This window comes from Pongo pygmaeus, chromosome 14 (genome assembly GCF_028885625.2).
Source record: "Pongo pygmaeus isolate AG05252 chromosome 14, NHGRI_mPonPyg2-v2.0_pri, whole genome shotgun sequence".
Classification (NCBI taxonomy): Eukaryota; Metazoa; Chordata; class Mammalia; order Primates; family Hominidae; genus Pongo; species Pongo pygmaeus.
The window spans coordinates 43,056,394-43,200,572 of NC_072387.2; the positions used below are offsets into that span (position 1 = coordinate 43,056,394).

Consider the following 144,179-nt stretch of genomic DNA (forward strand, 5'->3'; position numbering starts at 1 on the left):
ATGATCACTGAACTTGGATGTCAATGATCAAAGCCAACAGATATGGGGGCAGGGGCTATGATGGAGGCTACACAAAGTAGAATATCTAAAATGGAACTAAAACTTGGAATTAAAATATGAACAAAATACAGACTTATGAAAATAACATATATGTATATCAGAGGAAGATACATTTTACCAAAATATCATATGTGTACATTTTTCAGATAAAATAAATATTGTTCCATAGTTCACTTTCCTTAGCCTTTTTAGCTTAAAGATGTCATAAAGAGAGACCAGTCAATAAATTGGAAGCCCTAATATCTGAGGTGACCTTGCTCATGCCAGAATATGGCCTACAAGACTAAATTCCCGGGGACTAGGGGAGATATTGGTCAAAGGATTCAGAATTTCCATTAGGCAGGAGGAATAAGTCCAAGAGATCGATCAGGCATCCTGGTGGCTATTGTTAACAACAATATATTGCATAATTAAATATTGCTATGAGAGTATATTGTAAGTGTTCTTACCAAAAAATAATAAGTATGTGAGGTGAAGATAAGTTAATTAGCTTGATTAAGCCATTCTACAATGTATACATAAATCAAAACATCAAGTTATATACCATAAATATACACAACTTTCATCAATTTAAAAAATTAATTACTATTTTAAAAGCCTAGAGAATTCCCAGAAGTCAACAGATATTTTATGAAGGCACAAGAGCAACCTTTGACCTTAAGGAGTTCACATTTTTGTTCACTGTATCACAAAACCAAGACCATTAAAGGCAAGATGTAACAGCCACAGCAGTGTATAAACAAAGTTTCCTGAAAGCGTCAGAATACAGTGATTTACTGCAGAAGAATAGACTAAGTCATTAAGAAAAGATATTTACTGTGGTAATATTTAAAGCCCATGGTAAATGATCTCTTTGAGAATTGCACATCTGTTTTTCTGGCAAAAAATTAGGAGACCTGAAAATAATATCTCTAAATTGTTTATTTTTTAGCTTAATTAACCAATTGGCTTAAAAGTCCAATTCAATCCATAATGGAGGGACTGAATTGGATAACATCTCAAGTTCCTTTTGATGCTTTAATTCAAAAAGCATTTCTATTTTTAAAAGTTCTATTTTGACATTTAAAGATGGGTTTAGAAATCTCATGTATGAAAGAAACAAAGTGCAAATGATAAAGTTAATTTTTTTTATGGATACTATTTTATTTATTGGATATATGTATAGAAGAAAATTATTAAAACATAACTTTAGTTTGTTTCTGGTGTATCTGAGAAGACAAAATAAACAGTACACATGCAAAAGTTTATAAGACAACACTGGAGTGAGACACATTAATGTTCACTGAAATTTTTTAAATTGTGAACCATGAGTCACTAGCTGAGAAGTTTAATCAAAAGCAGTTTACACAGTTAATTCGACACCAATTTAAAATGCTACATAGTATTCATTTTACTGCACAGCAAAAGCCATAAATAACCACATAAGTGACTGTTAAGTAACCACATAAATGACTGTTCTCAGTATTATTTTTATATAACCAAATAAAACTTTTATCAATTTTCTCCTCTAAATATTGAGTTTTTCAACATCTATAATCAGTGTCAACAATTCTCCTGATAAAGTGTAAGCTCAATCATGCAGGCACCCCAGAATCTCATGTGCTTTATAACAAGGTTTGGATGGTATTCTCCAATATTGAGGAACTCTCTTCTTCTGGCTTCTTCTTTCTTCACCACAACCTTAAAATGCAGCTTGCTTGTGAATTCCCTCCAGTTGTAGCTCCAGCCCCAGCCCCAGATCCTCTCTGCCTCTTTCTCTGCTGTCAAAGTGGTAGGAACAGTGGCCAGCTCATTGTGTTGAGGAAGCAGAAGCAGAGTGGACTTGAGCTTGGGTGATGTCAGCTCCATCCTGCAGCTGAATTTCAAGGCCGGGGTCAATGGATCCCAAATAATTTAGTCTTCCGCAACTGAAGCACGTCACCTCCAGCAATGCCACAGAACCAAATTCCCTGATTTTGGAAAGGGGAGAACAGGTTTTTACCTCTGCATTAGTCTGCTCAGGCTACTATAACCAAATTGCACAGACTGGGTGGCTTAAACAACAGAAATTTCTTTCTCACAGTTCTGGAGGCTGGAAAGTTCAAGATCAAGGTCCTGCAGGGTTTAAGTTCCAATGAGGGATCTCTCCCTGGCTTGCAGAGAGCCACCTTCTTGCTGCAGTTCACATATAGGTCTCCTCTGAGGACATGCAAAAAGAGAGAAAGAGAGCAACTTCTCGCTCTCTTCCTCTTCCTATAAAGCCTCTATCATTTAACTTTCATTACCCCCTAACAGCCCTATCTCCAAATACAGTTACATCGAGGGCTAGGGCTTCAGTGTCTGAAGTTTGAAAGACATGCTTCAGTCATAGCAACCTCCAAGGCAAGCCTTTGGGTGGCTTTCATTTCAAGGAAAATATATGGTCCTTTTCCTTTTCTGCCATCACTTCTCTCCACATCCCTCCTCACCCCACTCCTACAAACCCTTCTGTGTACCTGAAACTCCTTGCTTGGAAGCTGCACATGGTCAAAATAACAAATCAATGGGAATGAATTGATGTCCAATTATTGCAGGTTTTACTAGAGAAGGAAAGAATAAAGCACAGCTTGGGACAGCTGAACTGAAAGAGATACCATGAGGTCATGAAGGGTACAAAAAGATAAGCTAGGGGTTTTTAAGACAATTTTCTTGTACTTTATTTTGAAGTGCAGGACCCACCTGTTTTCTGTCCAGCTGTGCATAAGCAGTACCCTGGTTTTGGGCATTATGCAGAATTTATTTAACCTAAGGTGCGCTCAGACAGAAACCTCTTTAGAAAGAAATTCCTGTTTGTTTTGCCCACACTAAGGTACCCAAATCCTTGATACCAGGCAGGGAGCATCTGGTCCTCATAGAGAGAGAGAGAAGAGCATCTCCCAAGTGTGCTCTGCAAAGTTGTAATTCCTGCATGAGAAAGATTAATACAGTACAGGAAAGACAGATGGCCTATAGTATCTGTATTTTGGTCATTCATAACAATGTGAGCACAGCAAAGCCACTGAGAATTTATAACATGAGGAGACTTGTAGAACTTTGGTCAACCCAATGTTTTTCAAACTTATTTGACCACATTCCTCCTTTTGTTATCATTGTGATAAACGTTATTCATGATCACCAATCTCCAGTTCTCTTCCTAGGCTCACAGGAAGAGCACAGTTTCCACGCATCTTGCAGCAGGCAGGGCCCCATGACTGGTTCAGCCCAATGCAGCTGTGAGCAGAGGTGACATGAGAACAGGTGTGAGTTGTCTATGGGCCATACCTCCCTTTTCTCAGAGACAGTGGAAGCTGTGAGGGTAGAACATTGACATAGTCCAGCTACAGGAACAAAGCAGCCTGGATCACTGAGTCACCCCATAGAGGACAAGCAACTTGGAGACTGTCTGCAGCAAACTTTGCATGAGTGAAAAGTAAGCTCTGTGTCTTAAGTCCCTGAAATTCTGAGGTTGTTTGTTACTGCAGCATAAGCCTAGACTATTCTCACCGAGTAACACCTTGTAACATCATTACATGGAACCCACTTTGATAATTGCTAATGAAAACCAATGACATGAGGGGTTCTTTAGGTACAACAGCCATCTGCCCACTTTTTCTATAAAGGGCCAGTTAGTGAATAATTTTTAGGCCTTATGAGCCATATGGTTTTTGTTGCCACTAATGCATTTGTGGTTGTAATGTGAAAGGCACCATGCAAATAAATGGATGTGACTGAGTTCCAATAAAACTTTAATTACAAAGGCAGAAGTTAGGGCTGTGGGCAAACAGGCTATAGTTTGCTGACCCTTAATATCAAAGATAGGAGATTGAACACACATTTGCTAGAATTAGGTACAACTTTCCCTCTATTTAAATAGCAAAAAAACTAAAATGATTTACCAGATATTCTGATACCAATTTCCAGTTTCTTCTTAGTCAGGAATTTTCCTTGGATAATCTTGTTTTGGTGCAGCCATAGGAAAATGTCAGGGCCCCCATCTGGATCTTTTATTCTATGTTCTGTCCTGTTTATCTTCTGTACCTTGGTTTGTCTCTTTCTTCATTTAGGATTCTTAGTAATCAAAGGTGATTTTTTGCCTTTGACTTGGCAAAATATAGGATTATTAAAATATACTTACACATATCTGTATAAGATTTTAGCCCTCTTGAGTGTGTTTCAGAAATGTCGACTGCCTGATTTCTTGTTCATGAAAATATTTAACACCATAGTTCCTTTCTTTGTAACCTGAGTGCTCCAGCCTGCATTTCGTGCTTTTGGCATCTAACTGAATCCATGCTTTCCTCCCAGACCCCTGTGGGAGGGGAGTGCATTTTATACCCACTGATAGTGGAAGACTCTCTTTCTGTTTGAATTTGCAGTAAAATCAGCTTCTTCCTTTGCACAAAACATGGTCATCTAGACAGTTCCTGGGAAAGATACCTTTCAGCTGGCAGAAGCTGTGGACCATTTTTGTTCAATTGCTTTATGACTCATATCTTGTGACCGCACTTGCATACAGCTTGGGGAAGACATGGCTATCCATGTGAGCTGCTGTTCGTGGGCTGCAGTGGACAGACATTTCATAGGATGGAGATGCATTTGTGGAGATGCAACAGACAGGAATGGAGACAGGATGTGAAGAATAAAGACAGCAAGCCAGGAGTCCTGTGGGAAGGAGTGGTGAAGGAAGGAAAACAGGTCACTAGAAAGGTCAGCTTAATTGGGAAATATCAAGGCTGATGGTTAAAAAGGTTCAGTTATGAAAGGCTGTTTGTTATCAGACTGAAATGTTTGGAATTCTTCTAGTCTAGGCAAAGGGAAGAAATGGAATACTGAGCAAGAGAATGAAGGCATAAACTTGAAATTTTAGAAAGTTTAATATGGGAGTGGTGTACAGGCTGGATGGGAAGAGAGAGACCAGATGCAAAGAGATCAACTAGCAAGATGTTTGGACTTCTAACGAAAAGAGAATAACTTTCATATGAATTTGTAGGAAATGTACCACTACATATTTGTATACAAACCTGGGAGTAATTCTTGAGTTCATCATGGAAAACAATTACATATATATGGTTATGGACCTTTTTCAGCATTCTCAACTTAGGCTCTTATTTATTTCATTTTATTTCCTTTCACTCACAGACAATTCATTTGCTTTTTCTCAGTTCCACAACTCCTCCAAAACCTTCTGGAAGATTTGCATTATCAATAGTTTCATCGTAAGAATTATAAGAAATATAGACACTTTACCAAGTAGAGACCAAAAAGGATGAAATCAGAGAGGTGGAGCTTGTCTTTACTCACCAGGACCAGGGCTGGCTGGCACATTCACAAGGTTGAGGAGTATACTCCTCTAACATGCTGAGGAATAAAAGCACCCTTTCAACACACTTGCCCTTTACCCCTCCCTGCTCTGGTTTTCTGCATATACCCTTTTTCCAGTTGTGCAGAACAGGCTCCTGTTTTCCGGAGTTTGCCCTTCCTTTAATTCAACACAAATGGGCTATATTTTCCTTGGAGGTCAACCACAATATTTACTTGGGGCTAGGAAAGAGTCATCCTTTAATGACTCCCTCTTAGTAACTAACTTTTAGGCTAAAACACATGCACAAATATGAAACCTAATTTTTGAGGCTTCTAGAAAGATATGGATAATGAAAAATTATATCAACACTGTCCGGTGGAAATACAATGCAAGCTGCACACATAATTTAAAATGTTCTAGTAACCACATTTTTACAAGTAAAAAGAATCAGGTAAAATTCATTTTAATAACATATTTCATGTAATGCAAAGTATCAAAAATGTCATTTTTTTGATTACGGAAATATTTTACAATTTTCTTTTCATAGGAAGTCTTCAAAACCCAATGTGTGTTTCATACCTACTGCACACTTCAGTCTGGATCGGTTATATTTCAAGTGCTCAACAGCTATCATATTGGCAGAGCAGCTCCAAATAGTTCATCAGTGAGATGGATATAATAGTATAGAATACCACATAAGATAGATCTTATTGCCCCTATGTTACAGATAAGAAAACTGAGGTTCTAAGAGGTTAAATAACTTTTCCAAGATCACACACTGCTGCGTAATTGCTCACTTGAATTTGTAGCCACTATTTATTTATTTTTAACTTTTATGTTAAGTTCAGGGGTATATGTTCAAGATACGCAGTTTTGATACATAGGTAAATGTCTGCCATGTCGGTTAGTTGTATAGATTATTTCATTACCCAGGTATTATGCCTAGTATCCATTAGTTATTTGGTATGGTTGACTGTGTCCCCAACAAATCTCAACTTGAATTGTATCTCCCACAATTCCCACATGTTGTGGGAAGGACCCAGGGGAGGTAATTGAATCATGGGGGCTGGTCTTTCCCCTGCTATTCTCGTGATAGTGTATAAGTCTCACGAGATCTGATGGGTTTATCAAGGGTTTCCACTTTTACTTCTTCTTCATTTCTTCTTGCTGCCACCATGTAAGAAGTACCTTTCGCCTCCTGCCATGATTCTAAGGCCTCCCCAGCCATGTGGAACTGTAAGTCTAATTAAACCTCTTTTACTTCCCAATCTCAAGTATATCTTTATCAGCAGCATGAAAACAAACTAATACAGTAAACGGGTACCAGTAGAGTGGGGTATTGCTGAAAAGATATCTGAAAATGTGGAAGACTTTGGAACTGGGTAACAGGCACAGGTTGGCATGGTGTGGAGGGCTCAGAAGAAGACAGGAAAATGTGGGAAAGTTTGGAACTTCCTAGAGACTTGTTGAATGGCTTTGCCCAAAATGCTAAGAGTGATATGGACAATAATGTCTAGGCCGAGGTGGTCTCAGATGGAGATGACGAACTTGTTGGGAAGTGGAGTAAATGTGATTCCTTGTTATGTTTTAGCAAAGAGACTGGTGGCATTTTGCCCCTGCCCTGGGGATTTGTGGAATTTTGAACTTGAGAAAAATGATTTAGGGTATCTGGTGGAAGAAATTTCTAAGCAGCAAAGCATTCAAGAGGTGACTTGGGTTCTGTTAAAGGCATTCAGTTTCATAAGGGAAGCAGAGCATAAAAGTTTGGAAAATTTGCAGCCTGACTATGTGACAGAAAAGAAAAACCCATTTTTCTGGGGAGAAATTCAAGCCAGCTGCAGAAATTTGCATAAGTAGCAAGGAGCCTAATGTGAATCCCCAAGGCCTTGGGGAAAATGTCTCCAGGCCATGTCAGAGACCTTCACAGCAGTCCCTCCTATCACAGGCCTGGAGGCCCAGGAGGAAAAAGTGGTTTCATGGCCCAGGCCCAGGGTCCCTGTGCTGTGTGCAGCCTAAGGACTTGGTGCCCTGTGTCCCAACCACTTCAGCCATGGATGAAAGGGGCCAACATACAGCTCAGGCTGTGGCTTCAGAGGGTAGAAGCCCCAAGCTTTGGCAGCTTCCACGTGTTGTTGAGCCTGTGGGTGCACAGAAGTCAAGAATTGAGGTTTGGGGAACTTCCACCTATATGCAGAAGATGTATGGAAATGCCTGGATGCCCAGGCAAAAGTTTGCTTAGGTGCAGGGCCCTCATGGAGAACCTCCGCTAGGGCAGTGCGGAAGGGAAATGTGGAGTCGGAGATCCCACACAAAGTCCTTACTGGGGCACTGCTTAGTGGAGCTGTGAGAAGAGGGCCACTGTTCTCCAGACCCCAGAATGGTAGATCCTCTGACAGCTTGCACTGTGTGCCCGAAAAAGCCACAGACACTCAACACCAGCCTGTAAAAGCAGCCAGGAGAGAGGCTGTACTCTGCAAAGCCACAGGGGCAGAGCATCCCAAGACCATGGGAACCCACGTCTTGTATTAATGTGACCTGGAGTCAAAGAAGATAGTTTTGGGAGCTTTAAAATTTGACTGCCCCACTGGATTTTGGACTTGCTTGGGCCCTATAACCCATTTGTTTTGGCCAATTTCTCCCATTTGGAATGGCTGTATTTACCCAATACCTGTACCCACATTATATCTAGGAAGTAAGTAGCTTGCTTTTGATTTTACAGGCTCATAAGTGAAAAGGACTTTCCTTGTCTCAGATGAGACTTTGGACTGTGAACTTTTGGGTTAATGCTGAAATGAGGTAAGACTTTGGGAGACTGTTAGGAAGGTTTTGAAATGTGAGGACATGAGATTTGGAGGGGCTGGGGTGGAAGCATATAGTTCAGCTATGTCCCCACCCAAATCTCAACTTGAACTTTATCTCCCAGAATTCCCATGTGCTGTGGGAGGGACCCAGGGGGAGGTAACTGAATCATGGGAGCTGGTCTTTCCCGTGCTATTCTCAAGATAGTGAATAAATCTCATGAGATCTGATGGGTTTATCAGGAATTTTCACTTTTGCTTCTTCCTTATTTTCTCTTGCCACCACCATGTAAGAAGTGCCTTTCTCCTCCCACCATAATTCTGAGGTCTCCCCAGTCATGTGGAACTGTAAGTCCGATGAAACCTCTTTTTCTTCCCAGTCTTGGGTATGTCTTTATCAGCAGCATGAAAATGAACTAATACATTATTCTCTCCCTCCTCCCACCCTCCACTTTCAATAGGACCCAGTGTATGTTGTTACCCTCTATGTGTCCACGTGTTCTCATCATTTAGCTCCCAAGTGTAAGTGAGAACATGTGGTATTTGGTTTTCTGTTCCTGTGTTAGTTTGCTAAGGATAACAGCCTCCAGCTCCATCTATGTCCCTGCAAAGGAAATGATGATCTTGTTCTTTTTAATGGCTGTATAATATTCCATGGTTTATATGTATGACATTTTCTTTATCCACTCTATCACTGATGGACATTTGGATTGATTCCATGTCTTTGCTATTGTGAATAGTGCTGCAATGAACATATGTATGCATGTGTCTTCATAATAGAAAAATTTAAATTCCTTTAGGTATATACCCAGTAATGGGATTGCTGGGTCGAATTTATTTTGATCACGAAACTTTTGCTCTTTCCACCAGAGTGGAAATGTATCTTCCTGGAAACTTCATTCACTGGAGTTATTTCTGTTCTCAAGAGTAGCACTACATGCATTTTGTGCCTCAACTATCAGGCTGAGCATCTCCCATCTTCACAAGACTTCCCCCACCATATGGTTTATGGTCCCACCATCATCCCCTTGTGTTCCACTGGATATTCTATCCCTGTATGGATTTTGATATCCTATAAAAATCCATGATATTCCAGAAATGGTCAGATCTCTGGGCTCTGCAGTAGTGCCACTATACACTTGACCTGGACAATGCTGCTCTTAATACAACTTGACATTGTATTTGCTTTTTTTGTTTGTTTAGCAGCTCTGATACTTTATTAGCTCCCAATGAGCTCATCATCAAAACAACCCATAAAACTATAACCCCTTCTATATTTGTACAATGTATGCAGTGTTTTACATTTACATTTATCTTTGCTAAATTCATGTTTTTTTTCAGTGCCTAGAATCAGTGCTTAATAACATTTTTGTGATATGGATCAATAGTGTTATAAGAGAATATAATAGGATAAGTTGACATTGTTAGCACTTAGGCCTGGTTAGAGCCTTTCTACATTTAGGGGAGAAAAAAATTGTTTTTGAAAAAATGACATAGAGGCTGGGCACAGTGGCTCACGCCTGTAATCCCAGCACTTTGGGAGGCCGAGGCAGGTGGATCACTTGAGGCCAGGAGTTCAAGACCAGCCTGGCCAACATGGTGAAACACTGTCTCTACTAAAAGTATGAAAAATTAGCCAGGCATGGTGTGCGCGCCTATAATCCGAGCTACTCGGGAGTCTGAGGCAGGAGAATCAATTGAACCCAGGAGGCAGAGGTTGCAGTAAGCCAAGATCGTATCACTGCACTCCAGCCTGGGCAACAGAGTGAGACTCCATCTCAAAATAAAAAGTGACACAGAAAGCCTGAAAAATATTTTGAAGAACAAGAAACAACACACAATGGTGGTCATTTGCTTGGTTCACTGATATTTCTGTTTCTGCCCCCTTCAGACACCTTAATAGGATCACACAACACTGCTCCCTTGAAATTAGTTTTGGGCATGTGACACACTTAGAACAATGAAACGGGATGAGTGGGACAGGTCACTTTTAAGTGAAGGCTCTAAAAAGTAGTGCGTGGTTTGCCAGGGCCTCTCTTTGCCTCTGCCACAGGTACAGGGATGGGAATTGCTCTTCCTACATAAGTTACAGGGGAGGAGAAAAGATGCAGGGATCCCATTGGCTGTGGTAGGGAGAAGAATCAAACCTTGTTTGTTATAAGCCACTAAGATTTGGGAGTTGTTACTGCAGTAACAATAATTATAATGTGTTACAATTGTCTAGTCTGATTAACATAGCAATAAGAAGATTCAGTGAAATAATACATTTCTGGGAATAATTTATTAAGAAAAGAAGATCCAATTTTGGAGACTGTTATATGTCCTCAGTGCAAAAATATCAGATTCCATTAAAAAAAAAGAAAAGAAAAAGAACAACTTCCAGCCAAAAGCTCTTACCTCTAAATAGATCTGGGAGATACAATGTCAAGGTAGAGAATCTGGCTAATGTAACTAAAGAAATACAGTTCCTCCTTCCTCCTACCCCCTTTCCACTTTAAACTCTATTCCTAGCACTTCCACTTTATACTCAAATGCCCATATCATCTTGTTACAGGATGTCTGACCTCTGTTTTATAATTACTTTATGGTACATCATTATTTTTCAGTTTGTATCATTATCTTCTCACTATAATCAACAGAATCATCCAGAAGATTTATCTATCAGGAAACCGGGGGGCTAATCTGGGTGCTCAGCTTTCTTTTTGGGATACTCAGTGAGTCCATCATTGTGTAACTTAACGCTAGACTTCCTTCTATCCGATTGTGTATGTGACCATCCGTCTTCATCATCCTTCCTTTTCATGATAGAGTTTGTATGCTTTTCTGGGACTTTTTGGTACCCAATGTTCATTGCTTATACTATAAGAGAAGAATATCTGTACTCTATAGGAAAGTTTTGCTTCAGAGATAAAACAGAACCCAATATGCAAACAGTAAAAAGTTAGGTTGATCTGAGGGTACTCATCTGCCATATGTAATGTCAGATAACAGACAATGCATATGAAACCGCCGAGAGGAAAATGCCATGAACCAATTTGCTCTGCCAAATTGTTGTTCATGCACAAAAGTAAATAAAGACAGTCTCTGTCACATAACTTCATAAGAAAAACTTAACATAATTCATTTGACCTAAAAGTGAACAAAGTTTAGAACCTCCAAGTGGGAAATAGCAGGTAAACAGTGAATGAGTTAAACCGTGTTAATCTCAATAGTTTTTATAAAAATGGTTACAGGTTATAAAAATGTAAACATGAAAAATTCTTCTTGAATATGATATATGGTACAAAATATATTCTTTGCTTCCACACCCCAGATTAGGTTAGCTAAGATTTGGGAGTTGCTGGAGTGCAGACAGAATGACAAACTATAAATTCCTCCTTGTACACATGGGGAACCCAAAAGATGCTATTTCATTCTTAAGTTTTCATAATCAGAAAAGCATAAGGAATAAATCAGTGAATTTTATTTTATTTTTTGTTTGTCAATCATAAGATTTGAAACACTGACTTGTTGCTTAACTTGAAACTTAGAAAGAACAGAAATGGTATGTAAAGGAATTCTGATTCAAACCCAAATTCTTCTGATGTCTGAGTATTTCCCAATCTTATTGATGTCTCCATCTTTGTCTTAGAACTAATTTTCCCTCCTGAATCTTCTAGCTCAAATACATACCCACAGAATCAGCCTCACCATGTGCTTTTTTCTTCATTCACTTGAGAAAATTAAGTCTCTGCCTACACGGCCCCACCTCTGCCTTGATTTTCCAGGTGCCAATCTTCTTCATATCATTTGCATGAACATGTTGTCTACCAATCCTCCAAGAATAAAAGGCACACAGCACCCTGAAAAATTGCCCACTCCTCCCAGGCACTTAATCCAGAGGCATAATAAGCAATATTCTGCTCACCTGTTTCTACACCTGTTTCTTATTTCTCCCAAGTGTCTCTGATATCTAGCTCTTGATATAATGCATCCTTAAAAGGAATCCTTCCAACAGTTAATGGTTCCCACCACATCTCCTCACACTAATAAAAGGAAAAAACAGAATAATATTAACGGTGAACAGCAGCGGCCAAAAGAAACCCAGAGCAACACATTGGCAATATTTTCTACTTGTATCATAGTGTCTATTTGCCTAGACCATTATTTGTCTCAGGCCTAGTGCCTAGAGGTATGTGCTAATTTGCCAGGCTGCTTCAATATTTAGTGAGAAGCCACAGCCAACCAATAATTTTTAATAGCTTGTCCTCTATTGATTTCAGCCCACACATTAAAGCACCTAATAAAAATTTTAGAAAGGTAGGTGAAGGGACATAAGGACAAGAGAAAGTTAATAGTTTTGTCCACCTCCATTTGAAGGGAACAAGAGAATTATTTCAACTCATATACAGAGTTTATATAGTTAGACAATTGCTGACCTCACCGTCTTTCAGAAATTTTTTTCTTAACAGATAAAGTCTCACTCTGTCACCTAGGCTAGAGTGCAGTGGTGCAATCACAGATCACTGCAACCTCAAATTATCCTCCTGCCTCAGCCTGCTAAGTAGGTGGGACTACAGGTGTGTGCAGCACCACGCCCAGCTAACTTTAAGATTTTTTGTAGAGATGAGGTCTTGCCATGTTGCCTAGGCTGGGGTTTCAAACTCCTAAGCTCAAGTGATCCTCCCACCTCAGCCTCTCACACTGGGATTACAGGCATGAGTCACCACAGCCCGTCTTTCAGCAATATTTTAAAGATTAGCTTACAAAATACACGTTCTTTTATTGATATGGCTGTGTTCTTCAGCAATCTCTGAAATCAGTAATTTCTGATGAGGTGTAGGTGGGTTTGTTTTATAAATTCAAAACCCTTGGGGAGTCAGCAATAAAATGTTAAAAGAAAAATAAAGTTCCCAACAAGCAAATGACCCTTCAGATGTTGACCCACGCCACCCCTTGACCTCCTACCCCAGAATAACTGATGTAATAGAATACTGCAACAGATAGAGTAAAAAATAGAGGCATCTATTGTAATTCCAGAACCGTATATTAGAAGATCCCTGGCACCTAGGCCTGAGACTTTATAAAAGACGAGGATCGTCCTTATCCCTGGATGTGACTCGGGGAGAAAGGAAAAAACTGTGTTAGCTAGAATGTATCATTTTAGAAGAAAAGCATTTGTTCTAAAGCAGATTTTAGTCTTAGCATAGAAAACAAGTACCATCCAAAGAAGTCTTTGGGATTATGGCAGTGGCAGCTTGCAAAAAAATAAAAACATGAACATTAATTAAGTACTTCTTTAAGCCTCAAACTCTTCATGAATTCTGAAATTTATCCTCTAAAGTAATTCAGTGTCTCTTTTCATTCTCACATCTGTTTAAGTTAGAATGAAACCTAAAGGGTGATTTCTCTTGGGTGAAATACCAGGAGGCTGAGGGAAACAGAATGATTATCGGCATTTAAACCAGGAGTGTATCAGAAAGGGGCACTACTCAAAGACAGATATGTGTCCTCGCTGGTACGGTACCCCATTTGTGCTGAAAGATGTTTTTGAAGAGATCAGGAGTGGTGCAGTGAAAGGACTTTTTTACGACACCGAAGCAGGCTTTAACAGGCTACCATTAAAACCCAATATGTTCAGCAGCTACACGTTGGTTGAGTCCCTGCTGGTCAAACACAGGGCTGGGCAGCATGAGAGACAAAGGAAAAAAAAAATAATTTATTTCCCAAATAGGATTACAAGTTAACCATAAAAGCAAAACACACTCATGAAATAACGTGAGGGAGAAAACAAAGTGACATTTTAATAGGTCACTGTGCTAGACTCTGAGAATTAAATGGAGGAATGGTCTAGAGCCCTCTAGACAAGAGCTTATTTATGACACAACTAGGGTCCAATATAGGAATATCTATTTTGTGTTCAAGTCAGCTGAGGCCTCAACAATGTCATGGGAGGGTGAACGACCCTTCCTTCCTATTTGCAGGGGATCAGGGAGGTTCCTGGGATGAGATTTTCAGTGTTAGAACAGGGACAGTCCCAGGAAAACTGAGATAAGTTTGTCACTCAATGTGGTGAAACAAGCGTAGTTTTGGAGACAGATGGCTCTACGTTTAAATCAAAGTCCTGCTGCCATTGCCTCTGAGACAATGAACAAGAAGTGATTTTAAATTGCTCTTTGTGTCTTTTATTGCTTATCTGAAAAAATAGGTTTCATAGATTATATAGATAGTGTATTAAGGTACCTGGCACGTGGTGGGCACATTGTAATTATAGCACGTGCTACACGCTAAACCAGTGCTGTAGACAGACATCTCTAAGGATTTCAGAAGAAGGACATAGCCATTGCAGTTTGGGATGGACAGGAAAGATTCATAAGTAGGATGACATATCATTTATCTTCTAAGCTGGGATACTTTTGAATGAGAAACAAGATGCTCTTAATAAGTACGCTGAGACAACAGGTATAAAAAGTGCCTGTTCTAGGCCAATCAGAGAGTATGGTCAGCAAACCTTGACTTCAGCATTGAAGACAGACTGGAACTTAGATTGCAGGAACATTATGAGATGCAAAGGCCAGGTTCCACTAGGCATTTTTATAAACTGGTTAGAGAAGCCTGATCAGTCCTTGTTAAAGGATTCTTAAATGCCAATTAGCAAGTTGGTTTTGTCTCTTAGACCAAGAGGAACCACTAATAGTGTTTGAGTCAAATGGCAAAATGCAGAAATGTCATGACAGCTGAAGAGTCTAAAGAACTCATCTTCTGGCTGGATGCGGTGGCTCACACCTGTAATCCCAGCACTTTGGGAGGCCGAGGGGGACGGATCACGAGATCAGTAGATTGAGACCATCCTGGCTAACATGGTGAAACCTCGCCTCTACTAAAAATACAAAAAAAAAAAAATAGCCGGGCATGGTGGCGGGCGCCTGTAGTTACAGCTACTCTGGAGGCTGAAGCAGGAGAATGGTGTGAACCCAGGAGGCAGAGCTTGCAGTGAGCCGAAATCATGCCACTGCACTCCAGGCTGGGTGACAGAATGAGACTCTGCCTCAAAAAAAGAAAAAAACAAAAAAAAAACAAACTTATCTTCTACAATAGTCTTTATTTTCCATTAGATCCCCCACATATTTCCCAGTCACTTCCCCTATAATTTATGATCCTTTGAAGCCCAAGCACTGTTTCCTAAATCTAATCATTTCTTTGCAAAAGTAATTGCAATTTTTTGCCATTGAAAGTAATGGCAAAAATCAACTGGGCATGGTGGCTCATGCCTGTAATCCCAGCACTTTGGGAGGCCAAGGTGGGCCAATTACCTGAGGTCAAGAGTTCAAGACTAGGCTGGCCAACATGGTGAAACCCCATCTCCACTAAAAGTTCAAAAATTAGCCAGATGTGGTGGCACACACCTGTAATCCCAGCTACTTAGGAGACTGAAGCAGGAGAATCACTTGAATCCAGGAGGCAGAGGTTGCGGTGAGCCAAGATCGCACCATTGCACTCCAGCCTGGGGAACAGAGTGAGACTGCATCTCAAAAAAAAAAAAAAGGCAAAACCTCAATTATTTTTGCACCAACCTAATATTTTCTGTGATCTCTGTGCCTATAAATATTAAGAAAACTTGTGTGTCTTTTCTTCTGTAGTTTAATTTGCAGGCCCCCAAGCACTTAGCATAAGCAAGTAGACAAAAATTTTTTCCTCCCCAACATTCTTTTTTTTTTTTTTTTTTTGAGATTAAGTCTCATTCTGTCGCCCAGACTGGAGTGCAGAGGAGCAATCTTGGCTCACTGCAACCTCCACTTCCTGGGTTCAAGTGATTCTCCTGCCTCAGCCTCCCGAGTAGCTGGGACTACAGGTGAATGCCACCACGCCCGGCTAATTTTTGTATTTTTAGTACAGACAGGGTTTCACCTTGTTGGTCAAGGTGGTCTTGAACTCCTGACCTCATGATCCACCCGCCAGGGCCTCCCAAAGTGCTGGGATTACAGGTGTGAGCCACCGCGCCCAGCCTCAACATTCATTTTGACCATGAGAAAATCAAGGAAAACCCAATTTATCTGATTTCAAATTTCTTGTCCTTTCAATGAAGCTCCCTCTAGATTACACTTTTTTGCAGAGGTAAGAAATGGTTTCAGAGAATGGATGCCCCTGAAGTCACAGGGGACAAAGTTTTACCAGGCTGGGTAGGAGGGAAGGGGGTGGAAAACCAGGAAGTCTCTGACTCTGGCAGGATTATTCTAAAGCAATTTGCCACATTGCTTTACAGTAATTTCTCCACAGATAAAATCCCTAAGGGTCAAAAAAATTGACTGACAGGGAGATGAATGGATCTTCTCATTAACAACAACAACAAAAAATTCTCTTAATTGTGCCCTATCCCTGAGCTTTTTTGTACACACCCAACTGGAAATATCATATGTTCGACTCTTGATCAGCTTGATATAAAGTAATATTAAAGCAGGGACTCATACTGAAACATGTTAAATTGCTGTCCTGTCCTTCTATATCCCCCTTGCCAAAAAAAAAAAAAAGAAAAACTTAAATTAAACTCTGAAGGAATTGACAACTAGTGATAGTCTCTACAGAACAGTATGGGAATCAATTAAAACAGAAGCTAAAACATGCCTCAGGACATAATTGATAACATGATGAGACAGAGAAAAAAATTGTAAGTGTGAAGTTAAATTCAAAACATCTTACTTAGAGAAAATGCAAAGGCTTCTTTTATCCCACAGGACCAATCTCAAGAACTATTAGTGTCTCAGGAAGCAAGAATCAGAATAATTGTTGTTGTTTGTTTATTCTTGACAATTTTAAAGGACAATCTCTCTTGGGGGAAAATTTCTGTTTTCAACTTAAAAGTTCGTTCTAAACCCAAGACCATTCCAGGAAAACTTTTTGGCTCTTTCTTGAACTTTGGAAATAAATTTTGCACAATTTTTCATAATCCATTTATTTAGTTGCTTCAATAGATTATCCCTTCTCAAATTCAGAGGTTTAGAAACATCACTGGATAGGGAATATATTCAGAAAAAAAAAAAATCAGTATTACAAAGACCAGACGCCAGTCCAGTGAGAAAAAGAAAAAAAAGGCCAGGATTACGTCCATGGTGGTCTCCTAATTGTATAATTGCCATTTTCAGTGTTGAGGCCTACTGATTGTTGATGTGATGTTTCAATATTTCATAAAATGTTAAAATGCTTTTACGTGAGTTGCAGCTCAGTCATTTAGGCACTTAGGTCTGGTTAAGCGCTGGTTGCCAGATTTTCTTAGTGCATTATCCACTAAGCCACTACCACTGCTAAGAAAACCTTAATTCCTATTAAAATGTTAAAAATTGGTAAGAAAGATTTGGTTTTTGCACAAGAGCACAATTAGCTGTTGTTTCACTTGCAATACTAAAGGCTTAATAATATCTAACATTAAATATTAAAATATGAAATGTATTTGGTACCAACACTATATATCATTTCAATCCTTAAAGAACTTTTCTGAATCATTGGGAACATTTCAGGGAAAATTACTCAGAAAGAACAGATACCTGCACTACATTGCTCTAAAATTAAGGTAGAATTATTGTACCCCATTAAAATTTGTAATCTCTGTTAATGAAGTTTAAAAAGACAGCACATTTATTGCAAGGGAGCTGAGAGAAAGGAAGTAGTAATTATCAGAATATATGCACCAAATCATTATTCCACCTCATTCCTTATGCATTTAAACTGTCTTTCTCTACCACATGAGCCTTTTTAAATAAAAACTGAAGATTTTGATTGCCTACTTAATGAAAATTTAGATGCAGTCCACAGCTAGTTTTAAGAGAAGAAAAATCTTAAATTTTATTACCATAGCTCCCAGATTAATTAATGGCAGAAGGGTTAAAATTCCAAATACACATTGGTCTTGTTAACACATAATTGATTCTAACTCCTCAAAGACAGTTACTCCTTTTTAAGGCCAGGCATGTAGGTTGTAAAACAAGGTAATGTTAGTGAGAAATACAGCATAGAAAGAAGGGTCTATGTAGGCTTCATGGACTTGTCTCTTCCTAAAATTTATTTTTCATCATAATCAAACAAGCATTCCAGTGTATACTGTGTACCATGCGCTTTACAAGCATTATCTTGTTTAAACCTGACAACAATCCTCTGTGGTATGAATTAATATTTTCCTTATTACACGAATGAAAATTTCATGACCCAAAGAAGTTAACTTACTTGTTCAAGGTAATTCTACTGGTAATGGCATACCTTGAATTTGAATCCATATTCAGTTGACACTTAAGTCTGTGCTTTATCACTGAGCAAACCTGTAGTCATCAAAACATCTGATAAATTATTTCTACAAAGTCAGAAAACTTCATATCAGACAGGCTATTTCACTAACATTTTTTCTTTCTCTGCTGCTTATAAATGAACTTGCCAGCAAGACCAGGCGAAAGCTTATCAGTTGCTCCGCTTTCAGCAGCATGAGACTCCCGAAACATGTCTATATATTAGAAGTCCTCTATCGGTTCTTTATCATGCCTATTGCAATTTTATGATTTATGTGAGCACAAAAGCCCCATATTTCCCTCTGGTTGGCCAGTCAATCCACAGCACCCTCCCCTAAGTCACATCCCTCTCTGAAAAACCACAAACACCTGAAGATATTTTTTTGGTTGTTTATTTTTCCTTTTAGTTGACACATACTAATAGTGCATATTTATGGGGTACAGTGTGATGTTTTGATACATGTGTACCTTATGTAATGATCAAATCAGGGTAATTAGCATATCTATCTCAAACACTTGTCATTTCTTTGTTGTGGGGACATCTAAAATCCTTTCTTCTAGCTACAGTCAAGAGCCACATAATAATGACATTTAGTCAAGGATGGACCACATATGACAGTCATCCCATAATATTATAATGGAGCTGAAAAAAATTCCTGTTACCTGGTGAGTTCTTAAAGATCCTGATCCTGTGTAGGCCTAAGCTAATGTATGTGTTTGTGTTTTAGTTATTTAAAAAAAAAAAAAAAAAAAAAAAAAAAAAAAAAACGTTTAGGCTGGGCGCTGTGGCTCATGCCTGTAATCCTAGCACTTTGGGAGGTCAAGGCAGGTGGATCACTTGAGGTCAGGAGTTCAAGACCAGCCTGGCCAACATGGTGAAACTCCATTTCTACTAAAAATATAAAAATTAGCCAGGGGTGGTGGCGCATGCCTATAATCCTAGCTACCTGGGAGGCTGAGGCAGGAGAATCGCTGGAACCAGGGAGGCAGAGGCTGCAGTGAGGCGAGATCACGCCACTGCACTCCAGCCTGGGCAACAGAGTGAGACTCAGTCTCAAAACAAAACAAAAAAAGTTTAAAAAGTAAAATAAAGATGAAAAATTTTTAAAACAGAAAAAAGGCTTATAAAATAACGATATAAAGAAAAAATAGTATTGTATAACTATTCCATGTCTTTGCATTTTAAGCTGTTATTACAAAAGAGTTAAAAGTTTTTTTAATGTTTAAAGTTTAAAAAGTTAAAAAGTTACAGTTAGCTAAGGGTAATTTATTATGGAAGAAAGAAAAATGTTGTATAAGTTTAGTGCACTGTTAAGTGTATAGTGTTTATGAAGCCTGCAGTAGGTTAATAACTTAGGCCTTCACGTTCACTCAGCAGTCACTCACTGACTCACCCAGAGCAACTTCTCTAGTCCTGCAAGTGCCCTATACAGGTGCACCATTTTAATCTTTTACAACATATTTTTACTGTAACTTTTCTAAGTTTAGCCATGTTTAGACACACAAATACTTATCATTGTGTTACAATTGCCTACAATATTCAGTATAGCAACATGCTGTACAGGTTTATTGCCTAGGAGCAATAGGTTATACCACCTAGACTTGCATGAGTATAGTGTATGAAGTTCACACAATGACAAAATAGCCTAAGAACACATTTCACCGAAGGTATCCTCATCATTATGCAATGCATAATTGTATTTTGAAATATCTTGTACATTATTAATAACTACAGTCACCTAACTGTGCAATAGAACATCAGGACTTATTCCTCCCACTTAACTTTAACTCTGTAGCCACTGACCCATCTCTCACAATATCCCCTCCCCATGACCCTACCCGGACTCCGGTAACCAGCATTCCACTCTATACTTCAATGAGATCAACTTTTTTAGATTTCATACATAAGTGAGATAATACAGAATATAGTATTTTTCTTTCTGTCCTTGGCTTATTTTACTTAACATAATTTCCTCTAGGTTCATTCATGTTGTTGCAAATGATGGGATTCAATTCTTTCTTATGGCTGAATAGTATTCCATTGTGTATATATGCCACAAGTTTTTAACCATCCATTTGTTGATGGACACTTAGATTGATTCCATATCTTGGCAATTGCAAAGAGTGTTACAATAAACATACGTGTGCAGATATGTGTCTGACACATTGATTTCATTTTCTCTGGATATGTGGTCAGTAGTAGTATTGCTGAATCAAATGGTAGCTCTATTTTTAATTATTTTAGAAACTTTTGTTGTTGTCCATAATGGCTATCTAACTTGCATTCTCATCAACAGTGTGTAAGTTCCTCTTTCACCATATCCTCACCAGCATTTGTCATTTTTTTCTTGACTATATCCATTCTAACTGGAGTGAGATGATATCTCATTGTAGGTTTGATTTGTTTGCATTTCCCTGATGATTACTGATGTTGAACATTTTTTCATATAACTGTTGGCCATTTGTATGTCATCTTTTGAAAAATGTCAATTCAGATCTTTTGCCTTATTTTTAATCAGATAACTTGGGGGGTTTTCTGCTATTGAGTTGTTTGAGTTCCCTATTTATTCTTGATATTAACCCCTTGTCAGTGGTATAGTTTGCAAATACTTTCTCTCATTCTGTGGGTTTTTGCTTCACTCTGCTGATTGTATCCTTTGCTGTGCAGAAGATTTTTCGTTTGATGTAATCCCATTTGTCTATTTTTGCTTTTGTTGCCTGTGCTTTTAAGGTCTTACACAAAAACAATCTTTGCCCAGACCAATATCCTGGAGCATTTCCCCAATGTTTTCTTCTAGTAGTTTCATAGTTTCACATCCTACATTTACATCTTTAATGCATTTTGAGTTGATGTTAATAAATGGTGAGAGATAGAAGTTTAGTTTCATTCTTCTGCATGTAGACATCCAGTTTTCCCAGCACCATTTATTGAAGAGACTGCCCTTTCCCTACTCTCTCAGACAAGGTAAGGCATTGTCACCTCAATGCTAACTTAGCACTTAGCCCTTACCTTCATCAGAACACAGATCACATTGCGTATGAATCATCTTCATGCACCAAGCCTGCCTCTTCATTTTCAATCCATCTGTTGGTGAACACAGGAAATCTATATCTCAATCTTCTATTTTTCTAAGACTTGTTGAAACAGCTGATTATTATTATAATTTTCTCCTCATGAATCTGTCCAAATTATTTTTTTAAAAAAACAGTATCTTTAACTTTGTAAGTGGTAAAAGCAAAAAACTATAAAAAACACAGTATCTTTAACTTTGTAAGTGGTAAAAGCAAAAAATAGCCACAAGCAATTTATCTCAAAGTCATGAAGAATGTGAAGCCTCTACTTGAGAAAAGGCCCTTGAAAACAAAGAATGCATATTATTGCTCAGGGTTGTATTTCAGGCTCCTCTACACCACAAACATTTCAGAGAATTCTAATCATTGAGAAAATGCCAAATTAATATTTAGTCTTTGGAAACTAATTTTGTGAATAATTTCATTATAATAGCCTACAACTATGGTTTTGAATGAGAAACCACTTTGGAAATTAATAGTTGGGTTGCTGAAGCAAAAAGTTATTAACTCTCCATCATCAATTAAAATAATATATGGTACTATGAAGCACTTCCATACAGAAAAAATAATGAATATCCAGAAAACTGTAAATTATATAAATCCTAAAAACCTAAAATAAAAAGGAAATTAAAGACTATTTAGCAAAAGCAAATTTGTTGTTCTCCCTGAAGGGAAAACATAAAGGTCTTTTAGAAGATTAAAGATTCATGTCTGTGCTGCTTTCTGAAAATTCCTATGAATCATTCAGTCTTATTGAAATGCACAATTACTACTTACATAAATAGAACATTCTCATATATATGTATATGTGTGTGACGATTTGTGCATTTTTGTGGCATCAATGTAACTAGAGCTTTAAACTTTGTTATATTAAAAAATAAATCATTTGAGGTCTTTGCCAGCTTCTATTCTGCCTAGAGCTGTGAAAGGAAGGGGTGGAGGAGGACAAAATTAGATATCCCAGGAATAGAAGACTCATTGGAGTACAATATAATCTGAAAATCCAAGAAACTTGAATCTTATCTGACAATGATCTCAGGAGATACTCAGGATGGAAAGTAGCTATTTTGCGTCTAAATAATTTCCAAGACTAGAGAAATTGCAAGCTCTCCACAGATGCTACCAGTAAAATGCTTCAGAAGAGAGTCCATTTTTGCCTCAGTAATGATGCCTTAGCACAGTAGGGTTTGTGTATTCATGAGTAGGCATGGGCATAGTACCCAGGTAAGCGCTTAATTAGTGTCCATAGCCAAGGAAAGAGAGAAGAAGCCAGCAAATGCATGCAGGGAATGGCAATCTATGGTCTGTAGCTGAAGCAGCTGGACAACAGGTGACAAGAAATAGTGAGGGGAGCCAGATGAAGTGACTGAGTTGTTTACTAATGATCTCCATTTGTCTTTTGGGAAGACACAGGGTCATATTTCTTATCTACTCAAATAAGTGTTATTTAACACCAGAAGCAATAGTATCTGTGGTGGGCAGAACAATACCCCGCTAAAGATGTCTATGTCCTGGGCCAGGCGCGGTGGCTCACACCTGTAATCCCAGCACTTTGGGAGGCCGAGGCGGGCAGATCACAAGGTCAGGAGTTCGAGACCAGCCTGATCAACGTGGTGAAACCCCGTCTCTACTAAAAATACAAAAATTAGCTAGGCATGGTGGTGTGCGTCTATAATCCCAGCTACTCAGAAGACTGAGGGAGGAGAATCACTTGAACCCAGGAGGCAGAGGTTGCAGTGAGCCGAGATTGTGCCACTGCACTCCAGCCTGGGCAAAGGAAAAAAAAAAAAAAAAGCTAGAGGGGTAAGATTCTCCCCATGAGCTTCCAGAAGGAACACCAGCTCTGTTGATTTCACTTTGATTTTAGTCCCAAAAGACCCATTTCAGAATTCTGACTTCCAAAACTTTAAGATGATAAATTCCTGTTGTTTTAAGCCACTAAGTTTATGGTAATTTGTCAGAGCAATCATAGGAAACTAACACAGTGTCTTTCTTTGTTGATCTTTGTTTCCATTGCTCTATTCAATCTAAATGCACATGTTCTTTCTACATGGAGTGATCTTAGCTAGTGCTCTATTTTGTACCATAAAGGTACAAAACATTTATAAGCAAGTGTCAGAATATGCCCTTATACATCAGGAAATTTCCTTCAACTTCAAAGGCTAGAAATATTTTAAAGTTCTCGACATGGTCATTCAGGAAGTACTGAATGATAATCCCTATGTTGTTGCAGTACGTCTTTTATCCCACCTCAACCCTCATCCTCCTAAACATACCTAAGCTAGGAAAAGAACTCAGGCATTGTAACAAATGTAATGTAAGGCCATGGTGATGGGGTGGTATAATAACTCTGGAGAGGACTCGGGTTGTACGAGGTTATATGGAGCCCATGCCAGAGAAACCAACAGATAGCCAAAGATTTCCATCAGCCTTATGAAGCCAACCAGGAAGCTGTCACAAAGTTCTGCTGCCTAAGCAGCATGAAACACAATGATAACAAAATAGAAGTTCCGCATGTCTTTTAGGTGACTGGCAGAAAAACCAGTGTTATCAGTGTGATCTGCAGTTCAGTGAGCCTTGTTCCAATGAGAATTCAAATTGGCTGCTATCTCTTTATCTTGAAACAAGACCACAACTTGGTAGAGGAGTTGACTGCTGTATGTAGGTGGGCCCACCCAAACCTTGAAGGATTCTATCCAAATGTCTTCAGTAAGCCTAACAGAGGTGGGTGGATTGGGGAGCCTTGAGGGTACTGATAGTTTGGATAACAACTTGCTCCTTAAGATATTTGTCCTTCTCTTCATCTTAGACCCAGCCCGTGTCAGCCTATGCACTTATTAGCAGATCAGGAGCCGTGACAGCAAAGTATATGTCAGAGAACTAATGTTAACATTCCTTAACCACGTGTTCTCCCAGGAAAGGGTCAGGAATTATTCTTACCATGGTGGTCACTGGTCCCCATGGGGAAAGGAGTCAAAGGAAAGGCAAATTGGAATGCCAAGTAGAATTTGGGTCCCAGATGAATTGATAGATTATTTTCTTTGCTCTCTTCTCCCAAAGGAGGTCTCTCCACTGGGATTTTTAACTCTGGGAAAAGAGACTGTTAGGGTCAAAGGGGAGCCTCCAAATAGTCAATAATAGGCCCTATATCTCAGGAGTTAGGACAAGGGACAGAAAATATTGTTGGCTTGACTGTGTGGGATACAGCTTCAGTTGGACAGAAATCTTGTGTTCCTCAAGGCAGCTGAGTCTATCACAGGGACCTCTCAATTATTTGGAGAGCTAAAAACTATCTGTTATAGATCCATTATGTGCCAGGTGCTCTGCTCATAACTGGAGAAACAGGCATGATTAGAAGATGGCCCTTCACACACAGGAATCAGTAGAGTTATATTGTTCTGAGTTAAACTCCTGGCCGCATCTCCGAGTAGCTGTGTGACTTTGATCAATTTCTACTGTCTCCATTTCACCTATAAAATGAGGATAATCCTTGTCTTCTAATTTGGGTTGGTGGATGTTTTTTCCATTTCTTAACTTAGAATCAAGTGGGGAGCGAAACAGGGATATAGATGCCTAAATGCTGTGAAAGACACACATGCAAATGTGTAGAAGCACAGGAGACTTAGCTGGAAAAGATAAATAGTAAATAATTTATAGGAGATGGTATAAAAGCCTACAATCCAGATGGGATCCTAATTTACCAGATTTAGGGGTCAGGGCTTTAGCCATATAGGCCCTATCAGAATACCCCATCCATTCAGCCTAAAGGCACAAGTTGACTTTCCATGGTGCTGTTTCTTGTTGAAGGGTGAATTGGAACTAGTAAAATAGCATACACTCACCTGCATGGGCATTTTTTCATTCAGCTACTATTTGGACAGGGGAAGTTACAAGCCTCAGTCAAGGCTGAGGACTTCGCTGAAATACTCATTCTGAAGCAGAGTTCAGCTGCCCTTTGATCCTCAAGCACTGAGGGAGTTCAATCCCATTGATTAGCATGGATTCCTTTCTGATTCCTCGACTTAAACCTGCCAGTGTAGATTCAATGTCAATCAAAGCATACTTTAAACAATGAAATTGGATCAACTTAAATTAAGGAGAGAAATTAAGAAATAATTCCCGTAATTAGAGTAAAATTAATATCTATTTAAGAAAGTTAAATCACACTGGGATCCCCTAACTGGATGCCTTTTGTTAGCCATTTTATTAGATGGCATAATTCAGTCTCAAGAAGTAGGCCCGCCTATATCAAATGAGAAGCCTACTGGCAGAGTATCAGTTTATGTTGCATACATGGAGCAGCATTGCTCACCAAATTGTCTGTCTGGATCTTGTGTGCAATTTGGGTGATATTTAAGGCATATGACTTATTGAGATAAAGAAAATTTTTGTAGTTTTTTGAATCCTAAGTCCTTATCTCCATGTAGCAATTGCATTTAGGGTCAGATTCTCCCCTCTACCCAATTCTGCTTTTCTCAATTCCTTACAGTGTTTCTCCCGAGAGCACTCCCCAGTAAACATTCTGCAAACAACTTTACATCTCAGAGTCTGGGAACCCAACCTAACATGGGATTGTCAATCAAAGTGGTCCCCTCAAGAAGCTTTGCCCAAATTTTAATCACTCTGCTTGTGCTCAGAACCCAGTAAAAATTCCTTCTGAAACTTTTTAAAGCAGAAGCACATTTTAGGGGACATCTACCCCAAAGTGCCAAATATTTACCATCTGGGGTTATGTATGTATATTTTCAGGAAACAGGCAAAAGTTACTCTAAACTGAGTCTGAGGAATAAATTCTGTGATTAAGCTAGGGTGCACTACTTAGGTGCAGCTAAAATGTTTTGATAATGATTTTCTTAAATGGTGGTCACAATAGTTTGAAAGCAGAACTCAAAAAGAAGTTTTAAAATGTTTTGAGCAAAAGTGGCATCAGTGAAATAAGTGTGTAGCCTCCCAAGAGAATTACCTAGAACAATAAATCTCTTTCCTGTATAACTCCCACCATTCTGGTTATAGACTGGTTAAAATAACCAGTCTCATGATTTTATAGTTATGCTGAAGTTGCAACTACGAGACTCTAGTTAGAGCCTATTATTCCCGCTTGTAATTATACTTTCAGGCATAAAGATCTCCATGGAAAATAGGACTTTAGGACCTAGGTTGGAGGATCTGAAGAAATGAGAAGATTTAAGCAGCATCTGGTATTTTTTCCAGTAAAAGGACTTGAGCATATTTATAGACTAATGGCAGGAATTGTGTCATGTTCATCTGTCCATTCCTAGCTCCAACCCCAGTGCCTGATATCTAATAAGCCATTGTAGAGGTTGTTCAATTATTTAATATAAGATAAATGCTAGAGACAAGCAGGATTTCTGAGCCCTTGCCAGCAAAAAAAACAATAAAATAAAATAAAATAAATCAGAAATTATGAATAAGTATAATAATTATATTATTCTTTATATGCATGTAGCTTATTTCATATATCTATGTGACTTCCCTTTGTATTTTTCCTCAATTTCATACTTCCCCTTAATGATTAGCAGGACTCTAAAAATCAAAGTGGCCTATATGCTTGTTTGCAGTGATAGCAGAGGCTGACTCCTCAGCAGTCTTTAGCAGTAGAAGAACCCAAAAAATAAAGTGAATAGAGGCTGTCATAAAGGGGAGGGAAAGCCTGAGGAATCCCTAGGGCCTGGAAATACAAGAAAGGGGAGACTAAAGAGCCACCCCAGCCTGTATACAGGCCTCAGAGTTCTGAAAGCAACTCTACAGAGCAAGAGATTGTCAACGCTCACCAAACAGGAAGCCCCGAGGCAGTAATAACCAGTGGCATACGGTTAAGCATTGAAAGGGTAAAGTTGACAATTTGTGCCATGTGAAGTAGGAAGGGCAGAGATCAATATACACTGGGGAAAATCTTCATGAGAGGTGTATTAATCTGTTTCACATTGTTGTAAAGGAATATCTGAGACTGGGTAATTGAGAAAGAAAAGAGATCTCTTTGGCTCACAGCTCTGTAGGCTATACAAGAAGCATAGTGCCAGCACCTGCTTCTGGTGAGGCCCTCAGGAAGCTTCCAATCATGGTGGAAGGCAAACGGGGAGCCTGCATATCACATCACATGAGAGGGAATAAGAGGGAGAGAATGAGGTGCCAGACTCTTTTAAACAATCAGCTCTCACATGAATTAATAGAATGAGAACTCACTCATCACCAAGGGGATGGTGCCAAGCCACTCATGAGGGATCTGCCTCCATGAGCCAATACCTCCCACTGGGCACCACCTCCAACATCAGGGACCACAATTCAACATGAGTTTTGGAAGGGACACACATACAAAGCATATCAAGAATGGTGGGGTGGGGGGCTGGGGAAGAGCTGTGGTTTGAAAGAAAGATCATTCAGAATTGTATAGTAAGTGCTGGAGGTGGAAAGCGTTTTCAGCAGCCATCACATAAGCAAAGGCTCTGAGACAAGGAGTGCACTGATTTCAGTGGCAGCCCTGCTGCAGGCATGTACTCTGAACAAGTGATTAATGGAAGATATGGTGGGCCTTGCTAAATCAGATCCATGCCAGGCACTGCAAAGGCTAGACACGTGCATGGATAGCATTTCCATGAGTTTTTACAGTGGGTCTGCAAAAGAGGAAACCAACACACATGAAGTCATAAACCCTAAACATTGTACCAATTAATCTGAAAACAAAAATTCAGGAAGTGAGAGATGAACATGAATCTGAGAAAAACTCATGGAGGAAAGACCTCAGGCTAAGCCTTAAAGGGTAGCTAAGATTACTGGGTATATATCCAAAGGATTATAAATCATGCTGCTATAAAGACACATGCACACATATGTTTATAGAGGCACTATTCACAATAGCAAAGACTTGGAACCAATCTAAATGTCCAACAACGATAGACTGGATTAAGGAAATGTGGCACATATACACCATGTAATACTATGCAGCCATAAAAAATGATGAGTTCACGTCCTTTGTAGGGACATGGATGAAACTGGAAACCATCATTCTCAGCAAACTATCGCAAGGACAAAAAACCAAACACTGCATGTTCTCACTCATAGGTGGGAATTGAACAATGAGAACACATGGACACAGGAAGGGGAACATCACACACTGGGGACTGTTGTGGGGTGGGGGGAGGGGGGAGGGATAGCATTAGGAGATATACCTAATGCTGAATGACCAGTTAATGGGTGCAGCACCCCAACATGGCACATGTATATATATGTAACTAACCTGCACATTATGCACATGTACCCTAAAACTTAAAGTATAATAATAATAATAATAGTAAAAGGGTGGCTAAGATTTTGATAGCTGGCTGGGAGCAAAAGGAAGAACACAAGAAGTATCAAAAATCAGCATTATTTGTAATCTGCAGGACAGAAAAGATGTGTTGAGGAGGATAATAAATTATGATTGAATGCCTCTGAACACTGGGCCCAAATTACACAGGGCTTTAAAAGCACAAGAGGACTCTGTGAAGTATAGATGATGGGGAATCACTTCATGGATGGGCTGGAATTGGGAGAAACTGAGGATAAAGCCACCCACTGCCAAGCAGCTATGTTAATCCAACCCAAAACTGAGGAGTACCAACCAAGACTAGGGCATGGAAATGAGAAGAGAAAATGGGAGAGTCCCAGTAGAGGACTACCAGGACTCTGAAATTATCTGGAATAAGAAGAGATTTCTTGCCCACATCACGCTGGGAAATACTGCGTACAGCATACACATCTCTTGTGGAGTGATAGTGCACACTAGCATATGGAAGGCCTGCAGGAGGAAAACAGCCACTCTCTCCCTTTCCCCTACTATTCTTAGAAACACACATTGAAAACCAACATTTCAAAAGCCCAACAGGATGATATGTTATCTAAAAGGATTACATAGAGATGAATTCAGTGATGCCACTCAGAGACACTGGATGACTAGGAAGGAAATGCAGTCTGGAAAATATAGAATAAGTTTGGTTTAAAATAGATTGAGCCTGGCCAGGGCACAGGCTCTGGAGTGGGAAGACCCTGCATGCTTGCTTCAATCTGAGAGGCTCTACTGCCTCCCAGCCTTCAGGAGAGTGAAGTTTTTCTCACCTTTGTTGCTGTAAATAACGGATCCCTTCCTCCATTCAACTCCTTCTCCGTTGATCCCCCCAGGTTTGTATGCAGAGCCAGAAACAACTTGGTAAGACAGACTTTCCCACAGTGTGGAGGAGGCAAGATTTTGCCAAAGCGTATGCATTATTTTTTTGCCCAATCATGTATAGTAGGCAATCCAGGAAATACTATAAATTGCTATGTTCATTACAGCACATCCACTACGTCCTTGGTCTTCACTTAGACTCTTTTTCTACCTTATCTCACTTAATTTAAACACTAACCCAAGCCCATAGATGTTAACCCAATTGTACAGGAAAGAAAGCAAAACTGGGACCTAAAAAGATTAAATTCGAAATTCACACAACTAGAAAAGTAGAATTGGAATTCTAACCCATCCCTTTTTAAATCCGAAGGCTGTATTTTTTTCACTAAAATGTACAGAGATTACTAGTCAAAACACAATAGGAATAAGTACATACAAAGTTACTTAAAATGTACTCTGACAACACAGATGAGGGGGCGGCAATTAATTGGTCGAAAGTTCCACCACTTCATCCCTGAGCCTTCGAGACTTTCACATGGCTGCCAGTGAATATTAGGGATATGTTCACATCTAATTTTTTAGATTAGAACATCTGTAACATTTATTGTTAACTATTTTAAAAGCACTAACACCTGTGTTTCAAAAGATAATTTAGGAGTTAAACCTTATCACCTCTTCATCCATAAATCAGAATATATATCCCAATATGAAAGGGCAAGAGCAATTTATAAAGGAATAAATACAAATGGCCAAAACCTAAATGAGAAATTTTCCAACATCACTAATAACAACAAAAAAATGGAAATTAAAATAGATGCCATTTTTCCTCTACCAAAATAGCTCAGAAATTTTTTTTTAATCTAAGTGATGTGAGTCAGTGAAAATGATTGCTCACATATCCTGTTGATTAACATATAAATTGATATAATCTTTCTAGGGGACGAATTGGTATTGTAAATCAAAATCATCAGAATATACTAACTCTTTGACCCCGAAATTTTTTATAAACAAGGATATCCATCACAATGTGATTTAAGTAGTAAAAATTTTAAACTGCCTAATGTCCAACATAAATAATAATCAAACAAAATTGGAGGTAGGATACAATCAAATGCACTGCAGTTATTTTTTAAAATCACATTATGTAAGAACATAAAATGACTTGGAGAAATGATTATAGCACATCATTAAATAAAGAAAAGCATGTCTCAAAATAGTATTGCACCATAATTCAATTTTGCGGAATCTAAGCTGAAGGCCAATCCTCAAATCTTAACAAAGATTCTTTTTAGATAACAAGATTATATGTTCTTCTTTGTGTTTTTATGTGATTTCCAAATTTTCCATATTGAACATATAAGCTTTTTAACATCTGGAACAAGTCATATTAAAAATCTGATTCTATTCTATTATGTATTCTACGTTTTCGGGGAAGCCCTGTACCAGTTCAGCTCTTCGAATAGGAATTTGCTCCCTCTCTCCTTTCTCCAGAGAGGACCTCTAGGCCTCTCTACCCTCTCCCCTGAAATCCTAACCTTCACCATCCAAGGAGTGCCCAGCTAGTTCCAGCCGTTGTCCTGATCACAAACATTTCGGTAAGAATGCCATGCTTGTCCCTTGAGTCAGACTTTCATCCTCTTCAATCCAACCTGTTCATTCACTTGTGAGTTCAGCAGTCACTGAACATCTACTCCATGCTGGGCAATATGCTAGATGCCAGTGACACAAACCCAATAGGACAATATTCTGACTATGACAAAGTCAGACTTGAGTAGATAGCATGTGCTTAACGGGCACACAGGGGAGAGCATTCAAAAGCAGACCCAGGAAGGCAGGGAAAGCAAGGAAGAATGCTCAGAAGCTGTGATACTTGCCCTAAAAAAATGGGAGCAATTTAGATCATAAACTCATGGAAAGATACTCTAGGCAGAAGAAAGGCCTGTGCAATGCACATAGGTGAGGAAGAGCATCATATATTCTGGGAGCCTCAAGGATCTCCACTTAACTGGAGTACAGTGTGCAAGGGTGAGTGTCAGGAGATAATACTGCAAGAGTATGTCCCAAATTATGTTACATGGACTACCAGGACTCTGAAATTATCCCTGGAATAAGAAGAGATTTCTTGCCCACATCACTCTGGGAAATGCTGTGTAAAGCATACGCATCTCTTGTAGAGTGAACTATCACTCTACAAGAGTTATATGCACACTAGCATATTGAAGGCCTACAGATGGAAAACAGCCACTCTCTCCCTTTCCCCTACTATTCTTAGAAACACACATTGAAAAAAATACTGAACCAGAGAAGTGGGGAGGATCCAGAGGATAAAGGTCTGTGTATTAAGCTAAGGAATTTTATCTTTGCCCTGAAAGCTCTTTGGAACCTTGATAGCTTTCAAACAAAGAAGCCTCATGATAAGGGCTGTGGTTTAGAAAAAACCACCCTGGCACTGGTAAAGAGCCTGGAGGAAAAAGAGTAGAAGAGGAAACAGAAAATAGTACCCAGGAGGCTGTGACAGGAATAGAGTAGCAGAAATGTGGCCCTAAAACAAAAACTAAGGAAGCAGAAGTGGGATTAAGATGGTGGACTAGAGAATTTGACCCAAAGCAGACTTGGTGGCTTAGTCTACGTAATAGTGATGGATACAAATGTGGTGGAAATCAGGACTAAGTGTGTGAGAGAGAAATCTCTAACATGTGTCTCAGTTTCTCCCTAGGGTCATGGGACAGGAGAAAGCATGCTTTGAACAAAATGTAATAAATGGAGTTGCGGACATATCTCATACATGATAGGAAAAATGAGTCTGAAGCTCAGCAGAGAGATATAAATGGACAATACAGACCACGAGGGCATTAAAATACAGTCACATATGAAACCATGGGCTTAGATGGGAAATACATCACAATGAGAATACAGGTTCAGGGCATAACCCTGGGTAACACCAAAGTTTGGCCAACAATAGTAAATCTACAAAAGTGGTAAGACATGGCCACAGAGAACATTTGAAAACCCCAAAAGAGAAATGTCAAGGAAGCTAAAAGAGAAGCACATGAAGATACCAGGTGCAGCCACTGGGATTAAATACCAAAGAGATCCAATGAGTGTAACAGGAATATAGCTATTGGCTTTGGCAAAATGTCACTAATCAGAGGGAAGCTGTCCTTCCAAGAGCTGACAGAGAGAGGGTGATTAGGACTGAATAAAATTTTGGTATTTGGGCTTTGACTGTTTTGGCTTTCACCTGAGAAATAGCTGAGTCCGTTTATTCTATGTTGAGAGTCGAAGGGAGGTACTGAGGGGGATGTCAGTGAGAAGGGAGGTTAAAGAAAATAGAGAGGGGGGCTGACAGAGGGGTCTGGGGAAGCAGAAGGGATAGAACGCACAGTACAGAGCTGGAAAGGAGGAGAGCCCCTTAATCCTCTTACATTTGGGTGTAGGAGGCAGAGGAGCTTGAAGGCAGCAAAGGAGGAATCTGAGAATACACTCACCCAATGGCTTCAACCTAACCAATGTCAGGTTTTGAAAGGCGTGAAAGCATCTGAGAGAGAAGATTGGGTTTCAGAGGAGAATTAGTTCATCACCTGAATCACTAGAAAAGGAAGATTCTGGCAATGTCAAGTCTGCATTTAAAGCTTCTCAAATTAAGATCAACTCTATATACAAAAATGTCAATATTAGTGTTAAAATGGATGAGCACAATTATCAAGGTAAAGTTCATCAGATTTAAATATGTGCCTATTTATGTCATGCATATGCATTTTCTATGCACCTTTTTGAAATAGGAACTTTTCCTTTGGTGTGTAGATTTGGGGAAATGTAAACATCAAAGCTCGATGAACTTTCCTTTTATCTTTTCCCCCTCGAATCTGGAATCTTTTAAAGGTTTAAGAAAATCACAAATAATAGAGAGACAATATTTTTATTTACTATTCTTATTAATACTACTTTCAAATTTCTATGTAATGAAGTGTTATCAATTATTAGAGTAATAATGTTTCTTCATTTTCACCACTGATTTCTTTTAAAGTCTCTGAGATAATTTAAAAATTAAGATATTCACTAAATGGGTTCAGTGAAGGGATGCATAAGACCATCTAACACTGCAGCAGAAACCTAATCAACCAAGTGGATTCTTACACCATGGCCTGAAGACAAAAAAAAAAAAAATCCACACCTGGAGTAAAAATGCTAAGCCCATTGAGATGCTATTTTTGGTTCCTTGATTATGGTAAAATATCATCAGTGCATGTTTTTCAAAGAAAAATGAAATGCACACAGTATGAAGGCAAATCAAGAAAGCTGGAGTTTCTAAAATTGACTATAGACTCCACTACCACCACAGCTTCTCCTCTATCCTTAGGAGATGCAATGCTTCATTCCAAGGCAGAATGACATTGGAAACTGAATCAGAGTGCTCCACACCCTGGGAACCCAAGCATACGAGGGAAGTCTAAAGAGCCATTGGTCTGGTCTTAGAAAGACCAAGAGCTTAAGAAAATCTTCAAGGCTCCCCAATGCAGGTCAGTTCATCTTTCCTACAAATCCAGATTCTGACACAACCAAAAACAATCATCACAATCCTACTTTTTTGTTTAACTGAATGTGTCCTCTTTACTATTTTGATAGCAATATTTATTTAATTTATTGTCTATCCCATACTTCATTCACAATTCATAAGGGAGTTAACTATTTATAGAAAAACCTTTAGAATAAAAGAAATACTCATTATTTAATTCATCAGGCCTGTAAATCCACATTTCTTGTACTCTGTTAGGGTTGTAGAAAGATAGGCTTGCTTGTAATTATAGTGCCTAGCAGCCAGGTATCATGCTTTTGTGTTTAATTTTTATTAACATCATTTAGCTTGCACTAAAGCTTTTTTGAAGACTATCCACTTCCAGTATCAATCAAAAGGCTGGAGAACTGGTTTGAAAAAGTTGGGAATCATGAAATTCCAGACAGCCAGAAGTGGAGCCCAAATCATGCTTTACATAAAGTCTGGATAAGCTTATAAAAGCCAGGATGTTGTGGCTGTCACTGCTGTTGTTCATTGCACATTATCCTTGGTAGAACTGACACCATGGCCGATACTGAATAAGGGATGCTGCTACTATGATACCCTGCAACTTAACCCGGGATACCACTGCCGCCACCACAGAAACACTTCCCAGCCATTCCCATCTAGCAACATCACAGGCTGCAGACTCAGTACTCAGTAAGGACATCTGATGGGCTGGGCAAATTCACTTGCACACCCTCCAGCAGCTGAGGAGATGGGAAATGAAATATATGCCTCCCTTCAGCTTTCCTGAGATTTTTCCCCAAAGCAGGAAAGATAGGTGGATGCTGGGCAGCTAATCCCAACAAATATCCACAACAGGGTAGCAATCTGCACCCAATAAGTATTTAAAAACTGTTCTTGGGAATGATATAGAAATATCTTTTTGCATTTAAAAAAGTGGGTAGGAATTTTGTTGCAGAAAACTGTGTGAGAAACCATGCTAGTTCTCTTTGTTTTTTAATGCCTCAAAGGTATTTCTAAATAATGTTGCATAGAGATGTTGATTGTATGGACACTTTTTGGAAGAGAAATAAAGGACAATTTTCACCTTCTGAGCCATCTTCATAATTTTCATATTAGGGAGAAAATAAAAACACAGTAACTGTATTGGAACACAGGCTTTAATGAGCTAATGTATAATAAATTGGCCCCCGTGGAGCCTGAATAGAAAGAACATGATGCGACTATGGCACTTTCTGTTCTATCTCTACTCTTTGAGGCTTTGAGACCTAAGGAAGGCTTCTGCAGAGAGGACACTCAGGAGCCGCACTTCCCCCAACCAGCCTCAGCACAGATTAAGGAAGGAGGAACTACGTTCATTCAAAGAAAGAGAAGTCACAGCTCTTTAAACGTTCCTGCATGCTTGAGTTCATTCATTCACTCATTATTTATTTATTTATGAATTAAATGTGTTATACATGTGCATAATATCATAGGCTGGTGAACAATATGGACAGGGTCCTTCTTTCCCCTCTGATGTTTTTCTTTTTGGAAATACCTGTCCCCTTCCTACAGACACTGATACGAGTTTCTTTGGAAGAGCACACAATGCTTCCTAATGCAGTGAGGACAGATGCGGCAAATGTCTGTCCATCGGTAGAGTTAGAGTCAGAAGAATGCTAGATTCAACCCTGAGGTGCTCTTGCCCATGACTTAGTCTACCAAAGGTCTCCTTTTTCTTTTCTCTGGTCAGGTGATAAATTCACACATCAGGTCAGAAAGACAGAAACAACTTTTAAAATTCAAGTTGCTTATATGAAAAATCCATTCACCTCTGAGAGCTTGTATAGGTTAAGAAGATATGCAGTCCAATCAATTCAGAACACTTTTGGTCCCATCTGCCAGTTCGCACCCTCCTCATAAACCGTCCTTGCACATTCTTTGTATGCTGATGACTCTGGATTAAAATGACTCTTACAGGATGAGAGAAAGGTGTTGTGAGGCATCCATAGTTTCTTTCTTCTTTAGGATCTTTTTCATTAGATAATTATCATCTTTGAATGACATTTTTTAAATGTCTTTAAGGACTTTGTGCTGTACCAGACACTAATCAAAACACATTAGTCACTGAAAGCAGAACTCATATTCAAAAGTAATCTACACTTACATGGATTTGCTACAGGAAAGGGCAATGAAGCAAAGTACAAAAAAAAGCAAGAAAACTCATCTACAGTATAACACAAAACTAAGCTAAGCTAAACTAAACTAATAATAATGATGATATTGACTGCTAACATTTATTGAGGACTTCCTACATTCCAACATTATCCTAAATTCTTGGTTTTATTACTTTATCTTCCTACAAACCCATGAGGAATACAGTGAAGGTATGCTGTGCATTGTATTCCATCTGCTGGGGCTGGAAGGTTGGGACCTTCTGTTTAACCACAGGTTTGGTGGAGGCAGTGGTATTTTAACCAATATGGGCTTAGAGGATGGTGCTGTGCCAGGCACAGGGATATGGAAAGCAGAAGAGACAGAAATGGTGAGCATGAACTGTCTTTGACTGAAAAGAAAAAGAAGGTAAAACTAGGCAGTACAGGGAGCCCAACTATGCTTTGAGATAAAGGGAAGAAAAAAATTTCTATGCAGAAAGTGATGAGGATTCACTGGACTCAGCCAGAAGAGAGACCTGTGGACCTGCGAGGCATCAAGTGAAGAGAGAAATGCGGCCAATGTACTTGCTGGGGAGGCGAGAATGCTGTAGTAAGGGGTTAAGGTTTCCAGGGCCCAGGTGGGGGAAATCAGAACTTAGGCATAGATGTGGCTCTGTGATCCGATGGAAAAAGAATAGAAACTGGGATGTTAGAACCAGCAGGCTAACATGACAGATTGGATGTGGGTGGAGAAAAAATAAAAAAATAAAGACGGCGCCAAGGCAGAACAGGAAAGAGGGACTTTGGTGTCTGCAGCAATGTGTGTATAGAGCTGTCTTTTCTCTGTTTGCTACTCTTCTTAATCTGATCCTGTACCAATAGCAACCACTCGAATTTTCAAAACATCCTAGCACTCTCCTCTATATATGCTGACCTTGTCATTGCTAGCATTTCTCAGATGTCAAGTTGCATCGGCAGCTGCCATTCCCTGCTCCTTGTTATCTCCTTCAAATCCTAATATCCAAAGTTCATTCGGCCAGATTCTCCCCTCCTCAGAAGGATGCAGACCTTGAGGCTCAGAATGGTTCAGGTGGCTGCAGAGTTCACTGTTAGAGCAATTCGCAGCCCAAGCAGCCAAGCATGTCTCAGCAGTGCCTGCACATTCAAACAGCCCAGCTGAGAAGGAACGAGAAGCAGGAGGCCAAGAGGCTTGGAGTAGACTGAATAACAGTCCCTAAAGGTATCCATGCTCCAATCCCTGGGATCTGTGGACATTACCCTATTTGGCAAAAAGACTTTGGAAATGTGCTTAAGGTAAGGATGGAGATTATCCCCGATGATCCCTATGGATCCTAATTGCCACCACAGTGTCTTTATAAGAGAGGAGAGGAAGTTTGAGTACAAAGGAGGAGAAGACAGGCGATGACAGAAGCAGAAACTGGAGTGATGATGCTGCAAACTAAGAAATGCTGCAGCCATCAGAAGCTAGAAATGACAAGGACCAGACTCTTCCCTGGAGCCCCAGAAGGAACCACCCCTCCCGACATTTGGCCTGTAACTCCCTAAGACTCATTTAGGACTTGTGGCCTCCAGAGCTTTAAGACAATCAATTTCTGTTGTTTTCATCAGCAATAGGAATTGTATACTATGTTCTTCCCTCAACTGCCCTGGACAGAGAGGCCCAATCATTAAAGAAAAGACCCCTCTCGCCATGTCAGTATTGATCCAAAGGGGCACCATCTTTCACGTTTTCCTCGAGAACCCAAAGTAATGCATAGATTTACCTATTTTCAACAGGGCCCTGAATAATCTTAGTCCTACAAGCTTTCTTTCATCCCTTCTATTCCCCAACCCCAGGTACTCAACTGTCTAGTATCCCCACCTCCCACATCTGTTCTTCTCTTCCCCAGTACCCTACCCTTGCTCATGCAGGAACTCCAGCAAGAACTGTCCTATCCCTTGTTTTTCGTTCTTAAAATGCCAATCAACCCTTAGAGACAGCAGAAAACTGACTTCCTCTCCAATCCTTCCTTCCATCTACAAAATGTGTTGCTCTCTCCTTTGCATCCCCACGGCTTGAGAACATTGAGCACGAATCACATCTAATTCATTATTTATGTACCAGATGGTGAGCTCCTCATGTCCTCCTTCTCAGCAAAATGCCTGCTATGTTTGGGCATTAAATGGACAGTTGTACTTCATGTGTGAGTGAAAGAAGCCATGAGACTGTCTTCTCTCCCTTTTTTTTTTTTTTTGTCCCCTATGCCCACATTCCAAGCTCTGCATTTAATTCTTAACTTCCCCATTTTAAAAATGAGTTCATATGCCCTAGGGGTATCTGTAAGTTAAATGACAAATGATTTTCTTAAATATAGTTTAACAATTCCCACTACATTAAAAAATAAATAATCATCATTCTAACTATTAATAGCTTATTTGCATCCCACTATAATTGATTAAAAAGCGACTACTATTTTAGACTTTGCCCTCTAATAATTTACGTTTGGAAAGGGCACAGTGATGGGACAGAGTATTTACTGGGGTCAGAGCAGAAGGGTTCATCAAAAACTACAGGATCAATGTGGGTGAACTTTAAAAACCAAACCCTGAGACAGAGCCAAGACTTACAAATAAGCCACTATCTGCTATCTTCTTCCCCAACTTCCTGCCAGCTAACAAGATGGTGCTCATCCAGAGCCTAAGTCTTTCTGTTGTAGAATCTGAAGAATAGTTGGAGAGGTATAGAAGAGATTAAGAAGAAACCTGCAAGTGTAATCAGAGATTTCACAATATGTATAATAAAGGGCTCAGGCAGGGTGGGGGCAGAGGGAAGAAAACCCTGTGAGGCTGATCTGTGAGGGAAGGTTTGGAGTTTGCTATGGGAAAGGCTGCAGGGTCTAGAAGAATTGAAAAGGGGAGGCCAAGGTGGCTTCAGATCCCCTTGACAGTTTTTTTAAAAGATGCAGGTTAAAAGATTGATTTTCTTGTTATTTATATTTTGATACCTAATTGAACTTCTCCAACTTGACCTCTTTTAAAAACAACAACAACAAGAAGGAAAAAAAAAAAAAAAACACCAGCATCACCCTAATACCTAAACCAGGAAAGGACATAACCAAAAAAGAAAACTACAGGCTGATATCCTTGATGAACATAGATGCTAAAATCCTTAACAAAATACCTTCTAATTGAATCAAATGACACATCAAAAAGATAATCCACCATGATTAAGTGGGTTTTATACCAGGGATGCAGGGATGGTTTAATATATGCAAATCAATAAATGTGATACACCACATAAACAGAATTAAAAACAAAAATCACATGATCATTTCAATAGATGCAGAAAAAGTGTTTGACAAAATCCAACATCCCTTTATGATTAAAACTCTCAGCAAAATTGGCATATAAGGGACATGCATTAATGTAATGAAAGCCATCTATGACAAACCCACAGCCAACATAATACTGAATGGGGAAAAGTTGAAAGCATTCCCTCTGACAACTGGAACAAGATAAGGATGCCCACTCTCACCACTCCTCTTCAACATAGTACTGGAAGTCCTAGCCAGAGCAATCAGACAAGAAAGAAATAAAGGGCATCCAAATCAGTAAAGAGGAAGTCAAACTGTCACTGTTTGCTGACAATATGATTGTTTATCTTGAAAACCCTTTCTGGACTCTTCCAGAAAGCTCCTAGAACTGATAAAATAATTCATCAAAGTTTACAAGATTAATATACACAAATCAGTAGCTCTTCTATACACCAACAGCAACCAAGAGAAGAATCAAATCAAGAACTCCACCCTATTTACAAAAAAATAAAACAAAATACTTAGGAATATACCTAACCAAGAAGTTGAAATACCTCTACAAGGAAAACTGCGAAACACTGCTGAAAGAAATCATAGACAACAAAACAAATGGAAAAACATTCCATGCTTATGGATGGGCAGAATCAATATTGTGAATATGACCATACTGCTAAAAGCAATCTGCTAATTCAATGCCATCCCCATCAAAATACCATCCATCATTCTTCACAGAATTAGAAAAAACAATTCTAAAATTCACATGGAACCCAAAAAAGCCCACATAGCCAAAGCAAGACTAAGAAAAAGAACAAATCTGGAGGCATCACACTACCTGATTTCAAACTATACTATATGGCCATAGTCACCAAAACAGCATGGAACTGGTACAAAAATAAACACATAGACCAACGGAACAGAATAGAAAACCCAGAAATAAACTCAAATACTTACAGCCAATTGATCTTCAACATAGCAAATAAAAACATACAGTGGGGAAAGGATGCCCTTTTCAACAACTGGTGCTGGGATAATTGGCTAGCCACATGTAGGAGAATGAAACTGAATCCTCATCTCTCACCTTATACAAAAATCAGCTCAAGATGGATTAAGGACTTAAACCTAAGACCTGAAACTATAAAAATTCCAGAATATAACACTAGAAAAACCCTTCTAGACATTGGCTTAAGCAAGGGTTTCATGACCAAGAACCCAAAAGCAAATGCAATTTAAAAAAGGTAAATAGCTGGGACCTAATTAAACTAAAGAGCTTTTGGACGGCAAAAGGAACAGTCAGCAGAGTAAACAGACAACACACAGAGTGGGAGAAAATCTTCACAATCTATACATCTGACAAAGGACTAATATCCAGAATCTACAATGAACTCAAACAAATTAGTATGAAAAAAAAACAATTCCATCAAAAAGTGGGCTAAGGACATGAATAGACAATTCTCAAAAGAAGATATACAAATGGCCAACAACATATGAAAAAATGATCAACATCACTAATGATCATGGAAATGCAAATCAAAGCCATGATGCAATACCGCCTCACTCCTGCAAGAATGGCCATAATCAAAAAACGGTGGATTTGGATGCAGTGAACAGGGAACACTTCTACACTGCTGGTGGGAATGTAAACTAGTACAGCCACTGTGGAAAACAGTGTGGAGATTCCTTAAAGAACTAAAAGTAGAACTACCATTTGATCCAGCAATCCCACTACTGGTTATCTACCAGGAAAAAAAGTCATTACACGAAAAAGATACTTGCACATGCATGTTTATAGCAGCATAATTCACAACTACAATATAGTGGATCAACCCAAATGCCCATCAATCAATGAGTGGATAAAGAAACGGTGATATACATATACATAGATAGATAGATGATGAAATACTATGCAGTCATAAAAAGGAATGAATTAACAGCATTTGCAGTGACTTGGATGAGATTGGAGACTATTATTCTAAGTGAAGTAACTCAAGAATGGAAAACCAAAGGTTGCATATTCTCACTGATATGTTGGAGCTAAGCTGTGAGGACGCAAAAGCATAAGAATGATGCAAGAGACTTTGGGGACTTGAGAAGAGTGGGAGGGGGGCAAGGAATAGAAGACTTCAAATACAGTGCAGTGTCTTCTGATCAGGTGACGGGTACACCAAAATCTCACAAATTACCAATAAAGAACTTACTCATGTAACCAAATACCACCTGTATCCCAATATCTTATGGGAAAAAAAGTGGATATAATCAGTGAAAACTAAAAAAAAAAGTTAAAAACCAGAAGCCCTTGAGTTATATAAGAAAACAGAAAATTTGTTATTACTAACTTTGTGTAAACAAAGCAGTTCAAGAACTTTCTTGGGCTCCAAAAATCTCACTCCAGCAACCATCACATGCATAGTACATCTCTTTCAAGGTCGATATCTTAATCTGCTCCTCTTTAAACAGAACTATCCCAGGTTCCTGATTTGATAGTGCAGTTCCAGGTTCTTGATCCCAGCCTTATATTCTAACTACTGCCTTTAAAAATAGACATGTGGACCAATAAAGCAGAATACAGAATGCAGAAATAAAGCCTCATACCTACTGCCAAGTAATCTTCAAGAAAGTCAGTACAACAGGAACATTCATCGGGGAAAGGACACCCTAAGCGTGTGGGTAAAATTGGATTTCCATATGCAGAAAATGCAACTGGACCCCATCTCTCACCATATACAAAAATTAATTCAAGATAAATTAAAGCTTAAATGTCAGACCTGAAACTATAAAAATACTAGAAGACAGTTCAAGGAAAACTCTTTTGGACATTGGTTTTGTCAAAGAATTCATGACAAGGCCTCAAAAGCAAATGCACTGAAAACAAAAATAGACAAATGGGACTTAATTGAACTAAAAATCTCCAGAGCAAAAGAAATCATCAACAGAGTGAACAGACCACCTGCAGAATGGGAGAAAATATTTGCAAACTATGCATCCAACAAAAGACTAATATCCGGAACCTACAAGGAACTCAAACATCTCAACAACAACAACAAAATATAACCCCATTTAAAAGTTGGCAAAGGACATGAGCAGGTATTTTTCAAAAGCAGACATACAAGTGGCCAGCAAATAGATGGAAAAATGTGCAATATCACTAATCATCAGAAAAATACAAATCAAAACCACAATGAGATGCCATCTTACATCAGTCAGAATGGCTACTACCAAAAATTAAAAAAAAAGAATACATGTTGCCAAGGATGCAGAGAAAAGGGAACACATACACTGTTGATGGGAATGTAAATTAGTACAACCTCTATGGAAAACAGTATGGAGATTTCTCAAAGTACTAAAAATGAAACTACCATTCGATCCAGCAATCTCACTACTGGATACATACTTAAACAAAAAGAAATCAATACACCAAAAAGATATCTGCACTCAAATGTTCATCACAGCACTATTCACAAAAAAAAGATACAAAATCAACCTAAGTGTCCATCAAAAGATGGTTGGATAAAGAAAATGTGATTTTATATATATATATATATATATCTCCATGGAAAATATATATATATATATATCTCCATGGAATATATACATACACATACACACACACACACACACACACACACACACACACACACACACAGAGGAGACTGGCCAGGGTGGTGGGAAAAGTTATAAGCAAAGATACAAACCTTCTCGGAAGGCTGGGAGGTTTTGCAAAGCTTCAGGAGAGAATAAAAGCTGAAGGCACTTAATTATCTTACCCTGAAGCAGAGGGCGAGAAGTAGGTGCAAGGGAATGTAAGGGACTTTATCTAGATAAGTTTATTTACTTATGTTGTCTGGACACCAACCTTTGATCATCCGCACTCAAGACTGCTCCCTGCAAGGGGGGACAACAATATTAATAATCCACAGGTTGTGCTGGCTCCAGGCCTTTGATATTAAGTCCACACTGAATAAATACAAGCGGGTCCAGCTTATTGAGGCTTCACTCTCGTCAGCGGCATTGAACCGTGCAGTCCCCTAGCCGTGCTCTCAGGTAAGATACTTGTGTGTGCATACTTCTTTCATCCATTGCTCAGCCAGAATCTGTGGGACAGACTCGGCACCACACACCATGGAATATTATTCAGCTATAAAAATGAATGAAATCATATATTTTGCAGCAATGGAACTAGATTCCATTATCTTAAGTGAAATAATGCAGAAACAGAAAGTCAAATACCACATGTTCTCACTTATAAGTGGGAACTAAATAATGTGTACACATCGAAATAGAGAGTGGAGTAATAGACATTGGAAACAAGGAAGTGTGGGAAGGGGTGAGAGATGAAAAATTACTGCATGGGTATAATGTACACTATGTGGGTGGTGGCTATGCTAAAAACCCAGACTTCACTACTACACAATATATCCACGTAACAAAACTGTACTTATACCCTCTGAATCTATAATTTGTGAAAACTGCATTCAAATTTAACTTTTTGCTGCTTTTCAGAACTGCTCTCTGGCTTCCTTACCTCTCTGACCGGCTGTCACCCTCGTGCTTTCAACTGCTTAAGATTGACCTGGATTCTTCCTCAGTCAGGGCTAACCTTGGCCCAGAGACTCAATATCAAGAAATAGTTCAAGCCAAAGTTATCCTCAGTAAGAAGAATAAAATTGGAGGAATTACATTACCTAACTTTAAGTTATACTACAGTGCCATAGTAATCATATGACATGGTACTGGCATAAAAGCCGGCATATAGATCAGTGGAACAGAATAGAGAACCCAGAGATAAACCTATACATCTACCATGAACTCATTTTCAATAAAGGTCCCAAGAACATACATTAGAGAAAGGAGTCTCTTCAATAAATGGTGCTGGGAAAACTGGATATTCATATGCAAAAGAAAAAAACTGGACCCCTATCTCTTGCCATATACAAAAATCAAATCAAAATGGATTAAAGACTTAACTCTAAGACCTCAAACTATGAAACTACTATAAAAAGAAATCGGGGTAACTCTCCAAGACATTGAACTGTGCAAAGATGTATTTAGTAATATCCCACAGGTACAGGCAACCAAAGAAAACATGGACAAATGGGATCATATCGAGTTAAAAAGCTTCTGCACAGCAAAGGAAACAACCAACAAAGTGAAGAGAAAACCCACAGAATGGGAGAAAATATTTGCAAACTGCTCATCTGACAAAGGATTAATAACCAGCCTATATAAGGAGCTCAAACAACTCTATCAGAAAAAAAAATAATAATCCAATTTAAAAATTGGCAAAAGATTTGGATAGACATTTCTCAAAAGAAGACATACAAATGGCAGGCAGGTATATGAAAAGGTGTTCAACATCGCTAATCAATCATCAGAGAAATGCAAGTCAAATCTACAATGAGATATCATCTCATCTCAGTTAAAATGGCTTTTATCCAAAAGTCAGGCAATAACAAAGGCTGGCAAAGATGTGGAGAAAAGGGAACCCTCCTCCTACACTGTTGGTGGGAATGTAAACTAGTATGACCACTATAGAGAACAGTTTGGAGGCTCCTCACAAAAAATAAAACTAGAGCTATCGTGCTATCCAGCAAACTCGCATGTATCTATACACCCAACATAAAGGAAATTAGTATATTGAAGGGATAGCTGCACTTCCATGTTTATTGCGGCACTATTCACAATAGCCAAGATTTGGAAGCAATCTAAGTTTCCATCAACAGACAAATGGATAAAGAAAATGTGGTACATATACACAGTGGAGTACTATTCAGCCATAAAAAAGCATGAGATCCTGTCATTTGCAACAACATGGATGGAACTGGAGGTCATTATGTTAAGTGAAATAAGCCAGACACAGAAAGACAAACATCACATATTCTCACTTATTTGTGGGAGCTAAAAATTAAAATAATTGAACTGATGAAGAAAGGGAGTAGAAGGATGGTTACTAGAAGCTGGAAAGGGTAGTGGGGGAGGGTGGGATGGTGGGGATCAATGCGTACAAAAAAGAAGTTAAAAGAATGAATAAGGCCTAGCATTTGCTATCACAATAGAATGACTATAGTCAAAAACAATTTAAGTGTACATTGTAGCTAAAAGAGTATAACTGGATTGTTTGTAATACAAAGGAAAATGCTTGAGATGATGGATACCCCATTTTACATGATGTGATTATTACACATTGTATGCCTATATCAAAATATCTCATATAATCCATAAATATATACACCTACTATGTGCCCACAAAATTTTTTCTTTTTTTTTTGAGACGGATTCTCGCTCTGTTGCCCAGGCTGGAGTGCAGTGGTGAGATCTGAGTTCACTGCAAGCCCCGCCTCCCGGGTTCACGCCATTCTCCTGCCTCAGCCTCCTGAGTAGCTGGGACTACAGGCACCCGCCACCACGCCCGGCTAATTTTTTGTATTTTTAGTAGATGTGGGGTTTCACTGTGTTAGCCAGGATGGTCTCGATCTCCTGACCTCGTGATCTGCCCGCCTTGGGCTCCCAAAGTGCTGGGATTACAGGCTTGAGCCACCGCGCCCAGCCAAATTTTTTTAATTAAAGTTAAAATTTAAAAAAGAAGCGATTTTGATAATGTTGATGTTTTAATTAATCAAGGACAGCCTCATGAAGGGGAGAGAATCACAACAACTATTTGAATGAAAGCATGGAAATCTTAAAGAGAGATTACAACACAACTTGAAGGTAATTTTAAAAATCTGGGCTTGCATTTGCATGGGTGCTTAGAAGTAGGAATGGATTGAGAAGGGGGCTCTGTGCAAACTTGCTTTATAATGACTGAAAAAGCCAGCGGGGTGGAAATGCTCAGAAAGAATTCACACTCTGGTCTCTTTGGAAGTGGGACTTTTCCTTGATTGACTTGCATTCCAGTCCTCTTTGGGATCTTTGCTCCTTAGCTAAGAGAGCAGTAGGTGAGCCCCATTTTTCTTCACTCTCAAAAACGGCAAGGGATTAATTAAGCCAAGAGCTGGATTGTCTTTGGGTCTGGTTGAAAGAGATAGCAGGCTGGAGAAAGCGCAGCAGCTGTCTCCATTTTTCTACAGAACTTTTGCTGGAACAATTTTTTCTCTTTCTTTTTATTTAAAATTTTTGCCAAAACACTGCTGCTCTGCCTGCCCATCCTTTAGCCAGGCGTTTTGTGTGAGAGTGATTGAAGTGGGCAATTATATTCTCCTCTTAGCTCCTCTTCATTTTCCTTTGGTAGACATTTATTTCTTCGTGGTGCAGCAAAATGCATTTTTCAACAGAGGGTGACTCATTTTTTTTTCCTATTTGGATTCCAGATAGATCATGGAGAGAGATATGTGTGTTTTCCTGATACACTGATTATTTTTGAGAGGAAAAAAGAAGCATTTTGATTAGCTGGCATGACACAGAAAAACACAAATATTCCCTTCTTCATGCCATCTTAAAGAGATGCTGCCCCCGGTACTTCACAAGTAATATAGAAAAATGTTCAAAATCACGTTTCCAAATATCCTAATTATTTGCCTTCTACATTGAACTTTCAGCTGAATGTAAATACTTCATCAAAGTATTCACTCATCTTTAATTTTGTCAATAATTTTGCCAAAATGTAAATTCTCTACCCAATCCACAGGTGCAGAAGTGCTAAGTCAATGTTCTCCCTCCAACTCCACATTTTCTTGTTCCTTTTCTTCTCGCATCCACCAATACTTGCTCCCCTTAACTGCCAGAACATTCAGTGCAAATGGTATGTTGTTGTGTGGATACATTCAAAGGCTGCTCCGGAAAACTAAGGAGAGAACTAGAACTTGCCCACCCCAACCCCTAAGGCACTCTGACATCTGAAATCACCCTCAGAGATTTCAGAAACTTCCTGCTGAGACCAGAGCATATGTCATGAATTTGCTCTGGCTTTAGTGTCCTTTATTTCCTAATTTCCTTGGACCACCAGCAAATGAGACTTAAATTTAAATCTAATAAGCTAAACAGGTATTTCCATCTTAAATTCCTAGGGCCAGATTCATGAAATTGTAGAGGAGAGGTTCATTGCGTATCATTTGATCTTTTCTCAGCAGAGTTGGCCGGTCATGCCATCTTGAGTTTCAGGAAAGAACCACGTGAAGAAGGTGATTTGGCTAAGTCTTCATATCATCATTTCAGCACGAGATGCTGCTAGTATGTTCACACTGTGTAAATGTCTGTACCCCTGTCTTCAGTACTCTCTCGTGGCCTGTTGGAGGCACCTGCTCGAAGGTCATTACTGAAGCCTGTATAGAGAGGGCAGTGCTCCGTCACATGGAAATGTCCTTCAGGTTCTCTGAGGCTGGCAGAAAGCTCATGGAATGCTAAAAATATATATTAATAGAGAACTTTCCTTCCTTCCTGGGAAGATATCATTTTGCAAATGAAATTACACAAAGACTACTGATGGAGTGAATTTCTAATATCAGCCGGACTCCCTCTGGTAACCACCCCACCCAGGGCTGCCCCATCTTCTAAAATCGGTCATTCTGTTGTTCAGGAAATGTAAACCAATTTAAATTAGGCACAAACTAAACAGTTGCTAAGGTACGTCTGCTGTCAAAATTATGCTGAAGGATAAATAGTGCCCAACACAATGCTTTGCCTGGAAGACTTTTGATAAACATGATTGAATCACCAAATATTTTTAAATAAATGAATATGAATGGTTTTTGCACCTATCCATGGTTTGGGTTATCTGTCACATTTGATTATTCTCACCATTTCTCCCTTCCATTGGTTAGGTCATTGGAAAAGCACAGTAATCTGAATTTCCCTAAGAGCACGCAAAATGAGAATGAGAATGTCAGAAAGGAAAATACATTCTCCACTTCACAAAATCTGTGCATCTTATATGGCTTGTTTACATGCAAGGATAGATAACCCTGCAGGACATTCAACCTTAATATTCAGGAGGATCTGTACTTCTTAGTGAAAAGGGTGGAAAGGAATAACGTTTATTAAATGCCTCTAATGTGTCTTTGCTCTCACATACATGATCTTACTTGTATGCAATCCAATCTTGGGAAGCATATAATATTTCCATTTTAAACATTAAAAAAGAACAACCTGAGACTCAGAAAAGTAAAGTAAGTGGGGGAACCATTCTATAAATAGCCCAGGAAAGAGCAAAGCTGGCAATATTCAGTGTTTGTGAAAAATGTTTGCAAACGGGCCACAGGTGCTTGCCTGAGTTCCTCATAATATTGCTTTATTGAGAGTTTCATACAGCTGGGCACTGTTCTCAGTGCTTTACCTGAATTTGTTAATGGGGTATGTACTATATTGTTCCCATTTTACATGGGAGGAAATAGAGGGACAGAGAGATTCAGAAACTTGTCCCCAATCACATAAGCTTGGCCTCAGTGCACCAATCAATATTTAGGGGATCTGAGTCCTTTTCATCTCTCTCTCTCTCTCTCCCTCTCTCTGTCTCTCTTTCAAGGTCTCTAGGGACAAGTGCTATTCCATAAAACTTTCTGCAAAGGTGGATATGTTCTGTATCTGCTGCACTGCTCAATATGGTGACCCCAGCCACGTGTGCCTATTGAGCACTTGAAATATGGTTTGTGCAACTGAGTAGCTGAATTTTTAACTTCACTTAATTTAAATTAATTTAAATTTAAATAGTCACATGTGGCTAGCAGCCATATTGATCAAAGATAGCAGCTGCAGAGATGCTGAAATAATAATCGCTAATGTAAGAGCTAACATTTGTGGAGTTCATTCAAACTTCAGAACAACTCCATGTAGTAAGTACTATAATTATCCTTATTTTAAAAATTTAGAAAATTTATTTTACAGAGTGCTATACTTTGGATATTTAACCCCTTCAAATCTCATGTTAAAATTTGATCTCCAATGTTGGAAGTGAGGCCTTATGGGAGATGTTCAGGTGATGGGGGTGGATCTTTCATGAATAGATTAAAGCCCTTCCAAGTCCAGGAGGGAGGAAAGGAGGGAGTTCTTGCTCTCTTAGTTCCCAAGGGAGCTGGTTGTTAAAAAAAAGCCTGGTATCTCCCCTGATCCTTGCTTCCTTTGCATGCACCATGCATTTGTTGTTGTTGTCATTGTTGGGGAGGCATATGGCCCAGTGTTAACATTTATTTCATCCTCATGAACCTGGGAGGGAGGTAGCAGTGTTCCCCTTACAGAGAGGGTTAAGAAAGCTGCCTGATGGTATGAAGCCAGGATCAACCCAGGGCTGTGACAGGCCAGAGCCTGGGCTCCCAGCCATGAAGACCTTGAGTAAGGGGTGCATGGGGCTTGTCCAGAAGCCCAGAGACCCTAGAGTGGGCAGACACCTGGAGCACCAGGTCCAGGCAGGCTCAGTGCTTGATGACTAGGGGCTTGATCATCCATGGGAAGACCAGTAGCTGCAGTCAGCTGGTGGGACCAGCATCATCGCCTCCCTGCCGATGTTCTCCTTCCACCAGCATAGGAATCTGTGTCTCTCAAACATGGTGGTGATGTCCAAGATGCTTGGACTTCATCAGTTCCCCCAGGAGGTGAGGTTGCAGTAGGTGAAGAGACATCACCCAGCTTCAGCAGGTGAAAGGTGTGGTTCTTACTGAAGTTAAACTGGCGTATGTGCCAGGCCTCTTCCAAAAGTGGGCATGTGTCCTACAGGATCCCATCAAAGTGAACATCCAGCAAGGGGGCACCACTCTCTCCCACAGGCCTTTCAAGGGGACAACCTTGCATGGCTGCTGCTTGGCCAAGCCCTGGAGTTGCTGGAAGTCACCATCACTGCACTTGATGATCCAGTGTTCATTGATGGAGGCCTCCCGCACCATAAGGCTGCAATGGCCACACTCAAGCCCACCTCCAGGACCCAGCCCCCTTTAAAGGTGGTGGCAGCCACCAGCATATGCATGTAATGGCCCCCCCCCAGGCTCCATCAGCAGCTCCCCTTCACTTTCTCCCAGGAGTGGAAGAAGCCAGAGCCTATACCAGAAACAGATACTGGTGCCATGTTTCTTATACAGCCTACAGACTCATGAGCCAAATACACCTCTTTTCTTTATATATTACCCAGCCTCAGATATCCCTTGGTAGCAATGCAATGGACTAAGAAATGAAATATGATTGAATTGCCTAATATCACACAGCAAAGGAAGTGGAATGCATAGACATAGAAATTAAGGTCTGGAAATGTTGATCTAAGGGGAAAAAAAAGACACAGCAAAGCTTCTTTGGCTGTGAAAGTAATTTTAAAGTGCTGGGACTGTGTCTGGTTTTGCCCACTATTTTATCCTCAGGACTTGGCTGTTAGTAGTAGATGCTCAATAAAACATTTTTAAATAAAAGAGTGAATAAATGCATAGTTATAGTCTTGTTCTATTATACAGAGAACTGTAGCCAATTGTCCTTCATCTTTGCTAAGAACAGCCTGGAAGATTTAGATTAGATGAAAAGACTTCCTGACACTGAAATGTGTTTCTGGAGGATATTAAAATCTATATTCTCAAAGTATGTAAAATAAGATTCCTCCTGATCAAAATGCAATGCATTTGATATGCTCCCACCTACAGAATAAGGGATTGATTAAATTCATCCTTCATCCCTTTGAGATAATCATTCACTTTTAAATGTAAAAGACCCTCTCCTAGCACATAAAGAAATAGCAAGCATTTCCTGAACAAAAGCATTTTCTAAAAAGAAATCAGTCAAACATGTTTCAATCAGAGAGTGAGTCACGAAGAGGGCACATTTGTTCCCTAATTCGAGGTCTGTTGGTTATGAAGGTTGTAGCACATCAGTTTGGGGTTATTCAAAACTGTAAATTTTACAATTCTTTTCATTTATAAAGCTGTTTAAAAACATCAGTGGTTTCCATCTAGTTTTAATGAGAGCTTTCCACATCCTTTGTGATCCTCAAAAACAATTACATGGTCATTTACTAATACTGACCTACAAAATATAATGGACTTGTTTAAGGAAATGGGGGCACTGCTATCAAATCTGGCATCTCCTAAGTGAATGTGTTGCTGGCATCTTTCATCTCCCTGGTCTATGTTGTTTTTGGAACAAGGAGCACATCTGTCCTGATTATGGTTATACGCTCAGAGCTGGCATGTCATCTCCAGGGAACAGAGCTTCAATAAAACTTGTTGGATGAATCAATGAATGAATTATAAGGTGGCCAAATACATTACATTTTTCTCATTATTTTAAAGTAAAAAATCTGAGTCCAGGGTAAATTAAAATTTTGTCCACAGACCCCAAATAAGACAAAAACAGAAGAGCATATGTAAAAAAGGATGAAATCTCCAAAAAAGCCTTGTTACGATAGCTTTTCAATGTGACCCTCTTTGGGAAGCTTCTGAATCAGACAATGTTTGTCAGGAAACAAAGCACTTTCAGTGTTTCCGTGAATTTACCATTGGGTATTGATATCATAGATGATGAAGAGCCAAGGAGCCTATCAGGAAGGCAATGAAGAGACTGGCAAAGGCAAGAAGGTACTGTCACTGCTAGAGAGATCCAGGGGGAAGGCTGTGTGACCAGAGTCAAGGAACAGGACCACCTGGAGAAAGCCTGCCCAATAAGAGCTGAAGCCGTGTGGAGGAGATGCAGCAGCTACCACTGCAAATGCTACTCGAGGAAGAGAGACAGAGGAGGTGGAATGTGGCTTGTTCCCTCATTGGGCCCTTCGGTTTTCCACAGTGTCTTTCACTGGCCTTCTCGAAATCCAGGAAACAAGAGAGCTGGAAAATATTGCTCTCTGAGTTATAGCACAGGGCAGAGAAGGGCAGAAAATGCACCTGAAAGAAAACAGGCAAGTTACCTATATACCTTCTCTTAGGCCTTCTCCCTCCTGTGTACCGCATAGCATATTAAGTGGAAAATTATTATAACACTCATTGTATCACGTGGCTGTGTTTTGCTTACATATCCATCTCAACTTCTATCTCTTGGTTTCCCCAGCACCAGCCCTGGCACATTGCAATTTTTGAACAAAAGATTTTTGAACTAATGAATAAATAGGTGATTAGATTTCATTCAATTTCAATGAATGTTTATTAGGTCATTATTAGGATATTGGGTCAGAATGTTCTAGTTGATTCTACATACATCATCTCCTTCATAGAGTATCCTGAAAGGCCCACAATTCACTCGCACATTGCTTCTCCAAACTGTCAAATTTTACCAATTAAAAATTATTATCAGGCTGGATATGGTGGCTCATGCCTGTAATCACAGCACTTTGAGAGACTGAGGCAAGAGGATCGCTTGAGCCCAGGAGTTCAAGACCAGCCTGGGCAACATAGAGAGATGGCAATCTCTACAAAAACTAAAAAAAAAAAAAAAAAAGCAGGATGTGGTAGTGCATGCCTGTGGTTCCCAGCTACTACGGAGGCTGAGGTGGGAGGTTCTCCTGAGCCTGTGAGGTTTAGGCTGTAGTGCGCCAAAATTGTGCCACTGCACTCCAGCCTGGGCAATAGAGTGAGACACTGTCTCCAAAAAAAAAGAAAAAGAAAAAAAAATTCACTATTTGGTGATGTGTGTGATGGCTCCCTTGACACAGATAGTTCATTTCCCATAGTGATAAATATTAAAATCCAGCATATATTAAACCTGCCATGTTACAGGTCAGGTTCTGCCCTCCATGCTGTGTGGTCACCTGGGTGAAAACCATGTACCTGTCCTCAGGAGCTTATCCTCTGCTGGGAGTGAGCAGCAAGGGATCATTTTGATGTCTCTGCTGATTTAGGGGTACGCACAGGATGCTGTGGAGTCAAACTAGGGCACTTCACATAGGCTGGGAATTCAGGGAGGCTTTCTGGAATCCCAGAAAAAAAGACTGAGTCAGGTAAAGAAAGATGGGGCCTGGCGTGGTGGCTCACGCCTGTAATCCCAACACTTTGGGAGGCTGAGGCGGGCAGATCACCTGAGGTCAGGAGTTCAAGATCAGCCTAGCCAACATAGTATGAAACCCCATCTCTACTAAAAATACAAAAAAAAATTAGCCGGGTGTGGTGGCACGTGCCTGTAATCCCAGCTACTTTGGAGGCTGAGGCAGGAGAATCGCTTGAACCCGGGGGATGGAGGTTGCAGTGAGCCAAGATCATGCCACTTCACTCTAGCCTGGGCAAAAGAGCAAAACTCCATCAAAAAAAGAAAGAAAGAAAGAGAGAGAGAGAAAAAAAGAAAAGGGAAGGACATGCACACAGACAGAGTTGCAATAGAAGTTTCTGTCCATTATTGAGTTTGACTGGAGATGAAATGTAGACCCTGAGGCTGAGCCTTATCACAAAAAATCATGAAAAGTCAACCTTTCCTCTGAAGGCAATGGTGAGGCACTGATGAGCAGTAAGAAGAGACTCATAGATGAGACGTGCACGGCAGGTGGCTCATTCAGTCTGCAGCATGGAAGAGAGAGATTTAAAGTAAAACTGAGATAGTCAAAGGTTATTGCAGATCCTACAGAAATGGGCAGACCAATACCCAAAACCCATGTTTACAAACATGTTCACTTCAGCATTGTTTCCAATAATACAAACCAGAAAACTAACTAAATGTTCATCTTTTAACATTTTTATTTTCTTTTCTCTATTTTTACAAGCCCACAAGTAACATCATACATGTTTCTAAAATTTTTTATGTCAAAAACTCACACTTTCAAATTCTCATGACAAAATGTGATTTTATATTCGCAATATCTGATTTAAACAGAGAGCTCTATGTGCAACCACTTTTTTTTTTCACCTTTCCTACTCTTCTTTTGTAACAGATGATTCACAATTATAATTGCTCAACAAGGATTGAAGTTCTACAATGCCCTAAATGCTGGATATGAAAAGCAACATCCAAGGGTTGTGAAAGAGACAGGTAATCTGGCAGGCATCTTACCAAGCCCGGGGCTGCTTGTGGGATGAGGTTTTGGTGCAGAGACCCCAGCATCCTATGGTGCTCCTTGATCATAGAACTATTAACTATTATTTCCCTGAGCTTTAAAAAAATCTGTTTTCTCAAAGTCTGGGGATATGGCTGATTAGACCTCACATTCCTTCCCTTGCAGTAATGATCTCTCAATCCTGTGGCCACTTTCTCCTAAATTTTCAGTAATTTCCTATATGATCAGAGGTAAGTTCTGTCTAGGTGACTGGAATTCATTCCCAACTCAAAACTGCACTTGCTCTACATACTGAGAGAAATTTGTCAGCCAAAAAGTTAAACATTTATTAGGCATTCTGCAGATTGTGACTGTCTTATCAATTTTGCATCTCTGGCATCTTACATGGCATTTGGCCCACAGTAGATGGTCAGTGAGTGGTTAGTGAATTCAATAAATCACACTCTGGGGACTGTTGTGGGGTGGGGGGAGGGGGGAGGGATAGCATTGGGAGATATACCTAATGCTAGATGACGAGTTGGTGGGTGCAGCGCACCAGCATGGCACATGTATACGTATGTAACTTACCTGCACATTGCGCACATGTACCATAAAACCTAAAGTATAATAATAATAATAATAATAATAATAAAAGAAAAAAAAATCAAGTGATATTTTCAAAAACACAATTTCTTCCCTGAATAGACAGACATCCTTCCCCAAACATTTTATTCCTCACCTTGAATCAATTTTGTATTTAAAAGTAATTTTCAAAATCTCTTGTTACTGTCATCTGACAGGCAGGCTGGACATGCTGTGCTATATGCCACAATGATTCCAATGTTCTTAAGCCTGATATGGGTGGGATTGTGACCCAAAACATGCTGAAGTCATAATCCCCAGTACCTGTGAATTTGACCTTATTTGGAACTAGGTCTTTGCAGATGATCAATTTAAGATGAGGTAATTGATCTTAGAGAGTGGGCCCTAATCTAGTACAATTGTGCTCTTATTAAGAGGGGAAATTTGGACACAAACATGCACAGCCAGAAGAACAGTGTGTTAAGATGAAGGCAGAGATTAGCATGATCCATCCACAAGACAAGAAATGCCAAAGATTGCCAGCAAACCACCAGAAGCTAAAAGCTGAGAGAGAGGCATGGGTCAAACTCTCCCTCACAGTCTCAGAAGTAACCAACCTACCAATGTCTTGTTTTAGGATTTCCAGCCTCCAGAGTGGTGAGACAAGAAACTTCTATTGTTTAAGCCACTTGGTCCACAATACTTTGTTACAGCAGCCCAGGAAACTAATGTGTGGTACTTCAGACATACTGGTTATAGTTTGTGTCACTTTTTACTTTAGTTAAATGTTTATGTATCCATCTCCACTTGTGATTGTGAGGCCTTTGAAATCATATATTATGTCTTAGTCATCTTCATATCCCCCTGCACAAGCACACTATTGATTTGAATTAATTACATCCTCAATACACCTTGCTATCCCACAAGCCCACATCAAGTCTATTTCCCTGGAACAAGGTGTATGTACTCTTCTATTATTTTGGTTCACTGAAACTTAGTTATACCATTTCTGCTTCCTTGTATTAACATTTCAAGCACCTTTTGCTTTTTCTCTCTTTTGCACTTAAATGTTTACAAGTTCAGCCATAAGTTACTGTTTTTGACCAGTGTTCCTGTTGTTTTCTTATGAGAATGATTAAGCTCTTTTTGTACTTCTGCTTGTAATTGTTGATGTTTGGTTGGGGGGGGGGCTTGGTCATATATATAATCGCTTATATAATTGTGATTTACGGCTTATTTTGCTTAATATTTTCTTCTCCCTCTTCTTAAAGTCTTGTAATTTTAAACTCCTGCTACACGTAAATCACTGTACTAGAAGCTGAAGATGCATATTATGAATAACATATGGTCCTTGTTCTCAAGAGATCAAGTCAGCTACTTTCCTGAACTTTTTCTTCCTAATCTTCATAGGATACTATCCGCCTCTTATCATTTTGTTGCCATAAACCACATGCCCAAGGACCAAATTCTTTTATTTTCCCACATACATCCTGCCATCCAGTTACTTCCCATACCCTTCCACCTACCTTTCAAAGTCATGAGTTCAGAAGAAGATATTGCATATCCTAGCCTCTAAGTCCATCTGTTTCCCACTCAGATCTTCCAGATCACTAGACATATGTACCAAGTTCCCTTTTCCAGCAACATGTATCCCCAAGTGGGTACGCAGGAAACAAATACACTGGGTGGTTAAAAATGGAAGGGACATTGGATTTTGTCAGGCTTCCTTCCATTTTCATATTATAATCTACATAGGTTCTTGGTGTGCAGTCATCCACCACCATCCATCACTGTGTGTGGAATGGTAAGGATCAGAGGGAGTCACTTCTCCTGGGGTTATAACAGGATTCTGCTTACTCATGAATGCTTGGAAATGATTCTTCCTCCATGTTTCTAGAAAAATAGCACACTGTTTTCTCTTCAAGCAAAGTTTTATGTTGTGCCACACTAGTGATAATCTTTTTCCTCATCTCTTTTCTCAATGTCACATTCATTCACTCCTATACTTCTTAACACTGGTATTGATTTTCCCAGTAAGTAGTTCCTCTTGCTTTTTTAGAGTGTATTTTTATTTTTAGCATGCTCCTTGAATTATTTTCTTTATTCATCTTCTCCAGGGATTTTTCATTCTCCTTAGTAAGCTGGAGTGCAGAGGTACATTCTTGACATCCTTTAACCTTCTTCTAAAGGAAAGATTAGTATGCATTTAGAGCACATATAATTGATGACTATTGCAGCAGAGAAGAAAAATGTAGCCCATATTCTGCAGGTCATTGCAACAGGACTCTTAGTTCTTATACTTCCTGAATCTACTGGTGAAAGTATAATCAGAAGAGGCTGACTTTTGAGGCTTGCACATAACAGATCTCAGAATTCCCATGTCAAGACATGAATTTATCTTCTCAGCACAATATACACCAAGGGGAATTTTCAAATAGACAATGTCATGCTCGATCACACAGAATGACCCTATTTTAGAAACATATTTTAAAATAACACAGGACTCGATTTGATAGATGAATTTTTAACCCCAAAAGTTGATCATATGACACTTTTATCATTACATTATTCTTTTCTTAGCAAAAAGGAATATTTACTCAATATTTATAGTTCCCTTTGCACTAAAGATAACACCCAGATTATTTTCCTTGTGCTTTAAAAACTCCTCCTTCAGGGTCCTAGATTACTTAACTTCTTTTGGCCACAAGTACATCATCACCCTCCTTCAATACTAAGCTAACCCTTCGGTTCTCAGCTCCTCAGTTTTCCAAACTCAGCTATTGCACTCATATCCACCCAAACCACCTTCTTGGCAAACAGGCTGCTGAGGCTCTGCGAGTCCATGCTGCTTTTATGCACTGGGCAGCACATACAGAGCAACTGTACACGTGGTCATCAGTTAGGGCTGGACTCGAAGTATCTGAGCTTCCTCCACTCTTCACTCTTGGTCGTCTTTCGCATCATGAAGCGCACTAGGTGAACCTTCTTCCAATGCTATTTTTTTGCTTATCTTGTCTTCTTTTATGTTGAATATTGGAAAGGTACACATTATATTGCAAGTTCTTAGACAATAGGAATCCTGACACGCCCAAATCCTCTACACTAATATCTGACATGACAGAATAAATTGTTGGCAGTAATGGCACCTCCTGTGTGTAAAAGGAGTTAGATGACTGATGCATGACCACAGGACCACAGCCCTTTCTAAATGGGCAGCTATCTTTTGGGTTGAGATCGTAACCAGTATTTGAAAACTGCATTTTTACAAATTGCATTGCACTCCCTTAACAGTACAGTTTTAAGTCATTCTACACAATTGCACATAGGTATTCTTAAACTAAATCTAATTAGCCTACAAATTGTCTATTATTTAGTATTTACAGTGTCCCCACCACTATATTAGGATAATTATTATATACATATATAATATTTTCATATTAAAATTTTAATATTTTCATATATAATAATCACATACATTTGATTAAGCAAGGAGCTTACATTAGAACACTTTATCTTGAGCTCTAAACCCACTGGGAATCTCTTTCTCATGTCGTATGAATGCCTCAAATTGAGCAGGCCATGAAGTGTGTGGTTTCCCTTGGGCATATATTTCCCTCTCCCTTTCTCCCAGGCCTTCTAGGGAGCTCTTACTTCTTCCTCAAAGTACTGTTCAGACATGCATTTTTCTGTTAGTTCTTAGATCAATGGATTATAACTTTACATACAGCAGTGTTGTTTAGAATGCAGAAACTATTCTTATTCAGCTCCTTCATTCATTCATTCATTCAGCTAGAATTTATTTAGTGCTCAACCATGAATCAGACACCGGGCCCTACTGGAGTGACTCAACAGGGAGCAAGAAAGTCATAGGCCCTCTGTAAAGGAGGTTACAGTGTCCTGGGGAGAACAAATCATAAACAACAACAAAAAAATGGATCAAAGTGCATTATAGCCTCAAAACATGGCAAATATAGGCTCTTTAAAAATGTTGATAAAGTTATTTTTTTTAAACTCAAAAAGCCCTCATAAACATAGGGCAGAAAATACTACATACAGTCAATGGTCACATAAAGAAATATTTTATCACAGAGCCTGATTCATATAAAGTTGTGAGAAACTGATGACGGATTCTTGGCCCATATCCCCCCATTGGTATCAGGCAGAGCAAGGGAGATGATCAATGGTCAAATGCTTCATTCATTTTTTTTCTTGCCCAAACCAATGATATTTTCCACACCAAAATTTAGAAATGGGGATATGCTGAAGTGGCTTTAACTAAAGAAGACAGAACTCCAGCCAGAGAAAAAGAAAGACTTCCAGCCAAGAACAAAAACACTTTAATTAGTTGTTTCATTTAAAGATGTTGAAACAGCTCCAACCCAAGGAAACCAAGCCCTTCAGAGTCAGAACAGCTTAAAGAAGAGAAAAAAAAGATGTTTCATTTATTTAGGAGTTTGATCTCAATCCAATTTGGAAAAGAAAGCCTAAAACCTTTTAGGCTAATAAATCTAGTGATAATAGAATGTTGTTTTCAGTCATATGAGAAGACCTATGCTCTTCATGAGATCTATTTTAAAATCTTTAAAATTTTATAATCAGGGCAGGCATGTAAATGGTTATTTAATATGGTTTAGTTAATACTTAACATTGCTTTCTATGAAATATTCTGTTTAAAGTAAGCTGTTTTCAAGCTCACTATTGAAGGCTTTATTTCAGAAAATATATATGAGAAAGTTTGGGATCAGTTATCGTATTTTTAAAATAGCAAAAAAATTTTTTATAGGGAAACTTAATTCTTAGATTATAAGAATACATTGACATTAATCTGAATAGGAATTTAGAAGGAAAGTGTCTAAGCATGGCTTCCTCCCACCTGTCAAACCCAACAGAATCTTACTTTTACAGCTAAAAGAGGAAGGTAAAATATTGATCTTTTATGTTTGAACTTGGAGAAGAAAATAAAGCAAAGAGAAAGAAAATAAGCCTATTTACAGAGGATGTTTCAGGTTACTCAAAACTCTGAAAGCACTCTATCAAGAAACTCAGATCCTTATATTTCATCTACATCCCAGCAAGTATCAGATTTTAATCCAAATATATTATTCTACTGTCAACACAATTCATTATCTGCTTAATTTATATCAAAGAGAATGATATCAAATACTTAATTCCTATGGTCTCTCCTTGCATAGCCAACAAGGTTTTGTAGCCAAAATGTGGACTCTGGAAAACGAATGAGCCTTTGATATGAGATTTTCATTTCCTCCACACACTCCTGACCATCCTTCAAATTCTTGCAGTTCTACAAATAAAATTCGTGTTCTGATACCTGTCTACTCTGGCACATGTGGTCCCCTCTGTCCGGCCAATCCTGACTCTTCCTTTCAACCTTTAGTGGCCCTTCCTCTGAAAATTTTTCTAATATTCTTTTCTTTCTCTGTGTCATTATAGAAGTTCATGGAAAGTTTCATAACTTACTACAATTAATTATTTAGTCAATTTACATGTCTATCTCCTCCAATAGAGTAAAAAGGGCAAAGACTGTGTTCCATTTGTCTTTGCATTTCCAGAACCTTACCTTGTTTTATAACTAAATAAATGTTTAATAAATTGACAAGAGAAATAAAGGTGGAAATGGAAACCTCTGATCTCGAGTAATGTTTTCATTTTGTAAACTCATCCACCTCACTGATCAATCCCAGACCATTTCTATATTGAAGCCCCTGCTTTAGAGGTTTTACAATACAAAAGGAAGAGGTATACTTGAGCAGCATCAAATTCCTTTCTCACACATCTATTTAGCATAAATAACATGATAAAACAAATAGTCAAGAAATTCCAAGTTAGACTTTTTTAAGGTAAAAATTACCTCAAGCAGGTATAGATCCATTAATCTTCAGATTTTAAAGAACGAATTATTGTCAACCTTTCACCAAACAATTAGGAAAGTACATTTCAGAACATTAAATGCCTTTTAAAATTTTTATCAACATGAAGAAAAATCTCCAAAAAAAGGAACAATATAATTTATATCCTATAAACACATCAGAGAGTAATAGAAAATGCTGCTATGACATGAAAATATGAATATACATAGTATCATTTTCTATCACATAAAAATTCATAACAGCCACTAACATTTTCTAAACCTGCATTTTATATCTGCACATGTATGTTTTGTAAAATGTGAAAAAATAAATCAGTATTACCACAGCCCTATGTGTTTTTTCAAAGCACATTCTCAAAAACAGAAAAACCACTTTACTCAAAGAAGGCAGTTCTAAAGGGGAATTACATGAAAATGTGGAAACCGAGCTTGGAATCCCTGTATCTCATTCTTCATCTGAATCTCACAAGCATCTTCACTATAGGAGCCGGGAAGCAGCACATCCTGCCACCCTGTCCTATGCCAGCACTCCCAAAGCTAAGCATTCAATACATCACGGTATCTGTTCTCTCCTCGGCAGCAAGAGAGGCATTTAAAAACACAGATATGCCGGGCGTGGTGGCTCATGCCTATAATCCCAGCACTTTGAGAGGCTGAGGCTGGTGAATCACCAGGTCAGGAGTTTGAGACCAGCCTGACAAACATGGTGGAACCCTGTCTCTACTAAAAATACAAAAAATTAACTGGGTGTGGTGATGGGTGCCTGTAATCCCAGCTACTTGGGAGGCTGAGGCAGGAGAATCACTTGAACCCAGGAGGCGGAAGTTGCAGTGAGCCCAGATCACACCACTGCACTCCAGCCTGGGCCACAGTGCAGGACTCCGTCTCAAAACAAACAAACAAAAAAACAGATATAACCAAGTCCTGGCTTTTTTAATGACATACCCAGGCCCCTCAAAAAGAAAGAGAGAAAGAAAGAAAGAAAAAGAAAGAAAGAAAGAGAGAGAGAGAGAGAAAGAGAGAAAGAGAGACAGAGAGAGAGAGAGAAAGAAAGAAAGAAAGAAGGAAGGAAGGAAGGAAGGAAAGGAAGAGAAAAAAAGAAAAGAAAAATGAGTCTTCAATGATCTTGGGAGAGGGCTCAGAGAATGGGCAGAGACTTGAGTGGACTCTGGACTCTTGCTGCCAAGGAGAGAATAGATTGGGGAGATGAGAAGCCGAGGGAGTAGGCTCTCCTGGAGTCCATGCATGACATGCTGGTGGCATGTGGTGGCCTGGTGGTGGGTGGATGAGGAGCAGATATGTTGCGAACTGTGGAGAAGGCCATGTTGCGCGAGTTAAAGCAGCTGGATACCAAATGGCCTCAGAAGCAGGAGACTAACCATGATGTATCTGATACTTAGCTGTGGGAGTCCTAACATAGGACAGAGTGACAAGAGATGGCGCTTCTAAGGAAACATATCAATCAAGACCAGATACAGTAGCTTCTTGTTATTCACAGGAGTCATGTTCTAGAAAGTCACCAAGAACTCTGAATTTGTGAATACTGAACATTTGCTCCTAAAGGAAATACATGATGATGTTCCCACAAGCCCCTAGTCACACATTTTCATCAACCAATCAATACATACCCTTGATTTATGTGCATTTAAGACACCCTATTTAACCTGTGTTGCTGATTCATCAATATTGAGCTCACAGCCTACAGCACCATAACCGCACCTAAAGGAAGCTCCTCTAACACTCTTAATTTCTCCGTGAGACACATCACAGCTTTCTCGTTTCTCGGAACATCAGACAACCCTTCAGTGCTACATTTGGGAGCCATTTTGTACAGCAAAGTTACCAACAAAGATCCCATAAGTGCGAAAAACACAGTACTAACTGGACTGCGAAGAAGACACTTGTCTACGGTATGAGAAAGGAAACAAAATGGCTGTGCGGCCATCTTTGACCCAGCTGGAAATGTGCTCCCCCAGTGATTTGAAGTTTTTGCCACTCTGTACATGTCTGCAAATGACGAAGTGCTGGGAATATTGATTTGGGGGTAACAAATGAATTTTAGTGAGTAGGCAAATTCTCAGATAGGGAATCCACAAACAATGAGGGCCGACTCCATTTTTTAAGACGTTGTTGTGTACTTGGATCATGTATGTATGGGTTGCATGTGTACATACGGGAAGACAAAGAGCACGCCACAATGGCTGGGTTTATCCTATGCACTTCTCAACAATGTATAGAAGCGTCACAAACTCTAAATACTACTATAGCCAATAGGAGAGGATTAAGCCTTCTAAGACTACTTTATTCAACTGAGTTAGCCAGTTAAGATTCCAGTACATCCAGTTAGAAGAAAACATTATAATATTGTGTTTGCATGAAGAATCCATAAGATATAAAAGTGTACCAACAGATCATTAATTGTATACAATTTATTTGTAAGAAGGTCAATGCTTTCTGATCACAGGACGTATTAGAACTACATAAATGTGAGATTCCTGGACAGTTTCAAAATAACAAAACCAACTCTCAATTTATTTGGTAAATAAATAATCATGACAATGGATCATAGGCAAATAAATCTTAAGCTCAAAAGACATTTTAATATTCTGGTTACTCTTTAAGTAAATCCATGTGAGAATTTTAGTACCTAAAGTGAAAATGGCGAGTTCTGGGCTTCCTGCCAATTTCATTTGGGGTGTGAAATTTCTGACTTACAAGCTGAAATTCTTGGAACCTTAGAAGAATTTTTTTTTTTTTTTGTAATTGAGAATGGTTCTCCCACCCACAAAACGACCTACTTCCTTTTACCTAGCAGCTTTGGAGGAGCAAGTGTGAGCGGTGTGAGAAGAACCTTCTGGGAGGAAGGACCTCAGCCCACCTACAGCCCCACAGCCTCTCCTCACGACTGGCTGCCCCTTGGTGCACGAGCATTCCACAGCCTGGGGAATGTCATGGCACCAGTAAGGCATTGTGCCACCAAATCCCCATCCCAGGTTATTTGAGGTAAAGGGAGAAATGACAAAGGAAGCGCCAGCACCTGCTTCCTCACTCCCTTTCCCAGCTTCTCTGGAGGCTCCTTCCTTCAGGGATGTCACATTGTTCCTTCCTCCCTTCACGACCTCCCTCAAGCTTGCTGCCTAAGCAGCCTCCTAATGTCACTTCTGTGATTTCTCACTTCGGGGTATTTTTACCCATGGGTGTGAGGAACAAGGAAACAACATGTCGTGGAAGGAGGGTGATTGCCCATGGCTCCTCTATCAAATGAGAGCACAGGAGGAGCAGAAGAGACTTCTCCAGGGGCATGCAGCTTCTCCCTTTCTTTGGAGAGCTTGGCCTGCATCCCCTGAAATTTTGAAGTGCAGGAACTTGCACCCCGTTCTCCTCTGAGGAAGCTGAAGAGACTGTGGATGAGCCTGACTCACGCACAGGATATCTCACAGACATGGGAAAGGCTGACACACTGCTGAGGCGTAGGCCACACTGCTGTGCCCCGCCAGGCGTGGGCAGGGCGGGGTAGAGGGACAGTCTGTGTGAGTACTTGGGCCCTGTTTTAGCCAGGAGAGCTGCCTGGAGGGACAAGGAGATGTCTGTAGAAAGAGGCTGGTTGGGGATAGAGGGTGAGGGTCTTACCAATGCCCCTGGGCTAAGGAAGGAGCCACAAGGCTACCCAGAATAGAGGCTTATCCTTTCTTAAGGTAAAACCAGGTGAGGGAGTCCAACCTATAACCTACAAGGAGCTCAAATATACTCAATGGAAAGAACCAGACATCTGCCAGGCCCAGGGTATGAACCACCCAGCAGTGTAAGAATTACCCCATCCTTTTAGCCTCCCTTCTCCTCCTCCTCCCAAGGCAGGAAGCAGAAGCTTGTGAGATAAGGTTTTCTAACCCCCTCCTCTCCAGACTGACCCAGGTTGGTGCCAGGAGGTTGACGCCAAGTCAGAACATCTGAATGAAGCCAAGTCAGACATCTTGAATAATAGCTTGGACTGGACATTAAATGTTTGAAATTGAGTCTATGCCTTATGTCACCATAGGGATGCACATTTTCTAAGAATAAAAAGAAAAGCTCTGGGATATGCCAGAATCTGCATCCAGGATTAAAGGGAAAAAAGCTCCAATACATCAAGTTTAATGGGGTAATGAGAGGCAAAATAAAGTTATGCTTGTTTTAGACCTGATTCTCATTTGTTCAACTTACCTGATAGATTCACACACACTTAGAAACAACAGGAAGGTTAAGGCAAAATAGGAAACTGATGCACTGATTATCAGTCAGAGGTTCAGGAAACAAATTTTTAGAGTAGAATGTTCAGAAACATCCAATGTAGTCTCCACATAGGTCTCTCTGAGCTGGAGCCTTGTATCTTTCAACTTAAATGTCCCACAGGCATCTCAGAAGAAGCATGTTCAAATGTCTCCCACCTCAAAACTCTCTTCCTCCAAGGCTCCAGAGTCAGGTCCTTGCACTAGTTTTTTTATTCATACTTCTCAAAAATAAATAAATATGAAACTGCATAAAAAGCATGTAGTACTTTAATGGGCAAAAAATGTACTACTATTACACAGAATCTATTATTACAAGCTGGTCAAGGAAGAGAAGGAGGGAGAGAGGGAGGGAGGGAAGCAGAAGGGAGGGAGGCAAGGAGGAAAGAAGAGGCCGGGTGCACAGCCCATCACATATTCAGGTGTGTGCCAGCCCATATTCATGTTTGTGGACAAAGATCTACAGGTTGGTCACACATGAGGGCATGGAGTTTATTCACAGCCACTCACTATAAAGGCCAGCACTTCAACACTGCAGGTGACATCTGGTCTTCACTTAGGAATGCAGGCACCTGTGGCTAGCAGGTAGTGGGGGTTTAGGTGATTGAGAAAAGAATGTTGTCAGGACATGTCATCAGAAGGCCTGTTTGCAGCTTAGAGGGATCACTTAAAACCTTAGGAGTTTGAGTGGTGAATTCTCTTTAAACTTCATTTTTCTTGTCTGTAAAGTGGAAATAAGAATCTTAACTCTGTTTATCTCCTAGAAGGTGTGGGAATCAATGTCGTGGATACTGTGTCCCGATCCCCCTTGAGGACCAAGGCACTCATTTGCGTGGCCCCAGGGGTTTCGACTGCTGATGGTCCTCTGCTGAGTCCGCCTCTAGGAATTATCCTCAGCCTTTCCCAAGGCGCGCCTCTCCAGACCGTATCTACCCCAATGATTCATTAACACAGGTTGAAATCATTTCCAAAGTCCAACTCCATCTCCCCACCTTCATGTTCCACAATAGGCCAGGCCTCCATCACCTCTCACCTAGTATATTCTTGCAATTCATCTCTCTCGTTCTGCCTTTGACACCCTGCAGCCTGAATGATCCTTGTAAAAGGAAATTATACCATGTTCTCCATGGCTACTCATCCTTTTAGCATGAAAGCCAAAATCCTTATGAATGCCTACAAAGCCCACAAAGCCCACAAAGCATTCCACTGCTGGCTCACCCTGCCGGGAACCTTGTGATCTCCTCTCCAGATCCAGTACTCTCTCCTTGTTCATGTTGCTGCAGCCACATTGGACTCCCCGCCCTAATTCAAACCCACCAGGCACTCTCCAGACTCCAGACCTTTGCACTGGCCATTCCCTCTCCCTACAAGGCTCTCCCCAACATGAACTGCTTCCTCACTTCCCTCAAGTCTTTATGTAAATGGCTCCTGATCACTGAGGTTTTCCTCCCCACTGTACTTAAAATTGCAACACCCTATCCCTTTTTCCTGCTTTATTTTCCTCCTTAACATGCATCACCATTATCACACATTTCAGTCTATATTTTACTTACATACCTGTTGATTGTCTCCTCCCACTAGAATATAAGCTCTGTGATGGTAGGAATTTTTGCTTTGTTTTCTTCACTGCCATAACCCCAGCACTGTGTCCAGTGATGGACACAGAATAAGTCTTCAATAAATATTGACTGATGGAATGAATAAATTAATAACAGGTGAAGAGTTTCCCTGACAAACAGAAACTAACTATTTTTTTCCCTGTGAGTAAATAAATGTTCAACAGAATTCAGATATTCCTGATCTGTATGTAGGCAAGTACATATATACAAATGTAAGAATGTAGTACTTGAACATAACACAGTGATATTCAACACCTAAAGACACATAGAAAAATTTGCCAGAGTCGGTTAGTCAATGACAGCAATGCATTCTGAGAACTGACATTATCAGCATCTAACTTCTACTTCATCTCTTTCCTGCAAGATAGAGCCAAAGAATGACACATTTGAATTATTGTGACATCTTTTCTTCTTTGCCAAAGAAACTGACGAGAAAGGTCTGTGAAATTGTAAGGGCAGATGTTACCATAGAGTCTGTAATTTTTTTCTTCTTTACCATTTCTCAAAGCACTAGGGCTTCTGAAGTTTCAATCGTTTTTTCTTTCTTTCTTTTTTGGAGACAGGGTCTCACTCTGTCACCCAGACCAGAGTGCAGTGGCATGATCATAGCTCTCTGTAACTTTGATTGACCCCCTGTGCTCAAGGGATCCTCTTGCCCTAACCTCCTGAGTTGCTGGGACTACACATATGTACCACCATACACGGCTAATTTTTTGTTTTTTTCATAGAGACGGAGTCTATATTGCCCAGGCTGGTCTCAAACTCCTGGGCTCAAGCAGTCCTCCTGCCTCAGCCTCTCAAAGAGCTCAGATTACAGGCATGAGCCACCATACCTGGCCTGAATGTCCAATCGTATTATTTTGTTTTCCATAAAAGACACTGGGCCTAGGTTTTGGTTTTTTGTTTTTTTCATTTTTGGAAAAAAAAAAAAACAATTCTCAGGGTGGAAACAAAATCTTCATCTTCTGCAATTTCCCTGGACTTTCTGGCCCTGCCCCAAGTCCAACTTCTCAGGATTCAGATGTGACTCCTCCCTCAGTTGACAAAAGGCTGTGCAAGAGCCATTAACAGAGTCATCTCTGGCTTTTGCTATTAGCCCACAATTTGCTGTGCTGGATTTGCCAGTAATTTATTTGCCCTCCCAAATTACTAGAGTTCACATAGTTGGCAGTAGTTTGGAGGGAACGGATCTCCCAGCAACACCTGACAGGAAAACAAATAGGAACCAGAAACCCTTTGGTCCCGGTGGTGCTCCATGTCCCCTGCTTTGCCAAATCTCTCTGCAAGCCTGTCGTTCTTTGAAAAGGGAGAGAGTGGATGAAGCCCAGAAAGAGTCACACTCACATCATCCCAGGCATTCTAAGAAATGTGACTGGACCAGTATAAGCCCTATTGAAGCTTTTGCACAAGCTCCCAGGATCAGTCTCCCCCTTGGCATGCAAAACAGCTCTGATTCCAACACTGTGAATAGAAGCCACCCACTGACTGTCCTCAGGGATCATCTCTCACACCCCAAGAAATTCTATTGTTGAATCAAAAACTCATTCGAATAATGAGTAACTTCAGGCCTGGCCATTTGTAGAGGGAGAGGCCAAAAAAAAAAATCCAATGCTAATAGAGAAGAATGCTAGGCAATGGGGAAAAATCACAGTCAGTTGCCTCCATAAAGCAGGTAAAAAACTGTGGTGTAATTTTGTAGTCTTTGGAAGCCCTTCAGAGTTTTCTTATTAAAAATAGTAAAAGATAGGTATAAAAGACGGAGGGCAGAAGCAGAGGATTTCATGCTGGGGTCCCTCTCTGCGATTTCAGAGGGATCACAAAGAGCCCAATCATTCCACACTTGGCAGGTCCTCAGTGAGAAAGTAGCCCTGTCTCTCCTCCAACCTCTGGACATGCAGGTTGCTTGCGTGCTATTTATGTTTTGATTGACAAGTGTATGCTCTGTCTAGATAAGTAGAGAAGCATCTCTTGCAAAGATGTTTCAAAAGAGCAGCTGCCTGGAAAGATGAAGCAATGCCAGGGTGGTTCAAGAGCCAATCCAAATACCAGTCACGGAGGTAAACATGAACAGACGAGGCCAACACTGCAATAAGGAGACTTACTTTAAGATCCCACGGTGTACTGGAGACAGACAATGTGATACATTATTTTTTTTTCTTTATTTTTCATTAGGACATTATCCAACTAAGAATTATTGTCTTTTAAGGAGTGATCTTGGTTTATAGCATTTGTGCCTGTCATATTGTTTTCAAACTTAAAAGAAAAAAAAATCACTTTACTTTCCATTCTCTCAAACACTTTAGCATGGTGTTCAGTGTCCTTAATGACCTTGTGCCACACGCTCTCATCTTCCACCCACTGAAAGTCTCTGTCGCCAGTCTGTATAGCAAAATCCATGTCCACAATTCCTTAAACATGCATAAATCTTCACTTATTCCTTTTTTTTTTTTTTTTTTTTGCTTTCTTGCAACTCCACTGGATCAAATTATACTCATTGTTTCATTGTTCAAGGGCTAGCCAAATTAATCTCTTCTTTGGGGAGACCCAAATGCCTTCCTAAGCAGAATGTATTCCTGAAAGTGTGATCTTTGGCAGACTGTAATAGTCCCACTACAGATTTGCCCTGATATGTAAAAGCCCATTGTTTATGGGCCTCTCTTACTCTACTACGAAGTTTTGGTGGACTGATCTGTATCTTAGTCACATACTCCCTACCCACTCATTAAATGTTTGATGAATGAATGTGTGAACAAAAGAGAGACAAAATCTATCTCTTTGTTCTCTCATGCTTTCACTGTCTTTTGTTTTAAAGAAAAGAAAAATCTACAGTTCAGAGAAATTCAGTCTTTCCCTACATAACATTGTCAAAGCTGCAAACACAGAATTAACTGAACAGCCTTGCCGGCTCCATGGACATATGTAGTGTTAGGACAGCCATTGTGTGTTTCCACCACTGACAAGAATCAAGTATGTAGTAGAGAAATACCACCAGTGGTATAAAAAAAAGGGAATATTGTTTATTAAAATTCTGAAACTCTAGGCAAAGACTCCAGTGAACTCTCCTACACGCTTTCCAAAATATATCAGTCTCTAGCAAAAAGGAGTATTCCTTTTGGATTTGACCTCTTATTTCTTTAAACTCCCAAGACATACTCTAGCCCACAGACACTACCAAACTGAAGTGTTGACAGTGCTTGAGTGATACTGATGTCATCAGAGAGAGGACAAGTAGTCAATTTGCAGGGAGCTGGGACCATCATATCAATGGGGAGTGAAAGGTGGAGATGGGGATTTTTGACTCTTCTTTATTTCTGCGCTGTAACCCTTTAAGTACATGTGAGTAGTCACCATGCATCTGCAGCAAGTGAAAGCCTTTATCCTAGAAGCCTTTATACTAAAGGAATCTGCTGACATAAATAGTGTCAATTCAACGGGTAGAAGGATCTTGGAGGATTCTAATAATATTGTGCTAATGTCTCTCACAGAATTAGCAAAATCTAAGACCAAGGCAAGGATATCATTCCTCTGGGCTCCAATCTCTCTAGCTCCCAGGGCCCCAGACGTTGCAGGGACTGGTGATTGAGGAGTTTCACCTTAGACCAGGAAGCATCCCTTTGTAAGTGACTTTCTGGAAGCTACTGAAAGCGAGAAAGTGTAATTTTAGCATTATCACATCAGCGTGCGCATTGATGTGTTTATAATATACAGGACCGTTCCTAAGGCATTTGGCCATAATTGCTGGGTCAATTCACAGGGCAGTCAAGATGCTCCAAGAGTACTATGGAACAGGATGCTAATGGCATGTAGCCATGATAGAATGCCGAAGTGATGATAGTTTAAGATACATGAGACATCAGCAAGGGTGACGGGCAAAGAAGATGCAGAACTTTGCCTCTGCAGGAAGAAAAAAGGGCTTAGTTTAGCTAAAATGTCTTTTATATTCCACAATCATTATCATTGTTCTATCACTATGTCATCGTTATCCGGAGCCACAGGGTCAGGACACTGCCACTTCACACACACATGCATGTATACACACATGCACACACACGTACACGTATGCATGCACACACAGGCACACACACACGCACATACACACATACAAATGGGTTTAAACTAACCCAAACTCTGCTCTTCTTTGGTTTTAAGTGTGTGTGTGTGTGTGTGTGTGTGTGTGTGTATATATTCGTCCGTTTTCACATTGCTACAAAGAACTATCTGAGATCGGGTAATTTATGAAGAAAATAGGTTTTTAATTGACTCACAGTTCCACAGGCTATACAGGAAGCATGGCTAGGAGGCCTCAGGAAACTTACAATCATGGCAGAAGGCAAAGGGGTAGCAAGCATGTCTTACCATGGCAGAGCAGCAGAGAGAGAGAGAGTGCGTGCACAACGGGGGAAGTGCCACACACTTTTAAATCACCAGATCTCGTGAGAACTCACTATCTATCACAAGAACAGCAAAGGCGAAACCCAATCACCTCCCACCAGGTCACCACCCAACATCAGGAACTGCAATTCGACATGAGATTTGGGTGGGGCCACAGAGCCAAACTACACACACACACGCACACACATACATATATATATGTATACACACACACGTGCACAAACACACACACACACATGCAGAGGGGAGGAGGAGGTCTAGAAAGTCTTGGACATGGACTTAAAGATTACAACCAGAATGATAAGGGTACACAAACATAAAGTTATTTGTATACATCAGGATAAAGGAACCTCTGGAAAAGTAAGTCTTCTTCATCATAACTAAAGTCCTAAGGCCATCAGCTTACTTTCACCTGAGTCTTACCTATTCTGGCTTCCACTTTGTTTTCATTTGCCATCCTTTACTTAAGCATCTGAGTCATCTCTATGGTTTCCTCTATATATTCATGGTTTCCTCTATATATTCATAATATTTTAATCTCTGAGGTCTAGACCCTATATAATTCTAACTGCCTATTACTATTAGATATTGATGTCATCTGGATATAATATATTCAATACATCCAAAAGCAGATGACCACAATGGGTCAAAAATTAAGTAGTTTTGATTCTTAGCAGGTAAATTGTGTGATTATGTCCAATGACAAAAAATTTAAAGCAGTATTTTTCAAAATTTCAGTAAGCTGTGGGCTACCTGCTTCATGGGTACACACAGACCAACAATTTTTCCAATTTTTATGGATTGATTGCAATTTTAAACAATTAAAAATCAAGTACTTTAAATTAATATTCATGTTTTTATGTCAAGAAAAATGATGATATTATTACAAATTATAACCAGTTACCAAAAGGGAACTTTTGTCTGTTTCAACTGAGGCCCCAAGACAATAAGTGCCATTACACTTTCATTCCAAACTGAGGTGATAAACTATTTATAAAGGTGTTTATTAAGCCCAAGAAGGGAGTTTGAGCTTGAAAAGAGAATTTCATTGGAAAATGCCATTCAAGTGTTGTGACATTTTCCTTCTCCACCCCCAGGGAGAAATAGGAGGTAGTTCACCTACCTCATCTCAAAGCTAAAGAGAAATGTTCAAACTCATAGAGTTTGAGGTATAACCTTAGAGTTTGTAGGACAAAGTAAACTTGTGTTTGACTAATAGCAAAGAGATACAAAGGGAGAAAGGCTGAGTGAAGCAGAGTGGAGACTGTAATTACATACTAACATTTCCACTGACGAGGAAACAAATATGTTTCTAGTAGACAAAAGACTTATTTTTAAAAACCCTAAGTATGCAAGAAAATAAAATAACCAAAAACTAAGGGGAACAGGAACCCATAGAAAAATGTCCAGATATGCACGAAGATTAAATGACCAAAACCCAACAGAGGTTGAAAACAATAACAACACTATTAGGTGCCCAGAAATTTGAGTTATCAAACATGGATTTTAGAATACCTGTGATTATTATTCAAGTAAATAGATGGTGAGATGGTGAACTTCACCAGATAGCTATAATGCGTAAAAAGAACCAAATGGGAATTATGGAAATCAAAAATAAAATAACCTAAATTAAAAAAATTGATGGATGTGTTAAACAACCGGTTAAACATGGTATGAGAAAGAATTAGTGAACTGGAAATGGACCAATAGAAAATATCCAGCTGAAATCACAGAGAGAAATAAGCAATTGCAAGTACAAAAAAGGCCATAATTGAAAAGACTACAAGAGATACACAAGACACCATTTAAAAAAATCTGACAAGTGTTAGTCTCCAAAGGAGAGGAAAGAAATAATGTGTCAGAAGCAGTATGTGGAGACAGACTATGAATTTTGCATAACTGACAAAAGACATAAAACCACAGACACATAAAGATTATAGAGGCTCTACCAATGTCAAGCAATATAAATACAAAGAAAACCACACCTAGGCACATCAGAGTAAAACTGCCGAAAACTGAAGTCAGTGAGGAACGGTTCATTCAAAGAGCAATAATAAGACCAATGGCTGACTTTTCAACTGAAACTATGTTCAAGAGACGATGAAATGACATTTTTAAAGTGTTGAAAGGGGGTGGGGTGGGGGGAACTGCCAATCTGCAATGCTATAACTAGAGAAAATACGATTCAAAACTGAAAGTGAAAAAAAGAATGTTATTCTTATCTCATGACATATATAACAATTTATTCTAAGTAGATTGCAAACAAAGAAACAATAAATTCTATTTCATAAAATTGGGAACTTCTGTTAATCAAAAAATGTTACTAAGAAAGTAAAAAGACAAGCCCTACCCAGGGCAAAGTTATTTTTAATCCACATGCCTGGCAAAGGATTCATATCTACAAACTATAAACAGCTCCTAAAAAACAGTGAGAAAAAGACCAAGAGCCCAATTTGTAAATAATGGTCAGAAGATGTGTTCAAACATTCTATAAAATATGACATCCAAGTGGTCAGTAAGCATTTGAAAAGGTGAGCAACCTCACCAGTTATCGATGAAATAGCAATTAAAACAATAAGATAAAAGCACTGGCAAAATTAATGGCAAGTGGCAAAAGCGTAAAAGAAAATACCAAGTGTTGGAAGAATGAGAAACAACTGGAATCATCATTGGTACATTTAAATGGGTACAAGGAATTTGGAAAACTGTTTGGCAGTATCTACTAAAGCTCAGCATATACCTGCTCTATGACCTAGTAATTCTACTTGTAGGTATAAGCCCAACAAAAATATCTACCAAAAGAAATGTAAGGAATGTATAAAGCAGCATTATTTGCAAGAACCAAAAAATAGAAAAGTCCAAATGCCCAGCACCTCATTCACACTCCAAACAGAATTTACTCCTTCTGCTACAGCAGACAGTTGTTTATGCACCTCTTCCCAATGCCAGCACCTCACTCCATCTCCACTCTCATTAAACACTGGTCTCCAGTTACTCAGGGACTCCAGTGAATAAAAAGATCTTGGATGGATTCAGCAAAAGAGACCTAAATTATCTAAATGAAACGACATTATTATTTTGACTTCAAGGTCAAAATTAAAAGCTCCTTTTAAGCACACATATCCTCACTGACCAGCTGTGGGGTTCCGTGCTAATCCAACTGTGGGAACATTATTCGAGTGAGATTTGAAGAGAAATGAGATTCCACAATTCTGAAGAACTGATATGTGTCCATGGACAGTTTATCAGGGAAACTTGACTTTCCAATGATAGACAGCAGAGAGCAGATATATTTCCCAAGCATGTCTGTGTTAGGCATACAAATTGTAGAAGCTGCATTATCAATTACTCAGTTCATTAATAATAGAAAAAGTTAATGAGTATAGAAAAGGGTGAAAACTTACATTGTAATATGTAAGTTTTTTTTCCCCTTTTTACTCTGTTTCCACTATAGCACACTTTATAGTCTTTTGGAAATAGACTACAAAGTCTTAATAATATATTAACATGTAGACATATTATTAAGCATCAACATGGTGTTCCCAATGTCCTGGGTCTTTTTAATGCTACTGAATAACACCTCTAAAATATAAGCTTCACTCCCCATTTTTCCTTTACTCAGCACCTACTGAATGCAAAGCCTGCAAATAGGACATTTCCACATCTTCCCCCTCTACCTACACAAGTCCACTCCAAAGCAAATACAGAGTCCCGAATCACAAAGGAATTTTAAAACCCACAGGCAGCTGATCTTTGAATTCTGGCAAGTTCTTTACTTGTCGCTATCATATTCGAAAGCATTTTTCAATCTGCACATGGATGATCACACAGGAGACGATTTCTGATTCTCATCAACTAGGAGATGTGAGTTCAGGGTGTCTTTTGTAAGCCTTCAAGGGAGAGGATCTTTTCACATGCAAACTGAGGATAAAGTTCCAACAGAGGGTTAAATCCAAGGTCAAGCACAGGCGTGTCCAGGTCTTAGTGAAATCACAATGAATTACACCTTGTTCAAACCCTGGTCCCACAATTTTCCAACTGTAGAAGCTTGGGCAAGGAAATTGACCTTCCTCTGTTTCAAAGGTTTTCATCTGTCAAAAGGAGATAAAAATGCTTGCCCTGAGAGGTTTTTGTGGAAATTAAATGAAATAATTCATACGAAGTACTTAGTCTGTTAAAGCCTTGTACAAAGGAAGCACTGAATAACTGTCAGGCTTATTATTATTATTATTACTATCATCATCATCACAATAAGGATAATTATTATTATTTTATCATCTCAGACACCTAAATATCATTTCTATATTAAGGCACAGCAGCACCATTTGATATCCTTTGGGAAAGAAACAGCCCTCCTTTTATTCTACATCTTTTTGTTACTCACTCATTAGCTCACTGTAAATTTGTGCTTTTCTCTTATTACGATATCTATTGGACCAGAAATGCTTTTTGAATGGATAATAACAATGACAACCACAATAATTAGCACAAACGGAGTGCTTATGGTGAGCCAGGCATGGATCTAAGGGCTTTACATGCATTCTGTCACAACCACCTCATACTGCAGGTACTTTTGTTACCCCCACCTGATACATTTACTAAGAGAATTCCAATGTATTTCTTCTGTACACCACCCAGACTCAGGTTTGCCATTTGGCCTCCAGGAAAGAAAATTTCTCTCATGTTGCTCTGATGGTGCTGTGCACGAGGCATGAAGGGGGTGAGATGGCTTGGATCTGTGTCCCCACCCAAATCCCATGTCAAATTATAATCCCCAATGTGGGAGGTGGGGCCTGGCCGGAGGTGACTGGATCACGGGGCCAGTTTCTCATGGTTTAGCACCATCCCCACTTGGTGCTGTAGTCACAATAGTGAGTTCTTGTGAGATTCGATTGTTTCAAAATGTGTGGTACCTCCCACCTTGCTCTCTCTTGGTCCTGCTCCTGACATGCAAGATGCCTGCTCCCACTTTGCCTTCCTCCATGAGGCCTCCCAGAAGCAGATGCTACCAAGCTTCCTGTACAGCCTGCAGAACTGTGAGCCAATTAAACCCCTTTTCTTTATAAATCACCCAGCCTCGGGTATTATTTTATAGCAGTGCAAGAACTGACTAATACAGGGCAAGGTGCCAGGCAATGACCCTAGAGGCTAGTGAAGACATCACACAGGAGAAAATAAGACACATCTTAAAGAAGGAAAGACGCACCAGGCAGAGCAAAATCAGAAAACAAGCACAGCCTAGACCCCCTGGGGACTGGCAGCACTGCAGGGGTTGTCATGGAAGGAATGAGACAGGGAGGTTGAAGGCAGATGGGCCAGATTGTGGGGGACCCGCACACCATGTGACGGCATCATCCTCTTGATAGTGTACAGATTGTGGTAGCAAGGAGCATGCCAAGAGTTTAACCTGAGTTTTCACATGATCTTTTCCATATATTTCCTCTTACAAAGATCCCTCAGAGCCACTGTGAAGGTTGGCAATACTAGACTCCAAGAAACATTGAAGGTAGAATATATGAAAGAGGAAAGAACAAGCAGGGAGTCGGTGGTGGTGCAGCTGGAGGGGAGGGTCAGATCCCAGAAAGAGGAGGTAGAGTGGAAAAGGTGTGATGGCTGATGGGATACTGTTGGTGAAAAGGAGGGGACAGGCCAGGTGCAGTGGCTCATGTGTATAATCCCAGCACTTTGGGAGGCCAAGGCAGGAGGATCACCTCAGGTCAGGAGTTCGAGACCAGCCTGACTAACATGGTGAAACCACGCTCTATTAAAAATACAAAAATTAGCTGGGTGTGGTGGTGTGTGCCTGTAATGGCAGCTACTTGGGAGGCTGAGGCAGGAGAATTGCTTGAACCTGGGAGGCAGAGGTTGCAGTGAGCCGAGATTGTGACACTGCACTCCAGCCTGGGTGACAGAGCAAGACTCTGTCTCAAAAATAAAAAAAAGAAAGAAAGAAAAGGAAACAGAAAAAGGGGGACAATCCAGTAAGATCCCCAGTCTCAGTGACCAGGAGGATGGTGATAACAATGAAATAAACAAGAATACAAAACAGGAGGTAGGATTTTTTTTTTTTTTTTTTGGTTGTTGAAGAAGATAATAACTTCAGTATTGAACATATGTAAAGAGAACTGATAAGAACTTGTGAAATTCCTAAATTTCTAGGTTGGCAAATATTTAAAGGTAAAGAGAAGGGGCTTCTCTTTAAAGGTAAAGTGGAGGGGCTCCCGATGGGATTACAGGAGGCTTCTAGTTGTCGGAACCTTGGCTTGCATCAAACAGCCTTGGGTTTCAGTCCTGCCACTGCCACGGCAAGTCACATAGGGCTGTATAGAATTGTGGGGTAAAGTGGTAAAGGCCTGTGCACTTTGACTCCAAAATCTTACTTCTGGGGATTTATCTAAGGGAAATAATCCGGAGGGCTCAGGATGAGTGAACATGGCAGTTCCCTATAGCACTGTTTATAGCAGCAAAACATGGAATTAAGTGCTCAAAAATAAGAGATAAGAAGTCATGTCACAACTATTAAGTAGAACATTATGCAGCCAGTAAAATGCATAGCCCTGCTTTTAGAGATGGAAAGATGTTCACCATCTGAGGAAGAGGCAGCTACTTATTCAATGTCCAGCCCAAACCCATTTCATGCCATTCTCTCCCCAGTCACTCTCTCCAAATGTCACCTCCCAAAAGAAGCCTCCTCTGACCCTGCAGTCCCCTCTATCTCCCAAGTCACTATCATTTCACCCAGTTCATTTTATCATTATTCATCAAGCATCTTAATCACGAGTGTCTGTTTCTCTGGCTATCCAATTGGAACCCTGTGAAAATAGTAGTGACATTGAAATAAGACCATTTGTATTAAATGAGATAACACATAAATACATAAATGTGCCCAGCACAAAATAAGTGCTGAATAACTGCCAGCCTTAGCCATTATTATTTTTCTTCCTTACATCTCTCTACTACATATTTATTTTCCTATTCCTATCATCACTTTGAGATCTTTCAAAAGTCTTTTGTAATTAATAGGTAAATATTTTTGGTCGAAGGTAAATATACACCAATATTCAAGGGAAATATACACCAATATTCAAGGGAAACCAGATTCTTAATGTAATTAAGAAACAGGCGCTTCAATTTCTTTCTGTAATGAAGATATTATTTATCATAATACATAAACATATATATACATATATATAAAGAACATATTTAGTGGTTTATTAAAAATAAGATGGGCTGGGCGTGGTGACTCATGCCTGTAATCCCAACACTTTGAGAGGCCAAGGTGGGTGGATACTTGAGGTCAGGAGTTTGAGACCAGCCTGGCCAACATGCTGAAACCCCATCTGTACTAAAAATACAAAGATAAAAAATAGCCAGGTGTGGTGGCAGGCTGTAATCCCAGCAGCTCAAGAGGCTGAGGCAGGAGAATCACTTGAACATGGGAGCTGGAGGATGCAATGAGTCAAGATTTTGCCACTGCACTCTAGCCTGGGTGACAGTGAGAGACTCTGTCTCAGAAAAAAACATAAAAAATTTTTAAAAATGAGTAATTAAGTTTTTGCCTATTTAAATATTTATGTTTGCCAATCCTTAAAAGAGGATCTGCTCTATGATAGATATCACTCCTTCACAAATTTCTTTTAGAAATTCATTTTGCATCGCCTTCTCCTCCTTTTTCTTCCCCCAAGGCCTTATATAAAGACTAGTATTATTTGAATGTCATGATTTTGAATAACACAGACACATTCTTTATCTTGTATTTTTGCTCTCTCATCTCCTTTGTGACGCTCATATTTTTATGTTTCTCTTCTGTTTTAACGAGATGAATGCCTAATTGTTCTTCTGTAAGAGAAGTGACACATTAATGGGAGCATGCTAAATATAAGAGCATACATGGGGACATGTTCTTTATATGGGATTTGGAAAGTCAGAAAGGGCAGTCTCTATCAGGTACAGGCAGGAATTTTGGTTCTGGTTTTAGAAGAGAGAAGCTTCTATTTTCAATGCCTTAAAATCTGTAAGAAGCCATTTTGCATGGCCATAGGAAGGTCACCTGATAAGGCTACAATTGAAAATGCACGCCTTGGGCAGAACTTCTAATGCCCTACAACAATGGAGCGGTCTGCACATTTAGTAGCATGAAATTTGGGGAAGAATCGACAGACAACTGCATATCTAAAAAAGCTCATCTTAATTTGAGGGCAGGTTTTGTTAATAAACCGGGACATAAAGGTTTATCTTCCCCTTCCAAAATAAAAAATAACTGCAACGGCAATAAAATGCCTTTGGTTAAGTTCTGCTTGCATTAAACTATCGCCCACAGCACCACGTCTTTAATGCTGGTGGATAGCTATGCTTCCACTCCTCAAGATCTTAAGCAACGTACAATTTAACAGCATGACATGATAAAGGGAAAGCAAATTTCTTTTCTTCACACCAGATGGGAATGAGAAACGTGAGTGTTGTACACAATGAAACAATATCTATAAACCTAGCATTGTATCATCCCATTTCAGACTATAAAATTAGAAGATTCATCAGTTATACCTTCACTCATGAAATATACCTGCTGAGGTATGGGGTCTCTATGGGAAGACTGATACAGATAACACCTTCCAGCAGGTTATATATATCAGTGGGTGGCACAGCCCTAGCGGGAGCTGCAACTCTCAAATCCCCCTGCAATCGCACAGCTGTGGGATGTCAGGAGAATGCCTGGAGACAGAATTATTAGGAATCCGCTTATTAGCAACTCTGTAATTCATGGGCTGAATGGAGATCTTATTTCAAGGTTTCCTACACACAGAAATGTTCCCAAACAATATTAAGTTAATATTCAACATTGACTAAAAGTGTTTTTCTATTATCAGGAAACTTATTATTTTTATTAGAGAAGGAAATGAACAGGTTTTCTCTTATTTCTTCCTCCCAGTTTCCAATTCTAACCCACATTCACACCTTTTGTCCTCATGATTCTAACAATGATGATGTGATATTTGCAAGGTGTTAAAAGTTTTAGAGAGCTTCCGTGTTCATTATCTCATGTGATCCTTTAGCAACCCAGGAAGGTTGAGGCAGAAAAAGCTTAATGACTTGGCCGAGAGTTGGGATGAAAATTCAGATATTCTGAATACTTTTTTAGTGTCTTTTTTTTCCTTCAATGTGCTATGCTATGACATTTCCTTTCTTAGCGTTCCAGTGATATTAGCAAACTAGGTAAAATACACATCAGAGGTTCTTTGTTTCCTGTATTCTCTCTTCTTTAACTTTTTAAAAGAACACCTACAGGATCCAAAGAAAAGAATGTAGAAGTTTCTGCCCATTTCCTCTCTATTTGAGTCACATTAGATGGGCACTATGCATGGCTACTTAAGGATGAGAAAGTTTAGCCTGACTTCCCTGATTTGGGAATGTACAAAAATTAATTTAACCATGCATAATAAATTACCCAAAACTTAGAAGCTTAAAACAACAGTAAATATTTCTTATCTTTGACAACTTGTTTCTCTGGGTCAGGAATTTGGTAGCTACTTGGCTGGGTAGTTTGGCTTGAAAAAGCTGTTCATGAAATTGCAGTCAGGTGTTAGCCAAAGCTGCAATTAACTGAAGCCTTAATCAGAGGGTCTGCTCCAAGATGTCCCACTCGCATGACTGGCAAGCGGCTGCTGGCTGTCAGTAGAAGGCCACGGTTCCTCTCCACATGAGCCCCTCGCAGGGCTGCTTGACTGTGCTCACAACAAGAGTAAGGGACCTGTAAAAGCAAATGGAAACCACAAAGCCCCATAAGACCTGCCCTGGAAGCCACATGCCACCAGCTCAACTGTGCTCGATTTTGATTAATCACACACGCCAGCTTGGATTCAGCCTGGGATAAAACTACATGTGTGAAGGATCACTGGGGCCATCTTGGAGACTGGTAGGATTACTGTGGACTTCTCTGAGTAAGCCACTCACCATTCCATCACTCCTGATAGGATTTAAAACATGTTACCCAAAAAGATGGTGCATCAGCACTTGAGAAAACAGAAGCAGGAAGGCCCTTCCTACCATCCCTTCATCCTTCTTCCCTAAGGAAGGTCATAAGACTCTCATTCAAGAGAAGCCCTCCCTATACCCAAGGGAGAGGAGCCAAAGACACAGAGACACCAAGAAGAATCAGAAAAAACAGGGCTTGCTAAGATTCCCCTGGCTTTTCCCATTAGAACATATTCTTTTCTCCTCCAATCTTACTTCTCCATGACTGACCACTCTTCAGCAAGACTATGTATGAAAATACACAAGATGAGCTGTTTCTTTGGGTCTTCATTTCTTTATGAAGGCTCCCATGTCACATAAAATCATAAAAAATAAATTTGTGGCTGGGCACAGTGGTTCACGCCTGTAATCCCAGCACTTTGGGAGGCTGAGGCAGGCGGATCACCTGAGGTTGGGAGTTAAAGACCAGCCTGACCAACATGGAGAAACCTCATCTCTACTAAAAATACAAAATTAGCCGGATGTCGTGGCACATGCCTGTAGCTACTCAGGAAGCTGAGGCAGGGGAATCGCTTGAACATGGGAGGCGGAGGTTGCAGTGAGCCGAGATCGCACCATTGCACTCCAGCCTGGACAACAAGAAAGAATCTCCATCTCAGAAAATAAAAATAAAGTAGTAAAATAAATTTGTATGGTTTCATTTTGTTAATCTGCCTTTTGTTATAGTGACCTCAGCCATGAACCTTTTCCTCCCCTACAATCCTAAGAAACCCGAATGTCCTGGGGCATCCTGAATGTCTTGGCAGAGGATTGATGTCATGTTGTATATTACTGGGACTTGCTTTTAACATCACCAAATGCTATTAACTGAATGTTTGTGTCCCCCTAAATTCATATGTTGAATCCCTAATCCCTATTGCAATGGTACTTGGAGGTGGGCCTTTTGGAGGTGATTAGGTCACAGGGATGGAGCCCTGATTATGGGATTAGTACACTTAGAAGAGAAGAGTTCTCTCTCTCTCTCTCTCTCTCTCTCCCCTTGACACATGAGGATATAGCAAGAAGATGGCTATCTGCAAACCAGGAAGAAGGCCCTCACCAGAACCTACCAGCACCCTTACCTACGACTTCCTATCCTTTAGAACTGTGAGAAATAAATGTTTATTGTTTAAGCTGCCCAATGTATGGTAGTCTGTTATGGCAGTCCAGACTGACTGAGATACCCTCACTCAACCTGTCTCTTGGGAACTCTCCCTCAGTCACATGGACATGATGAACCACCTTGTATCCCTAAACCCCTGACCACACTGACCATAGTTTGTTGGTTCAGGAGTAGGCAATTGACCCAAGAGGGAAGGAGGTGTGGAAAATTCCATCTCCAGGCTACAACTGATGGTTCTGAACATTTACTGAACCCAGGAACTAAAGTATGGGTCACCCCTCATCAAGTTGCTCATGATACAGGAAAAGAAAGAGATACGTTGAGGATGAGGGTCAGGGAGGGGAAAAAGGAGAGGAAGGAGAAGGAGAAAAAAGGAAACACAATGAATTCATTATGTTCCCAGAGAGAAGGATGATCAAAACACGGATGATCTGCTCACAGATGTGCAACAGTAGGACACCTGACTGCAACACAGCCAATATAATCATTCCCTGAGAGTTTGAACTTGAGGCCAAAACAAACAAATAAACTTGAGGGAAGTCTCTCTTCCTCTAACGGTTGAAATATAGAGGATAAAACTTCCCCACGTGGAGGAACTGGTCGGTAGTGAGAAAGAAAGAAGCTGAGATGCAGCACGAAGTAGAGGTTAGTGAAGACAGAAAGCAGAGCCCCTGCCTCCAGGTGAGCCTGCACCTTCTCATAACTTACAACCTCTACATCCTCTACAACCTTTTGGATTCTGTGAATCAGTAAATTCCCCTTTATGTATCAACTAGCCTAACAGAGTTGCAATACTGTTCATGCTACAACTCAAATACAAAGAAAATGTAAATTTTGTATCGTTTTAGTGGGGAGAATATGTACTTGGTTTTCTCTAATCCGGGATAATTGCTCAGTCTCTCCTATATTGGGTTGAACAGTGGAAAGAGAACTCTCATAGTCTTGTGGCTCTGGAGTACAGAGGTTCCTGGAGTTCCAGAGCTCCTCTGGCTTCTGGCAGGGTGTCCTTGGTCTGCCTGATCACTGCTTATTCTGACAAAAGTCACAGCTGCAGGCCCTGCAGCCCCATGCAGCAGTGTGTAACCCATGCACCAGCCTCTCTCTGCCTGCACCCCGGTGACCCCCACCTTGTACTGCCAAGGCCTCCCCAAGCTCTTGCTGAACACTGAGGCTTTGCTACATTCTCCCTGAGACCTTCTGAACCAGGGGGGTCTCCCTGCAGCCCCTGCAGCCTCCTGTGGTATCAGACAGAAAATCATCATCCTCAGCACTTTCCTCAACCTGCCTAACACACCCACCCCTCTTAGGCCCATGCATGGGAGTTTCCTTCTCCCCACTCAGTCCCTTCTCTCCTTCCCACCATCAGCCTGCAGCAGGAATGAGTGGTTTCTCCACCTCTCTACCACTTGGGGTTTTCCTTACATAAAACCCTAAGCCCTCTTCCCTAACCCGACATTCAAGGCTGTTATACTGCTAATGCAGTGACAGTCTTTCCCTTACATCAAAGGTGACAATAAAGGAAGAGTTTAATGGCAATCAGGACTTAAGAAAATTTAAATAGATCGGCTTATTATTTATACGACCAAAAATAGCCCCTTTAAGCAAGTTTGCATTCTATAATGTAAACCCAGAGTCCTAACTAATGCCACTAATGATTCCAGGTAGCAGTAAAAGAGTTGGGTGACATCATTCAGGCACTCGGTAAATTAGCCAACAATCTATTGAGCATTTATTGAACCCAGAAACTCGAGTATGGGTCACCCCCTAACAAGTTGCTCATGACGTAGAAAAAGAAAGAGATACCTTGAGGAGCGGGGGAGGGGAGGAGGGGTGAGGGCGAGGGGGGAAGGGAAAAGTGGGAGGTGGGGGGAGGAGGAGGAGAAAGAAAAAATAAAATACAATGAATTCATTCTGTTCCCAGAGAGAAGAGATCAAAAGAAGGATGATCCCCCCCACAGATGTGCAAGTGACTAATTCAGTCCAGAAGGAAACCAGGCCCCCGGCACGGTGTTGAGAGAAGACAGCACCAGCCAGCCTTGTAGCCTGAGAAGCTGTCTCCTCACCAGGTTTGATTCCATTGATTAAATTTAAATCTCTGAATGAGATGTCTTAAGCCTGAATCCAAAGTAGGACAGTGATCATAAAAGGGTATATTGTGCCTTATGCTTGGGCTGTACGCATGTATAAATGTGCAGTCCAGGATCTCATTTTTATTTACTTCGATATAAAATGCAGCGAAACAATAGTGGAAGGCACTGGCAAGGACCCGGGGACACAGGCCCGTCCACATGCTGCTGGGGGACTCTGAAGTGGTTCTTCCCCCAGGATCTCCAGTGGCTCCTGGTCTTCCCCTTATATGACATTCAAACCTGCTGTGTTTACATATTTAATGGCTATCTCTATGAGGACATTGTGTTTTCTTCTTCACAGCTGGATGTCCCCATTTAATAGCCAACCCTGGACATAAACTGACTGCTCAGTTAGTAAACATGTTTTGAATTCATAAACTCTTCAGGGTGGCAATTTGGCAATATGTATCAGAAGTTCTCAATTTTCCTTAGGAATTTATGCTAAGAAAATGGTCATGGATGGATACGCATAATTATTTACAAAAGTGTTCAGGACAATGTGGTTTACACTAGGAGAAATCCAGAAACAATGGAGATGTCCGGCAATAAAATCTTGCTTAAAAAACATGGGTACCATCTTTAAAAGAACTACTATGCAATCATTAAAAATGACAATAGTTATAATAAAACTATCACATTTGGTAAATCTGTGTTTTCTGTGTGTGTAGATGTATATGCAAAGAAAAAAGCTCAGAAGGATGATCCTGGCATATTAACAGTAGTCATCTTCAGGTAAAAAGTGTTCAGTTCACTCTCACTTGCTCAGTTTTGTTTATCTTCATTTCTTCAATATTATAAAATAGACATATATTTATTTCATTGTAAGAGTTTAAAAAAAGAAAAATAAGTAAATAGCCCCTCAGCATGTTGTACAGAAAGCTGGTTATTAAATCTCCAACTCATTAATTTGTCCCCACTTTCTGCACAGGCCTCCCAGTCTTCCGTGGAAAAGTTATACCCCAGTGCTTAAAGCAGGTGCTTATAACAGGATTTACACATCTGCTTCCTTCCTTCCTGCTCCCTTGAAGATGTGTTATGAGGCTGTATACTAGGGAAGATACAAGCAAGAGTTTGATAAAGCATCCACTTCTACACTGCTGGTGGGAATGCAAACTAGTACAACCATTATGGAAAACAGTGTGGAGATTCCTTAAAGAACTAAAAGTAGAACTACCATTTGATCCAGCAATCCCACTACTTGGTATCTACCCAGAGGAAAAGAAGCCCTTATACAAAAAAGATACTTGCATGTGCATGTTTATAGCAGCACAATTTGCAATTGCAAAAATATGGAACCAGCCCAAATGCCCATCAATCAACGAGTGGATAAAGACACTATGGTATATAGTATGGTATATATGGTATCAAATATGGTATATAGTATGATGGAATACTACTCGGCCATAAAAAAGAACAGATTAAAGGCATTCGCAGCAACCTGGTTGGAATTGGAAACTATGATTCTAAGTGAAGTAACTCAGGAATGGAAAATCAAACATTGTATGTTCTCACTCATAAGTGGGAGCTAAGCTATGAGGATGCAAAGGCCTATGAATGACACAATGTACTTTGGGGACTAGAAGGAAAGGATGGAAGCAGGATGAGGGATAAAAGACTACAAACTGAGTTCAGTGCATACTGGTCGTGTGATGGGTGCACCAAAATCCCACAAATCACCACTAAAGAACTTACTCATGTAACCAAATACCACCTGTTCCTCCAAAACCTATGGAAATAAATGATTTTTTAGAAAATACATAATAAAGCATCCCTTTATCCGCGCAAAAACTTATCTAGGTTAACCCAATCCTAATATTCCTTCTGCACACAACTACCAAAGCTCAAATAGACTTCCCTCCTAACAGGAATCCAAAAGAAAAACACCAGCAATGACCCACACCTAGTAGCTACACCTGCTGCAGTGCCACTGTTTGGCAGGCCTAAAGCTGCAGCCTGCTCTTCCAAAGTCATTTAAAGGGGAGTCAGTAACCCTTGGAGCTCCCAGAAGATCTCTAATGGGTCCAGGCATTCAGTGCATGGACTGCAGAATACAGCGCGTCTTCCAAAGCCACAAATGTCAATTACCGGACTGTTCTTCCACCTTGTGGGAAGAGAAACAGGAGGAAAGAGAAGGGGGAAATGATGGCCATAGTTCCTGAGCAGTAGTATTTGCCTCAGGCACTGTCAAGTACAACAGAGAAGAAGTGTCCAGCCTTTTGAAGGTCTGGCTTAAATCTCTTCAAGGCCTGGACCACTGCTACTCCTTCCTCAGCCTAATTTATTTACATATTTCACCTTGCCTTCGCCTCAGTGAGTTACAACTTAGGAAGTCATTTTTTTAAAGCCATTTGAGTCCACACCTTCTTCTATGAAAGCACTTTTAATTCATCTTTTTCTAAAGGATTCATTTTTTAAAAATCAGATTAGTGATAAAAATTCCTAATGAAATGATTGCTTCTGTAAAGTGATAGAAATGAAATGCCCTGACGAATCCTCCAGGATAATTGTTTCTTCAGTAATGTTTACCATCATTACCTATCCCGAATTTCAGATGTTGCAGCTTCAATCCTTCTAGGTTTATTTATTTATTTTTAAAAAACTGAATTACAAATTGAGATGTCAAGCAAAAGTTACTTAAAAATGTATTCTTTTCATACTCAGCCTCCAAGTTGATAATCCTTTTTTCGAGGGTTCTCATTACAATTCCCTTGATGAAGGCAGAGCTCATGAAAATTTGTGCAAAGAAAATATAACATGGCTTAGGAAGAGGGGAAGGAGAGAAGGAAGAGGAGGTTACTAAATTAAAAACTGCTGTGAAACCTTAGATAATGGATTCTATGTCTTTTGAATAGAAAATTACTGACTCCTCTACACAGATGCTAAGAAGATGCCTTCTCAGACCAAAAGACAAAAGTGCAGAACTCTGTTTCCCTGCTTAACCTTACATGCTTTTCTTTTACTTTCCAAACTCCCTTGATGCATGACTGCCTTGCTGCTGTCAGCCTGTCTAACACCAATTATGTTGTACCAGCTGCAAAGCAAGGGCTCATGCGTTTCTGTGCATTCCATCCACACTATAATGTTCCACCAGGGCAGTGCTCCATTCTCCAAGAGGTTGACTAAATAAACATTTAGTTGAAAAGTATAGGCTAGAAAGATTACTCCTATCCAACACAAATAAAAATGAGCATCTAGAATTCAGTGCAGTTATTCTGCTCCTTACAAAACCCAAAGTGATTTCCTTTTCCTAAAGAATAACATTCATTTCACGGCTAAAACATTTTCTTAGAAATTTGCCACCAACTAGGCTATATTTGGGAATTCTGAGTGACAAGGAAGGGACAAGATTTCCCTTCTGGGCTGAACAACAATCATTAATATAAACATGAAGTACAAAGAGTTTCCTTGTTTTCTTCTGCCTGGGTTTCTTGACACAGCCTGACAGACATAGCAAGTCAGTTTCCATCGCATCTTGCTGTTAGATGAGCCCAAGTCAAGAAACACCCTCTCAACACATTGATTCCTGGAGGCCTAGAGAAGTTTCCATAGCTGTGCACTTTTTAGCTCTGCCCAATTCCCCAAGTCTCCAACTCCTTCAGTCTCTTAAAGTTTAGGGATAGTAACTACCATTAGTGTTTTACTGACAGTTTTATATTTAGATAGTGATTTAAGTTTTTTTTTTAATCTTTCCATTGTTAGGGCAGTTAGGGCCATAACAAAGTGCCATAATAAAGCACCACAGGCTGGGGGTTTAAACAACAGAAATTTATTTTCTCATAACTCTGGAGGTCAGAAGTCCAAAATCAAGATGGCGGCACAGTGGTTTCTTCTACAACCTCTCTCCTTGGCTTAAAGATGGCTATTTTTTGCCAGTATCTTCTCACGGTGCTTATCAGTGTCCTAATCTGTTTTTCTTGTAAGGACACCAGTCATGTTAGATTAGAGCCCACTCTATGACCTCATTTTACCTCAACTATCTCTTTAAGGGCCGTGTTTCTAAATACAGTCACATTCTGAGGTACTGGGGGTTAGGACTTCAGCATGTCAATGTGGGGAGCACACAATTCAGCCCAGGTATGGTCTCATTTTATAGACCAGGAACCTAAAATTCAATAAAGAAAACTGAATTGCCAAGCTCACTCAGCCATTAGATGATGTCACTAAGATTGGACTTAGCTCTGAATTCAAATGGCATGCCATTACAGCCTGCAGCCACTCCAATAACTAACTCATGTTTAACTTCTCAACGTTTACATGTGACATATCCTCTCATTGAATCTCCTGAGGAAAGCAAATCAGATGTTACCTTGGACTCATTTGGCCATCTCTACTCTTATATATCTCTGCTTTGAAAGCCTGGGGGCAGGAGAGGAAGTTCTAGAATCCTCTCGCAGCCTACTCTTTACCCACAACCTTTCCCCACTAGCTGAACCTTGTGATTTTGGGGATGCTAGAGGACAATCTGACCAAAACTTGACTCTCAAAGGGGTCCCAAATGTTGGCTGCAGCTCAGAAGCAAATTTGCCCGAGATAGTGGCAGGGTGAGGATTCATCACCAATGTTGATCCCAACTGATCTCTGTCAAACCTCAGGTGCTAACCAACTCTGAGAGTAGACAGATGGACCCAAGGATGAGGGGTTGAAAGATGAACATGTGTTCCTGAATCCCTGGTAGAGTTGGCCCAAGAGGAAACATACTATTCTCATCATTTCAAAGTACCTAAATGGACCTTGTATTTTAAATATCAAGAGTATTATTTCCTTAGAAGATTAAAAAGAAATATTAACAAAAGTATTTGAATGCTCACTGACAGTTTCTTCTAAGGAAGAGTAAGGCAAAAGTGTGTTGCTAGTGACTATGTGTTTGGTGCTTGCAGAACTTTTTCTATGTGTGCTTACACAGAAACGAGGAGACCTTAATTCAAGTGCCTGGTACTAATGTTAGTGAAGAAATCAGTACATCTCTCTGAGCCTCAATTCTCTTACCTATGGGCTGGATGAGATGATCTTTAATGTTCTTATAGGTCTAAGCTTTTACGCACAAACCCAACTTTTGTCTTTTTTTTTTTTTTTCAGCTTTCTCCTCACCAACTCTTCAAAGATCCGGTTGATACTAAATGCACATGCTAAAATATGATTCCCCAGTCCTGACCAAGCTGAATCTCCTTTGTTACTCATGGGGCAACAGGGACTTACCTGCCAGTGCAGGAGAAAGGAGAGATCCTTTAGAACAGGAGCTAAGATGCCAGGAGCTCACACAAAATGCTTGAAGAAAGGGGCTTAGCCAGAAACCGAACTGGGAGTTGATGCCCAGTTCAGGAAGGGTTCAAATCGAGGAGTCAGAAGCAGCAAATTCTACATCAGATCCACAAATTCTTAACTAGAAGGATAAAAACAAGTCAAATCAAGTTGGGCTCAAAAGGAATATAGGGGCAGAAGAGGTGATGCGCAGATGGGTGTGCCTGGCTGAATGGGGAGGGTAGGCACAGGCAGCGCACACCATTGCTTTCTTTGCTTCCTTTTTTAAAGATTTTATTTTTAAGAGCAGTTTCAGGTTCAAAGCAAAGTTAGAAGTATCAAGATTTTTTCCATATACCCCTGTCCCTACACACGCATAGCCCCCTCATTATCAAAATCCCCTATCAGAGTGTAATAAATGACAATGAACCTACATTGGACGCATCATAATCATGCAAAATCCTGGTGTACATTAGCTTTCACTCTTGGTGTTGTACATTCTATGAATTTGGACAAATGTGTAATGGCATGTGTCCACTGTTATGGTATCATACAGAGCACTTTCACTGCCACAAAAATTTTCTGTGCTCTGCCTATAGTTGGGGAACAGAAACCAATACCCCAAAATATGGCATTTTGACATTCTGAGCTGAAGAAGCTTCAATGTCTCTCTGACCTTCCCTCTTCTGCCCCACTTTCTTTCCCAAAACCTAGGATTATCTTGTTCCCTTATCTGCTTAAAGTCCGAACCTGCCAAAGAAGAAAACAATGACCTCTGGCCCCTTCCCTGAGTTTCCATGAACTGAACCTAGATTCCAGGAAGAAAGATTGAAGTCTGTCAACACACCTGGACAGAATTTTATCACAAACCACTGTCCACTCTGCGAACCCAACAGATTTTGTCCCAGACAACTGTATTCTCTTCAAGCCCATTGAATTCTCCCTAGGAATCATGCATTGCCCCTCAACAGAATTCCTCTTGTCCCTACTCACATAGTTTGCTTTGCCAGGATCCTAAGATTTCTTGGAAAACTTTAGGACCAGGAGGTATTCTTATGGACTCATTCTGTTTTTCTGTAACCTCAAGATGGTGTATAAGCTTCTGCCCCCCAATGGGGGGTTGGAGTAATCACTGTGTCTCCTGTGTGAAAGTAAACAAATTTGTATGCCTTTTTCCCAATTAATCTACCTTCTGTGAGTTGATTTTTTAGTGAAACTTCAGAGGGCTCTTTGACTCCTACACTATTTATCTCTCCCCCTCCCTTCGGCCCCTAACAACCACTGATCTTCTTACTGTCTCCACAGTTTTATCTTTTCCAGAAGGTCATATAGTTGAAATATTACAGTCCGTTACCTTTTCAGATTAGCTTCTGTCACTTAGTAATATATATTTAAGATTCCTCCATGTCTTTTCATGGCTTGATGGTTCATTTCTTTTCAGTATTTAATGATATTCCATTGTTCGATGTACCACAATTTATCCCTTACCTACTGAAGGAATGCCCGGTTGTTTCCAAGATTTACCTGGCCACCTATGGAATACTGTAGTTTCCAAAACTGGCCATAAGATATTTCCTACTATTCTTGCATATTGTAGTTGCATAAGAATTGCGTCCTAAGGTTTTCCAGAAATTTGGCACTTCTCCATCAAGACATGGATTCTACTTCCTCTTCCGTTAAGTCTAGGCAGATTTGTGACTGACTGGTAACCATAGAGCATGGTAGAAATTACACGGAGTGATTTCTGAGGCTAGGTTATAAATGATGAAGCTCATCTCCCTCACAAGAACATAGGCATTGAGTCCTGAGCCACCAAGCAAGTGTCCAACTGCCCTGAAACTGCCATGTGGTGAGGAAGCCCAAACTTGATGTGATTTCACCTCTTCTGCCCCTATTCCTTTTGTGCCCAACTTGATTTGACTTGTTTTTATTTTTCTAGTTAAGTGGAAAGATAGCAAGGGGAAGCACTGAAGCTGCATCGTGAGCGAGAGATGCCCAGCCACCGTGCAGCTGCTCCACCCACCTCACCCTCAGCCTACTTTCCTCCACCCTCAACCCTTGTACTTTTGTTGCTCCAACCACTGTCTGGTTACAATCAGAGGCGAGATTCCAAGACAGTAGCACCCAGCTAAATCCTTCCTGAATTCACAACTCACAAAAGTTATCAAAGACAATAAAATGACTGTTCTTTAAGTCATGTATTTTGAAGTGAATTATTATTCAGCAACAAAGAACCCATAACATCATCCTTTTTTCCTCACCTCCACTTCCCAGTTTTGCCTCTAGTCTGAGTACTTAAAGTTAGGCCTACAAATCCAGTCCTTTCCCTTCAAAGGAAACTTATTATAAACTGAGGCATCCAGAAAAAGGCTGTCATGAGGTTTTAATGTCATTCTCTGCTCTCTTCATTAAGATATAAATAACCCTGGTATAATTTTTTCCTCTTGTTTAGACGCAAATATATTTAAGAACTGAACTCTCCCAGTTGTTTATAATTGCGTCCATACCATAATCCCGAAACAATTTTAAAAAGAGAATAAAATTAATTATTTATTGGTTTTATATTTTTCTCCTCCTGGAGTCCATTAAACCAACCATATTTTATTGAGTTTCTCATTTGGAGAAGGAGATGACTTGTCTTGTTTTTACATTTTCCTTTGTTCTTATCTTGGCAATTAACTATTGGATGATTTGTTAATTAGATAACTGACATCCAAAGGCACTTCATTCATTAAAAAAGTAAAATAATAACAGCTCATCATCTAGGGAAAAATGCAGAGGAAAAATGATCAATTTTTAACATCGTGGTCGATGTAGGTAGTTGAACTTGAATATGTTTACCAAACCATTAAATGCAGACCAATGCTTTTGGAAGCTAACTTTAAGATGAATAAACATGCTTATCCTAATTGCCCTTAGGAAATGACAGCACAAGTTTAATAAGAAGGAAAAAAGTAGAGTGGGTTTTCAGTGTGACTCTTTCCTATGACATTTCTTACCCCACTTTTAGCAGAATCAACTAAAATCATACGAAAAGAAATCATGCCCTTTAAACTTGTCTAGTTAGTTCTTTATAACTCAGAGAAGCACCACTATTCAAAGTATTTTCAGCATCAAAAAAAATCCCCACCCTCAAAAAATATTTGTTTACCCTTGAAGTTGTTTTTGCTATCACCACATGAATTCCGAAGAAAGGTTTGATTATATTGTTAAATCAGTGTTGATTTAAACATGGATCGACCTCCCACATAGCCACCATATCTGAGTTGTTGCTAGAACTGAAAGAAACTGGAAGGAAATCATCAAAATTTCCCTAAAAGCACTAACCATCCCTCTGCACAAATTGCCCTGGTAGGAAAAATCTCAGTCCTGCCTACCCTAATGTGAACTCATTTGGTCTACAGTGACACAGAGAAGGCACACATAAGGAGACATTTTCCAATGTTTAGAATTCTTTTCACTGCTATAGAAAGCATCTTGCTATAGTAAGAAAAAGGCCAAAGATCTGCCTTACACAACTCGGGATCTTTCTCCTTTGGCCTTAGCGTTTGGGGCTGGAGATACTATTTGTGGAATGAGGCTGAGGAAATGAGCCAAAATGAATTTCAGGCTTGCCAGAGCTTACAATCTTAATGTAAATTCAACAATTAGCAATGCCTCAGCTGTGAAAGCTGGAAAAAATTCCACACATCAGATGGTGAGAGAGGCTCCTTGGAAAAATCATTTCCATTTTACTGTTGTTATGCTGTCACGTCCTCGCTCAACTAACCTTGAAAGCAGACCTGAACCCTATGAGTCATCGACTCACAAAGATGCCCCCAGAAAAGGTAACGTCCTTATTCGGGCAAAGTAGAACTATGAAACTGTACAAAGTCTATGCAGGGAAAGAGATTTAAACTAGGATACGATATGAGGAACAGGATGTATCATCAGCTTCAAAAACTGCCGAGGTTAATGGACATTGTTGGATGCCAAGAGGATCCAATTAAATTAAGATACTTCTTATAAGAATCAACAGCTCCAACATGTCCTTGTCAACCTAAAGCTTATAGCAGGTGTGATCCTGTAATATAACTCTTTTTGGTTTGTTTCCTGAAGTTTTTCAAGAAGGCAGAAAACACACATTATACACCACGGAGTCAATAGCTGCCTGCCCCCAGCAAAACGTGGGTCTCCTTCCCTCATTTCCCCACCTTGGAGTTTTTCTAAAAAGGAAGAAAAATGTAAATGCGCATGTGCATATTTCATCATCTAATTGGAAAGAATATAATGATATGGGAACCTGAGGGAAAGACCTGAAATTCTAAGGACTTCATATGCTAAACACAATTACTTACTCTCTGGGGGGTTTTCCCCAAAAATCATTCACCCTTATTTTCATTGTTGGTCATTATAGATGATGCAAACTTTGTGACCATCCTCAAAACCAAGGACCGTGTTCCGTTTCAACCTCTTAATCAATTATACATCACACCCAGTCTGGAAGTAAATCTTGCTAGTTCCCTCAAACCTTCTTCTTCATGACTTTTCCTCATTCCTTCATATCATAAAATACCCCCATTTTCTATATTAAACTCTGTTCCGAGTGCGGATCAAACACGATCAATATTTTAATACAAATGTCCCCCATTTTTTCTCCATCAAACATCCATTCAGCTTATATCTTAGTTTGGATTTCCCCCCAAGCAGAGCCTGAGAAAGAATTCAGGTGCAAGTAGTTTATTTGGGAAGTGATCCCAGGAAGCACCTGGGCACTCTGGGGAAGCCAGACAAGAAAGGGAGGAAAGCAAGTGAAATTCTTACTGTGGGCAACCGTGCTGAGATCCAACTGGGGACCGTCTAAAATACCACACCTCACATCCTAGATTGTCCCACCAAGGCACATTCATCCACCAACTCGTGTTCCACATTGTTGGGGGATTACTTGCAAGACTGCTTGATTCTGCAGAGCTTCCAGCCTGCACAGTGCACAGGCAAGGGTGCACTCCTGTGGCCAGAGAACGTCCTCTGGCAAAATGGTTAGGGGGTACCCACTAAAGCTGCAAGTGATCTTCAGAGAGGACTGAGTGGACACAGGCAGGACTCCCCCAATGATGCCTGCTACCTACTGCCCGTGCCTGAACCAAGCAAATGCTCGGCTATACACACAATGGGTAGTTTTGTTTGTTGAATGACTATTCAGATATATGTTCTCTCCCCTTTGATTCTCTAACTGAATTATGATTCCTATTTGTATCTTCCCTCAGATAGAACCTTTAACCCAATCATTCATTTACCCATCTTTTAATCTGTACAGAAAGCTTCCTGTCTCCATTCTGCAAATACTTGTTTTGAACCCAATTATCTCAGAGCTCTTCTCTCTCTTATGCACTGTCAAGACGATTTACTTCAAATGAGCAAAGAGCTCCAGCTCATGGCCCCTGCTTTTGAATCTCAGAAAAAGAAACGGATATCTTTCTCAACCACAGAGCTGTATCGTCAGTCTTTTTCAGAAGTTTGAAAAATGTTTAATTATTTCAGATTCACATTATGTTCACATCTATTTACATAAGTAAAAACGAAATGTGTTCTTTTATATTAGCCTCTTATTCAATCAGCAAATAAGGGCAAAAAATTTCACCACAGAAAATTCTGTTCGTTTTATATTTAAATTACAATTGTTTCTTTGTAAAAGAGCTTGTAGTAAAGTCCATACAGAACTAGAAAGAATCATGTGCCGAAAAATGTGAGCTGCCATCCAGAAACTCATTTTGTTTTCCATATGAGATATTAACTATTGATTTTTCTTTTTCCTATCACATTGTCCTGTTCTTACAACCTGGGGTGGCTCTTAATCCTTGTTTGTGGAGACTGTAACACTTTATCAATCCTCAAAAGATTTTTCTATCTGAGAGTGATTTTTTAGTGTCACTAGTATATCTAAGTATTTTGGTGTTGTAAACGTGTGTGTTGGGGATTCAGGGACATCATTTCTCACCCTCTGACACGGCCTAAGTACTACATTTTCTTACAGGTTGGAGAAATAGCCTTAAGGCTATTGATGGGAGTGTCCTGTAGGGTCTCTTGTCTGGCTCATATTTGTAATGAACCTGCCTTTAGACTGCAGCGATAAAAAGGACATAATCCTTAAGTGATTTATAATCCTTAAGAGAAGCTCCACCAATTTATGTGGCAGGCCACAATCTCACGTGAAGATTTAATGAGAACCACATGCAGTCAAAAGTATACCCTGCATCTGTTACGGCAGATAGCTCTGGAAAAGCAGAGCAATACCTCGTGTGAAGACGATCTAGTCAGACATTTTTAACTGACAGCAATGACCCTAACAGAGAACCTGGAGGAAAGAGAAACAAAAAAATAAAAAAGATAACCAGTGCAGCAAATATTGATCCATTATATGCTTTCTGGTAGTTTCTGAATATCCCCCAAAAGAAAAGCAAGACATGGATAATTTATGTGCCTATTGAAAGTAATTTTCCAAGCATGAATGACTGAAGGATTGTAATTTCTTTCCCCCAAGTCATTATAGGTCTCCCAGAGGTCATACAAATAACCAGCATCCTTTCATCCTAAACACCGCTAAGCCCAAGTTGAGATATGAGCCTATTAAAATTCGGTTTAAAGAAGAATTTTATTTTGCCGATGATCTCATTTATTAATTGCTGACTGCCTCTTAAAACCTTCAGTGGAAGACAAAGAGACCTTCAAATCCTTTCTCTGAGAATTAAAGCTTTCATTTAAGGATTCCAGATGGGCTGTATTTAGGTATTAAAGTTCAAGTACTTAAACCACCAAAAGATGAAAGGAATTTTACCCAGTTTTGTTCCACAATTGCCACCCAGTATTTCTTCAGTCCTGGCCAAACTGAGCATCAGTTTAAATTAGATTTACTCATGGGACCCTCTGTAATCACAATCAACACAAGATATTAGAGAGTTTAGGAAACGGGTCTATTAAATGACAGTTAAAGCTGTCAGTCTTCCAGAGCTTATTTTCAGTTAATTTGATCCTAGTAGACAGTCGTATTGGACTGCTGTAAACAAAGAGGCTTGCTTTACAATACAAGCTGAGATCCAGAGCTGGCTGCCTGAAACCTGGTGAAGGTGCAGGCTTCACTTTGGCCTTAAGATGGCTTCATCTGTTCCTCTGAATAAATGACTTCAAAATCACTTCAACTGTTTAAATCCTCCTGAAAGTCCTAACGCTCACCAAAGAAGAGTTTAACTGGCACCTTTCAGAGAAAGGAGTCAGCAATAAGGTTCTGGGTACTGACTGGCATTTCCTTTTGATGTGAAGTCTCATGGAAATTATTTAGCACTAGGTGCTCTCCATCCTGCATATAGGCAATAGCAAAGAGAGCACTTTGCACCTAGAATGTGCCTGAAATCGCCTATCAAAAGTCTTAGGTTATCCACACCCTTTAATGCTGTGCTTTCATCTTCAGGGGTTTATCCTGAAGAAATAATCAGATAATTATGCAGATGCATGAACAAGTATGTTTGCTGCAATATTACATGTAGACAAGATGTAAAGCAGCCTTGCTTTTGTGACTCCTCCTGCCTCATTCTCCTTAAGCCACCCCAAACCCCGTATCATTTTTCTCCACCATAAAAACCTCTTCAATGTCACTGTCCTCTTAGGCATTTACCTGGAGAGTGGTGACCTACACAGGTTGAAAATTCCAGGACCTGGGCATTTCTCCATTCCACCCTTGGGTTCATACTCTACAGTCCTCAAGGCTAGAAAAACAGAAACTTTTTTTTATATATTTTTATACTAAGGTGTTTATGGATTAACATTGCTTCTACTAGGTAGTGTTTTATATTGTAAAATGAGATCTTCCTAAAGACAAGACTTTAAACTAAAAATGGGAATTTCAGGCTCCACATAAACCCAGCAATAAGGATGTTTGTAGTTTAAAATTCTTTTTAAAAATATCTTTTCAGTGTGTGGGTGTGTGTCTTAGTTTATTTGTTATGTTTCATTATGAAAAGATATTCATGCTTATTATAGAAAATGTGGGAAATGAAAGGAGAAAGGAAGACAAAATTCATCCATATTCCCACCATGCAGAAATAGCATTTTTAACATTCTATTGTGTTTCCTTTCAGTCTTGGTAATATGCACAAATATTTGTTTTTTCTGTGGAGTCATAATTATAGTATATGTACCATTTTGAATTTTTTATTTTTTACAGTTATGGAAAAATATCAGAATAGTTCTACCCTAATAAGGCTTTCCATGGGGCCACACTTTACAGTAGTTCACGGTTTCACTCTTTCTTCGCGCATCAATTTACCTGCCAAGGATACTTTAAAAGCATTTGCCTCCTCTTTATGGATGTCCCATTCACTCCCATCTCTGTATTACATTGGAAATCTTCACCGTATCTAGCTGGTAAGTAAATTTCTCCAAATGAACATTTCAGAGGCATTTAAACCAGAGCAACTCCACCTTGAATAGGAGCTGGGTAAAATGAGGCTGAGACCTACTGGGTTGCATTCCCAAGAGGTTAAGGCATTCTTAGTCACAGGATGAGATAGGAGGTTAGCACAAGATACAGATCATGAAGACCTTGCTGATAAAACAGGTTGTAATAAAGAAGCCAGATAAACCCCACCCAAACCAAGTGGCGATGAGCGTGACCACTGGTTGTCCTCAATGCTACACTCCCACCAGAGCCATGACAGTTTACAAATGCTATGGGAATGTCAGGATTTTACCCTGTATGGTCTAAAAAGGAAAGGCATGAGTAATCCACCCATTGTTTAGCATATAATCAAGAAATAGCCATAAAAATGGGCAACCAGCACCTTATGCTGCTGCTGCTCTGCCTATGGAGTAGCCATTCTTTATTCCTTTACTTTCTTAATAAACTTGCTTTCACTTTACTCTATGGATTCGCTCCAAATTCTTTTTTTTTTTTTTTTTTTAAGACGGAGTTTAGCTCTTGTCACCCAGGCTGGAGTGCAAAGGCACGATCTTGGCTCACCGCAACCTCCGCCTCCTGGGTTCAAGCGATTCTCCTGCCTCAGTCTCCCAAGTAGCTGGGATTACAGCTGCCCGCCACCACTCCCGGCTAATATTTTGTATTTTTAGTAGAGACAGGGTTTCGCCATGTTGGGCAGGCTGGTCTTGAACTCCCGACCTCAGGTGATCCACCTGCCTTGGCTTCCCAAAGTGCTGGGATTACAGGCGTGAGCCACCGCCCCCGGCCCCCAAATTCTTTCTTGTGCAAGATCCAAGAACCCTCTCCTGGAATCTGGATGGAGACCCCTTTCCAGTAACAAAATCACTCAAATTCAGTTCTGGAACAGGGAAAGAACTGGAGTGTGTTTAAACAATGTAGATGCAGCTGATGCCTAGCAGGAGGACACAGGCTACAAAGTGCCACCCCAGCAGGAGGGCCGGGTCACAGCAATCCTGGTGAGAGCCTCCACTGCCGCAGCTCTCCTCTGGGGCTGTTTAGGACAGCACCCTGCTGCCCACCTGAGACTCAGCCTCTGCTTCCCAGTCACTTTGGGCACCACAGGGAGCCCCTGTGATAACACCCATGGGCTCTAAAAACAGTGTTCTCAGTATCCCTGAGGACAGCTCATTTCTGCCACCAAAAATATACTGTCCCCCTGCTCCCTCACCCCTCTTCACTCAAGAGCATGGAATGAAGGTGTAAGGGGGGCGTAGGAGCCCTACAGTTGTTTATGATTTGGTGAGCACATTCCCATTTCTATCTGGGTTATTTTTTTCCTAGTTTTTTTTTTTCCTTTTTTTCCTTTTTTTTTTTTTTTGAGACGGAGTCTCGCTCTGTTACCAAGGCTGGAGTGCAGTGGTGCTATCTCAGCTCACTGCAACCTCCACCTCCTGGATTCAAGCAATTCTCTTGCCTCAGCCTCCTGAGTAGCTGGGATTACAGGCATGCACCACCAGGCCCGGCTATTTTTTTTTTTTTTTTTTTTTTGTATTTTTAGTAGAGATAGGGTTTCACCATGTTGATCAGGCTGGTCTCGAACTCCTGATCTCATGATCCGCCCACCTCGGCCTGCCAAAGTGCTGGAATTACAGGCGTAAGCCACTGCACCCAGCCTTTTTTTCCTAATTTTGCTACTGACCTTGTATAATCCCACTTGGTAACTGATAAATTATTTTGGTAATAGGCTCAGATTAAATGGATAAGGTGCAGCCAAATGTTTCTGAAGGAAACAAGGTGGGGAGATGCAACATTTTTAGTCAACCCAATTAGTCATACTTTTTGAATAATATTTAAAGAGGACATTAAAAGGAGAAGAAGACGGGAAGGGGTAAGATGAGGAGAATGAGGTAGACTTCAGCTGGTATGAGTATCTTATTTGTAAATGGCATGTCATTGTATTAATGGATTTGAATTACATCAAACATTTCTATAAAGATTGGTTTGTATTAAATTTAAACATGTTATAAAGAGCCTTTTGCTCACTTAGGAAAGCCTTAATAATGTTTACAAATAATTAATAAACACTTAGGAGGGCTATCAGATTTCTAGTAACTAACAATATGCTGATCTACCCAGAGACTTGGAGAGAGCTAGATTCACAATGTATGATGACTGACCACCATGTTTTCTACCCTTCACATGAGAGACTATGTACACAGCATAGTGAGAACACTAGGAAAAATGGCTTCTTCTCCTCACCTAGCAACTGTTAACCCTGTTAACCCCCTTGGCAGCAAGTGGGGTGCTCAGAAATGGCTTATGAAGCAAAAACTGCTTCTCAAAGGAGATTCAGGGGACTGGGGGAAATGGGATTCCCAAGAAGTCAGAGCTTTCTTCTGAAGTCTTGGCCATGAAGTCATGACTCTTTTCATTCTCCAATCCAGGTCTATTTAGTCTTCTAATAAAAACAGAGGAAGGAGGTACCCAAATTAGAATAAAAGGGCAGAGGAAGCTGAAATGGTCAACAATATGCATTGTTACCCTGCTAAATAACTTGACAGGTACATAGCTCAGTAGAGTGAAATGAATGGTTTGTTTATTTTTCCATGTTCTTATGTAGTCAGAAGAAATTCAGGAAATGAAATAGAATCTCCATTTTTAAAACAAATAATTACCATCTTATTTAATTTTTTACAGATATATTGAATTATGTTTTCCTGCCTCTACAGGTTTTTCTTCATGAAGAGTTCCCTGTTAGAGACATTGCTGCACATCTACCTGGTGAAGGCATAATTTTATCACTCTTATAATTAATTGCTTTATAGGATGAATTGACCTCTTCAGTTTTTGTAAAAATGATGCGTTTGTATGTTTTATCACAGTAAAAAAAATCAAAATAACATGATGTACTGAAAAAGCATGAAGAGATGCCACAAATCTATTTTTAAAATTCTGGGAAACCAGATATTTGGAGAAATTATTTGAATCACAGTGAAAAGATACATCATTTACTGGTTAAAAGTTGGCATGCTTTAATAATGCAACAGGCTTTATAGGTCATGAGACCCTTCCACTAACCTTTCTAATGGCATAAAGTGTGTTCAGGGCTGCCATTTCCCAAAGGACTGAGGACTAAGCAGAGAAGAGCCAGTCTCTAATCATGGTCTAAAGACTTCAAAGAGGGTCATCTTCTGGCTTCTTTCTGTCTGCTCTGGTTCCCAGCAACCAGCCGTGCTGCAGATTTTTCAGTATCTCTGAGGGAAGGACACCCACTCGATCACATTCATGTTCAGTTAATTTGCTTTTTTTTTTCCTTTCTTTCTTTTTTGTAGAATCCAATGGCTATTAGCCCTTAGTGGAAACCATACAGCAGCAAAAGCCACAAAGGCAAGATAGATGGCTTTGCTATGTATCCTATAGATAGCATTACTTTTCTCAGACTCCAAACCTCATCCTGATTTCACCTTGATCCTTTGTAAAACTGTGCCTTGATTTTCACTTTGTGCTTTCAGGATAAAAGGGTCTTAGGCCAAACCCAGCTTACCAATACTCCAGCACCCATTCTAAGTATGTGCTATCCTGGTACCTCTAGCATGGCACTCCTGGAGGTCAGACTATGTTTTCTCACTTTTTATACCTGGGACTGGCATACTGTAGGCCTCAGTGAGTTTATAAAAGAAGGGAGAAGGGAGAGGAGGGAGGGAGAGGACTGGATCTAGACATACAGAATATGTGAACTTTATTTAGTAAATTTTTGAAATAATATCTTTGTTCATGTATTATATATTTAATTTTTTCACCCAAGAAAAGAACATAAGAAAGTGCCAAAGATCACAAACTACAATATTGATACCAGTAAAATAAAGACCAATCATAACAATAACAAAGTGGGATTTATACCTTAAAACTTTTTATTCTCACCTTGACATTCTAATTTTTGTGGCATGTCTTTAAAATAACAGGCAGTGATCCCATTAATATTTTTCAACTGCAAAAGCCCAAAGATTTGAGTATGATAATGAGCATGATAAGAAACAGTATGTTTATTCAGTCTTGAAGGATCTCTCCACAACTTACTTAGTTACAGCAAAGGGGAAAATAGTACCTTCACAGTGGCAGACACCACCTTAGCAAAGTGAGCAAAGCTAACATCACTAGCAGGTACATGTATCAACACCACATACTCCCTGATAAGACACACCAAGTCAGAAGGCTTGAGGTCAGGAGTTCAAAACCAGTCTGGCCAATAGAGTGAAACCCTGTCTCTAGTAAAAATACAAAAATTAGCCGGGCGTGGTGGCACGTGCCTGTAGTCCCAGCTACTCGGGAGGCTGAGGCAGAAGAATAACTTGAATCTGGGAGGTTGAAGTTACAGTGAGCCGAGATCACGCCACAGCACTCGAGTCTGGGCAACAAAGTGAGACTCCGTCTCAAAAAACAAAACAAAACAAAACAAAACAAAGATGCACCGAGTAGGGCACAGGATCACTATTGTCATATTCTTGCTGAAAACGCATAATCTGAATTTGATCATGAGGAAAAGGCAGACAAACCCAAACAGAGGGAAAATTTACAAAATAACTAACTCTTATTTTTCACAAGTGTCATAAAAGTTCAAGAAAGACTGAGAAATTGTCCCAGAATGGAAGAGACTAAGAGGTTGGGGCAACTAAATGTGTGATCCTTCAGAAATTTTTGAATAAGGTCTATAGATTAGTTAATAGTAACGTATCATGTTAATTTCCTGGTTTTGATCATTATATAAATATTATGTGTCATGCTAACATTTGGGAGGCTGGGTGAAAGGTATATTGGAATTCTTTGTACTATTCTACTACTTTGTTGTATGTCTGAAATTATTTTAAATAAATAGTTAAATTTTTTAAATTAAACAATTCTAAACATCCAGATATTAGATTTCAGTGCATATCTGTGAGCACTGAATCTGTGAGCATATTCTTGAGAAAAAGCAAATAAAGATTGTAAAGTTGCTGGTATTTACTTTACGTCAGTGGATAACAAACATTTTGTCATTTTAATTACAGACAGAAAGAGCTACAGAGAGTCAGAAAGACAACCTAAATTGGTATGTCTGCATTGACAAAGCAGTTCAAAGGGAACCAGGTTTGCATCTTAGAGCCACACCAAGGAGGCCCTCTCCGTCGCTGTCACAGCCTGTGCTACCAGAATCAAAGGCAGGCTTTTCTCTGATTGGTTAGGTCAGGCTGCTAATGAAGCGAAGGTCATGGATTAGATTCATTCTCAGGGCCTGTGAATGTCACTTTGTCCCTTGGCATTTTGCTGATCACAAGGGACTGAGGTGTTAAAGTTTGACCGCAACAGCAAGAGACCAGCCTTACTATAGGAAAGAACTAAAACACCATCCTTAAGGTCAGTTTTAAACATGATGGACACACTTAAATATAATCACTGTCACCTAAATGTGATTCTAAAAATAACTGCCCAGGAAAGGAATCCCTTATTAAATTCACTTTCCTCTCTTCGACCTGTAATTAGGAGACCTGGAAGAGTGAGGCTGATTGGCCTCCGTGCAAGCCCAGACATTCTAGTGAGCCCCATTGCCTCTGTAGCAGAAGTGTGTGATGGCTTTGAAGGCTGTGCTCTCTGATTTAACAGCACTTACGCAAACACCAAAGTATATAAAGCATGAGGCTCCTCGCCTTGCACCTGACAGTTAGACATCTTTCAGCTTTCATATTCCAAAAATTTATTGAGAGGGGGCTCCATTCTTAAAAATTGTGTTCCTGAGTCTCATGTGTTTACTCGGACAGCCTCCCTGACGTACTTAGGATTCCAAAGTGGGAGGTAAATACGTGCTGGAAAATTATCTATTCCAAATACCAGCATGTTTCACAGCCAAAAGCAGCTAAGGAATTAGAAGAGGTTTCAACATATGATTAATTTTAGAATCGTAAACACACACAGTGATTTGAAAGTAAATTTACTTACAGGGTGAAATACAAAACAAAGTTAGCAGGCTTCACTCGCTTCCACCTACAGTTAGAACAACTAGATACACACTACACGAAAAGTTCTCCCTTGAGATTCTTTAAACACAAGGATTTGTAAATATAAGAAGTCAGGAAACAGGGAGGTGTCTGCAAAGCAATGCTGCCCACCTCTCCACTTTCTCCACTGAGCTGTGGATTTCCAGGTCCTCCCCAGCACTTTCAATCCAGGTGAGGATTGGAAATGTAAGGCAAACCAAAGAAGACTTTTTTTTTTTTTTAAATCCCTCTCGCTCCTCCTGATATCAATGTACTCAACAGATTGCAGGGAAATTAGCTGTTTCACTGGGTTGAGACTTGTCAGAAGCTCCTCATAATAACAGAAACAAAATAAAATCTAGAAATGCATCTTCCAACTAAAATTTGTGAAACTATGTTCCATCTCTGCTGGATAAAGCTGAGTGCAGCTACAGAAATCAATGTCAGAAAAACCAACAACTGTGGAGTAGAAAGGAAGTAAAATCCCTCAGGACTCTAGAGCCACTGGGTTGTAAATATTCTTAAACCCAGGCTTAAAAGACACAGCTGCCAGCCCATATTATACTAAAATGGTTGTGTCATTTTCAGATGAAGCAATTCACATTTGACCACTGCATCTTAATCTATGATTCCCCAAAGGTGGACTTGAATAGACTGCTCTGTGTTTCTTTTTATAGATTTCTACCATCAAAAGAACAGACTAATTTTACATTTCTATCACTCAGTTCCTTTATAAGCTATACCAAACATAAGGAGTAAATAGTCTGAATTATTTCCCTCCCTGGAAATATTTATAAAAGTTTATCTCACTTCACACACACATTTTGCAAAGAAAGGTTACCTATAACAGATTGGTGCATCAAATAATATACAACAATGTCCTGGCTCCAGGCAAAGCATGGAATATAATGAGAACTTACCTCCTAGCGAGGGCCCAATCTCCCTGCACTGTAGGCTGAGCCCATGAGGGCATGTGTAGAATCACGTCTATTGTTGGAAAGACAAACAGAAAAGCACTCCCCCATTCCGAGGCTGAACCCCTCCAGCTGATTCACTTGACCCCTTTTTTGTTCATCCTTGTATTTGGGAATCACAAAGAATTTCTTTTCACAGTTTATTCGGCATATTTGCACCCAATATCTCATGGAAAGTAAAGAGTGTGATGATCATTTTGTAGATGAGAAAACTGAGACTCAGGCAGAGGCGATCATGGTGACATAGCTAGTGCCTGCAGAACTGTGCAGCTACTCCTTGGTCCTAGAATCAAATTCTCTCTCTCAGGCCAGAGTTGCTCCACATCAGCATCACATTGTCTGTCCAATATCCTCAGTGTCTGTGTGTGCTGGCACCTTCCATCACCTCTCTTTTCCCTCAAAATCCACAACATGCACATTTGCCCAAAGAGCCCCTATTAATCATACTAAAATGTTACCTGAAACTGAATGCTAAGTTGTTACAGGAAAGAGGTCTGGATCCAGACGCCAAGAGAGGGTGCCTGGATCTCACGCAAGAAAGAATTCAGGGCGAGTCCGCAGTGCATAGTGAAAGGAAGTTTATTAAGAAAGTAAAGGAATAAAAGAATGGCTACTCCATAGACAGAGCAGCCCCGAGAACTGCTGGTTGCCCATTTTTATGTTTATTTCTTGATGATATGCTAAACAATGGGTGGATTATTCATGCCTCCCCTTTTTAGACCATATAGGGTAACTTCCTGACATTGCCATGGCATTTGTAAACTGTCATGGCTCTGGTGGGAGTGTAGCAGTGAGGATGACCAGAGGTCACTCTTGTCGCCATTTTGATTTTGTCAGGTTTTGGCCAGCTCCTTTACTGCACCCTTTTTTATCAGCAAGGTCTTTATGACCTGTATTTGGTGATGACCTCCTATTTCATCCTGTGACTTAGAACGCCTTAACCATCCGGGAATGCAGCCCCGTAGGTTTCAGCCTCATTTTACTCAGCTTATCATTAACATGGAGTTGCTCTGGTTCACACACCTCTGACAAAGTGTCCTTTGCTTCTGAAATTATCATCTTACTGATGTAATGGCCCTGTTTATGATAGAATGATTTTAAAACCTTATTTTTAACTATGAGGACCAACAAGCTAAATAAAATCTCACTTACATCCAGACACAAGTACACACAAGCAGGTACCCATAAACTTTGGTAAAACTGGCTAAGCGCTGGAACTACAGAATGAATTTGTAATCTGAGTAAACAAACTCCGTAATGTTTAAATACTCTGAGAGCTGCCACCATGCAAATAATACCCAGGAGCTGTGTGCAAAGATTGCTCAAAGACACGGTGCTTGCCTCCTCCCTCCTGGAGCATATCCCAGACCAAACTGATGCTTTTAAAATTGAGATCTCAGACCCCTCCCCGCATGTCTCCCAACACAGTGATATCCCAGACCCACTCTGATCTCCAGAACAAGTCCCTGAGACTCTACGGCATTCTAAAGCTTTCCAGGTGGTTCTGATGCCTGCCTTCAGGGGGGGATTTCCCCCCCCAAAAGAGAGAGCCACAAGAAAAAGGAAACCACCTGAATTAGTTCTTTTTCATGCTGCCATGAAGAAGTACCTAAGACTGGGTAATTTATAAAGGAAAGAAGTGTAATTGACTCACAGTTCCGCATGGCTGGGGAGGCCTCAGGAAACTTACAATCATGGTGGAAGCCAAAATAGAAGCAGGCACCTTCTCCACAGAGCAGCAGGATGGAGTGAGTGCAAGCAGGGGAGATGCCAGACACTTATAAAACCATCAGATCTCATGATAACTCACTCATTATCACGAGAATAGCATGGGGGAAACCACCGCCATGATTCAATTACCTCTACCTAGTCCCGCCCTTGACATGTGGGGATTATAGGGATTACAATTCAAGGTAAGAGTTAGATGGGGACACAAAGCCAAACCCTATCACCCCCCTACTACCTGCTCTGAATGCTCAGCAGCCCCCAACACCTTCTTGTAACCATGACATGAGATGCTAAAGGGACCAACGACCAGAATGGCGTAAAGATTACTTTAAACTGAAAACATCTAAACACACAGCAGCTGAGGGAGAAGAGGGCCTCTCTAAACTTCCCTTGTTTTAGCAGAGCTTTCTGAGAATTCAGCCACCAATTAGAAGAAAGAAGGCTAATCCTCAGCACCTAGATGTGAGCATTGAGCCACAATAATTCCCCTTCCAGGGAGCTTCCAAACAGAAAGGAGAATGACTGTTAGTACCAGGGTGAGAAATCATGTAAAGCCTTATCAGAGCCTCCCATACATTCCCACTAAAGCCCTAACCACTCCTTTATTATGCTGATCTATAAATATAAACAACCCTTCCTGGCTGTTTGGAGAGGACTCAGAGAGAGTTTCTGCTTGCTTGTCTGAGGGAGGGAAATATGTCTTCCCTCACTCGCCTTGGGTTCTCCACCTGGGGCCCTGTAAATCAGACTGCCCAAAGACAGATTAAAAGGAGAAAAGCAAAGAGAAGTTTATTAATGTGTGCATGGCGCATGTAACACATTGGAGTACTCAGGGATCAGTAACTCAAAGGGGCATTCAGAACCTTGGCTTTCTTAACCCTCTTGCTAAAGGAAAAGGGGTTTGGGGCTTCTGTCTGCAGGGACCAATCAAATGAAGGGGTAAAAGTTTGTATTTTCCTTTCCAAACTTATAGTAACAGGAGAAAAACACATAAGAATTCCTTCTTTGGATTGTGACTGTCATGAATTTGGTTCTGAGTATTCATTGGTTATTGATCCTTCCCCTCCAAATGTAAACCAAAAATAAAATTCTAAGCCCCCCAGCCAAGAGAATGGGCTCCTTCTCTTGGACAAGGGCATTCTAAAGTAAACCTGAAACACTAGCTCAAGCCATGTTGGGAATGGGTCGTCAGACATGCCTCATTATACCCTCCTCCCTTTGGAATTCAGGCACAGCTGACCAGCATTAACATTAAAGCAGAGACATTAAGACTGACAGAACAGACTCTTTAATCTGATAAGAAAACATTCACAATCTACTCTCTCTGAAGCCTACTACCTGGAAACTTAATCTACATAGTAAGAACTTTGGCCCTCACAACCCCTTTTCTTAACCTAGACACTCCCTCTATTGATTCCAGGTTTTTAAACTCTTTCAACCAATCGTCAATTAGAAAATCTTTGAATCCACCTATGACCTGGAAGTCCTCCCCTGCCCTTCCAGTAGTTCCACCTTCCCGGACCAGGCCAAGGAATATCTTACATGTATTGTTAATAGGATTGATGTCTTATGTCTCTCTAAAATGTATAAAACCAAGCTGTAGCTCGACCACCTGGGGCACATGTTCTCAGGATCCCCTGGGGCTGTGCCACAGGCCATGGTCACTCAACATTAGCTCAAAATAAATATCTTCAATTATTTTATAGTGTTTGACTCTTCTGGTTGACACCAGGAAGAGTATTGCTTTCCTGTTTTCCTCATTTTGTGTCCTGAAAGTTTGGCTTGGCTTTCTGCCTAGTAGGATACAGATGCCATGGAGTCTATGTCTGCTGGTTCTCAGTGGTCTTTAGCTCAAAATAATTCATGTGCCAAAGAGATATATTTTGGGGTGGCATATTTTAGTACTCCTCAATGTGTGATCAACTTTTCTTCTGTTAATCTACTTATTAATTCTCAGGGCCTGACTGCTCAGAACTAAGTTAGTAAAGGAACAGTTTTCTTCCAATATCACCAAGCCATTGAATGAACCCTGCTACCACTCACTTCCAGGATTCTTGTTATAAGGAAAAAAAAACCCTAATTTGTTAAACACATTATTAGTTGGCTCTGAAACCGCCATTGCAAAAATTATAACAGTGAGAAAATTATGACAGTGAAAGAAATCTGATCTAACCAACCTGCATGTTGACTTTAACCTCCAAACTGCCCTTGGTCATTCCTGGGCTTGGGCCACATTAACTTTAGGAGAAAATAAGTTTATCGTTTAAGTAAGAACGGGCCTTCCACGAAGCAAACTGCCTTTGTAAAATGAATAAAAGGCCACTAGGTTACAAGGATGAGAGGAGCCTGGATTCTGCTAAAATGTAGGTGTAAATGATTACCAGCCGTTATTCCAAAGGACACAAGATTTGCAACTTCTCCAATTACTCCTGCAGATAATATCACTATTGTAGAACCCAAGATTAACCTTTTGAGATGTCTTTTCAGGTTTTTGCATTTCTGCCAAACAGATGGCCCCACCTAAACCCATGACTCTTGACTCAACTGGTCCTGTGGCCCCCACCCAGAAGTGGACTCAGGGCATGAGGAACATTTTCCACCTCCCCATAATGGCATCCCAACAAATCAGCAGCACCCATTCCCCTGCCTATGAAACTATCCTGGAAAAACCCTAGCTTTCCAAATTTTTGGAGAGACTAATTTAAGTAATAAAACTAATCTTCCATTTGCTGGTTCTGCATGAATTAAACTCTTTCTCCTGTCTTGATAAGTTGGCACTATCTGGGAAGAGGGCAAGGAGAACCCATTGGGCAGTTACAGGTCTTCCACAGCTTAAACAAGAAATTAGAACTCAGTCTTTTGAGCCAGGACACAAGATAACTGGGGGCCAGGATCTAGGGTCTGTCTTTTCCCCTGGAGCTCTGGCTGGGATGGCTTCCTGAGAAGGAATGCCAAGCATGACCTGGCTGGTTGGAGCAACCACAGGACCCCAAATGTAACAGGAAGAGTCATAGTGCTGACACTTAGACCCCAGAAGAACCACAGGAGAAACTGTAGCAACATCTGAGCACAAGGTTTGATCAACTCCTACATATCCTACTCCAAAAACTAATACAAATCAGCTTCTCATATTTGTTCCTTGAATAACCCATGGCAATTCTAGATTAGTCTGGTAAAATGCAAAAGAAATTTTTTTTAAATGCAGTTATGGTTTTCAAAAACTTGTCTAATTAATCCTATTATTATAAAATGTTCAGATATGCAAAAAGAAAAGCCTACATGTTTTCATAATTAAATGACAGTCTCTTCTTCAAAGTCCTCTATATGTTGGGGGAAGCTTGGAGCCAGATGCCGGGATGATGGTAAAGGTGAATGGAGAAATTAGAGGGAGTGCTCGAGCTGAATGTATGTTTCTTTCAGTGTCAGCAGGAGAGGAGGAGGCGGAGGGTGGGAATGAGCTGAGTTCTCCGTAAGTAGGCTGAAAGAGCAGGATAAGAGGAGGGAAAACAATGAGCGCCACACCCAGACCTATAGATGAGTGGAAAGGGTTCATGAACTCTAAGATGAAATGGGAACCTGAACTACGAAGCCTAAACCTTTAAATTAACCTAGCAGTTGGCAAGACTCTAAAAGAATATTTTCGCGTTTTAAAAGCCATGTGGAAACTATTTGAATCTTGATATCTTCATCCACAAAATAAAAGAAAGGGAATAAGTGGGCTCTGAGGTTCTCTCAGCTCTGAGATGCTATAATTCTGTCATTTGTCTTCTCAAGAGGATTCTGGCCATAGCTTTTCAAGTTACATCTGTATCTCTTCCTCCAGCCTTCCTCTAATCTGAAAAAGAAGGCATATGAGTTGGAAAATAAATTATCATATTATCTTTCAACAGAATGGCTAATGCATTACTTCTAGCCCAACTATTGAGCCTCAGAAATCAGCAAGCCCAATAATTCATTCTGTAATTTTTTTAAAAACACCCACCATGAATCAGGCACTGTGGTTGCATTCGGGATACAGAGAAAGAGACAGGACGCAGTGTCAGCCTTCAAGTCACGCACCACTTAGGCCAAGCCAACCATTTTTCCGAAGTCTATTCTAAGTGTTGTTGAATAAATGAATGAATTATTATTGTAACTCTATGATAATTTGTGTAAGGAGCAGCTCTTCCCCTCTTGCCCACATTCTCTGAGGAAACAACATAAAAGAGCATATTCATACTATTTCTCCAGCTGGGTGTCTCTATCCTGGCCCAAGGTGAGAATGTAGGCCAACGTTTGATGAGTATCCAAGCAGGGCACACCTACCCCACTGCAAACGCTTTCTTGCTTAAATACCGCTGAACGATAATAAAGATTTAGGTAGTTCTTTGTTGAAGGGTTCAAGAAATTTCTCCAAAACCTGGCAAAATATGAAGCTGACAGTGATAGATGGAATAAATTACTGTTGCACAAGGCATCTCACTCTCTTGAATTCTCAAAAGAAGGAAACCCCTCTGTCTAGTCCTTCCATAAGTGTCCCACATGGATGGTTTATTTTCTTATCTGGCTCCATTTCTTCCTACTTTTCCCTTCCTCTATGTCTCATCCCAACTAGTGGCTTAGATCACAGTCTTACCCCCATTCCAGAATACCCCATGCCCTCTGCCAAATAATTAAGTTCCAATACTCAGGTCAATTTCTGTTTCTTGCAAATATCCCAATCTCAGGAACCCACTGAATAGCGATTGCTTTCCCTCAGACAAATATCTGCTGGTGTGCAGTGAGGAAAGGGTTTGCTACCTCCACTCGAGGGAACTCAGAGTTCACTCTCTGAACTTTAGTGCCTTTTATTCTAAAGTATCTAAAAATAATAGCAGCAACAACCATTGAAAAGGAAGTATAAGTGGACAAATTTCCTTCTGCTGGCAGCATGTATTCTTCCCAGTAGCATTACTTTGAAAACCAGTGTTTAAGTTTACCCACCATAATGTGAGAATAAAGAGATATGCAAGCAGATATTGATAAATAGCCAAATGGAGTGACTCCACTTGGTGAGACAGAGGAAGGCTTCACAGACAATATGATATTTGACCTGATTTTTGCAGAAAGTTTACCAGGCACAGAGGTGATATAAGGGTGGAGAAGCTCTAGGTCATATTCTAGGCAAGGGGACAACATGAAGAAGTCACCAAGTTCTGGCTCTGTCTGGTATTTGAAGACATTTTAAAAAGCCATCCACCTCCAAAGTATCTTGAGAATCCAAGACCTGTAGCCTCCTTCCCAGCGGCCGCCCTATGGAAAGGCTTCGAAGGCACACACGACTTTTAAGAAACAGCAAAGGAGACTCTGAACTACTCCTCAGCTAACTTTTAAACATACTCCTAGTGGCAAATGAGGTGGTCTAGAGGATAACAGATGCAGAAACAGGGAGAAAAGAACAAAGCCATGTGCAGCGCTATTTGTATATTCTACGTCCCAAATGGAAAGCATAAGACGCAACTCTGTCATTCCATGACAACTTAAAGTAGGTCAATATGACCCTTATTTTCCCACAAACCACATGTAAGTTAAAAAAAAAAAAAAAAAAGCTATTAAGGGCCCACCGTGTACTAAGCACAAGATTCTGTGGGGTAAAATGTAACTAAGTCCTGTTGCGGAGATGGGAGTCTACAATAACAGCAAGATGGAAAAGATCAGGGAACTAGAAGAAAAGTGTAATGTAAGTAATTAGAAATGGTATCTAAATAGAGGAGTCAGTGAAGGCTTCTTGAAGGTCGTGCTAATCTAGGCCATGAAAGCTGAGTCAAAATTTGACAGGTGAAAATGTGAGAGGAAGGCAATTTAAGTAGGAGAAGTAACATATAGTGGGGAAACTCTAGACATGTGTGGAGTTGCCCAGTGAAATGTTCTGTAATAATAGAAATGTTCCACCTCTATGCTGTCTGATATGGTAGCCACTAGCTACCTGAGGCTATTGAGCTCTTGAAATTTGCTGGTGTAACTAAAGACCTTAACTTTCAGTTTTATGTAATTTTAATAAAATATGGAAATAGATGAAGACTAACTGAATGAAAACAGACAACAGACTAAGCCTATTAGAGCTTGCTGCAGCAGGGAGTCAGGCAAAATCATCTGTGTTTTGGCAGAGACTCAAATGCAGGCAGAGGAGTGGGAGAGCTTTAGAGTAGAAAAAGGGGAAGGCTTCAGGTGTGCCCTGTGCAGAGGCTGTTGGTGTGTGGAAGCTGTAGGCAGGCTAACTAGAACACAGCATCCTATGTTATTGGTTAAGGGTACATTTTTGGCTTTTTCTGGTTGGTCTTAAGTTGCAACTGGGAACACAAGTTACAGAAGCTATCAGTTATGAATCAAGTCCTGGCTGTTAGGGGCTGATTGTTACAGGGGTTATTGTTTGGCTTTCTGGATTGTTGCTAGAGATATCAGTCTGACTTCCTACAAATCTGACTTATAAATAGTAGGCTGGCCTCCTGGGCTGGTTACTATAGATGATTAGTTGGTTTCCTGTGCTAGTTGCTGCATATTATGGGTCAAAACTCTATTTTTATTTGTAGTCTATCCATTGCACATTTATATATTCCCTCTTACATCACGGCTGGCTAGTGGCCACAGCAATGGACTGTGCAGTTCTACAGTAACATGAAACTCAGTTGGTGGAGCATAGGGTATGTTTCAGGGAACTAGAAAAAAGAAGAAGAAGCCAAGAATAGAGATAAGAACAGAGTGTGGAAATCTGGGTGCCAATCTATGGAATTTGTATTCGTTTTGATATAAATTAAATATCATGGATAATTTAAGGACAGGAAGCTACATGATCACATTTTTGTTTTATAATGATTAATTTGGTTCTAATCTGCAAATTGGAACTAAGAAAGAAACTACTGGTTAGCATATTGTAATAGATCAGCTTAGCATAGTGGAATAGCACAGGCAAGAGGAAATGAATGCTGTAGGATAATGGGAATGTAGATGGAAATAAGTGAGCAAGAGCAAAAATAATTTGGATATACAATATGGAGCTCTTTAAATCTGATTGGATTTAATGAATTTACCATAATAAAAAGAAAAAACAGAGGCCACCAAATCATTTTTAAGCCCAGACAAGATGGAAGGTTATAGATCTTTTAAGAACTAGAGAAGTAAGAAAATAGTGTGGTTGGAGGATGGGGCAAAGGGTTTGGAGAGCGAGGGTGATGATCAGTTTGAGATTCAAACTAGTAAACTTCAACAGATTGAAGACAGATCAAAAATGAGAAAAACAAATCAGAAAAAAAAACAAAAGAAAATATACTTTCAATGAGAGAAAGACCTCAAAAAAATTAATAAAAGGGTATGCCAATAATAATTACATAATTTTATTTAGTAAACAGTTATGTATTCTGCTTTAAATCAACAGGTTATGCTTGATAGACAGTATTCAGAGAGTCACAGTTAAATTAGAACAGTTCTGTTTAACATTAGCAGTAATACCAGCTGTCTGGTTGCTTTTGTTGTTGGTTAAGACCTGATTTTGCTCTCTGTTCTGCTTGGGTTTTATTAGTGTATTAAAATAAATAAATCTAAACAAGCATTCTTGGTAATATGCCTCATGATTAATTAGAAAAATCCTTATAAGGAGAGTTTGCACATTCTATTCAAGAACTTGTAATCTGCTCTGGCTTCACAGGGCAGACACTGAGTGTGCATCAAGGATTTAGGGTTAACCAGCATCTCATATTTCTGGTTAGTCTAATTTGGTTCACTGCAACTTTTTTCTTTTCTCAGTTAATTGTATTCCTTTTTTCTTAGTACCTTTGTTTCAAAAGGTACTCAAATTCAAAGGCCTCCCTGATTAGCTGGTATCCATGCAACCAGGGCCCAGTCCCCCAAAGACAGTACCATCCTTCCAACATGTCAGGTGGAAACTGATCAATGGGGCACCAGATTACTAGAAAACAGAAAAGTTCTCAGCCTCCATTGTCTTGTGAGGCCCCAGAAGGCAGGAACTCTTGTTTGATTCAATGCCAGCTCTGAGGTCCCTGAAACAAAGTACTTCCTCAAATCACTTTTGCTGAATTAATCACTTTATTTAAAAAAAAAAAAAAAAAGGCTTCAAAACCAGGTGAAAAGCTCACCTATGTCACAAATCCTCCAAGATCATTATATCATTTATTTATTTCTTAAAATATTTGCTGAGTGCCAACTACAAGTCAGATAGTATGCTAGCGGAATGTCTGAAATAAAGAGATTAATGCAACTATTTAGTCTTTGTCCTCCAAATTACTTTAAGATCTTTGCTATTTATGGTTTCGTGTGACATCAACAACAAATCATGCTTAATTCTCCATGCTGCTCAATCATAATGTTGCACTTATAAAACAACTATAAAATCTTTATGGGAATAAATCAGTGATGAAGAATATTACTATCTTAGCCAGGCTTGGTGGCAGACTCCTGTAATCCCAGCTTCTTGGGAGGCTGAGGCCGCAGAATTGCTTGAACTGGGGAGGTGGAGGCTGCAGTGAGACAGGATCATGCCACTCTACTCTAGCTTGGGCAACAGAGCGAGACTCCGTCTCAAAAAAAAAAGAGTATCACTGTCATTTTCCCAAGAATGCCTGGCTTTTCCCGTTTTCCCCCTCTCTCCCTTCAGTGTTTTTAACCTTAAGGTTTCTTTGAAAATATAACAACACAATTCAGCTATTTTATATCCAGAAATTAAAGGCACTGGTTTAGAGAATATACATACATATATGCACGAGACAATGTAATTTCACTGACACTAAATTTTCTAGCATGATTTCCTTCAGCTTCATCTTACCTAAAATCAAGATTCTCTCTAAAAACAAGACCCAAAAAAGTATATTTCGCAGATTGATATCAAAAACACATACTTTAAGAAAAGTAATTAAGATATACTGATAACAAATGCAGAATAATAAAATAGGGTCATTTATCTTTGGCTGCCTTTCCTTCTGCTTTCGGAATGTATTTCACAGATAACAAAGAAGTCGTAAACTGGATTTGGTTTGAAATTGTCCCTGCACATCTTTAGAGCATGTTCAGTGATCACTGGGTGTAACATATGCTAATCTGAAGTTGAATGCAGCCTCAGGTGTTGTAACATTCTTGCTCTCAGCCTGAAGGAAAGGCATTAATTAACTGCAGTTCTGACTCCTAAAGCCAAAGTAGAATATCTCACTGCTGTAGTGATCCAGAAACCACTCATTCTATCTAAGCATTTTTGAAACTCCAAAGGAGCCTCTAAAAATGGATATCATTATGAAGGCATTGACCCAGAGCCATCCTCAGTGGTAAATCCTCTCCCTGGGATTTTTGCCAGCCTGGCAAGGAGATCGATATAGCATTCAGATAGATTTATTTCCAATAGACAAATAACTCACGTATGGGAAAGTTGCTTAATGCAATCCTGAGCTTCCAGACTCCTCTGCGTCATTCTGCTCCCCCTGATTGCATTTCTTGTAAGCAGGACAGGCCTTAAGGGAAGTCTTTGAAGCCCTTGGACACGCCTTCTGCCCCCTGCAATCACCTTCGAGGGCTCTGCTCTCACCTTGAAATCCCATCATATGAATAAATGCTTATCTATCCCCTTAAGAAATGAGGTCAGCACTTTCAGGAAGCAGCTTGCCCGGTGAGGCCAAGAGAACTAGACATTGAGCTCCTTTTCTGTTTAAAGAGACTGTCTCTATCGGGAGCTTTTTGGCAAGTGAAACAACCCCACTCAAACTAATGTAGGCAGAAAAGATTTAATCAAACCCACCGCATAACTCACAGGATCAGGAAGATCAGAAAACCAGGCCCAGAGGATACACAGATGGAAAAGATGCCCCTTTCTTTCACAGGACAGAACAGTCATGAAAACAGCAACAAAGAACCTGGTGAAACTGACCACTGCACCATCCCCCTTAGACTGAGCCTGGCCCTGACTCATGGTGGCTGCATTCACTGTTGTGTCACAAGGCTGATATCCAAAAGCCAGTCCCTAAAAGAGAGTATGGCAACAGAATGTATGCCTGGGGTCAGGCACAGGAGGGCAATTCCACGGGGGAGTCTGTAGACAAAGCTAAAGTGAAAACAGACGTTAATGACAGGAGCACCATCAAAGTTGTCAAAGGCAAAACAAGTCCAAGCCAACATGAACACAGACTGCTTATTTACAGACCTGCAGCAAGGAAACCCATCTGCCTTGTCAGCGTTTCAGCAGGGGTTCAAGGGTGTTAGAAAGGAGAGGAAGCTTTATCAAGTAAAAGAGAGCTTCCTGTGAGGCCATGTCTGATTGGCAAGCATGCTATTAAGGTGACATTTTTGGAAGTGGGCAGACTTTCTAACTGGTTTTCAGATACACATGATAGCCCATGGTTGGCTGCAAGCAGGGCAAGTGAGCCATTTGGGGACATTTCCAAAGAGAATGGATTTGTTCATTTCTATGCTGACAATTTTGTGGAGCAAGAGGGGGTCCCGCAGGTGTATTACAGTGATGCAATGGTTCTCAGGACAAGTCGACTGCCAGGGCTTTAGACTGTCCTTGAGAACAAAGTCTAAGGGAGAAACTGGGTCAGGAACCAAGGGAGTCCTCCTGTGGCACATACACACTAGAGAAAGCAGGCGCAGGGTGGCGCTGACTGCCATCTCTGCTGGATTTTCCTACTCCAGTCACAGATCCTCAGGGGAGCATCTGAATCCTTCATGTCTTGCCTGGCTTTTTGGTATGGAAATGCAATCTTCTCCTCATTTGGCATGATGAATTGTCAGAACAGCCAATTGCCTTTACATTGTGGTTCTTCTCTACGCAATCAAATGATAGAATTTTTGGACATGAAAGTAAGGATGCTATACAAAATGTGTTTAGATGAATGCATCAGTGAGGCTGCCCTTATAAGGGTTAAAACGTTGGGCAGCAACTGACACTCAACCAATAATACAAAATTATGTGATTGTTTTCCAAACTGGCCCAGGGACACTAAAAGAGACTTTCAAGTTAATAATAGCTTAGCCTCTATCACCTCCTCCTATATTACTCTGTTTGTGTGTGTGTGTGTGTGTGTATGTGTGTGTGTGTGTGTGTGTGTGTGTGCGTGTGTGTTGGCTGGAGTTGAGGATCAAGGTTGGATGGATAGAAAGAAAAGAATAACAAAATCTAAGAACTTTAGAAAATAGCTTGAAAAAAGGTATGTGTTTCTACATAGCCTGATATAAACTTCACATAAGTATACATGCTTAGCTCCTATTTAGCTTTGAGTAAAAATCAGGTGATGACCATTACTTCTTAATATCCAGGTAGCTGTTTACCATATTCCTTCTGAAATTAACCCATGCAATATTTATCTTGAATGCTTAGTACCTATTCCTTTGATAAAGTGCCTCTTACAAATAATAAAAAAAGAAATAAGAGTTGTTCAATCTATCCACTTGTTTTAATTAAAAGTAAAATTTCTGGAGGAAAGAAGTGTCTTAATAAAATGCTGATCACACAGACTTTTAAATAAATATTAAATAGTAATGTGTATGAAACACCCACATCTTTGAGAGAATGGACCAAAAAAATCCCATATGAATTCAGCAGGATCTAATACATAGTTTGAATAGCATGTTATATTTTCTCTGATATTTTTCCAAAAATGTAAAAGAGAATATTAATTTTTCCAAAAACATTTTCTTTTGCTTACAAGTAAAAGTTAGTTTGAATAAAGCAGCTTTTCATATTCTTATTTATTAAATTCCCATCTCTACACAAATTGTCCTCCTTTAGAGTTTTGTTGTTCCAATTATTTTTGCTTTTTCTTTGTTGTTTTGCAATTCCATAATGTGATGGTTGCCTTGGCAATAGAAACGAGGGTTCAAACCTTTTAAAATGATAACCATCACTATTCCACCTTATTTATTGGATTTCATTCAGGTATATTCGCCTTTCTTTTTTTATCTTTATGAATTTAAAGTTACTCCTTCCTTTGTCATCCTGATTTTCATTTTCTAAATACTTTTCAAACTGCCAGTATTTCCTACCTATTCTATTGAAATGAAAAATCAAGTCCATAATTTCATATGCAATTGAAAAACTGACATTTGCATTCGAAATTCCCAGTGTTGTGGACACTGAAAGTTGAATATGATGGAAAGCCATATTCCCCTGCACAGGAAACCATTCATAGTTACTGTGTCTGTCAGCACCACTGGTCTGGGGATGCCAGGAGAAGGGAAATTAGGACCAGCAGAGTTGGAAAGCACATGATGAGGGGTCTCCATGCAGCCCCTATCCAGCTCCATTCCTTAGGTAGGCAAAGAGTTCTTGGTAGCAGCTTACTTTGGCATTTAGCTGCTGTGTGACTGAAGTAATTTTACTGTGATGGTTGGTCTAGTCTCTTCCCTTTCCATGTGTGGCCATGCAGAGATGCTACACCTTAAGACCTTAAAGTATAGAGCTCATGTAGTGTAAAGGCATGCCCGCTGGTGATCTGCAGCCCAGGGTTGAGCAGTTAGAGTGAGAATTTGCCAGAATTTGCTGTGCCAATAGCTCATGGAATCTCCTGATCACCATACTAAGCTGATGGAATTACAGAAATTTCATGAAGATGGAAGTTGGAGTTACTTGGCTCATGAGTTCTTAGTCTAGGAAAGTAGATTTCTTCAAATCTCATAGATAGACTGACATGGGTCATGGACTCTTCAAATTGAATGTGAAATTTAGGGCAAATGCATTTTCTGAAGAAAGAGCCTAGGACTTTATTCATTTCTCAAAGAGATCTATGATAAGCAGAGCTCATGTCACAGTTTGCTGAGGACAATCTTCTTTATGCCCATTGTCCTGGCTTGATTATTAATAATGCCCCATTTCACTCTCAAAAGTATCCCAGTTCAGTTGACAAGTTATATGGTCTTCCTACCTGACTCACAAAAGAATAAGAAACACTGATTTTGTCCAATCCTCCACTTTCACACAAGAACTATTGTAGAATGATTTTATAGAAGAAGCTGTCGAGGCAAAGAAATTCATAGGAGGCATTTATTTGGATAAGTAAGGTGTAGTTATATCACACGGAGATTTGAAAACTAAGCAAAATCCTTCAGACTTCACTAAGATAAATATTTTAATTACCAACATATCAGCATTGCTGTTGTGGGAGTATTATGGGTTCAATTCAAGATGAAGGGAATCCACTTATTTGTTACAGTTTAGCAATTATACTATTTCACATTGCTTTTTTCCCCCTGTTCATATGATGCGAAGAGGTAGCAAATCCTATGATCAGCAATAAACAGGTTTAATTCAAGTTAACAAATACTGATTGAGCTTTGACCAGGTTCCAGATACTCTGCTAGGTATTTCTGGGATTTAGATGACAGATAAAGACAAAAAAAGACAAAGATGAATAAAACCAAAGGTAACCCTTCAAAGACTTTAGGGGCTAGGAGAGAAAAAAAATATGGAATAACTACTGAAGTCTTCAAGATGTGATCATTTATCAAAGATTAGGTTCAACTGCAACAGGAAAAAATCTAAAATAATAGTGGCTTAAACAAGATGAAAGCTTATCTCTTATCTATGTAAAAATAAAGAGCCCTGTGTGGTGGAGTGTGCCTATAGTCCCAGCTACTTGAGAGGCTGAGGCAGAAGAATTGCTTGAGCACAGGAGTTCAAAGCTGCAGGAAGCTATGATCACACCTGTGAATAGTCACTGCACTCCAGCCTAGACAACATAGCAAGACCCCCATCTCTAAAAATAAAAATAAAAAATAAAAACTTTAAGAAAAATGGGGACTTACAAGTCCTGTGTTATAATACATAAAAATTTATTTTTAAAAATATGGAATTAGGCAGTCCAAGGCTGAAGTGGTGTTCTAGAGAGCCAAGGGTCCAGGGTTTTTTTTTTTTATTATTCATTGTTCCCCTATCATATATGGCCTCTTTTTGCAAAATTATCATAAACCTGAATGGCTGCTCCAGCTCCAGGCATCACATCTATATTCATGCCAGCACAAAGGAAGAAAGAGAAGGAGAAAAATATGCCCTTCCCTTTAAGAACTTCCCAAAGGTTACACGAACTACCTTTCCTTAATGCTATTGGCTACGATTAGATCTTTCCTTAATCCTATTGGCTATGACTAGACCTTTTCTTAATTCTATTGGCTGTAACTGGGTAATATGGCCATGCCTGAATACAAGGAAACTGAAATGTAGCCTTCCTTCCTGACATTCATGTGCCCAGCTAAGACTCGGATTCTATTACTGTAGACAAAAAATAAGATGATTGGAGGACAATCAGTAGTGTCTGTGACATCTACAACGGAGCAGTTGGAGAGGAGTAGGCAAATCCCTATCTACTGGCAAGAAAGATGTCCAAAAACATTTCCAAGTGAAGACGCAGGTTGTGAGGTCATATGTCCATTATCACCCATTTAAGGTTCTGAAAACAGATAGACATTTATCAAGACATGGAGAAAGTTCTGAAAGTTACACTCGTTTTCTCTCGGAGAAAACTGGAATCGGGGATTGGAAAGAAGAGGAAATACGTCTATTTACTCAACATACTTCTGAATTCTTTAATTGTTGAAATCCTCTAAGAACTTGTATTCTGCGGTCATTTTTAAATACAAGGAAAAAACAAACAAACAACCCAGGCTGTAAGGAAGAAAGTGATAAGAGCGTTAGCAGTAAAGTAACAAAGAACAGGTGAAAGTCAACTAGAATGGCTTTAGGGGAAGATGATATTCGAGTGGACCTTCTTAAATAGTAAGGTTTTAGCCGGTACAAATTTCAGAAGACGGCAACTCTGTCATAAAGTATGCATTAATTCAAATAGTAAGGAACCTTAAGGTGTATCCCGTGTGACTGAGTGCAGGCTGCAATGGGTTATCATGGACAAGAACACTAGAGATGAATGGAGGCCAGATTATGGAGAACTTGACGGCCTTGCTCAGAAGATCGATTTATAATCTAAAGCTAAGGGAGAGCTTCAAATATCTCCAAGCAGGGGAGTATTAAGATCTATATTTAAGACAGATGCAGTGGCTCACGCCTGTAATCCCAGCATTTTGGGAGGCCGAGGTGGGCAGATCACCTGAGATCGGGAGTTTGAGACTAGCCTGACCAACGTGGTGAAACTCCGTCTCTACTAAAAACACAAAAATTAGCTGGTTGCAGTGGCACATGCCTGTAATCCGAGCTACATGGGAGGCTGAGGTACAAAAATCACTTGAATGTGGAAGCAAAGGTTGCAGTGAGCCAAGATCGTGCCACACACTCCAGCCTGAGTGACAGAGTAAGCATCCATCACAAAAAAAAAGATGTATATTTAAAGAGATAACCCAGATAGTAATTGAAAGAATACTTTGATCAGAAGAAATACTGTTAGAAGGCCATGAGTCTTAAGGTCCTGAATAGTGAAGTTCTGAATATGAGCAGAAGCCCAGGGAATAGAAAGGACTGGACAAACCCAAAGCACATTTATAAGACAGACTTGTTAACTACTTTGTTTCGGAAGGTGAAAACAGAGAATGACACTCCAAGTATCTAGGAGAAACGTCAATGTTATTAATACAAAGAAAGTAACAGCTTTATCTGAAGGAAAGCTTTCATTCTATTTTGCTTTGTTGGAAACTCATGTCTAGTGCTCAGGGTGAAAGGTAGTAGTAGAGGTGTAGATTTTAGAGTCATGATAATAGGTGTCGTCACAGGCGTGAATAGTGGGAGGGAGGGAGGGAGAACAGAAGGAAAAGGAGAAGGAGGAGAGGGGAAAAAAGAGGAGAAATTTACAGAACAGCACTTTTCTTTTTTTTTTAGAGAGTCTCGCTCTGTCATGCAGGCTGCAGTACAGTGGCACGATCATGGCTCACTGCAACCTCCTCCCTCCTGGGTTCAAGCGATCTTCTTGCCTCAGCCTTCCAAGAATCTAGGATTACAGGCATGCACCACCACACCCAGCTAATTTTTGTATTTTTAATGGAGACAAGGTTTCACCATGTTGGCCAGGCTGGTCTCAAACTACTGACCTCAAGTGATCTGCCCTCCTCGGCCTCCCAAAGTGCTGGGATTACAGTCATGAGCCACCGCGCTGGCCAGAAGAGCACAGCTTTAGTCAGAAAAAAAAAAAATATATATATATATATATAAAAAAAATTTTAATTAAAATATTGATTTCACTAATTCTTACCTTTTTATGATTTGGTAAGAGTTACACTACTCATTTTACAGGGAAGAAAAATAAGGGCCAAATATTCATTCATTTAACAATAAAAGAAGTATTCATTTAGCACCTGCTAGGTATGAGCATCAAACCAGTCCGTGAGGATTCACTGGCGAGTAATATCGTCCAAGACTCTCCTCTCATGGTACTTACATTCTTGTGGGGTAAACAGTCAACAAATAAGAAATGAATAATGACATAATCACAACTTGAGTGCTATGCAGGAAACAGGAAGGGTAATGAAACAGAGTACCTGGGGAAAGCCACTTTAGATATTGGGCCAAGGGAAGGCCTCCCTGAAGAGTGAGCTTTGCCTTGAGGCTTAGAAAATAAGATGAAAAGAAGTGGCAAAAATCATTATAGCCCAAAGGTGAACACAAGATCTTGAAGCAGGAAAGGACCTGGTGTGTTTAAGGTACATGAAAACCCCAAAATGCCATTGCTTCATGAACAAACTGGAGAGTGGAATGAGATAAGGTTAGACGAGCAGGACCTGGTAAGCCACAGTGAATCATTAAAGCTTTCTTATCTGAAGGAAGGAGAAGCCAAATGAAGGGTCTTACGCAGAGAAGAGACAGAATCCAAGTAATATCTACTGTGTAAACAAAAGATCAGAGAATATCAAGAGTGGAAAACCAAGAAGTAAGATATGATAGCAGCCTGGCTTAAGGTAGCAGGCTGGAGTTGGTGGCATTAACTTGCTGCTGTTGATGTCATCTTCAGTAAGAGAAAGGAGTCATCTTCAGAAAGGGAAGGAGGGAAGAGAAGGAAGCAAGGATAATCTCTACATTGGAGACTTTTGTCAATTAAGTGGATGGCAGTTCTATATACTGAGAAGAAGAAGATGGGGGAGGGAGCCACTTTGGGATAATAGTGGGGGTGAAGAGATGGGTTGGGGAGATGGCTATCAAAGACTTCCTTTCGAAAATACTAAGTTTGAGAGGAATATTAGACACCCAAGTAAAAGTCTCAAGTTGGTAACTGACTATCTCTACAGCTAAAAGTTTGAAATTTGTTGGAATATAGAAGGGGTTTGAAATTGGGGGACTGTTTAAGTTTATAAGGGAAGAAGAGAGAATGGGTAGAGAAGAAAAATCTCACTAGGAACTGAGTCTCAAGGCCAGAGGATTCACTTGCAACGGGTCCTTCCACAAACCAGGGTCAGATCTAGCAATTTATTTTTACATCATCAGTTAGTATTGGAGTGGCGGCCGAGGCCAGAACTCAACTAAGTGGAGGTAGAGTTATGAATATATGTAATAGATACAGCAAGCCATGTTTCTGTGGTTCAGTCTATTCCTTGGATAGTTAAGTAAGTTACTGCTAAGCTGCCTCCGCCTAGGAGTGGCTTTCAGGATCCCTCTGATTGCCATCTTACTTCTAGATTCTACATTAGATGTGACAGGCATGGGCCAGTTGGCAATTATTGTGCCTTACTTTTATAAGGAAAAACTCTATGGCAATTTTTAACTTTTTCACCATCTGAAGGCATTGGACATGTAAAATGCTTCTATAGTCAACCAAGTGAAACTAGTTTTGAGCAATTGTTACTGCCACTGGGCTACAGTTCACAGATAGTCCAGTCGCATGACAATATAACTGAAAAGTGAGGACAAAGGGCTGGAAGCGCTGTTTAAAAACTTTAATAGCTATTCAGAATATGTGCATTGCACCATTTATTTCTTAAATTACACTGGAGAAAAAGCTGCCACCACAACACTAAAACTGTTGACCACTTCAATACGTCGCAACAGGTATAAGCATGCCACCTTGATTGTTTTTTTAAGAATCTAAGTATAACAAGATGATGTCCCCATTATAAAGTTGTTCTCAAGCCTTATAACAGGAGTAAATTACGTTTTGAGGACTCTAAAATTTATTTCTGAAAAACTGAAAGAGAAACTTGAACATAAATAAAAAGCAAAAAAAGGTTATTTGAAATGTTAATAAGGTTTCAATGTACCATTTTGACTGCAGTTTTGAAACATTTGTAACTGTAACGTGTCAGTAAAATAAGTGAAAAAAAACAGAATTAATTGGACTGATATAAAGAATTTCTTTTTTGTAATTTTGAAGTGTATTTATAAAAAGATATAAGGGGAAATTCTGGTAAGAATAATAGTGGACTATGAAACAAAAATAATAAAGATAAGAGAGGAAATCAATAAAAAATATTCTGACATGAAAAATAAAATGTTAACAAAAATAATATTAGAACCTACCAAAGCAGGTCTTCATTAATAGAAAAAGAGAAATTCAGAATAGAAGTAAAGATTGCTTCATCATCCCATTAATGACCAGGAGTGAATCTTATTGGCACGTTAGAAAGATACCAAATCTCTTGCTGATTTAGTGCAAAATACTGAGGATGACCAAGATAACACAAATCTCATGCTACCCCACTACAATAAGCAGTAACTTACTTAACTACTCAAGGACTTTTGCTATTAACCATTTGATAACAAACAGTTAATGAGCATTGCTTTCATTTCAGAGTACTTGTGACTAATTACTGTACAAGAAAACTTGAAATGCCCTAAATTCTTACAGCTTAAATATGAAAGAAACTTGATAGAGATTGCACAAGTTGACCATCCCAAAATGTTATGTGGCATTAACAATATTAAATTAGAAAGCTGAAAGGAAAGTCAATAAAGTAAACATAATATTCAACAAATTCTGTTCCACTAGAAGAAATATTGAATTATTTTTCTGTTCTGTCTATAGAAAATATTCCAAAATTATCATCATATAGAATTGACCAAAAACTAGGCAGCCAAAACTGTAAAAGGGAAAAGTTAAAGAGCCATGTCAGATAGTTAGCTAATAAATAATATTACTTTAATTTTTTTTCTTCTTTGAGACAGTCTCACTCTGTTGCCCAGGCTGGAATGCAGTGGCACGATCTCGGCTCACTGCAAGCTCTGCCTCCCGGGTTCAGGCCATTCTCTCTCCTCAGCCTCCTGAGTAGCTGGGACTACAGGTGTCTGCCACCATGCCCAGCTAATTTTGTTTTTGTAGTTTTAGTAGAGACGGGGTTTCGCCACATTAGCCAGGATGGTCTCGATCTCCTGACCTTCTGATCCGCCCACCTCGGCCTCCCAAAGTGCTGGGATTACAGGCATGAGCCACCACCCCCGGCCTACTGTATGTTATTTTTTAAATTTCATGATGTCCTATGTATTAAACTTTTGTCCTATGTATAATGTTTTAAAAATTGTCCTATGTATAAACTTTTCAAAATCTGTTATAATTTTTTTCTCTGAAGAAATATTTACTTTCATACTTAATTTTGCATTTATAATTTTGGATTGTTTTACTTAAAGAATGTGCCTACAGTGTATAAGCTTCAGGTCCCACAAATCCTAGATGTACCTCTGTCTGAGGCCTGTGAGCATTCAGCTCTTGAACAGAAAAAGAGGAATGCTATGAAAAAGTGCTGTCACAAAAGCCAAGAGATGAGACTTTTTCGAGACGGATGGCAGCTGTGCCAAATGCTCCTAAGAGTTCAAGATAAAGGTTGAGATGTATTCTTTGGGTTCAGCAGCTTGAATGTTGATATGGTTTGACTGTGTCCCCACCCAATCACCTTGAACTGTAATAACCCCACGTGTCAAGGGCAGGACCAGGTGGAGATAATTGAATCATGAGGGCAGTTTCTCCCATACTCTGCTCATGGTAATTAATAAGTCTCAGGAGATCTGATGGTTTTATAAATGGGAGTTTCCCTGCACAAGCTCTCTTGACTGCCACCATGTAAGATGTAACTTTGCTCCTCATTCTTCTTCTGCTGTAATTGTGAGGCATCCATAGCCATGTGGAACTGTGAGTCAAACCTCTTTCCTTTACAAAGTACCCAGCCTCGGTATGCCTTTATTAGCAGCATGAGAAGAGACTAATACAATAAATTGTACTGATAGAGTGGGGTGCTGCTGGAAAGATGCTTAAAAATGTGGAAGCGATTTTGGAACTGGGTAACAGGTAGAAGTTGGAACAGTTTAGAGGGCTCAGAAGAAGGCAGAAAGATGTGGGAAAGTTTGGAACTTCCTACAGACTTGTTGAATGGCTTTGACCAAAGTGTGGAAAGTGATATGGACAATAAAGTCCAGGTTGAGATGGTCTCAGATGGAGATGAGGAACTTGTTGGGAACTGGAGCAAAGGTGACTTTTGCTATGTTTTAGCATTTTGCACCTGCCCTAGAGATTTGTGGAACTTTGAACTTGAGAGAAATGACTTAGGGCAACTGGTGGAAGAAATTTCCAAGCAGCAAAGCATTCAAGAGTTGACTTGGGTGCTGTTAAAAGCATTCAGTTTTTTGTATTCACTAAGATATGGTATGGAATTAGAACTTACGTTTAAAATGGAAACAGAGCACAAAAGTTTGGAAAATTTGCAGCCTGATGATGTGATAGAAAAGAAAAACCCATTTTCTCAGGTGAAATTCAAGCCAGCTGCAAGAATTTGCATAAGTAACAAGGAGGCAAATGTTAATCACCAAGACAATAGGCAAAATGTCTCCAACGCACGTCAGAGGTAATCTCAGCAGCCCCTATAGCAAATTTTTGCCTGGACATCCAGGCACTGTTGGGATGGCAGCAGCCCCTGCCATCACAGACCCAGAGGTCTAGGAAGAAAAAATGGTTATGTGGGCCAGAACCAGGGCCTTACTGCTTAGTGCAGTCTCAGGACTTGGTGCCCTGCATTCCAGCCATGGCTAAAAGGGGCCAACGTAGAGCTCAGGCCATTGTTTCAAGGAGTACAAGCCCCAAGACTTGGTGGCTTCCACATGCAGTTGAGCCTGCAAGTGCACAGAGGTCAAGAATTGAGGTTTGGAGACTTCTGCCTGTATTTCAGTGGATGTATGGAAATGCCTGGATGTCCAGGCAAAAGCTTGCTACAGGGGCAGAGCCCTCATGGAGAACCTCTGCTACGGCAGTGTGGAAGGGAAATGTGGGGTGAGAGCCCCCACCCAGAGTCCCCACTGGGGCACTGCCTAGTGGAGCTCTGAGAAGAGGGCCACGGTCCTCCAGACCCCGAAATGGTAGATCCTCTGACAGCTTGCATCATGCACCTGGAAACGGTGCAGACACTCAACGCCAGCCTGTGAAAGCAGCCAGAAAAAGGGCTGCACCCTGCAAAGCCACAAGAGTGGAGCTGCCCAACACCATGGGAACCCACCTCTTTCATCAGCATGACCTGGATGTGAGACATGGAGTCAAAGGAGCTCATTTTGGAGCTTTAAGATTTGACTGCCCTACTGTATTTTGGATTTGCATGGGGCCTGTAGCCCCTTCTTTTTGGCCAATTTCTCCCATTTGGAAAAGGTGTATTCACCCAATGCCTGTACCTCCATTGTATCTATGAAGTAACTAACTTGCTTTTGATCTTACAGGCTCATAGACAGAAGAGACTTGCCTTGTCTCAGATGAGACTTTGGACTGTGGACTTTTGAGTTAATACTGAAATGAATTAAGACTTTGGGGCACTGTTGGGAAGGCATGATTGATTTTGAAATGTGAGGACATGAGACTTGGGAGGGGCCAGGAGTGGAATGATATGGTTTGGCTGTGTCCCTTTCCAAATCTCACCTTGTAATAATCCCCATGTGTCAAGGGCAGGGCCAGGTGGAAATAATTGAATCGTAGAGGAGGTTTCCCCCATACTGTTCTCCTGGTAGTGAATAAATCTTATGAGATCTGATTGTTTTATAAATGGGAGTTCCATTGCACATGCTCTTTTGTCTCCTGCCATGTAAGATGTGACTTTGCTCCTCATTTGCCTTCCACCACAATTGTGAGGCCTCCCCAGTCATGTGGAACTGTGAGTCAATTAAGCTTCTTTCCTTTAGAAATTACCCAGTCTTGGGTATGTCTTTATTAGCAGCATGAGAACAGACTAATACAAATGTGTTGTTACCTTTGACAAGAGTGGGCTCACTGGAGTGGGAAGATGAAGGCTTATTGGAGCAGGTTGAAGAGCAAATTGGCCATGTGTGATATTCAGTTGTATTATGTGCTGGGTATTCTCTGATGTCCTCCTCTCCTGTCCTGCTGGGCTTTGGGAGGCTGACTTATATCAACCACTTCACCACCCTTGCCAACTGGCTTGGGTTGGCTAATTGAAGGCACTGATAGAAGACTGAGCCATGGTTTGGGGCTGGACTCCTCTGCCTGGGATCACACAGCCTGTGGGTGAGCACTCTCCTTTGGCTACAGCTCTCACAGGGTCCAACAGCAGTGGTCCCCTTTGCCCTTCAGGTCTAGGGGAAGGAATAGATTTCTGCTCCTGCTAGCACCTGAGCACTTCAGTATTTCATACTGGTTCCCTTAACCTTATCTCTGAAAATAATCCCTTCTTAAATGGTCTCCAGTTAAACCTTTGAATCAGGGTTAATTGGGTTAATTCACCCTGCCAGGACCTGACTGATACATACTGGCTTTTCTACTAATAAATCCACCCTGTGTAGCCCTAATTGGCTGCAGGCATTGAAGACCTTTACAAGCTCAGCTCCTGAGACAAGTATAATCAGGTGTGACAGAATAAGAGCTCCATTAAGGACAAGGGTTGGGACTTAGTTCCGCAAGTCTAAGGCAATATTTGATATTTCTAGGTCCTGACATGATCCTGAGATTTTCCTCTCACCTTTAACCCAAATGTTAGTTAGACCTCACGGCCAGGGCCTGTGTTGGTTTTGTGAGTACACTCGAGCGCCCACTCTTTTGGTGATTCCCTCCCCAAGCCAGGCCCCTGTGCTCAGACCCTTTTTATCTGCCTAGCTCTCAGGAAGTTGCATCCTGCTCTGCAAAGCCCCAGCCAATGGCAGGGGTCCTAGGACTCTGCAGCCACTCCCACAGCTGGAATCACAAGATTGCCACCAATGCAGCTGTAGGTATAACTGATCAGCTCTCCACACAGAGGTTGGATTCTCTTGGAGACTGAACTAAATTGAGTCATCTCAAGTTTGTTACAATAAAATTGTGGTTTCAGTTCCTATGAAGAGCCTGTCCCACAGTCAAGTTACTCCCCTAGCTCTGCCTGTTCACATTGCCACATGACTGCCTTTCCCCATCAGCCCTATCTCCTCATCAGACTTGGTGGTCCTGATTAAAAAAAAAAAATGATCTGTTGTGAGAAATAGTGATTTCTACTTAAAGAGCGTGCTCTGAATGAAATTTCCCTGCTGATGTCAGGAACTGGCATTGGTACAGTCATTCCTTAAAAAAAAAAAAAAGGAAAATCTCATCTCTGCACCATCTTTGATATATCCTGGCACTTTCTCTCTCAGGAAGATGATTGGAAAATGGCACTCAGATCCTGTCACTGCCCTGCATTTAATCATTCACTTGCTCTCCAAAATGTTGGGAGCCACGTTTAAATTTCTTCGTTCAACACACAGGCCTTTCATCACTGGAACTCCACCCTCCTCTCTAGCTTCATTTCTTGCATTCCTGACCTGAGCTCTTTGAACGATTTCCAATGACCTATTTCCCAGCCACATTGTGCTCTCTCATGCCTCTTTGGCTTGCACATAATGTCCAATCTATTCCGAATTCCCTTCCTCCGCTTCTCCCTGCAAAATCTACTTGCCCTTCAAGACTCACCTCAAGCATCCCCTCCTCCAGGGAACTTTCCCTTAACTTCCCAGTGAAGGAAGGACTTCATTTTGCTATTTGAATAGCACACAGGATCATACACTTATATATTATATATTGATTGTTATTATATTAACAATCAGTTACTTATCTAATCTTGGTCATTAGCCTATACATTTCTGGGAGAATTGTTCATGTTGATGTTGTCAGCATCTAAGACAAGGCCTGACAGCAGCACTTCCATGCGTGTTGAATAAATGAATGTATACATTTTGACAGGACAGATCAAGAGGAATAAGGGTATATTGTAGAGGGGGGAGGGGAAGCAACCAAACTATGAGCAAAAACATGGATTAGTGAGAACATGAGAGGAAAACGTTGAGAATATTTATCCTAAGAAAGAAAGGAGATAAAATGGCTTATTTTCACATATGTGACACATTATCATAAATAGGCACACTTAAAGAGACATGCTGGAATTGTATCCAAAGAGTATACTTAAAAAACACAAAGAAATATCTTTTATAACTGTGAATATACAAGACTTTCTTAGTACATTGTTTACATGTTATCCCTAGAAATATTAAAAAATAAAATGAAAAACCATTTTGCTTAATAGTTTGAGTAGACATTTGCCTGAAGGAAAATAGAAATGGAGTCATCATTTTAGAGTTGCAAATATCAGCCAGTCCACTTAGCTGTGTCAGAGGAGTGCAGTAGTAAAGACCACAGGCTTGGAGTCTAGGAGAGCCATTCTCATCCTAGTTTCACTTCTTGCTGGTTACTTCTTACTACTTTACCACTTGGTAGCTTCATGGTCTTGGTCAAGCTACTTAACTTCAGTGTGCTTTGGTTTTATCATCTGCACAAAAGGGATAATAGCTGAAGCTACTTTATAGTGTGGTTGTGAGGAGTAAATGAGATAACACACAAAAATGTAACATGTCAGATTTCAATAATGTGAACTTTAATTATCATCAACGTTGTTGTTTTACATAGAAGGAAGCTATGGTCAGGGCGACATACACAGGGTCATACAACCAGTTACTGGTCGAGTTAGGACTGGAATTGGGTATTCAGGTGTGAATTTCACTACTCTTTCCATGACAGAAGGGGCTAGGAACTGAATAAACATAATGTCACTTAGCTCTTACAGAGAACAGTACAGAGTGAAAAACTGCATTAGGAATTAAAAATTGGAATCATCTAACCTGGAACCTTTATTAATAAAAGGATTAACATTTGATTTTTGTAGCCTTAACTTTTCAATTACAAAAAGCAAAATACTTTTCTTGTGGCAGTCTATTTGACACCCTCTTTTCAATGACAAAATCTTTAACATTGCTTCCTATTTAAAGCTGGAATTTGTTAAGACTTCAAGAAAGAAAGTTAAATTCGTATTATGACCTCCAAAAAAGAACTGAAAAATGTTTGGTCTTCCGGTTCATTACCTCCAAGAAGCTTCATATCTATTATTTAGAAAAAGCTGAGCAATGGAGTGTTTCTGCTTCCACCCAGATGTTTGATGTCAAATAGATCGAAAGAAAGCCATGTGACTACAATTCTTATACTCTGCTTAGGAGATGTGTGTGCTTTGTCAGACAGCTGGAAGCCCAGAGGTGGAGATTTGATGTTTAATATTTTTCTTTTGCTGAATACATTTGGAAATTGGTCCTTAGCCATCTTTCTAAAAATCATTTTTGCTTGAAATGTTTGTCTTCAAGAAATAAAATGTAGGTAGAATTTAGCTACAAGATGAAAGCTCAAAAGATTATAAATAAGAATCATGAAGATTCATGAAATCATCGACCCATTCATATTTATAGAGTATGTGTGCCTCTACTATTTCTAAGATGATTATTTCTCAGCACGGGTTAAGGTTTTCTTTTAGTAATCTCTGCCCTCTAAAATTCAATTCACAGTAATCTTTTTCTTCCTACATTGCATGGATTAAGTCTTCTCCAGTGTGACGGATTTTTTAAAAAACCTAATGACTAGGTGATTGCAAATATTTTTTCCAGTATTATAAATAACAATGCCTCATTTCTGGCTAAATGTTAAGAATTTGAACTGTGCTTGCTGTTTAAAATATCTTTTAAATGTCCACAATTGAATTAAAGTCTTATGTTCAATCACGAACCATGAAATTAGTTGGTATTACCAATGTTCTGCAATTCAGGCCATGAAAAAAATAAAAAGATTGCAATGCAAAATTACCGAAAAAAGTCTCAACTAAAATCAGGCTTTGTATTTTCTAAAGGCCTTGATTGCATCTGTCAAAGGGTAAAAACAAAAACCATGCAAAAGAACTCCATCCACATACATGATTCTTTATTTTACAAAAACAAGAACTCCACCCATATACATGATTCTTTTTTTTTTTTTTTTTGAAATGGAGTCTCGCTCTGTTGCCCAGGCTGGAGTGCAGTGGCACAATCAGCTCACTGAAAGCTCCACCTCCCGGGTTCATGCCATTCTCCTGCCTCAGCCTCCTGAGTAGCTGGGGACTACAGGCGCCCGCCACCACGCCTGGCTAATTTTTTTTTTCTTTTTTTTGTATTTTTTAGTAGAGACGGGGTTTCACCATATTAGCCAGGATGGTCTTGATCTCCTGACCTTGTGATCTGCCTGCCTCGGCCTCCCAAAGTGCTGGGATTACAGGCGTGAGCCACAGCGCCCAGCCCATATACATGATTCTTTATTTTATAAAAACAAACAAAAATCTCCCATTTCAAGTAGGTAAAATAGATTTTAAGTGACAAAGTATGTCACAGATTTAAGTCTCTATGTCAGTTTTTTAAAATAAGAGTTAAGATTGTGTTTACACATAAAAGCCTCTGTATATTTTGAGTGAATTTCTGGTATAGTCAACATACTCATCATTTCATCCAAACCACAGGCTATTAAACAATGATTAAGCAGACTACTCATCCCAAGATCTGAGCTGACCTGAAAGCCATCCCATTCTGAATCATTAACCAATAGCACCCCCCCCCCCCGTGTGGGGGAAAAAAAAAAAAACAGTTACCATGATTTAGCTCTTGCTACTCAAGATAGGTCTGTGGAACGCAGTGTTAATGTCACAAGAGAGTGTGTTAGAAATGCAAAATTTCAGGCACTACCCCAAATCTCCTGAAGCACAATTTACATTCTAACAAGATCCCAAGTAAATCAAATGCATATTAAGGTTTGAGAAGCACTGATGTAGTCAATTGCTGTAAAAGTGTACATTTCTTTCCTAATTGCCTAAAATAATATCTAGAAGAAAATTGAGCAATAGTTTTGGGAGAGAAAAGTTTATGGCACCTACTGTGTAAACTTTTAGACTTTACCTCATTTAATCTTTTTAAAAATCACTGCCGGGTGAATTTATTCTCCTTTTTATAGTGGAAGAACTAAGTGCCTTGTCAAAGATTACACAGCTAATAAATGTTGGAGCCAAGATCCAGAAGAAGGCCAATGTCTGGCTCCAATGTTTCCCATCTCTTTTCCATTATAGCACACTATCCCTTATCTCGCTCATTTTTTAATGCCACTTAGAACCACTAAATGTCTTCAGTATGGGCCTTAGATTGAAGTTTATCATCAAAATCCATTTATTAAAATCACTTGGTTGGTAACTTATGTTTTTGAGTTTTGTGTCCAAGGCTGCCCTGCGTTGGTCATATCCTGGTTTAGCAAGCTGAGCTGTTGTCATGCTGTGTAAGGTCCACTGATGATATATCCTTTCCTCTTGACTTCAGAATGTATTATTTCAGTAATTTACAGATGCAAATATTTTCAATGGTTGTTGCAGATAAAATGGTCTCAAAATCTTGTCAAATATGCCAGTTAAAAATTACACAGGAATCCTGAAAATAGTCTCTCACCAACTACATCAGTAAGAATTACCATTTTGTTCTTTGGAGGGAGGGGACTTTTATGCCATATAAAAAGGTCCACCCCAGTCCCCAATCATGCATCATTGCCCTTCTACACATACAGATACATGGTAATTCAGTCATTCACCAGATTAGATTCTGGATCTGCTTTTTAGAAATCTGTGGCTACATAAAACAAGAATTTCATTTAGGAAATCATAGAAGACTTCTTGTGACAGTCTACATCTTGAATTAGAAATTTACATCTTTGAACCCATCATTTTGTTTTTCAAAAAGTGTCCAGTTCACTAGTGAATGGCCATAGAAGTAAGCAGTCAAACCTATTATACTCTTTATTCACAACAAAATATCCTATAGTAGCAAATACATGGTCACCCTAAGATTTACCTTCTTTCTATAAACACTTGATTATAAGACAGAGCAGGTGATAATTTAAGTGATGGTTTTGCCCTCCCTGCCATGAACTGCCAGTGACCCCGTTACCAAGGTAAACAAGGTCATTATTGACTTTAGATTTCATCAGATCAGGAACTCAATTTAGATAACCCAGAGGCCTCTCTTTCAAAGTTCTGTTCCTCTGAAACCATTTCTAGTACTAATTACTGAATCAGTTCAGCTTTGACCAGAGACACAGAACCACTCTGGACTACACAAACTAAGAAAGTGATTATAGGGTTAGACCTCATTCAGTTGTGGGACTTGATGGAGCAGTCTATGAAGGCTGATGCCTCTGCATCTAGTGTTGAGCCTAAAGCCATGCTAGGAGAGCCAGTCTACCAGTCAGGAAAGAAAGCTGGATACGGATGAACAAAAACACACTGCAACCTACAGGAATGTACTGAAATCCACAGGAAAACTAGAACTTGTCTCTCACCAACTCCAACCTTGATGCTGTAAGTGACCTGAGGGGAAGTTGGCACCTTTTCCCATGGAATTGCACATGCACTTGGCCCGGAACTCTGAGAAGCTGAAGGAGTGTCTCCAGATATGAAAGAACCACAGATCCAGATGCTTCCCCATTCCCACAAGGCAAACAGGTGGATGACCATGAACCTCCACAGTGCTTGACCCCTAAACTGATCTTCCGAGTGTTAAAAATATAGCTTCTCTTTACTTCTGCCCTCCAAATCATGTGCTAAATGATTCTGTGGCCATTGTTAAACCAGGACCACATAGGAATGGAGATTTCTGGGAAATGTAGCTCTGTCTTACATAAATTGAAACAGTATAAAGCTGCCACAAAAAGCCATTAACCCTTTTTGTAAATACCAAGGATAAGTCACATATAGTAATACAGAAACACTATAAACAAATTTTCCCACTATACATGTTTTTGAAACCCTACATCTGCAGGATTCTTTATGGAGAAAAAAGTACAATGTCTAGGATTCATTGGTTAAATTCCATGACCCTCTCACAGAGTGTTACAACGCACATTAATTTAGAAATGTTCAGAGAAGTCCTGAACCCTGCTTACCTTAGTTTAACCCAGTGTCACTCAAATTAATTTGTCCACCAAACTTGTTTTCCCCCTCATAATAACAACATCCTTTAAGACTATATTGCACAAAATAAACATTGTTTTCACACTGCCTTAGAGAACTAATGAAAACAAGGATGGTAAAAAGCTTCTATCTCACATGCTTCAACTGTGTCTTAGTCGGTTTGGGCTACTATAACAAAATATCATTAACTGGGTGGCTTCTAAACAACACAAATGTATTTCTCACAATTCTGGAGGTTGGGAAGTCCAAAGTATGGCTCTGGCTAGATAGCAAGAAGGCCTGTTTCATAGTTAGGACTTCTTGCTATGTCTTCACATGATGGAAGAGACAAACAAGTTAAGAGCACTAATATCATTTGTGAGGGCTCCGCACCCATGACCGAATCACCTCCCAAAAGGTCCCACCTCCTAACACCATCACGTTAAAGATTAGGATTTCAATATATGATTTTTTTAGGGAAACAAACATTCAGCCCATAACAAAGTGGGCTTAAAGCAGGGTGTTTAAAATATTTGGTAGTCTGAATGGAAAATCAGTGGGGAAAACCATGATCATTGGTAATGTCTGCTCTAGTCACAGAATGGAGAAAAAGATGGCAAAGGTATATTTGCTAACACTGACCTCTGTAGCAATAACCTTAACTGGCAATGGGACAAGATTGTCAAGTCTATAGCCAAGGGGAAATACTGAACCCCATGAAACTTGCTAAAAAATGGACATTATTCTTCTAAACTGATTTCCTATACCATTTTATTTCTTTGCTCAGTGAGCTAATTCATATGATTAGATGGACTTTATTCCTAGGCAACCTTTCATACCTTCTCTAGTGAGATCAAATATTGGCTAAACCTATTTAAGAGTTCCTCTATTTACTTATATTCATTTATATAATAAATATATGTATCTCCAGTATCTATTTTGCCATGATTTATTCTGAGTTATACTTTGACCAGCTATTCCCTTCCTAAGATATTAAAGTCAAATTGTTTCATTTATGAGATGAAACAGATGTGGTTTGTCTTCAAGTGTCATCAGTGTCTATAGATCAGTTTTAGGTAATAATATTAAAAGCAATTAATATTTGCATGGGACATTGCTATTTACAAAGCAATTTCACATGCTTTGTCATATTAACAGGTTTAGATATAATTTCATATGTTCAAAAAAATTAAAAATGTAAATATGCCTACGAGGATATATTTTTTACTACAGTTCTCCACATTTTAGAACTCTGAATGGGGCTGAAAGGTAAAAATACAGAGCCACTCTAGCTGAATGCTCACTTGCCTACATGACTGTCTCCTTAATAAGCAGATATTGCTGCAGAACAGTGAAATGTTACAGTTGCCTTGTTTATTCAAAGCAACACAGAATTCTATTTTTGGTCTCATTCAAAGTGAACTCAGAAATTCAAATAGAGATTTGAGCAATCAGAAGTATTTCCTGGTGTCCACTAGAAAAGTCGAGTTCACGATGAAAGCTGCTAGGTCAAGTTTCACACCAAGTAGAAAGCTACTGATTCCACAAATATAAGCTTTAAGTACAACATATCTCTGCAAATTTTAAAGTTTCACGTTTAAGTTTTGATTTCTAAAAGCCATGAAGAGCATCATGGTTTTAGAATCACTTCTCAATTCATGGGCAAGAATACATCTTAAATATACACATTCATGATGACAGAGAAGGCCGTTTATTTGCCTACATGCCATATTAAAAAAGTAAATATTAACCTACTAAATGCTGAACAATTTCAACTCTACCCATAATCATAAAAAAGTCTTGCCTTAAGATAGTACAAGTGCTGACCTAAAGAAATAAATGGGTAAAATGGCAACCTGCACTCTCCAAGGTCACAAATGGCACTCTGACAGAAGCATGAAAAAATTTTGTGGAAAGCCTGGATACTATTAATGCTGATGCTGTCCTCAAAAATGCTCCTGTCACAGATGCTGCTGCTGCCCCCAGATGTGCTTCTCTGTGGTGATCTACCCATCCCCCGCTGTATGAGTGTTGGCTGCTAAAGGCTCATCCCTCGTCCTGCTCCAGAGACTACCGTTGACTGGTTGGAGCTAACTCACTTAGGGACTCCTGGGAGGTAACATCTTCCCTGCAAAGACGGCCAATGGCAAATACCAACTGACTTGAGGTACAACAGTTCAGCCCCCTTACTTCTGGGCAAAAGACCTTGGGGTGCAACTCATGCTCCAGAGCTTGCTATGGAATTAGGCTGAAGCTAGATTCCTCCTGAAACTATATTTTTGCTTAGCTTACTCTTCTGCCCTATCCTGTTTCCCTCAGTTTCTTACAGGTTGCTCCTGAGAGCACACCCTCAATAAATCAATTACATTAGTATCTCCAATTCAAACTTATCTTCTAAGGAAATCTAACAAGAAACTACCTCAGACATTTAAATATTCATTGCTGATGATAATGCAGTTTCCAAAACTGGCACTAAAATGTAACATGGCACTAATAGATAACTGAAAAAAAAGAGCCAGAAATAGACCCACAGTCTTATGACCAGTTGAATTTCAACAGCAGTATCAAAGCAACTCAATAGGGGAAGGAAAATGGTTTCCAAAAATGTGCTGGAAGAGTTGAATAGCCAAATGGGAAAAAAATTAACCTTGACCCCTATCTCACATCATATGCAAAAAATTAATTTGAGATGCAAAATGGATCTAAATATGAGTTAAAACTATAAAACACTTAGAATAAATGTACGGAAATGTTATCTCCATACATTTGATATTTGATTTTTTAACCCCCCCCCCCCCAAATTTAAAAGAATAGTCAGTGGGAGGAAAGGAAGGAAGCATAGATGAAAGAAGAGTGGCAGAATACTGATCATTGATGAGCTAGCTAATGGGGGAAGGGTTCATATGCTACTTTGTTTATACACGTACATGTATAATCCTATATATGGTGAATTGATATTCAACAAAGGTGCAAGGAGAATAAATAATCTTTTTAACAAATAGTAATGGAACAACTGGATACCCATATGAAAAAAATGAATTTAGGATATTTTCAACATACGATGGGTTTTGCCAGGCATAAGTCCGTCTTAGGTCAAGGAACCTATTCTGTTTATTTTCTATATGTTTGAGATTTTCTGTAATAGCATTTTTTAAGTAACATAGCAATCCTACTGACGTCACAGAAAAATGCACTCTAAATTGTTCATAGACCTAAACATAAATCCTAAAACTAAAAAACTTCTTTAAGAAAATATAAGAGAAAATTTACACAACTTTAAAGAAGACCAAGTCTTCTTAGGAGACCAAAACGTGAACCATAAAAAATGTAATAAATTGGTTTTCATTAAAATTAAAAACCTCTGCTCTTCAAAAAACACTGTTAAGAAAATGTAAAGGAGACCAACAACCAGAAGAAAATGGTCTCAGTGCATATTTCTGACAAATAACATGCATCCAGAACATATGATAAACTTCATGATAGGAAGGCCAAAAACCCAGTAACATCATAGGGAGAAGATTTGAACATTTACTTCACACAAGAAGATAGAGGAATGGCCAGTAAGAGCATGAATAGATATTCAACCTCACTGTTATCAGGGAAATTCACGTTAAACCCCAAGATAGCAATATAGCCACTATTATGGTTAATAGTGAAAATGTCTAACCACTCCAAGTGTTGCTGGATATAGAGCAACCAGCACTCTCATACACTGCTAGTGAGAATATAAAATCATACAACTGTTTTAGAAAAAGATTTTGTAGATTCTTATAAACGTAACTGTACAAAAACACAAAAGTTTACACATAGGTATTTACCCCAGAAAAAAAGTAGAAAATATTTTTAAAATTTTTTTACATGAATGAATACGGCAGTTTTGCTCATAACAGCCAAAACTAGAAGTAGTTCAACTGTCTATGACCAAGTGAGCAGCTGAACAAATTGCGAGTATACCCGTACGATAAGAGAATAGGGTGAGGCATAGATGAAACATGAAAGGCAGAATGTTGATAGCTATAGAATCTGAGTAATAGATTTGTGGGGTTTCATTATGCTACAGATGATCCCAAATTTATGATGGTTCAACTTATGACTTTTCAACTTTACCATTGTGTGAAAGTAATACTCATTCAGTAGAAACTGCACTTCAGATTTGAATTTTCTTGGACTAATGATGTGTGGTATGATACACTCTTGTTATCCTGGGCAGCAGTAGCTGCCATTAAGTCATGTGATCATGAGGATAAACAACCTATACTTTACAGTATCCTGTGTTGCCAGATAATGTTGCCAGCTGCAGGCTACTGAAAGTGTCTTGAGCACATTTAAGGTCGGCTAGGTTAAACTATGGTGTTTGGTGTATTTTTGACTTACGATATTTTCAACATAAGATGGATTTTGCCTGTTGTAACCCCATCATAGATCAAGGAGCATCTATGTTGTTTACTTTCTACACATTTGAGATTTTTCCATATTAGTAAGTATTTTGAAAGTAAAATGCCAATAATTTTCAAAATTATTAAAATGATCTGTTCATTGATCTTATAATTCCCCTTCTGAAAAACTTACAGAAAACAATCAAAAAGCAGATATATGCCTCAAAACACTCATTTAATCACACTTATAATGTTGGAAAAATGGGAAAAAGCCCAAATATGTAAAAATAAATAAATGTTCAAGAAATCATATGTACTCTATAAAATAGAATTTAGCCATTAAAATTCATTAAAACAAGCCATAGCTAACATTTATTGTGAATTTTCAATGTCCTAGGCCCTATTCTAAGCACTTTAGTTGACCTACCTAATTTAATATGAATCATAGGTAAGAACGTTAGTTCATGTAACAAATATTATCTACCACACACACCAGGACTATGCTAGAAGCTGGAAATACAAGAATAAGCAAGAAAATGTTATCGTTAGTCTCAAAGAGCTTTGGAAAGTCTATTGGAAGATGTGGATAAATACAGAAGCAATTAAAATGCCACGTAATAAACGCACTGATGTAGGAAAATGCTTATGTTTTTATTTAAGCAGCAAAGTGAAGATTTAAGTATGGTTCCTATGTGATGACAGATATGTAAGGGAACCAGGATTAAAAGAAAAAAGTTTGATCTCTCTAGGTGATATAATTACAGATAAACTATTTAATTTTTATTTTGAATTCCATTAGTTTTGCAACAATATTTTAGTGTCATAAAATGAAATCACCTATATATAACTGGATCAACTTCTTAAGCAGATTTTGTTATATAGTATTTTTGTTTTTTAATCAAATTAGTTTGGAAAATTTTTCTTGGGTTTCTCTTACTAATCACTGTAATAGAAAATGTATGTATTGGTCCTGACTCTCTATATACTGAAAGTCTGGCTGCACATGAGAATCAGCAGAGGAGTTTAAAAAATCTAATGATGCCTGTGTCTCACCCTCAACCAGTTAAATTCAAATCTTTAAGGAAAAGACCCACTGATCCACTGGCAGAGCAATGGGTCACTTTTTCAATTTTTTCTTAGATCTTTGTTGAGCTCTTTCCACTCGCAAAGTTTTATCACCATAATTTTTTTTGACTGGGAAGATAATTAAATTTACTGATGTAGATACTTCAAAAAGTGATTATACACAAAAATATAGACCTTTTATTCATTCTTCCATATTCTAAATGTGTGTGCTCCAGAGTGTGCCTTTTAGATTATTTACCACATGCAAAGTGACAACAGGATGCCAAGCATAACTAAGAAAGCAAAGGTAGTTATTCTCTCCAACCAGTATTTTCATCATTCCTCAATTCACAGAAAAGACACTATATACCAAAGAGAATGGAGAATGCATGCAAACTAAAATAAACATCAGAGCTCAGGGAGGAACCAGGAAACGGCAGGCTCAAAGTATGGCTGGTCTTGTTACAAGTGAAATGATAGTTCTCTCGGCCCACCTCTCCCTTATATCCTTCCAATAATCCAGTGTACCAATTCATACTTCCACATAAAGAACTGAGATTACTCAACAGGTGAATGATGTCAGTATCACCTTCCTTTTGAGCTACAATTTTTCCTCCACAGAGCACACAGCTGCTCACCCTCGCCTATGATTATGTGGGCTGTTGTGGTGAATATTCGGGACTGATGGTGTGGAAGGCAGGGATCATAACTATTTAACTTGCTTGATACACTACTTAGCACAGTAACACTTGCCTGTGGATGCCTAATAAGCCATGGAGTAAAATTAGCCTAATTCTGCTCAGATTCCTTGTTTCATCAGCCTTTGGGGAGACAATGATAATTAGTTGAAATAGCTGGAGAATAACACTTAATCATGGAAAACCAATGCAGAAAAATTATCACAAATTGTCTTTGCCTAAGGTACATTTCCATCTGAGAAAAAGGGCAAAATTAAGCAACTGCAAAGTCCTCCAAGCTTTATGTGCCAAAATACAGAGATTTTTTTTCTCCTTCTTTTTAATATAATCTCTCTGGGCAGACCTTTGACTCAGATTCTCAGATGGGTCAAGCTTTCCTCTGACTTTAGCAAATAATTAATGTGAGATTTTTTTTCTAGAAACTGTCACAGTTTATTTTAATCATTAATATAAAATGTAATTAAATGCACAGCAACGACTCTCAATTAATTGCTCAATTCTTTCAGGTTTAGAGATAAGCACATTTTCTTATATAAAGACAGACCAATATTTTGTTTTTGATACACTGACTTGCCTGATGCTCAACACAGTAACTAAAAACAAAAAGAAACAAAACAAGCTTTATCTAAAACAAGGAAACTGGTGCAGTTGCTTGGGTTCAAATTAAGCACCTTTCTGAAAATTAAAAGTAGGATTAAATAAGAGTATGGTTATAAAGTGTGGGTGGTTAGATAATCAGAATTGCAGAGTAGTTCCAAGTTCTCCTTTTCTCATCCTAGACAGCCCTTTAAGGGTTGCCGAAGACGATTAAGGTGTCACTTAACGGAAAAATTCGTTTCATCGCAAAACTTAGACTCAAAGTAGGGAATCTTTTCCATATACTTCAACCAGCACAGCAATACTGAAACACAAACCCAAAGAAATATTAGCTGGAACACATTTTGAATAGTTTCTTTTCATTTCCATGCAGTCATTTTGTCACGATGATAAGTTCCAAGGGCTGCAGCTCCCCATCCCACACAAGGCACAGCGTAGGCGTGAGGTGTGAGGGCTGCTCCTGTCTGCAAACTTCATCACCAGGGCTGCAAGGAGGCCTGGATGGCTTGAATTGTTCTCTTATTTCCTTTTGCTTTGGAAAGTATTTAACAAGATTAATGACTGCTTTAGTCTAATGGCTACGGAAAATGATGACTATCCCCTTTTTATATATGATCTTTAATAATATTGCAAAGACCAAGCTGTGGAAGAGAAACAGACTGCACTTGTAGAGCACCTATTACTGCACACCTCCAGGGTGAAAAAAGCAGGAGTGGGAGGCCCACCTACAGAACTGGAACGCTGGGAAGCCAGAGATGGAGACAATAAAATAGATTCCAGGGAGCCATCTGCTTTTGACAGAGTTTGCAACCACGTCAGTCGTGAAAATCATTTCAGAGGCACAGGCTGAAAATCAGCTCTGACCTCTCAAAAGGAAAGATCAGTATCACTACTCCTGCTACAGCTGGTTTCACATAACCCCCCCAGATAATGTTCTCAGAGTTCTATCCTCTTTTTATTTGGCTGCACACATCCTTTTGCCTTTGAGGTATGAAATACACAGGACTACCTGAAGCCTGGCTTTGAAAGGAGTGGATCAGAAGCTGTCTTTCTCCTGTGGTTTGTGGTTTAAAAGCATACACACTTAGTTGTTTGGGGATTGCTACAGGGTGTTGTATTTAGTATTTAAGGTATTGATTATGTGAATGGACAATGCCTTGAACTAGACTTGATAGATGTTAGCCAGAGTGGAGCTGAAACCTAAGGCCTAAAATAGTGTGATTTGTTCTGCAGAGCTTGCATAGTCTCTGACACAGAGTAGCTGTCCAGAAAAGGTGGTGAGAATGAATAAATGAACAGAGGAAGAAATGAATCCAGTTGGGCCCACAAAATAGTAAGTGAGGGGCAAACACCCAGCACTTACTACTCTACGTGCCTGGGGCTCAGCTTCTATTCACCTGTTTCTGCTCAGCTTTCCTTTCCCTCCCTTTAGAGCTTCACTGCAGGCCCCAGGCTCTCTTCTTCACCAGGCCTGTGGTTCCTTCTTAA

At 39.7% G+C, this 144,179-nt stretch overlaps 1 long non-coding RNA gene across 1 annotated transcript; it reads right to left on the reverse strand.

Annotated features, from left to right (window-relative positions):
- Positions 1–1,138: 1,138 nt before the first annotated feature.
- LOC134738050 (uncharacterized) lies at positions 1,139–105,640 on the reverse strand. Its single transcript, XR_010123540.1, has 4 exons — positions 105,041–105,640; positions 89,661–89,844; positions 21,418–21,492; positions 1,139–2,009 (listed from the first exon to the last, which is right to left on the reverse strand). It is a non-coding gene; the product is annotated as an uncharacterized LOC134738050 (long non-coding RNA).
- Positions 105,641–144,179: the final 38,539 nt, after the last annotated feature.